The sequence below is a fragment of the Panthera leo genome, chromosome C1 (genome assembly GCF_018350215.1).
Source record: "Panthera leo isolate Ple1 chromosome C1, P.leo_Ple1_pat1.1, whole genome shotgun sequence".
In the NCBI taxonomy this organism is placed as follows: Eukaryota; Metazoa; Chordata; class Mammalia; order Carnivora; family Felidae; genus Panthera; species Panthera leo.
Window position 1 is genome coordinate 101055648 of NC_056686.1, and position 144179 is coordinate 101199826.

Consider the following 144179-nt stretch of genomic DNA (forward strand, 5'->3'; position numbering starts at 1 on the left):
TCTCAAGTCTCAGTTTCAATGTATCTTTCTTGATGGGCATTCAGGAGGGCACTTGTTGGGATGCGCACTGAGTGTTATATGTAAGTGATGAACCACTGGGTTCTCCTCCCGAAACCAATAATAAATACACTGTATGTTAACTAACTTGAAGTTAAATAAATACATTTTTTTTAAGAAATCACTTCCTTAGGCCCCTTTTAGCCCACATGTCTGAATCTAAATTTGCCTTTCTATGTCATCCTTTCATCTTTTAGGTCCTTTATCATAAATTTTAATTCCATATTTGTGTATTTACTAGTGGTTATCAAACAACGTGTTTAAGAACCCTGGGGAGCTAATTAAAAACGTAGACTCTTGCATCTAACTTCAGAAATTTCTACATAGTAAATCTTAGTTGGGACCCAGAAATCTAGATTTTTAACAAGTTTGCCCAAGTAGTCCTGATGTAGGTAGATCTACAAACACACTTGTGGAAGTTCCCCGTGACGGTAGTAACCATGTTTCTTTATGTCTACACCTCTAGCATCTAGCAGAGTGATCAATAAATATTAGCTGCATTACAAATAGTAGGACAAAAAGTGTCCAGCATGCTTTGGCAAATGAGTCAGTGGACCGATACTGCAATGGGTCAAGGCTGCCTTCAGACCCAGGAAAACCTTCGATATCTAAAGAGTAGGTGGAAGAAGTTAGAAAATGAGAAATGGAAGAGTTCAGAGGGGGGTAAAAAAGGAAGCCAAGTATTAGGGTTTTGGCCAGAAGTCAAAGTTGATGAGCTGTCAGCAGCCAGTCTTTATTGTGATGAGTCAAAGACTATATACAAGACTCCCACGGGGTATCCAGTTCAAAATTTCAGCTGGATAAGGGCACTATCTTCCTTTCATCGCAGTGCTGCTTTCAACACATCAGGAAACACCATATCACTCCTTGACAGAGCCTGGCAATTTGAACTAGGAAGATAATCTGATGCCTTTAAAGCTGGCTGATATTTTCATTTGTGATTCTGCATGACAGTATTGCCCCTCCTTTTCTGATCTGTCCCCTGTTGTGAGTGAGGTTTGGCAGCTAGCACTTATTTTAAGGCCGAGCCGGTGGTGGGGTGTTACAAGGGAACTGTAATGCCAGCATTTCTGATAAAAGGTCCTCGAAGGGACAATGATGCATAGGAAAATGGCATCTAGGGAACTAAAAAATACTGAAATGAACCAGAGGGACTTGAGAGCTAAGGCCTGAGGTTACCTTCTGGAGCTACAGATAAGCATAGTAGAGTTGTTTGCTATTTTAGAGTGCAGAAAAGATTATTTAGGGTCTGTCTTTTCAACTTTGCCTTCCAAGCAGAAGTTCAGTTTGGGTATAGTGACTTTAAGGGACGTCTCAACAAAATCAAGCGTTCAGGAAACCAGTTACTGAAAAAAGTTGACTCAGTAAGGAATGGTAAGAACAGGGCTGGAAAGAAAGTCAATTACTGCATGGCAGTCAGCATAGCTATGTGAATTCTACCTGTACCTTTAGGGAAAAACAAATGTTTGCCTTCTTACCTGCCATTCTGTCTTTATAAATTTCTGTCTTTAGATGTTCCTTTTTAAGCAGTTGGCATACAGACAGTCTCTGACAAGGCAAAATATCTTTAATGGGTTTTCTCTGAGTTAAGATCTTTGGCCTCTTCCAATCTTTCATCTCCTTTGAGCAGTAAATCCCTTTGCTCTTTTAGACAGCTCTTGAGACCAGGTTGACATAAACAGTAATATCTTCCAGGAAGCATGGCAGCTCTGCTTAGAAGAACCTGGAGTGCCTGGGGAATACTTGGCTGCAAAGTTTTGTGGTGAGAAATGTGGCAGCAGAGATCAGAGGGGATACATGTCCCTCTGGCTTTTAGTTTGCACTCAAGGGCTATGCTGTCAGTGACCAGAGGCCAAAGCTAGAACAAAGCCTCCTTAATCTGTGCATCTACCAACATCTTTCCCATCTGGCAGGAAGATTCTCCTCTTCTGTTTTCAGTTACTCCCAGTTAATATTTCAAACAGAATTTTTATTTCTGTGGTCCCGATTCTAATCAGACCCCTTCCAATCTCTAAAAGGCTTATGTACCTACTATTGCTGGCCTGTTCTCTTGACTTCATCTGAATTACTCAGGATACCACCATGCTGACATTTGGACTCTAATATGACTTTAATTTAATAAATATAAATTTCAGATGATATTGTTTCTCTTATCTTAACTTTATCCCAGTATGACATTCTAATTACCTACATCAAAATTACCATGAAACGGGAGGACTACCAAATGAAATCTCTTGAGTCCTTGCACAAACATATTTAATCAGAGTCTCTGTAGGTAAGATCTGATAATTTGTATATGTTCAGCTTTTGTGAAAAAGGGACTTCGTCTTCCAGCTATGGCAGAAGAATTGGTTATCAGACCTCCACAATAAATAGCTATGAAAGTGCACAAAATACATAAGACAATTTTCACATATTAGAAAACATGAAGTATAGAACTGTGATCTCTGAGAAAAAGAAAATAAATGAGTTGAGTCTCAAATTATATCAGCTCTCTGCCCACAATCACTTTCCAGATGATGTCCCAGGGAAATATACCCCAAAGGGAGCACAGTGATCTTAATGAAATTAGGAGATAAAGATAAGAATTCAATGTTATTAGCACAGATGAAATTTGTAGGGCATATTATTAGAAGGGGAAGCCATGCAGAAAAGGAACTCCAGAAATCTACATAGAGTTTCCATTGAATTTTTGGTTCAATTCTAAATTACACATGGAGTGATTTTGCAAGTCCTGGCAGAAACTATCAGAGATCTCTCAATTAAATGGATATTCTAGAGATCATACAGAACTGGGAGATGAAGCTATGACCATCCAGAGTAGAGAGATATTGATAAACACTTCAGGCATTCAGTTGATATCCCCAGAAAGTCCACACTTTAGGCACAATATTACTCTAAGGCTACAGTGAGGACAAATCTAGACCCATAGAATCAAATTCAAAGCTCTTTAAAGAAAGATAGCACATATCTGCAATGCCCAACAATTTAAAATTTCTTGAAAAGCAAAGAAGTGGGAAAATGTGACCAATGGCCAGAAGTAAAATCAGTCAACAGAAGCAGCCCTAGGAATGAGAGATGTTACAATTAGCCAAAGAGAACTTTAAGAGCTATCACAGTTCCATTTCTTTATCCACCCTCTGCACATAAGATTTTTTTTTCAATTTTTCTTAATGTTTATTTCTTTTCGAGAGAGACACAGACAGAATGCAAGTGGGTTAGGGGCAGAGAGAGAGGAAGACACAGAATCCAAAGCAGGCTCCAGGCTCCAAAGCTGTCAGCACAGAGCCTGACACAGGGCTCGAACTCACGAGCCATGAGATCATGACCTGAGCCGAAGTCGGACGCTCAACTGGCTGAGCCACCCAGGTGCCCCAAGATAAGAATTATAAACTCAGGACAAATAGACCCAAAAGCACTTTAGAGTGAAAACATCAAGCAGATTCTAGATGGAGTTGACACTTTGAAGAATGAAGGACTGAGAACCAATTATATGGAGCTCTTAGCCTTAGTATAGACCATAGATGACATCTATCATAACAGCTAGAACTCACAATTCTTCTGGGATGAACTAGGGTGGAAAGTCTACTAAAACCACATCCACTAGAAAGTGAGGAGGGTATCCCAGAAAGGGAAGAACCAGACAGAGGGAAACCCAAATTTAATGCATCGTCAGCCACTCTGGCTTACCCTGAAATAAGTAAGTGCCAAGTAGACTCCAAACAACTGTATCTGGTTATAGTATCAGGCTGGCCTTATAGAATGAAGCTTCCTTACTTTTCAATTATTTGGAATAGTTTAAGAAGAATAGGTATGAACTCTTCTTTTTTTAATGTTTATTTTTGAGAGAGAGAGCACATACACACACATGTGTAAGCAGGGGAGGAGCAGAGAAAGAGTGAGAGAGAGAGAATCCCAAGCAGGCTCCGTGCTGTCAGCACAGAGCCCAATGCAGGGATCAATCTCAAGAACTGTGAGATCATGACCTGAGCCAAAATCAAGAGTTGGACACTTAACCAACTGAGCCACCCAGGCACCCCAGTATTAACTCTTCTTTAAATGAGTGGTAGAATTAACTTGTTAAGCCATTTGGTCCTGGTCTTTTGTTTGTTGGGAGTTTTTTGATTACTAATTTAATTTCTTTGCTGGTTTTCAGTCTTTTCAAGTTTTCTATTTCTTCCTGTTTCAGCTTTGGTAATTTATATGTTTCTAGGAACTTATCCATTTCTTCTAGCTAACCAAATTCATTGTTTCTCATAATATTTTTCTTATACTTGTTTGTATTTCTGTAGTGTTGGTTGTTATTTCTCCTCTCTCATTTGTGACTTTTCTTATTTGGGTCATTTCTCTTTTTTTAATAAGACTGGCTAAAGGTTTATCAACTTTATTGATTTTTTTCAAAAAACCAACTCCTGATTTCATTGATCTGTTCTATTGGGGTTTTTATAGTTTATATACAATTTATTTCTGCTCTAATATTTATTATTCCCTTCCTTCTGCTGGCTTTAAGCTTCATTTGTTGTTCTTTGCTCCTTTAGGTGTAAAGTTAGGTTGGTTATTTGATATTTTTTTTCTTGAGATAGATCTGTATCTTAGGACCACTTTGGGTGCATCCCAAAGGTTCTGGGCCATTGTGCTTTCATTTTCATTTGTTCAATGTATTTTTTAAAATTTCTTCTTTTAGTTCATAGTTAACCCACTCATCATTTATTAGCATGTTATTTAACCTCCACGCATTTGTGTTTTTTTCCAGATTTTTGCTTGTGGTTGACTTCTACTTTCATAGCATTGCAGTCGGAAAAGGTGCATGACAAAAACAAACACATACGAATGGAATAGAATAGAGAACCCAGAATTGGATCCACAAATGTATGGCCAACTAATCTTAGACAAATTAGGAAAGAGTATCCAATGGAAAAAAAGACAGTCTCTTTAGCAAATGGTGCTGGGAGAACTGGACAGCAACATGCAGAAGAATGAAACTAGACCACTTTCTTACACCATACACAAAAATAAACTCAAAATGGATGAAAGACCTAAATGTGAAACAGGAAACCATCAAAACCCTAGAGGAGAAAACAGGCAACAACCTCTTTGACCTCAGCCGCAGCAATTTCTTGCTCCAAAGGCAAGGGAATGAAAAGCAAAAATGAACCATCGGGACCTCATCAAGATAAAAAGCGTCTGCACTGCAAAGGAAACAATCAACAAAACTAAAAGGCAACCGACAGAATGGGAAAAGACATTTGCAAATGACATATCAGATAAAGGGTAAGTACCCAAAATCTATAAAGAACTTACCAAACTCAACACCTGAAAAACAAACAATCCACTGAAGAAATAGGCAGAAGACATGAATAGACACTTTTCCAAAGAAGACATCCAGATGGCCAACAGACACATGAAAAGATGCTCAATGTTACTCATTATCAGGAAAATACAAATCAAAACCACACTGAGATACCACCTCATACCGGTCAGAGTGGCTAGAATTAACAACTCAAGAAACAACAGGTGCTGGAGAGGATATGGAGAAACAGGGACCCTCTTACACAGTTGGTGGGAATGCAAACTTGTGCAATCACTCTGGAAAACAGTGTGGAGTTTCCTCAGAAAAATAAAAATAGCACTACCCTATGACCCAGCAATAGAACTACCAGGAATTTATCCGAAGGATACAGGAGTGCTGATTCATAGAGGCACTTGTACCCCAATGTTTATAGCAGCACTTTCAACAATAGCCAAATTATGGAAAGAGCCCAAATGTCCATCAACTGATGAATGGATAAAGAAGATATGGTTTATATATAAAATGGAATACTTGGCAACGAGAAAGAATGAAATCCTGTCATTTGCAATGACGTGGATGGAAGTGGAGGGTATTATGCTAAGTCAAATAAGTCAGTCAGAGAAAAGACATATCATATGTTTTCACTCATATGCAGAACTTGAGAAACTTAACAGAAGACCATCACAGAAGAGAAGGAGAATAAAATAGAGAGGGTGGGAGGCAAACCATAAAAGACTCTCAAATAAAGAGAACTGAGGGTTGATGGGGGGGGGGCGGTGGGCGACAGGCGAGAGAGGAAAATATGTGATGGGCATTGAGGAGGGCACTTGGTGGGATGAGCACTGGGTGTTATATGTAAGCGATGAATCACAGGAATCTACCCCCAAAACCAAGAGTATACTGTATACACTGTATGTTAGCCAATTTGGCAATAAATTACATTTTTTTTTAAAAAGGTGCATGGTATGACTTTGATGAGGCCTATTTTGTGGCCTAACATTGATCTATTCTGGAGAATATTCCATGTGCACTTGAAAAGAATGTATTCTGCTGTTTTAGGATGAAATGTTCTGAATATATCTGTTAAGTCCATCTGGCCCAGTGTGTCATTCAAAGCCATTGTCTCCTCGTTGGTTTTCTGTTTAGATGATCTGTCCACTGATGTAAGTGAGGTGTGAAAATTTCCTATTATTGTATTATTAGCAATTAATTTATGTTTGTTATTAATTGTTTTACATATCTGGGTGCCATCATGTTGGGTGCATAAATATTTACAACTGTTATATCTTCTTGTTGGATTGTCCTCTTTATTATTATATAATGAACTTCTTTGTCTCATTAAAATCTTTGTTTTAAAATCTAGTTTATTCAATATAAGTATTGCTAGTCCAGCTTTTGACATTGTTTGCATGATAAATGTTTCTCTAACCCCTCACTTTAAATCTGCAGGTGTCTTCAGGTCTAAAATGTGTCTCTTATAGGCAGCATATGGATGGGTTTGGGATTTTTTTAATTGATTCTGACACTATGCCTTTTTATTGGAGTGTCTAATCCATTTACATTCCCAGTAATTATTGATAGCTCTGTATTTACTGCCATTTTACTACTTGTTTTGTGGTTGTTTCTGGAGATTTTCTCTGATCTTTTCTTGTCTTTCATGTTTTGCTGATTTTCTTCAGTGATACATTTTTATTTCTTTCTCTTTATTCTTTGCATGTTATGAGTGGTTTTTTATATTTACACTTACCATTAGGTTTGTATATAACCTCTTCTGCAAATAGCAGTCTATATTAAGTTGATAGTCATTTAAGATTGAACCCAATCTTTTCTCCTCTCCTCCCCATGTTTTAGGTATATGTATATATACGTGTGTGTGTGTGTGTGTGTGTGTGTGTGTATGTATGTTTTAGGTATATCCTTTTTTGTGAGTTCCTTGACTAATTTTTTGTAGAAATATTCATTTTTATTACTTTTGCATTTCTTGCCTTTATGCTATCACTTTTAGACTCTCCTTTGCACTCAAAGAATCCCCTTTAATATTTCTTGCAGGGTTGGTTTAGTAGTCCTGAACTCCTTCAGTTTTCACTTATTTGGGGAACTCTCTCTCTCCTTCTATTCTGAATTATAGCCTTACAGGATTGAGTATTCTTGGCTACAATTTTTCCCATTCAATACTTTGAATATATCATGCCACTCCTTTCTGGCATGTTATGTTTCTGTTGAAAAATCTCTTGCTAGCCTTGTAAGTTTTCCCTAATATATATTAATGACTTATTTTGTCGCTTTTAAGATTTTTTTCTGTATCACTATGTTTTCCAAATTTAATTACAATATGTCTTAGTGTGGTCCTGCATTTTTTTTATTTTGATGGGAGTCTTCTGTGTCTCCTAGAGCTGGATGCCTGTATCCTTCTCCAGATTAGGGAAATTTTGAGCTATTACTTCTTCAAGTAAATTTTCTGCCCCTTTTTCTCTCTTCTTCTTCTGGGATTCCTCTAATACAAATGTTATTACATTTGATGGACTCACTGAATTCCCTAAATTTATTCTCATTTTGCACAATTCTTTCTTTTGTTCAGCTTCACTGCTTTCCATTACTTTGTTTTCTATGTCATTAATTAACTCCTCTGCTTCTTCCAGGCTTCTGTTCATTGCATCCAGCATGTTCTTAATCTCATTTACTGCACTCTTCAAATGTTGCTCAGCATCAAGAAAATACAAATCAAAACCATGATGAGATACCACCTCACACCTGTCAGAATGGCTGAAATTAACAACACAAGAAACAACAGGTGTTGGCAAGGAAGGGGAACCCTCTTGCACTACTGATGGGAGTGACTGATTCTTTTTTAATTCTTTTATACCTGTGGTGCAGGTCTCACTGATGTCTTCCATTCTTTTCTCAAGTCCAATGAGTATCCTTATGATCATTGCTTTAAATTTTCCATCAGGCCATGCTACTTATATCTGTTTCTTTTATATCTTTGGGCATGGCCTCATTTCGTTCTTTCACTTGGGATAAATTCCTCTGTCTTCTCATATTGCGTAAGTCTCTGCCTTCTTCTCTGCCATTTATCTCTCAACAGGTCCTATAGTGCTCAGGGCCTGGCACTTCAGGGAGTGCCTCCAGTGTATGTTGCATGCACTCTGCTGTTGTATTCTGGCTACTCTGTCCTTTAGGCTAGTCATCTACAGAGGCTTTCCTTGCCTGCTGTGGGCAGTGTTTGGTCCCTGGCCTGAATATGTCTAGTTTTAATCAGGTGTGCTTTGGTCTTATCATGAAATGAGACCTGTTACCACCTCCACCAGAACTGAGACCCTGCAAAACCCTCTGGTCAGGAGACACGGTTTGGGCAGGTATTTGTGCTGGACTTCTAGGGGAAGGGGCTCTGCTGTGCCGGGACTGAGGTAAGTGTGACGGAGAAGAGCAGTTCCATGAAAGCACAGGGTGGTGAGGCATGGTGTAAGCAAGTTAAGCAGCCAGTGTCCATGCTGCACTGTGTCCTGCATGTGTCTCTGTGTTTATTCTGAGGGGTAGGGGAGGGAAATGGGGCCCGCTAGCTCCTTTGTTTCTGGAGTGACATCTCCATGAATGATGCCTCTCAGGGACATGCTCTGAGAAGACCAAATAATCTCCCCGCTGTGTGCCCCAGGAACACATCAGATCACTGTTTCCATGCCATATGCCTCTGGGTTGTCTGCCTGCCTTCTAAGAGCAGTGCAGTGCCCTCTGGGTTCTATCCCAGCCAAGTGCACTGATCTTTAAAACTCCAGGCTTTAAGCCCTGCTGGTTGCAAGAACTCACGAAATTCAGCCCCTCTCATTTTCCAAGCCAATGGCTACGGGGAAACATTCTCCATGTGCATTCCTGTGTACTCCTCTGTAACACACCCTTCTCCGTGACCACAGCCCCCTCCCCTCCACAGCAGCTCAGATCCATTTCTTCCCTAATTCACATCTCTGCATTTCCTACCTTCTCCAATGTAGCCTCTTCTCTCACATTAGTTGTGGAGTTTGTTCTGTCAGTCTTCAGGTCATTTCATGATTTGATAGTTATCTAGTTGTATTCATAGGACAAGGCAAGCCTAGGGTCCTCCTACTCCCTCTGCCACCATCTTCCTCTATTCCCTCAATAAATAAATTTATGGATGTTTATAAAAATCCTTAGAGCAATCAATAAAAATTAATATAAATGGTATAACTAAAAAAAGAACAAAGTTAAATTGAATTCTAAAAACTAGTGAAAGTTGAAAGCAGGTAGAAAAGAAGGAAAACAATCACAAAAAGGTAGAAACAAAACACAAAGAGTGAAGTAGTAGACCTAAATACAACCATATCAACAATTAAAAAACAGAAACTGTCAGAATACATAAAGAACTAAGACCCACTGGATACTATGTATACATAGTATAAAAATAAGTAAATGAATGTAAGACTTCTATTTAGCTCTGATATGTAAAGAGCTTGGAAATCATCACTCAGATCTTTATAAGAAAAAAAGTTTGAAATATTAAATGTTAACAACTGTTCTTGAGCTGATCAAAGAAATGAAATCGCAGAGCAAACCACCACCCCAAAATCTGGAGAGACAAATTCAAAGAGACACAGCCAAGATCTGATTACCTAGGGCAGAAGCTGCTGAAGCTATAAACTGGTAGGAACTCCGTGGGGATTTTTTTTGTTTTGTTTTGTTTTGTTTTTTTGACACTTTTCTGGAGACCAAATGTTGACTAGCCTGAGAGTAAGAAACTCCTGGACATGGCACATTTTCATGGGCTTTGCCTCCAGGAATTCCACAATGTTCTTATAAAGAAGATCCAAGAAAGATCACTTCTTCATTCTGGCAGGGTAGAGAAAATAATCAGTGTGAAGTATACCCATGGAATATTTCATAACAAAGGACTACTCTCCAGAAAAAATAACTTTGCCAGAGTCACATCTCAGTTAGGAAAAGAGCATTTCTCCAACTCCAACCACCTCTAGACTTCCTATCTCATTTAACAACAACAACAACAACAACAAAAAGAACAGTCAACATAGGTCAAGACCTCTTGGAAATACATTGGGAACACTATAGCCAGGGAAGGGAATAAAAATGGGGTTTGGAGCATTATATCACTGGATAAACACATCTGAAGGTCACAGCCCCAAGACACAAGCTCACTAAAACACTAAGATATAACCAGATAATTAGAGAACACTCCCCCTTCCACACACTTTTCCACAATAATAGGGCTTTAGTACAATGACAGCCGGTTACAGGTGAAAAGCTACAAGACACATACACTGATTTTTTTTGAGGAGGAGTACTAAGGGAAGCTCAAAGTCAAGAGGGGAGACAAATACACGGACACTAGAGGAATCTGAAGCCTCTGCCACCTATAGCTACAGAAAACATTAAATATCCTAACTTCTAGATTACTGTAAATCCTCACAATGAAGGTCTATTTACCATAGTTCTTATTATCTACAACAGATCCAGCTTTCAATAAAAAATTTATAAGTCATGCTACAATGCAAGAACAAACACAATGTGAAGAGACAAAGCAATCATAAGAATCAGACAGATATGACAGATACTGGAATTATCAAAAAAGGAATTTAAAGTAACTATGATCAATATATTAAGGGCTCTAATCAAAAATGTAGGCAACACACAATAGCAGATGGGTAATGTTAGCAGAGAGATGGAAACTCCAAACAAGTAAATGGATGAAAAAGACCATGCAAATAGTAAGCATAAGACTGGAGTCACTATATTAACATCAACAAAAAATAGACATCAAGATAAAGAGTATTGTCAGAAATACAAAGAAACATTTCATAATACTAAGAGGGTGAATTCAACCATATTAACACTCATAAACATGTACATGGCTAATACCAAGGTTTCAAAATACACGAAAAAATTTAGAGCTGAAGAGAAAGACAATTTCACAGTCATAGTTAACCATACTAACACCCCTCTCTCAACAATTTATAGATCAACAGACAGTCAATAAAAGCATAATCAACAATACTATTATTCATCTTGACCTAATTGATATTTGTAAAACATTACTCCCAACAACCATAGAACACATATTATTTTCAATTACATACAGTATGTTCACCAAGATAGAGAGCATGTGCTGTGATCTAAAATAAGTGTCAATAAGTTTCAAAGGACTAAAATAATACAGGATATGTTCTCTGGCCACAAAAGAATTTAATTAGAAAGCAATTAACTGCTATGAACATTGGGGTGCATGTGCCCCAATCATATGTATCAATATACTGATCATATTTGAATCAATATTTTTGTATCTTTTGGGTAAATATTTAGTAGTGCAATTGCTGGGTCATAGGGTAGTCCTATTTTTATCTTTTTGAGGAGCCTCCATACTGTTTTTCAGAGTGGCTGCCCCAGTTTGCATTCCCACCAACAGTGTAAGAGGGTTTCTCTTTCTCCACATCCTCACCAACAACTGTTGTTTCCTGTGCTAAGTTTAGCCATTCTGACAGGTATGAGGTGATATCTCACTGTAGTTTTGATTTGTATTTCCCTGATGATGAGTGATGTTGAGCATCTTTTCATGTGTCCATTAGCCATCTGAATATCTTCTTTGGAAAAGTGTCTATTCATGTCTTCTGCCCATTTCTTAACTGTATTATTTGTTTTGGGGGTGTTCCGTTTGATAAGTTCTTTATAGATTTTGGATACTAATCCTTTATCAGATATGTCATTTTCAAATATCTTCTTTCATTTTGTAGGTTGCCTTTTAATTTTGTTGATTGTTTCCTTTGCAGTGCAGAAGCTTTTTATTTTAATGAAGTCCCAATATTTATAGCAGGATTATCAACAATAGCCAAATTATGAAAAGAGCCCAAATGTCCACTGACTGAAGAATGGATGAAGAAAATGTGGTGTATGCATATGTGTATACACACACGCACACACACACACACACTAGAATATTATTTAGCCATCAAAAAGAATGAAATCTTGCCATTTGCAATGATGTGGATGGAGCTGGAGCAAAATGGAATAAGTCAGTCAGAGAAAGAAAAATACCACATGATTTCACTCATATGTGGAATTTATGAAACTAAACAGATGAACATAGGGGAAGAAAAAAAGAGAGGGAGACGAACCATAAAAGAGACTCTTAACTATACAGAACAATCTGAAGGTTGTTAGAGGGGAGCGGGGGGGATGGGCTAAATGGGTGATGGGTTTTAAGGAGGTTGCTTATTGTGATGAGCACTGGGTGTTACATGTAAGTGTTGAACCACTAAATTCTACTCTTGAAACCAATATTACACTACATGTTAACTAACTAGAAGTTAAATAATTTAAAACCAAGAAAGAAAGAAAGAAGCAAGCAAGCAATTAACTAAGCTATCTAGTAAAAAAAAAAAACAAAAAAACACAACCACAATAGTTGGAAATAAACAACACATTTCTAAATAGTCTGTGGGTTAAAAAAGAAATCACAGGGAAAACAGAAAATAGTTCAAACTGAACAAAGAAAAATATATCAAAAATATGTATCAGTGCTCAATGGGAAATTTATTTTTAAACATTATGTTTAAAATATATATAAAGGTAAAGGGTGCCTAGGTGACTTAGTTAAGTGTCTGACTTCGGCTCAAGTCATGAACTCGCAGTTCATGAGTTCAAGCCCCATGTCAGGCTCTGTGCTGACAGCTCAGAGCCTGGAGCCTGCTTTGGATTCTGTGTCTCCCCCTCCGTCTGTCCCTCCCCCACTAGCACTCTGTCTCTCTCTCACTCTCAAAAATAAGGAATTAAATTTTTTTTAAATAAAAAGAAATAAAAAGAAAAGTAGAAAATCAATGATCTAAGCTTCCAAGCTTCCACACAAGAATCTAGAAAAGAAGAAAAAAAATTTTAAAGGGAATATAGTAAAGGGCAGAAATCAACAAAATAGAAAATAACATGAAAATTGGCAAAGACAAATGTTGGTTCTTTCAAACAATAAGACTGAAAAACCCTTTGCTAGACTGATCAAGAAAATAAATTTGAGAGAAAACACAAATTACCAACATGAAGAATAAAAGAGGGATTATCACTATAAATCCTAAACACACTGAGAATATGTTAAGAGATTATTAATAACTTGTACCAACAAATATAATAAATAAAATCAACAAATTTCTTGAAAAAGTCAATATACTAAGACTGACACAAAAATTAGAAAATTGGAATAACCTTGTATTTATTATCAAAAACCTTCTCACAAAGAAAATTTCAGGCCCAATTATTTCATTGGTAAGTTCTACATTTAAGGACAAAATAACACCCATCTTACAAAACTCAGAGTATAGAAGAAACACTCTGATTTGTTTTATAAAGCCAGCATAATCCTAATACCCAGAGTTGACAATGTTTCTACAAAAATTATAAACATTTCTAATGATAGATGTACAAATACTTAAGTAATAGCAAATTGAATCTGGCAATATAAAAAGTTATGTTTACCATGAAATACCAGGTAGGGCTACCCCAGAAATGCAAGGTTTGAAAATGGGAGTAATTCATCACATTAACAGGAAAAAAAAAATGGTATCACTTCAAGGGATGAAGAAAAAGCACTTGAAATAATTCAATATCCATTCGTGACTTTAAAAGCAAAACAAAAACATCTCAGCAAATTAAGAATGAAAGTCAGATTCCTCAAAGCGATGAAGAATATCTTCTAAAATGTACACCTAGAATCACACTTAGTGGTGAACTGTGAACACTTTCACATAAGCTTGAGAAAAAGTCCAGATATTCAATCTCATCACTTTTATTCAACATGATTCTAGAGATCCCAGCTATTTCATTAAGGCAAAAAAGAAAATGTAGGCATAGTATCAGAATAAAACAGTAAAACTATCTCCATTTACAGATGACATGTTTGTTTACATAGAAAACCCTAAAGAATTCACAAAACAACTACCAGAATGAATAAGTAAACTATGCAAGGTCACAGGCTACAAAATTAATTTACCAAAAAAAAAAAAAAATGTAATTTTTATACAACAAAAAAATAAAAAATGTTATTATATAGAGCAAAACAATTGTTGATAATTTAATAAAAATTCCATTTAAATAGCATCAAAAAACAAAATACTATGAAATGAATTTAACAAAAGATATGCAAGCCTTTTACATAGAAAACTGAAAGACTGCTGAAAGAAACTGAAGAACTAACGGAGTTCTTGGAGCGACAAACCACACGAACACTGTCCACTATCCTCTAATTTATATTAGGAGTCCACGCAATTGTCATCAAAAATCCCACCACCCTTTTGCAAAATTTGATGATCTACTTTTAAAATTCATTTGCGAAAGCAAAGAAGCTATCCAAAGCACTCTTACAAAAGAAAAAGTTAAAGAGCATTGCTACCTAACTTCAAGATATAACGTCGGTGTGACGTGAGCAAAATGACTGCAGAAATTTCTAGCACTCGTCCTCCCCCAGGAACATCAATATGAACAACGAACTACCTGCACACGAGAATACCTTCACAAAAGCCAAGGATTCCAGATAAAGGATGACACCATTGGGGTGAAACATCAAAATAAAGTGCCTAGGGGCGCCTGGGTGGCGCAGTCGGTTAAGCGTCCGACTTCAGCCAGGTCACGATCTCACGGTCCGTGAGTTCGAGCCCCGCGTCAGGCTCTGGGCTGATGGCTCGGAGCCTGGAGCCTGTTTCGGATTCTGTGTCTCCCTCTCTCTCTGCCCCTCCCCCGTTCATGCTCTGTCTCTCTCTGTCCCAAAAATAAATAAAAAACGTTGAAAAAATAAAAATAAAAATAAAAAATAAAGTGCCTTGAGGTGGGTAAGATACACACACTCTACACCCATCAGCCCTCCCCCTCCACTCCAGTGCAGGAGCCCAACGGAAGAGATAAGCTTCCTGTGTAAGGAGAACAAGGTGACCTTCCGACTCACTGCAGGAGGCCCCAGCGCGACACCAACTACCCCCACCCTACGTGGCACCCTAACAGGCTGCTGCGAACCCAGGCCTATCCACCCCTAGCACGTGCCAGCAGCCATGGCCCCAGGCAGTTCCTGAGGCCCCAGGCTCCCAGCCCACCGACTGGCAGCAACTCCTGTAGAAACAGGCTACTAGCGGCTCCTGGGACCCAAACTCCCCAGCTCACCACAGTGCCCCCGTGGCTCTCGCAGCAGGGGTGGCTCTAAGGAGCACGAGGTTCCTAGCGTGCTCCTGCTAACGCAAGCTCCAGTGGCAGTCTAGCGCCCAGCCACTCCTGGCCCTGGCCGGCTCCCGTAGCCCCACCTCCCATGAGACCCCGCGAACCCTGATCCCGGTCGCAGGCAGGCACCCGCCAACCCATGCTTCCCGCCTGGCGCACAGCTGGGCCCGCTACCCGGAACCCAGGCTTTTCACTCACCCCAGCTCCACGGAAGGTGCCAGGACCCGAGGCCCCCCAGGCCACTCAGTGGCAGGCCACCCCCTAGACCCAACCTCTGGGCTGGCACATTCACTCCCCCTACGTGTCTGCTTTCGCTAGCCTCTGACCAAAGCCGCACCTCCGCAGGGTGCTTTGGTAGCGGAAGAAGCTGGTGCTCAAGCCACTCGTCCTTTGTGTGTGCGATATACCCGAACAGTGGAATATTATTCAGCCTGATAACAGGAGGAAATTATCCCGTTTTGTGACAATACGTTGAGGAACCTGGAGGACATCGTGCCAAGTGAATAAGCCAATTACGGAAGGACAAATACTGCATGATTCCGCTTACATCAGGTATCTAAAATGATGAAACTCATAGAACCAGAAAATAGAATGGTGGTTGCCAGGGTGTGGGGTTGGTTAAATGAGGAATTGCTTTGTTCATTAGGCGTAAAATCACAGTTCGAGAGCACTGCTCTACAACATATTGCCTATACTTAATACTACATTGCCCACTTCCAAAGTTGGTAAGAGGGTCGATCTAATGTTAGGTGCTCCCAACAGAAACAAAACAAAAACCAGAAGGGCACAAGGAACGCTTGGAGATGATGAATATGACTATTACTTTGTGGTGATGTTTTCTCAGGTGTATGCATGTTTTCAAATTCACCCTGTTGTATACATTGAATCAAAGTGCAGGGTTGTGGTTGTTTCAGTTTTGGTTGTTTGTTTGGTATATCAATTATAGCTCTGTGAAGATGTTTAAAATGAAGAAATAAAAATATTTAGAAATTTTATGGTAAAAAGTACTTTGGAAAAATAAAACAGAGAAGAGGCATGGGAAGTTCTAGATAGTGGGGAGAAGGACACTATTTTAAATAGGATAGTAAGGGACAGTTTCATTGAGAAGTTCATACCGAGTAAAGTTTTCTAGCTCACTTTTCTGGCTTTTGTAACATCTTGGTTTCCCCCCTTAAACGTGGTTTCACTCAAGTTTTCCATATTGTTCTTTCTTAGTTACACCTTGCAAGATCTTGTTCTTCTGTTTACCTTTAAAAGTTAATATTCCTCAGATTTTGCCTTTAGCTCTTTTTTCATTCTGCATGCTTTTCCTGGATGATCTCCTAAATTTTTATGATTTCAAATATAGACATATATTTCCTAAACAAGATGGTGTCCAGGATCTCCTGGCCCATTATCCACTGTGGCTTACAGACTCTTCAAACTAAAAATACATGAAAACAATTGCAACAATGTTCCTTCTAAGCCTTCTCCCTATTCTGTATTGCTTTTCTTATAATCACCAAAGGCCTGGAAGTCATTCTAAATTCTCCTCTGCTTCATTTCTAAAAATGAGACTGGAGGCAGGGAGAACAGCACAGGTAAGAGATGATAAGAACTACCATGGACCAGCAGTAGTAGGGATGAAGAGGAAGGGACAGAGTTGAAAAAATATTATCGAGGTAGAGTTAACAGGTTTGTGACAGAATGGCCTTGAGCAAGTTTGGGTTTGGGTAACTTGGTGGGTGGAGAATTGAGCATAGAAGAGGAAGAACAGATTGACACTAGAATATAAAATTGTTTTGAATGAATTATTCTTGAGATATCTGTCAGTGAAATAGCCAGGTTAAAAAGTCTTCTAGTTTGCGAAGTACCTGGGTGACTCAGTTGGTTAAGCATCTGACTTTAACTCAGGTCATGATCTCGAGGCTCATGGGTTGGGGCCCCAAGTTGGGCTCTGTGTTGTCAGCTTGGAGCCCGCTTCGAATCCTCTGTGTCTCTCTCTGCCCCTCCCCTGTGTGCTCGCTCTCTCTCTCTCTCTCTTTCTGAAAAATAAACATTTTTTAAAAACTATTTTTAAAAAAGTCCTGTAGTTTGCTAGATGCCTGACTTTGGGTTAGCACATAAATAGCCTCTTGAGATAAGAATTCAAATGCAAGTAGTATATTTTGGAAGTGGTCCTGGAAAACACCAAAAGGTTAATGGGAAAGTGATGAAGGAAAAGTAAGGAAACCTATAAAATGTGCTTTGTTGAGCCAGTTATAACCACCAAAGTCAGGGGATTTAAAGTTTAGCACCACTGGTAAAACTTTAGAAGATGGTATAGAATATACCTTGGAGTTACCACAACCTACTGGTTAGACGCTGGGATTGTTAGCCACCAAATCTCCACCAGCACTGTTTGAGAGCCATTTCTGGAGCTGTTAACTCTCCCAGCTCTGCAGCACTGCTAGCTTACCCTAGGATGCACATTCTCTTGCAGACCTTCCCCCCACCAAAAAAAAGGTGTGGAGAGTAGTAGGTGTTTCTTACTACTAAGTAGCCTTCACCATATAGAGGATAAATACCAAGGTGATATGAGTGAGACAGTGATAGCATCTGCTATATAAAATATATGAACCTGGAGTACTGGGAGAGATTTAGCTAGAGAAATATATTTGGAAATCTTTAGTACAGAGTTGGTCAAATTTATATCTCCAAAACAAGAAATTTACTGAACAGGTCAAATAACATCTCCAAATGTCAACTGAGGAGAGAGAAAGAAGATATGAGCTACTTACATCAGTGATCTGGAGGTCAAGGCAATATCCCTTAGAGGATGGAAAACTGAGTTTAGGGGACAGTATCTAAAGTGGACAACAGTGGGGGAGGGGAGGGCACTTGGGTGACTTAGTCAGTTTAAACATCTGACTTTGGCTCAGGTCATGATCTCACAGGTCGTGAGTTCAAGCCCCACATAAGGCTCAATGCTGTCAGCTCAGAGCCTGGAGCTTGCTTCCGATTCTGTGTCTCCCTCTTTCTCTGCCCCTCCCCTGCTCATGCGCTCGCTCTCTCTCTCTCTCTCTCTCTCTCTCTCTCAAAAATAAACAAACATTAAAAAATTAAAAAAAAATAAAGAGGATATTAGGTCTATAGAGATAGGCAACATTAAAAAAGGAAAGAGAAAAGGAATTGCTAACAACTCGAGGAAACGGGAAATTTCCATGGTGAGCTTCAGAGTGTCCAGGGAGAGTTATTTACCCTCCTAATAGGGATTGCATGCTGCTTGGGGGAGAGCACTGGATTCACCCCTTGGTGGAGCCCTGAGACACTGCATACTGCATAAATATGCAGTAGAGCTGGCATCATCAGAAATTCCAGTAGGAGCCCTCACAGCAGAAGAATTCCATCAAAAACCATGAAGTTGAGAGCAAGGCTAAACCAGTGATCTGATCCGAAAATATGAGAATTTATCCTCTAGTGACTGTAGTTAAGGGGAGAAATAATACTTCCTACGGATCACCCAGCAATTGGGGATGCTATAGGACATTGTAACTTCTGTTTACTGGATATCTCATGGTATGTGTTGATTTTTATTCTCTTTAGAATTGATTTCTTTCTACACCATGCAGTGTTCCCTAATAGGGTACACCCAATAGGGTGCATTTTTGGAGGGTTTTTTTTTACCATTTCTGAGTAGGAGTTTGAGCCAAAATATTAAGACCTGAAAATATATTTGAGTCAGCCCCAAATATAACCCGATCCCAGATTCTGTAGCCATCTTTGATGAAAATGTCCCATTAGCAAACATTTTGATCTGCTTAGAACTGGACGTGGAAAGCCAACGGAGAATGTATTTAACCTGGGTTTTCGACGTGGAGGTCTCCAAGAAATCCCTGATACCATTTCACATATCCAGGTAGTTCACCAGGTTCAGACATCATCCCGACTCCAGAACAAGCCCCTGGTAATTTCAAATACTATGAGCCCCAGCGTGCAAATAGGGTGTATCAAAAAGCCAGCCACTACTATGGTAGTGAGAGTTACACAGTTGGAAGGAAATTGATCTTTATCCCATTTAAATTTTAAACATCTTAAGCTTCAGTCTTTGCAACTTTTACTCCTTCCATCCAGTTCTTTAAAAGAAAATGTCTAAGATTAGTGTCAATTGGAAAGTATTTGTATATCCTGGCTGTTAAGATGGAAAGTGTGAATTTACAGAAACTCTAATATGTAGAGAGATGGTGGTAAGTTTAGTAGAGTGATGGAGGGGCAGTAGATGAGAGTGGGGTGCCTATGGGACAGAGCCAAGAAAATGAGACTCACAGACTGAGAGTCAATTATGCTCAAATTTCACAGTCTCTCCACCTATGTGCCAAAGGCAACGTGTTAGATGCTGGGTGAAGTCTCAGCCAGGAAAAGAGAGCCTAGTAACGTGTTGCTGTGTTTAGTAATGAGGCTGGTGAGCATTTGGCCTTCATTTAGTTTTGCTGGCACATGCAGATAACGCTATACCAAACCTAAACATAGTTCTAAAGTTAAATAATCTCCTGTTGAATTTTTAATAATCACTTTTTAGGGAAGATATAGATAGAAAAAAGCAACTGAAAATATAGACTTCTTTTTTCCATACCCCATCCCCACTGTCCAAAATATGGTCCATTAACCTGGGAGAAGTGGGGATGAGGAAATTAAGTCACCCTCTTGATCTTAGACTGAAGTTTGGGGACAAAATTCATAAACAAGTACTTAGTGAACAGTACTTAAGTTTTCTTTTCTCTGTTGCCCTACCTTTTTCAGAAAAACTATTAGATCTTTTAAGAGTTGGGAAAAGAGAAGCAGTTAATTGGAGCTACTGGGAACTGCTTGAGGTCTAGGCCAACTGCCTCAAATTGACCTGTTTGTGACTGGAAAGTTAGTTTGGCTCCTCCATGGTTTTGTTGCTTTTATAGACTTTGTTTTGTTTTTCATTCCGATGATTTCATAAGCTCCAGAAAGTTAGTGCTGCTGGAAAAGACACGTGGCTATTTACTGCTTCCATTTTTCTAGAAGTGAGCTATTCCTCCTCTCCACCCTACCCCAGCCACAGGCATTAGTCTGCATCTCCATTGTCATCCCGCACAGCTCAGGAGCCACCTGCTAGCCAATTCTGTGAGCTCACCTCTTGGTTCTCACACTGAGGTCTTGCAGTAAGCTGTGCCAAGTCTAGAATAATCAGAGCTGCTTTGGGGAGCTACTTCACTGGGGTCACTGCTTTTCTAAAAATCAAAGTCTGCCGTGAAATATAGTGCGCAGTTAAGAAATAATATCCTACGGTCCCCAAACACATACCAGTGCCATTACACAACACTTATTTATGAAGCCCCTTTTGAACAATTATGGGATGGAGCCAGGGCAGGAGCTGTTGGAGAGAGCAAGCTGAGAACAAATGTTGGCAGTTTTATTTTAAAGTCACAAAACTATCGAAAGCAGCAACCGCTGTGTCAATCATTGAATATATCCCTCAAGCCAAATTGTTCTTTTTTCTCTGTTTTTATATTAAATAATGGTATGCTCATTCTCACTAGTATCTAGCTATAATATTAATAAGTCACAAGCTATCGAAAGCAGCAACCGCTGTGTCAATCATTGAATATATCCCTCAAGGCAAATTGTTCTTTTTTTCTCTGTTTTTATATTAAATAACGGTGTGCTCATTCTCACTACTATCTAGCTATAATATTATACAATAACAAGAATGATATTAATTCTCAGGAGTATTTTAGTATGTCTGAGCAGTGGGAACTAAGAAGATAACGAAAACCTTTAAAGTTTACCAATGGATTATTCCTTTTATATAAAATTACCAAAAAAGAATTTTCTAAAGGCTACCTATAAAGCAGTGCATATATGGATAATAGAGAGCCTTCCAGAAACCCATATTATAATTATAATTAAAGTAAACAGTGTATGACCTCAGGATCCAGACTATCATGTCTAAATTACAGCCTCATCAACTGTATTGTATCTTGTATCATGAAAAATGGAGGTGCTAACATCCAGGAGTTGGTCAGCAGGGAGGTTAGTGTAAAGGTAGTATAAAGTAAGAGTTTGTTCTGTGTATTTCCAGCTCTGTCCAGAAAAGAGAAATCCTGGACAAAGGACCCATATCCATTATTCTTGGTAGGTCTTATATAAGTGCATAGGCTGATGGCACCAGATATTAAGATCTTCCAAAGAACTCACTTTTTAAAAATTCCATGCTTACCTGATTCCACTCCTTTTGCCAGAAAGCAGGGGGAGATATGAAGTAGGCAGGAGGAGCGGGGGAAGAGGATTTGCTGTGGAGAGAATTATTGGAAATGCTGAATGAAAGCAAGACAAAGAAACAAGTCCAATACTCAGGATCAAGCAGAGGAGCAAGGTTCATAAGCCAGAGAAGAGAATCTAAACTAGTCTGTAGGGACATCTGGGTGGCTCAGCCGGTTAAGCATCTGACTTCGACTCAGGTCATAATCCCGAGGTTTGTGAGTTTGAGCCCTGCATTGGGTTCTCTGCTGTCAGCGCAGAGCCCTCTTCAGATCCTCTGTCTCCCTCTCTCTCTGCCCCTCCCCCAAGTGCTCTCTCTCAAAAATAAACATTTAAATAAATAAACTAGCCTTTAAAAAATAACAGAACAGCTATAAGTAGACACTAGGCCCAATTACAGAGCCAAAGATAGGGAGCCCTGGGCAATAATGACCTGTGGAAAAAAGGGAGCCAATAAAAACAAAAAACAAAACAACCTGAGCAGGTGAGTAAGAGGAAGGACATGGAAAAAGATAACTTCTGAGACATTTGATGCTGTCTGAACTGGTTTTGAAATACTCCCTCTAGCTGGATGTGAGGAAAATATGCAGGATCTGATCAGGAAGGGCCAAGAGTGCCTAAATTAAGAAGTTTTCATTTTATTTTAAAAGATATGAGGCACTTCTGAAGGATTTTAATTTTTGAAGTGGCACTATCAGTTGAGTAGAATGTCAACAAGCAGAAATGAAATAAAAGCTATATATCTGAATAAATGGTACATTTAAAGTTATTATCATTTAGTAATAAACCAAATGCAAAGGAAAAAAGCAATAGAAGAAATACATACTTACTCTAGTTACTTAGCTAGATTTTTAACTTACTCAGGATGTAATGTAATGAGAACTGACCCAGGTCACCTCTGTTCCATCTTAAAGCAAAAAGTTTGTTGGCAAAAGTGATACCAGAATTTTATTATTCATCACTTGTCTACTTCTTGCTCTTCTCTTTCAGTCACAGCCATCACAGGTTAGCGAGGCCAAATCCTTTCACTGGTTGTCCTCATATTCCAATAGCATATTGTGGTTTAGGGCCTGTCCTTTATAATCAAGGAAGAAAAACAATGAGGAAAAGTGATTCATCTAAATTGTTTCTTAAAATGTATAATTTGGAAGAGACTCTGACTTTATGGTGGGATTTGATGCCTAAATCCTGTCACTCCTGTCTACCTCCAAGCTGCTAGCTGAGAGACATCTGCAAGAACCAGATTACATTGTAATTGCCAGCTCTTATTGACTGTTCCATGAAGCAGGCATTGGAAAGAAAGGGTGGAACTGGTTTCTAGATTTTGGATTTTTCATGTGGTCCAATGAATGCCAGTATCTGAACAATCAGATCAGCTCTTCCTCTCCTGGAGGGAGGAGACAGTGGGGGGAGGTGGAGAAGAAGCAGAAGTCCTCACTCCTATACCTCCCCCTGCAGGCATGGGAAGTAGAGAGAACCCCTTCTCTGTAGAAATAGGAAGAGGAGGAAGACAGAGCCCTCCTTTCCCAATAGTGATCAGCATTAGCAAGTCACAGTTTTACCTTAGAGGAGAAATAATAACTGGCAAAACAATACTTGTCTAGGAATATTGAGTTATGTCTAAGCAGGGAGTTGTAAAATATCTTAACTTTTATTAAAAAAGTTTTATAAAAAAAAACTTTTTATATAAAAAGTTTTATATAAAAACTTTTTTATAAAAAAAAAAGTTAAAACAATTAACTTAAAAAAAAAACTAGCAGGAAAGATGGGATACACTTAACTAGATTTGTAAGTGGTGTGAAAAAATTCTAAGAGTCTCTTTTCCACTCACATGTTTTCACAAATCATCAGAAAATATACTTTATGCTGAAATATTTATTTTGGAAAATGAGAAACATGGGAAAAATAATTTACAACCATTTTATCTTTTTACAAGGTAGACATCTACTTTACAAAGTAGATGATCTTTGTAAAAAAGGATAAAGGGCATATACATGTACACATAACTGTCCAAATAAGTCATGCTTCAAACTACTTTTTATCTAAAAAATTTTAGATAACTTAGTAATCCTGATTATAATTACTTCAGTTTTTCAGTTGACTTTATAAAAATGGTTGTATTGGTAAATGACTTTCTCCTTAGGCAGATTATTCATGAGTTGCCACTGAACTATATCCCACCTCCTTGTAACTAATAGCACATATTTATAAAGCTGACTAGAAAGGAAAACACAGTCTATGGTATTAGGACATTTTCCTCTGCATGAGAAAAATTGTCCTACTAACAGAATCAAACCAGACTGAATGAAGATTAGACCTAGACTCATTAACACCATATTTTAACCTAGTAGAGTAAATAGTTTAATACATATTTAAGAATTGTACCTGTTTAAGAGGATTCATAACAGAACTTTGTCACTGTATTCGATATCTATGTGGTTATGGTACATGAAATAGCTCAAATGTTTTGGTCTCATCCTGTTTAGTTTACTCAAATTGATTTGGCCATAACTTAAACATGATTATATCTCTTGGTGATCTAATCCAGTCTCATTATTTTAAATATTTCCTGTATGCTGTCAACTCCCAAACATGCCTCTCCAACCTAGACCTCTCCCCCCGAACTCCAAACTCATACATGACAAGCACCTACTTAACATCTCTTCTTGAATGACTAATAGACACTCCAGACTCAATACACCTTCTCCCCAAACAACTTCTATCTTTAGCCATACCCAAATCTGTTGATAGAACATTATTTGCCTAGTGGCTGAGGCCAAAAAACAAGGGGTCATCTTCTCCTCTTCTTTTTCATTTACATCCTGCTTTCCACTAACCAAATCCTGTTGGTTCCACCTCCAAAATATGTCCAGGATCTGACCACTTCTCATCGTTGTAATTGCCATCACCTAGTTGAAACCACCATACTCGCTTGCCTAAATTATTCCAGGAGCCTTTACTTGGTGTTCCTTCAGGCAACATTTCCCTCAAACTCTGCATTAGCTTCCCATTTAACTCAAAGCAAAAGCCAAATTTATCATTGAGTTTAATTGGGGGAAAGAAATTACTTTACTTTCTTCCACTAACTAAACTAAAACATTATCACCTTCGTATTTGGTACCTGACAAAGTTTTTAATTCCCTTCAGCACTATGTGCATTTTTACAAAGTCATGGTCATAATAAAGGAAAGTTGGTGGGCAAGAAGAAAGCCTTTTCCCTCATTCTAAGAGAATTCATGAAGCATTCTGTGTATGTAAGTATCATTGTACTTTACAGACAAAGAAGTATAATTTTTATTTGTATATCATTCTCACTGATGTGACAGCTCCTCCAGAGCAGAACCTATTTTCTTTGTCCTTTCTATCTCTAGTATATGGCACCTAATCTAACAGTAATGACACTCAGTAAAAGCTTAAGAAATAATAGAAAAATTAATAAATGGTTAATTGGAGGCAGAGTGACAGGGAGAAGAGATCATAACATTTGAAGTTTCAGTGAGTTTCTGTTCTACTAACAATATAAACTTGGCCATGATATATAAAAAAATATATATGTGTGTGTGTGTGTGTAGATATAAATATAGATATAGATAGATATAAATATAGATATAGATATATCATGCCAGCTCCTTGCTCAAGACGAAGTACTTTGATTTGGATTTGACATCAAAAATAAAGACAACAAAAACAAAAATAAACAAGTGGGACCACATCAAACTAAAACTAAAACATTTCTGCAGAGCAAAGGAAACCATCAGCAAAATGAAAAGGCAACCTACCAAATGGGAGAAAACATACATATCTGATAATATATATCCAAAACGTGTATCCAAAATATATAAGGAATCCATACAACTGAACAGCAAAAAGAATAAATAACCCAATTAAAAATTGGCAAAGTACCTGAAAAGACATTTTTCCGAAGAGGACAACAGATGGTCAACAAGCACATGGAAAGGTACTCAATATCACTAATCATCAAGGGAATGCAAATCAAAACCACAGTGAGAGATCAATGCACACCTATTAGGATGTCTGTTATCAGAAAGACAAGAGATAAAAAATACTGGCAAGAATGTGGAGAAAAGGGAATGAACCCTTGTGCACTGTTGGTAGGAATGTAAATTGGTACAGCCGCTATGGAAAATAGCATGAAGTTTCCTCAAGAAATTAAAACTAGAACTAACATATGATCCAGCAATCCCAGTTTTGGGCCTATAGCCAAAGGACACAAAATCATTTTCTTGAAGAGATATTTGGATTTCCATGTTCACTGCAGCATCATTCACATTAGCCATCGTGTGGAAACAACCTAAGGTATCCATCGATGGATGAACAGATACATACGTATATAATAGAATACTATTCGGCCTTCAGAAGAAGAAGGAAATCCTGTCATTGGTAACAACATAGATGAACCTGGAGAGCTTTGTGCTAAGCTAAATTAAGCCAGAGAGACAAAGACAAATACTGCATGGTATTATTTATGTGTGGAATCTAAAATAGTTAAACTCATAGAAACTAAGTAGAAAACTGGTTGCAAGGGCTGGGGGTCAGGAGAAATAAGGAGAGGACAATTAAAGGGCACAAACTTTCAGTTAAATTATCCACTGCTTTTCAAAAGTTCACATTTCACCAATTCGCTTTTAAAAGAGCCCTACATTACTATCTGTTCTTTGCTAACTGGAAGAAATTTGAAGGGGATTTTTGCTTTTACCAAAAAAAGGCAAAAAGTGAAATAGCATTCATTTGTTTTGGTCAAAAACATGGTTGAAAAAATCCTTGTTGAAAGAAAAATAACCCAATATTCTGGTGGCTGATTGGAGAATGGATAGAGTTAATCCTTGTATGTTTTCTTACCCTTTCATATGGATGTAAAAGAAAATATACAGTGGATGATTCGGAGGATTCTGGATATGTATACAACACAATCCAGTTGAATTATCAGATACAGTAGAGAGAATTCTTGGGATGGGAAAATCAGAGATTACTGAATTTGGTTAAAATACTTTTTCGGACCAGAGTCTTATGGGAAATGAGTATAGATGAAATGAAAATTAGTTGATGGAGAACTTTAAAGACAACAGAGCAGTAGCGGTCCCTAAAGGGCTGTGTTACTGTCAAAGCTTCTAGTATGAAAAATGTAAGTAGCATGGTCACCAGCAGTTAAGAGTAAATACCCATTTGGGAATTGACAGAACATCCTTATGGCTCTGGTTTACATGAGACCTTTATGGTGTACCTAAACCTTTAAAGAAAAGCTGAATTGATGAATGGAGGATCAACATGGTTCTAGAAAACTGAACCTGGCAGCACCACACACAGTCTGTGGTCCTAAATCCTAGACCTAGATACTGCTATATGTGGACTATCAAATTGATTTACAGAATAAACAATTTTTAAGATATAACCCTCAAGAACTATTAATGTCCTGTAAGCTATTGAACTTGTTTTCTAAAGTTCTGATTAGCAAAGCTCTAGAGGAAAATAGTCTTCTAGAAACTTCTGACTGGAGATCTTACAGCCTTCACAATCAAGATGCAGTGAGAGTAGAGGTAGGGGAGGAAGCGCAGGATTATTTTTTAATCACAAGAATGATGAACTTGAAATTACAAGCAACAAATCAGCAGTTGAGTGATATGTATCAAAGACTTGTTAGAGCAAAACGTTGAGTAATTTCCCAGGAGGAGCATGAAGCTAAACTCAGAGCACAGAATTTTGCCAAGGGAGACTACAATTAGAACTGAAATTACAAATAGAAAAAAATAGAAAGAAAAATGGACAAAAAGACCAACAGCACAAACTTGAGATGGTGCACAAATTACAAATTAAAAAAAAATAGTATTAAGAACTCAGAAATAGAAAAGGTGGGAAAAAACATAGAGCTAAGAATAAATCACAAAACCAAGCAAAAAAATATTATTTTTGTGTAAATACATCAACACTTTTGAACTTATTTTACTACAGAATGGTTAAAACAGGAGTTAGCTAGTTCCTACACTGATATGAATATCATTTATATGATATAGATATATCATACTGGCTATTTGGCCACTATGGTTACTTGTAGATAACTCATATATATAAATAAATACAGCATATGTCAGATGTGATCATGGATTCTGAGAACACAATTGGTTTCATAGTTCTTAAATAATTAGCTATAAATGAAGGCCAGTTAGAATAAGTAGGAAAGTATTGAGGTAAAGTATATATGTATGTGCATGAAGAGATGAAATGATACATGTACAAAAATACTTAGTCATATAAAACACTTTACCATGATAAGAGTAATGACCTACAGTAAGGGACAGAGCTAGCCTAGGATGACTTCACCTAGAAGAAAACAGGGGAACAAATACTCTGACTTGATTCTCTTTCCAATCTCAGATCTAGGGTTCCCCACTGGCTGATAGCAATAAAACCAGTGAGCAAGGGAGCACATGGATGTAAATTCTAGGCTCCTGGGGCACAGAGTTAAGTAGAAAAGGGTGGAGAGGGGATCCAGAGGTACAAGCAGAAGTAGCACACTGACTTTAATGGAAATGTTTCAAATGTTTATTTTTTAAGTAAAGTATTTGCTGAAGTTTGGAGTAGATTACTTTTATCAGGTTAGGAATGTTCCCTCCCATCCCCAATTATCATCACAAAGTTGAATTTTTAATCCTTTTTCCTACCTCTGTTGAGATAATTGTATGGTTTCCCCCTTTAATCTGTTATTGTATTGATCTAAATTGGTATGTTTTCTGATGTGAACCATCTTTGCATTTCATAGATTTAATACTACTTGGTATCAATGTATTTTCTGTCAAGACTTTTTATCTACTGAAACAAGTTATATAGATAAAAATTGTGAATTTCCTAAAGGTTTGGTGAAATGTGTTTATAAAATCCTCTGAATTTAATGCTTTATTTCAGGAAGGGGGGCTTAAATTAAAATTGATTCAGTTTTTCTTTAATGATTGCTCTATAATTAAGGTTTTGTAGTTCTTCATGAATCAATTTTGTTAAATCATATTTTCTATAAATTGGTTTAATCCACATTTTACAAATTATGAACATATAGTGCTTATAGCATTATATATTTTTAAAATTATTAACATTATCTACTTTATGTGTGATCATGTTATCCTACTCATTCTTTTTTTTCTTTTTCTTTTTCTTTTTTTTCTTTTTTTTCTTTTCTTAACCATGAGAATCATCTATGAATTTTTTTTGGTAAACAATTCCACTGGAAAAGTTGTCAGAATAATAAAAGAAGTTCTCTATATCCTTCTCCCAGGGATCACACTCATGTTTTCCCAACTGTTTCAGTAGCTCCTTTTAGCAAACAAGTCAATCCAGGAACACATGTTGTTCCATTTGTCATGTTTTTATAGTATTGTTCAATCTGGAACATTCTTCATTTTTTTCTTGAAGGTCTGTTATGACTTTTATAACCTTTGCATTTTTTTATTTTTTCAATTTTTAATTTAAATTCTAGTTAGTTAGCATATAGTGTAATATTAGTTTTAGGAGCAGTATTTAGTGATTCATCACTTACATAAAATACCCAGTGCTCATCACAAGTGCCCCTCTTAATACCCACCACCCATTTAGCCTATCCCCACCCCCACCCCCCTCCCCTCCAGCAACCCTCAGTGTGTTCTCTGTATTTAAGAGTCTCTTTTATGGTGTGTCTCCCTCTTTTGTTTTCCTTCTCCTATGTTTCTGTTTTGTTTCTTAAATTCCACATATGAGTGAAATCGTGGTATTTATCTTTCTCTGACTGACTTATTTTGCTTAGCATAATACACTGTAGCCCTACTCATTCTTTTTTTTTTTTTTTTTTTTTTGATGGTTATTTATTTATTTTAAGAGAGTGTGAGCAGGAAATGAATAGAGAGAGAGAGAGAGAAAGAGAGAGAGTCCCAAACAGGCTCCGTGCTGTCAGCTCAGAGCCCAACTCGGCTCCATCTCATGAACTGTGAGATCGTGACCTGAGCCAAAATCAAGAGTTGACTGCTTAACAAACTGAGCCACCCAGGCGCCCCTAGCCCTACTCATTCTTAATATTATGTTTGTCTTTTGAGGCTTGTCTCTTCTGTTTGTTTCAAGTATCAGCTTTTATTTTTCTGAATCACCTCTACTGTTTATTTGTTGGCTCTTGCATTACTATTTTCTTTTATCCTTATCATTTTCTCCTTTCCACTGCTTTAAATTTGTAATTCTTTTGGTTACTTCATGAGTTAAGCAGTTTATTAGTTTTCAGTGTTTTTTGTTTTGTTTTGTTTTCTAATATGTCCTTTTAAGGCTATACATTCTGCCTGCCAATACTATTTTAAGTATGTCCCGCAAGCTCTGGTAAGTAATGCTCTGTCATTTAGCTTCCAAATATTTTTAATTCACTATGACTTTTTATTCTTAATGTATTAAATATATAGAACTGTGGTTCTCTTAAGTTTTCCATGTGATTTTTTAACACACCAATTTGGGGGGGTATCTTTTCTTTGGTTTCTAATTTTATTACATACTGGTCAAAGAACATGTGAAATTTCAAGACATGTCCTTTCTGGATTGGTGTGTTTTATAAATAATGAATGTAATTTTGAAAGAAATATGTAATTTCTATTCCTTGGGTTATGAGATTATATCCAGCTTGTAAATTGTGTTATGTAAAGTTGATCAATCAGAAAGGCATATGACAATTTCCCTCTATTAATTTTATGATTTTGGTAATTTAATCAGTTCTTACCTATGTGTGTCAATGCTTTTTTAGATGCACATATGCTCATAATTGTAGTTGGGGGATATTTCATTTTATCATTATGTAATGTTGTAATGTCCCCCTTTATCCATATGAGTACGTGTTGTCTCAAGTTCCTTTTTTCTGATTTTAATAAACCAGTATTGAGCAGCTTTATAGTGGTGGAGAATTAATATGGAATGATTTTTATCTTTTCCATTTTCTGTCTTTTAGTAACATATTGGGCAGAACCCACAGCTTTTCAGTCACTTTCAGCCATTAAAAATTCAGTCCAGTCTAGTCCAAAACTCCAGTCTCCTATATAATTCAAGGCTATCTCATCCTTATCCCCTAGTTGCATACTACCTTTCCATTTCAGATCCCATAGCACAGCCTAGGAGTTCCTCCAATTAATGAATTTCTCATCCAAATTAGTGTTGAAATTTATTTTAAAGTAAAAATTGAAACAAATAAAAATTACTATATCTTTGCACAGAAATGAATAACAAAATGAGAAAGAAAATAAGAAAACATTAAAATTACTGTTCTGACTCTCAAACAACTTTACCTTAAAATATCTAGAGCTAGGAATCCTGGAAGGAGAAGAAAGAGAGGGGGAGAAAAAAGAAATATTTGAAGAAATAATGGCTAAGACCAAAAATGCTCAACAAAATATTAGCAAACTGGATTAAGCAATACATTAAAAGTAACATTCACCATGATCAAGGGAGATTTATTCTGGGGATGCAAAGATGGTGTAATATTTTCAAATCAATCATGATATGCTATATCAACAAAGTGAAGGATAAAAATTATATGATAATAGATGCAGAAAAACCATTTGACAGAATTCAACACCAATTCACAATAAAAACACTCTCAATGAAGTGGCTTTATTTTTTTTTCATGTTTATTTGTTGAGAGAGAGAGAGAAAGACCAGGGGAGAGGCAGAGAGAGAGAATCCCAACAGGCTCCATGCTGTCAGCACAGAGCCTGACACAAGGATCGATCCCATGAACCATGAGATCATGACCTGAACTGAAGTCAAGAGTCAGATGCTTAACCAACTGAGCCCCAACAAAGGGCACCCCAACAAAGTGGGTTTAGAGGGAACATGCCTCAATACAATAAAGGCCATATATGAAAAACCAACAGCTAACATCTTAATGGTGAAAAACTGAGAGCTTTTATTCTAAAACGAGAGATAAGACAAGGATGGCCATTCTTGACAATTTTATTCAACATAATACTGGAAATTCTAGCCAAAACAGTCAAGAAAAAGAAATTATAGGCATCTGTATTGGTAAAGAAGAAGTTAAACTGTCACTGTTCACAGATGACGTATACTACGTGTAGAAAACCCTAGAGTCCACCAAAACACTACTAGAAGTAATAAATAATTTCAATAAAGTTACATCATACAAAATGAATATCCAGAAGTTGGTGGCATTTCTATACACCAAAAACAAAGTAGCAGAAAGAGAAATTAAGAAAACAACTCCATTTACAATTTCACCAAAAAGAGTAAAATACTTAGGAATAAAATTAACCAAAGAGGTGAAAGACCTGTACTCTGAAAACTGTAGAACATTGATGAAAGAAATTGAAGATGATGCAAACAAATGTAAATATAGTCCATGCTTCTGAATTGGAACAACTAATATTGTTCAAATGTCCATATTACCCAAAACAATCTACAGATTCAATGCAATCTCTATCAAAATACCAGCAGCATTTTTCACAAAACTAGAACAAATAATACCAAAATTTGCATGGAACCACAAAAGATGCTGAATAGCCAATGAAATCTTGAGAAGGAAAAACAAAGCTGTATGTATCACAATTCCAGATCTCAAGATATACTACAAACGTGTAGTAAGCAAAACGGTATGGTACTGGCACAGAAATAGACACATAGATCAGTGGAGCAAAATACAGAGTCCAGAAATAAATGCATGATTCTGTGGTCAATTAATCTATGACAAAAGAGACAAGAATATACAATGGGGAAAAGACAGTCTCTTCAATAAATAGTGCTGGGAAAACTGGACAGCTACACGTGAAAGAGTGAAACTGTACTACTTTCTCACACCATACAGAAAAATTAACTCAAAATGGATTAAAGTCTCAAATTTGAGACCTGAAAGCATAGAAATCCTAGAAGAGGACACAGGCAGTAATCTCTCTGACATCAACCATAGCCACATTTTTCTAGATACACCTCCTAATGCAAGGAAAACAAAAGCAAAAATAAACTATTGGGACTACATCAAAATAAATTTTTGCACAATGAAGGAAACCATCAATGAAACAAAAAGGCAACCTACTAAATGGGAGAAGATATTTGCAAATGATATATCTGTTAAGGGGTTAATAACTAAAATGTAGAAAGAACTTACACAACTCAACATCAAACAATCAATTTGATTTTCTAATGGGCAGAGGACTTGAATAAATATTTTTCCAGAGAAGACATACAGGTGGCCAGCAGAACATTAGAGGATGTTCAATGTCAGTAATCATCAGGGAAATAGAAAATCAAAATGAGATATATCATCACCTTACTCCTTTCAGAATAGCTACAATCAAAAAAGGACAGAAGTAACAAGTACTGGCAAAGATATGGAACAAAAAGGAGCATCTGTACACTGCTGGTGAGAATGTAAGTTGGTACAGCCACTATGAAAAATAATATAGAGCTTTCTCATAAAATTAAAAACATAAATATCATATGATCCAATAATACCACTACTGGGTATTTACCCAGAGAAAACAAAAACACTAATTTGAAAAAATATGTGCACCCCTACGTTTATTATAACATTATTTTTTTTTAATTTAATGTTTTATTTTTAAGACAGAGCATGAGGGGCAGAGAGAGAGAGAGAGGGAGACACAGAATCCGAAGTAGGCTCCAGGCTCTGAGCTGTCAGCACAGAGCCCAACGCGGGGCTCGAACTCACGAACTGTGAGATCATGACCTGAGCTGAAGTTGGACACTCAACCGACTGAGCCACCCAGGAGCCCCTATTATAACATTATTTATAATAGCCATGATATGGGAGCAACCATCAATAGATGAATGGATAAAGAAGTGATAGACACGCACACGCACATACACACACACAGTGGAAAAATATTCAGCCATAAAAAAAGGATGAGAGCATACCATTTGAGACAACATGAATGGATCTAGACAATATTAAGCTAAGTGAAATAAGTCCTGTAAGAAAGACAAATACCATTATGATTTCCCTCATACCTGGAATCTAAAAAACAATGAATAATCAAAAAGGAGAATCAAATGTGTAAATACACAGAACAAAGCAATGGTTGCCGGGGGGGGGGGGAAGTGAGTGAAAGGGAGCAGGAGATACAGGCTTCCAATTATGGAATGAGTAAGTCATAGAAATAAAAGGCACAGAATAAGGAATACAGTCAATAATACAGCATTGGTGACCGATGGAAGCTGTACTTGTGGGGAGCATAGCATAATGTATAAACTCATTGAATAGCTATGTTGTACACCCACAACTAATATGGTGTATCAAATACACTCAAATAAATTTTATTTCAAAAGAAAAAAAAAAAGAATGGCTGTGTTGCCTGGGTGGTTCAGTTGGTTAAATGTCCGACTTCGGCTCAGGTCATGATCTCATGGTTTGTGAGTTCAAGCCCTGAGTCGGGCTCTGTGCTGACAGCTCAGAGCCTGGAACCTGCTTCGGATTCCGTGTCTCTCCTCTGCCCCTCACACTCTCTCTCTCTCAAAAATAAATAAACATTAAAAAACTTTTAATAAAAAATTTAAAAATGGCCAAATTTCTAAAATTTTGTAATACACACCAAATCACAGATACAGAAGATTTAGAGGACACCAAGCAGGATAAATACCAAAAAAAAAAAAAAAAAAAATCTATAACTAGGCATGTCATATTCAAATGGCAGAAAATCAGACAAACATCTTGAAAGAAGCAAGAGAAAGAAAGCTACTTATAAAGGAATAAGAATTATATTGGACACAGCTTTAGGAAATAATGCAAACAAGAAAAGAGCATGGTGAAATATGTAAAGTGTTGAAAAGAAAAAAAACTGCCCAGAAGTTTTTTAGGTTCCCAGCAAAATTCTTCAACAGTGAGGGAGAAATACTTTCTCAGACAAACAAAAACTGAGGGACTCTCTTGCCAACAGAGCTGCATTGGCAAGAAATGTTCAAAGAAATTCTTTAGATAGAATGAATTATATAACATTCTGGAAAAGACAAAACTCTGGAGACAATAAATGATCAGTTTTGTGGGTGTTTTGGTTTGGTTTGGGTTTTTTGCCAGAGTTTCAGGTGAAAGGAGTATGTGGAACACAAACGACTTTTAGAGCAGTGCAACTATTCTATATGTTATTATCATGAGGGATACATGACTCTATTTTTGCCAAAATGCATAGAACTACACAACATAGAATATACCCTCATGTGAACTATAGACTTTAGTCAAAAATAAAGTATCGATATTGTTTCATTAGTTGTAGCACACTATTTGTAGCACACTAATGCAAGATGTTAATAATAGAGGGAAACTGTGCAGGGACAAAAAAAGGATATACAGGAATTCTCTGTACCTCTGCACAATTTTTTTGTAAACTGAAAGCTCCCCTTAAAAAAATGAAATCTAGGGCCACCTGGGTGGCTCAGTTGGTTAAGTGTCTGATCAGCTCAGGTCATGATCTCAACAGTTTGTGCTGCATGTCAGGCCCATGTCAGGCTCTGTGCTGACAGCTCGGAGCCTGGATCCTGCTTCGGATTCTGTGTCTCCCTCTCTCTCTACCCCTCCCCTGCTCATGCTCTGTCTCTCTCGGTCTCTCAAAAATAAATAAATGTTGAAAAAAATTGTTTTTAATGAAATCTAGTAATTTAAAATTTTTTACAGTTTTGGGGCACCTGAGTGGTTCCATCAGTTAAGCATCCGACTTCGGCTCAGGTCATGATCTCACGGTCTGAGTTCGAGCCCCACATCAGGCTCTGCGCTGACAGCTCAGAGCCTGGAGCTTGCTTTGGATTCTGTGTCTCCTTCTCTTTCTGTCCCTCCCCCACTCATGCTCTGTCTCTCTCCCTCTCTCAAAAATAAATAAACATTAAAAAATTTTTTTTTAATTTTTACAGCTTTAAAAATAGCTTTGTATATACTGCTTGTGTGTGTGTGTGTGTGTGTGTGTGTGTGTGTGGAGAGAGAGAGAGAGAGAGGGAAAGAGAGAGAAAGGGAGGGAGCGGGGAGAATATTAAAGAGATTCTTAGGGCATGGCAGGGATAAGAGTAAAGTATTAATTATCTGAATAATGTTTTTAATGTCCCACTTCAGCTTCTGCCAGAAGCCAAGAAATTGTTACGAAGAATAGTTTTTAAGACCTTAGTTATTTTTCTTACTACATCTTAGCTTCATCACCTGGGTGAAGTCAGCATGCGTTGGGAACTTTTCTGTGGGTCACTGGGTTCCCACACAGATGATGCAATGGAAAAACAACACATAAGCAAGGGAAATGATTTGACTTTGTTATTGCAAAGAGAATATTTGGTTGGCCATATAATATGCTGGAAATCAGACCTTGCACCCCAGGATCTCACAGCTGTCCTTCTGCCATCTAATTTTTCTCTGTCAGAATGTTAGAGCCACTGTAGAATACCTTGAAGACTTTTGTTGTTGTTTTTCACAACATTCGTGTACGAATCCCTGAATTAGGAGTCCCATGCTGTGCTGATGTGATTCAGAAAAGCAAACGCAGAACAAATGATTAAACCAAAGGTCTCAGACTCGGCAAAACCATTAAGTGGTTTTACTGTTTTTTTTCCTCACCTTTCTTCATCCTTCCACTCCCTCATGATATTTATATTGTGGCCTTTGTCTTCAGAGCAATAGGGAGATGATAAAATATTTTAATCGGAGTGGGCGATAGAGATCATACTTATACGTCAATAAATCATTCTGGTAAAAAAAGATCAGGAGGCAAAAACCGGACATTCCCTATTAGCAGGCAGTTCTAGTCTCCTAGAGGAGAGAAGGCTCTTCCTTTACAAGGATATCTGCATTTTAACAGTTAATCCCTTCACTTAAAAGAAGGGAGTAAAACTTCAGATGTTCTTAAATTATGAAGGAAGAAATTTTGAGTAGTCCCAGAGCCCCTGAAATTATTCTAATTATCTTTCGGTACTAATGTACTTTTTGAAATTAAAGAAAAAAATAATGCAGTCAAGCTGAATATTTCTTGCTCACTTACCCAATGGCATTTGGACTGCAAGGCAACATCTCATACTCTGATTACTGAAAAAATTTAGACCCACTGGAGTCATTTGAAGGTTTGATTTCAGTCTCAGTAAAGTGACATGATTTTGCTATTCTCAACTGATCTTTATTGGCAAATAGATGATTAAGCCTGCTGGTATTACACAAAATGCATGGGTTAGTCGGTGAGGGCAATAAGGCTTGGTTACTCATGTACTAAAGTATATATTTAAACAGCAGCTGAGCCCCTAGAACCATTCTTGGCATTGTGGGGGATATAAAAATTCGTAAGACACATTACGTACCCTTGAAGGAACATATAGAAGAGGTAAGACATGTACACAAATAAACCAAAGAAGAATATACATGTTATTTAAAATTACCTAGGAATATTCAGAAAAGGAAGAAATCTAAGAAACTTTTAAGAGGTTGTATTTGAATAATGTCTTAGCAGCTTAGGTAGATGGAAGCAGAGGACATTCCAGTTGGGGGCTTGGCATGAACAAAGGCAATATTCACATAACGGTGAGATGTCCAATTAGGGTGGAGCGTAGAGAACCAAAAAAAAAGTTTAAGTTCTGAGACTGAAATGGAATGTGGAGCCAGATTGCAAACAGCCATGAGTAGCAGGCTGAGGATCCCAAGCTCATACTTTCTTAGTCATAGAGAGACTAATTAAGGTTTTACAATGGGGAATAGAGAGCAGTGGTATATGGAATTGTAGGAATTTTTCTATCTAAGACAGTGTTTCTCAAAAATGCCCAGGGTTGTACCTCATCTCTGGAGATCCTGAATTAATTGGTCTGGTCATCTGTGTTTTAAATTTTTTTTTAATGTTCTTATTTTTGAAAGAGAAAGAGAGACAGAGTGCAAGTAGGGAGGGGCAGAGAGAGAGAGGGAGACACAGAATCTGAAGCAGGCTCCAAGCTCAGAGCTGTCAGCACAGAGCCCTACGCGGGACTCGAACTCACGAACCACGAGATCATGACCTGAACCCGAAGTCGGATGCCCAACCGACTGAGCCACCCAGGCACCCCTGGTCATCTGTTTTTTAGAAGCTCCCAGGGTATTATGTTCAGTCAGTGCTGAAAAACAAAAAACAAAAAAATGCTACTTTAGGATGTATCTGCTCCACTCACAATAACCTCTCCTCCTACTATATAATTTGCAAGGCCTAGTGCAAAATGAAAATGCAGAGGTGGTCCTTCGTTCAAAAATTATTAAGAATTTCAAGATGGCAACATTAAACCAAGGGTGGGGCCCTTCCGAGCCTAAGACCCTGCATGGCTGCAAGAGTCACACAACCATGAAGCTGGCCCCGCCTCCCTCCTTGTTTTTCTGTGAACTGGCATTACCCAAACCTAGGTGAGAGCTATCCACAGCCATGTTGAAGTTTCTTCACTCCATTCCCCCAGCCATAGCTGATTAGTGCAGCCCAAGCTGTGTAATGTAATCTACTCAACAACACAATGCAGTAACTGAGACTGAGGGAGTGTACGTAAATTGCCCAAGATCATACATTTAGACCATAGCAGATCTGAGGTACAAATCTAGACAGCTGGACTCAGAAACAGAGCTTTGCCGCCCAATGTGCTTCATGTCAGATAATGGTGTGATCTTAAATACGGTATATGACAAAGCTAAGACTCAGTTCCTTCCAGCCAATATAATAAGTAACAATGTATTCGTAAATTTTTTTTACATGTGCCACCTATAAAATACTTTCTTGAATGATTACTTAAATAACAGTTTGGTTGGTATTTAACAACCCCTTTTCTTTCTTTCTTTTTTTTTTTAATTTAATGTTTATTTTTTTTTCATGTTTATTTTTGAGAGAGAAAGAGAGACCCAGTGTGAGCGGGGGAGGGGCAGAGAGAGAGAGGGAGACACAGAATCCGAAGCAGGCTCCAGGCCCCAAGCTGTCAGCACAGAGCCCAACACAGGGCTCAAATTCACTAACTGCATGATAGTGACCTGAGCTGAAGTCAGACACTCAACTAACTGAGCCACCCAGGCACCCCAACAACCCTTTTTCAAGATTTTTTTTTTTTAAGAAAAAAAAACTGGCTTCAGGATAGTAAACATAATACTTTGTCTCAAACTGCAGTCCTTTCCTTCCATTTCCACTGCCTTCTTTTTAATCTAGGACTTTATTACTCGTTCTGAGACTATTCCAATAGCCTACATCTAAGCTTTCACTGTTCCGCATTGCCCCAAATCACTTTGCTTAAAGCACTGCAGTAAATACCACCCACCCTGCTTAAAATCCCACATACTGGTTGCCACTAGCAGGACCCATTGATTCACCCCATCAATAACTTAAATGAAACTCTAGCTTTCCCATCAGTTCAATTCCTAACTGAGGCAGGAAATGTACCAGTGCCTCCCACCCCCACTTCTCAATCTAGCGAGCCTAAATATTTAGTCATTCCCTGTTGCCCAAAGGACTGTCACAACAGCAGCATCTTCACAGAACCTGTGTTCCCAGTGGTGACTCCCGGGCATGTGTGTCACAAGAGTATTTTGCCTCATCCTGTGCCCTCCCCTACCACACATTCCTACCCCCTTTGCTCAGGGAGTATAATATGGCCCTGCCTTGGTTGTTTTTAATTCCATCTGTTTTTCTAACTCAACAAGCCCCGTTAGACTTGGAATCCTTTCCTCTGTTAAATGCAAACAAAATACTATACTTGAGGGGATACTGAGACAAAAATGATATGGTCCCTGCCTTCAAGAAGGCATGAGGATTGACTAATAAGTTAGATTATAAATCAATAACTATAAGGCACAATAAAATGAACACCATAGTAAATGGGTAAACAAACTTCTTGGGAATTCAAAGAGGGAAAGCTCTAAATTTTGGCTTCAAGGACTGGAAAAAACTAAACAAAGGAGTGGTATTTGATCTGGCTCTTGGAGAATAAGCAAGAGTTTGACGGACAGAGAAGAGAATTCCAGAGAAGAGAATTCCAGAGTAAGCAAAGGCATAGACAAAGTCACCGAGTATAATGTGTTTAGAAAATAACAGTCTATGTTAAAAACTGAGAACAAACTGAGGGTTGATGGGGGGTGGGAGGGAGGGCAGGGTGGGTGATGGGTATTGAGGAGGGCACCTTTTGGGATGAGCACTGGGTGTTGTATGGAAACCAATTTGACAGTAAATTTCATATATTAAAAATAAATAAATAAATAAATAAATAAATAAATAAATAAATAAATAAAAATAACAGTCTAATGTGACTGAATTTAAGGGTCACATTAAATTAACTGACGTTACAAAGCATACTGGTTTCATGTTACAAAGCTGAATAACTATCAGTGCAAATAATACTGCGATTACAAATTAAAGGTCAGGGGTGCCTGAGTGATTCAGTCAGTTAAGTGTCCAACTTTGTCTCGTGGTCTGTGAGTTCAAGCCCCACGTCGGGTTCTGTGCTGACAGCTCAGAGCCTGGAGCCTGTTTCAGATTCTGTGTCTCCCTCTCTCTGCCCCTCCCCACTCATGCTCTGTCTCTCTCTCAAAAATAAATAAACATAAAAAAATAAAAAATAGATTTTAAAAAAGGTCAAAATTAATACTAATCTGATTTATCAAACAAAAGAACTTCAGCATCATGATCCATGCCAATTTACATGTGAAATACATTTGTGTTTAAAATCTTATGTTTTAATCTAGATCACTAGAGTGAATTTAGTATACTAATTAGACACCTTTTGGAATTATACATTTCTAGTGAAATGGCATCAATGTTGTAATTCTCTATTTGAATTCTCTGTTAGAATTCTCTATTCTCCCACTTGACTGGGAATCCCTTAAAGGCAGGGACCTTGCATAAGTCATCATGTATTCCTTCCTATTACCTGACACATGGTAAGTATGCCTTAAGTATTTATGAAGGGAAAGAATGAATTGCAACTTAAGTGCCTTACCACCAGAAATTTTGAATTTCCACAATCAGTAATTCCACAGATTAAATAATAAAATACCACCACAGCACTAACCCTTACTTAGTCAGGATTCAAATATTGGTATCTTTCAATTATAGTAATTCTCAAAAGAAGTTGATTTCCAGGACAGTCCCCTATACCTTCTTATCAATAGCTACAGAGTGTAAAGCTAAAAATAATGAGCATAGTACCAAAAGAATAGTAACAATACTTAATGATTATTTCGTGTTTTCAGTATACAAATTGCTTGGTGTGTACCAATTTATTTGAGCTACAACCCTGAGAGGTATGAGTTATTGAAATCACCATTTGCCAATGAAGAAAGTTAACGTCAGATGAGGTCATAAATTGCTCAATATCACATGTGTGTGAACTGTAGAGCTAAGTTTTGAACATTAAATTATCTTACCATACTTATTAGAGTAGAAAACGCCCTGATATTTCAGAAACACTTACCATATCAACTTACAAATCAACCACAAAAATCTTACTAACCATATTCCTCAAACAATAAGATAGTACACTTCTTTCTACCCTGTATGTGAACTTCCTTTCTGTTTGAGGAAGTTTATACCATAGAAGTTTTGGGGGCAGTCAGAACTACCTCCTACTTATAGAGGCTGAAAAGCCAAATACTTGATTTCCCAGCCTCTGATTTGGCATGGATGTAAGCACTTGACCTGTATTTAGTGACCAGATGTCTCCACCCCAGACTCTGGATCTGGGTGCTGGTGCCACAGAGAAGAAGGATAAAGGAGACCCCATAAGCAGTTCTTGAACATGGCTTTGACTGCCTGGCCTCCCTCATTTCCTGCTTAATTGCCCAGTCTTATTCTCTAGCTTTCCGGGGATTCTAATAGGTTTTCAATAAATTGCTTTTCTACTTAAATCAGCCGGAATGCATTTATTTGCTCACAATTATGAATCCTAAATAACAGATGCAGTGATGTGCCTCATTAATAGCCAGGTGGTACAGGCCCAGTTTGTCTGTCAGTAAGTGTTGGGCTTTTTTTGCACCAAATTGGGATATAATCAAGTCAGAAAAAGACACATTGTGGAACGAAAAGGTTTAGGAACCAATGCAGTAGACTAATTTATTCATTTACTGCTGTCATGTTCACAGTATTTTGCATATACCTTTACATTCCACAGTGAAAACTGGCCAGTGTTCTGTGTTCTGACCTGAAAGTTGTGCTGCTTCTTCTCACAGTGTTGTCACTCGCTAATCTTCAGTGCTGGCCCAGTGTGCAGGAAATACACAACAAAGCCCAGTAGTTCCCAAGAAGGGGTGCCCATCAGAATCTCCTATGGAACTTTTTTTTTAAACATAGACTTCCAGGTCTGTTAAATTAGAATGTCCAGAGATGGTACCAACACAGGGAAACCTACTCCTCTGAGGACTCTATAGCATACTTGTGGTTAAGAACCTCTTGGCTTGTTCACTATTTCTATTTGAATATTTCATGTGTTTCACTTAAAGGAATCCCACTGTGGTGGTCTCTTAATACAAATAATCTAAAGAGAAATTATTAAGTTTAATTTTACCTATCAACACCACAATTTTCTTCCTGGTTTCTTTAGAAAACTCAAATATTAATGCATTGACTCACATAGCTTTCGTAATATCAATAGAGTCCCTATGACTCTATACCAAGGTTTTTCGTCTATAAGATATTTTAATAATAGGTTTTCTACAGAGCTTTTGAGTAATCATGGCAATTAGAAGAATTAAAGAAGAGTTATTTTTTTAAGCCAAAGTGATTAAAGTCCTATTATATTATCATCACTGAAGAGTGAAAATGAAAACAGGAGGATGACGTCATCAGCACTGTGTGAGGTCAGGAAATTAATCATGACTTTCACAGCTCAAACATTGTCAAGTAAACATTGTCCAAGACTTCAACACCTTCTATGCTCTAAATTTAAAACTCTGGTAGGTTCTCAGTATTTTCTCAGACATGCCTTTGAAGAATCTTCACATTCCTTTTTATTTTTTATCCCAGGATTCTGACCAATTTGAAGTGACTTCACTCATCCAAGACAAGGCAACTTGATCTGTCCTGTGAGTAAACTTCATAAAGTCAAGTCTGGTAGATTCCACTGCATTTCATATTATGATGAGAACTGTCTCTCCTTACTTTAAAATTTTTTTCAGGTTTCACACTGTCTTAAGCCTGTATCGTATGTCCCAGGGGAAAACAGTTTCCTTACAAAAGTTGGAGCTGATGACCTGGTACTTGTTTTTATGGCTTCCTCCTGAGTGTGAACTTCCCCAATCCCATGTGCCAAGTGCAGTAAAAAATAATGTGATAAATATTTTCATCTGTCTGGTCTTAGTTGTACTTTGGTATATTATGCAATGTAATAAGATTTGTTTTGAATGGCATACATTTTTTTGTGGGATACAAATCTACCACGTTAATTTGTAGGGTTGAGTGTAATGCGTGCAGAGGAAGGATGGAGGGAGCTTCTGAGATAAGATTTCTGAAAGGAGGAGAGAATTTTAATTCTCCTCAATCCATAGTATTCCACCCAAAGCTTATTTAGGACAGTAGCTAAAATTGAGAGACCTGCATGCAAAGATGCCAACTCTAACAGTGAATGAGGAGGAGAGGGTAGAATCTGAGGAATGACATCTGAGAAAAATTCAAAAAGAAAAGTCAAATAGGATAAGGTAAACCAAGCAAATACGGTGTTCCAGAAGCCATGAAGGAGAGGGTTTTGAGAAAGAAGAAATGAGAGGATGAGAATCAAGGGAACTTTTGGAGGAGCAAAAGAGTCTTGAGCTTCTTTACAGGCTAAACAGAAGAAACTGGTAGGGATAGAGGCATGGAAGGTACAAGAGCAAAAAGAGGGAGTCCCAAAGGTGGGGGGCAGGGAGAGGCTCACAGGACAGCAAGTGGGATGGCTACTGCTTCTCTAACTTTCAGCAATGATCTTGTCTCCTGCCACACAGAAAGCATAGAAGACACCAGGTTGGCACTCTGCCTCCTGCCCCTCACAAAGACACTTAGAAATGTATCTTTGTCTATTCCTCTCCCTTCTTCCTTCCCTTCCATCTGTGTAGAAGATGTGTCTCTCCTCATGAACAAGGTTAATCTCTATATGGGTACATAAAAATGGGATTGATGTAAGAGCCTTGGGCGGCTCAGTCGGTTAATCCTCCAGCTCTTGATTTCAGCTCAGGTCAGGATCTAATGGTGCCTGAGTTCAAGCCCCATGTCTGGCTCCACACTGACATTGCAGAGCCTGCTTGGGATTCTCTCTTTCTCCCTCTATCTCTGCCCCTCCCTTGCTCACATGCATGCATGCTTTCTCTCTCTCAAAATATGTAAATAAACTTAAAAAAAATATGACTGGCTAATGTTTGCCACATATATTACTATATGCCTAAGGAACATAAGAAGTATGAATTGACCTCTGGTATGTTTAGATCTGTGCAGTAGCATATACTTTATTTGTTTATTTTTTTAGCTTTAAAGACCTCTTTATTATTTTTTTTTAATTCTTTTAGTTTATTTTTTTAATTTACATCCAAGTAAGTTAGCATATAGCGCAACAATGATTTCAGGAGTAAATTCCTTAATGCCCCTTCGCCATTTAACCCATCCCCCCTCCCACAACCCCTCCAGCAACCCACTGTTTGTTCTCCATATTTAAGAGTCTCTTATGTTTTTGTCCCCCTCCCTGGCTATACAATGGATCACTCTTTCATTCAAATGAAATTTGACCACTCATTAATATAGCCATTGGTAAGACTCTTCTTTTTAGGATATCATGAACAAATATTAAACAGTTGATCTTGATTGACCATATAATCCACCCAATTATTTGAATAATCTAAGTACTCAAATAATCTAAAACACATTCCTTTTAATATTACATCATATAGATACAGTCTTTAGCTTTACTGAACATAAAAAACGATACAGCCAAAGCTCAAGTCAGAGCAATGGTAACAGTGGGAAGAATGAACTGTCTCATTTGTAATTTCCAATATGCTTTCACCCAAGCCCTGAATGTCTACTAGTCAAAGCATTAGCCTTAAGCTGCTTTTGGAAGAGAAAAAAAAAGTGCTGTAGTAAGCTTCTAGAGATAGAATTTCTCCCTTACCAATGCCCAGATGGTAAGAATGACTACAGCACAGCTATCATGTAACAATCCATATCCACTCCTTCATGTATTGCAGGTGCTTCCCTCATGCTACTATGTGAAAGACCTGTGCTAGGGACTAGACATTACAAAAGTTGATGAAAAGAGTGACTCTGCCTTTGAGGAACTTGCAATCTCCTAGGAGTAAGAGACCCGGTCATAGTTATTACATAAATATAATATGGAAATATGTGAGACAAGTATGATATAAATAGGCTACAAATAAGTGTTAAAGTTTATATCCTATGTCAAAAATTTTACCTCTAGAAATCTATCTAAAGGGAATACTCAGAAATAGAAGAGAAAAAATCCAACGCAAAAGATAATCATCATATTGTGATTTATAGTAGCAAAAAAAAAAAAAAAAATTAAAACAATTACCCCAAATAGTCATATGTGTAAGGATAGGCCAAGTTATGCCATATTAATAGATAACTTTCACATTTCAATGGCTTAATACAACAAATGGCACAGTCCAGTGTGGTTTAGAGGCTCCCCGTGTCAGCTTTTCTCTAAGCAGTGACTCAGAACTCCAGACCCTCTCTGTCATGAATGAATGCTAGCAGAGGCTTGCATCATTTTGCCTGCTTCTCGTCAGCTCTGACTCAGTCACATAGGCCACACTCAGCTGTAAACGGAAGCTGTAAATATAATCTTACTGTGTGTCAGGAAGACAAAACAGTGTCTTGAACGCAGAGCTATATTTCTGTAACATAGCATTCATCAACTGCACAATGTAGGCATGCTTTGATCAGGAGTTCATAAAAGTGCCAAAAATATATATTTTGTGTTAAATATAACAAAAACATGTAAAGATGTATCATGATTGAAAAAATGTGTTTATAAAAACGACTGGCAGGGAATATACTAATATGGGATGAAAGAATGACCATTAAAATTTTTTTCTGCTTGAATTTCCACATTTCTATAAAAATTTCCACATTTCTATGATGGAAAAATTTAACAACTTGTTGAATTTCTTTAAGAATGGGTTATAGCAATTACCATACTATTAGGGATAACCGGAAATCAGATACTCTGGGGAGGTGGCAAAGAGGGAAAACAGAATGAGATGGGTAGTAAATTAGGAGTAAGTAGCTTTTGAAGATAAAAGCAATGGGCAGTGGGCATTTTAACCTAAGAACCACAAGGGAACATCAAGAATCATTCATGGAAGGAGACTGGGGCCCTGAGAGACATGAAAACCTGGCATTTGTACACGAACAGAGGGCTGGGTGCAGAGTGGCGCTGGGGTGAGGTCACCGTGTGATGGAAGACATAGGGATCATTTGCCTCCACGAATGTAGCATTGAGTAGAGGAGTGACATGTTTCCTTCTGGACAGATGTCCAAGTCACACCGTACCTCATAAGCCACAGCAAATATCAACACGTGCATATGGACATGTGACTTCGGATTTACTGTTCTGTGAGTTGTTTACATCTTGTGTACAGATTACACCAGGCATGTGTGATTTCAGTTCTGCCCAGAGAACTATGGAGTCCTGTGTACTTGCAGTCTAAAATCAGCATAAATCTTCAGTGAAATTGCATGCTGACTCTGGGCACATGAGTTTAGAAAACTCTTTTCACTGACATTTAAATACACTGCAGGTCGCTTGAACTTTTTGTTCATCCAGTCTTCTACTTTCTTCCATGGGAGTTAGACAATCTCCTATTGGTTTGCTAGGTTTATTCTTTAAGTACCATTTGGAAGGTAGAGTGAAGGCTCATGCTCTTAGCTCCTCTGCTAAACCCCAACCAGGCCCAGGTTTTATCATCATGCTGTCTCCCTCAGGGCCTGACTCAGTGTCTAGTACCTAGTTTCTTTTAAAAAAAAATAATAATAATTATCTATTAAAGGAATGATTCCTTATAGCTTCCATGTGTCGTATAAGTTTATGCATTCTAAATCTAATTTTTACTTTGAAACAAACTTACTGAATATCACTTCTAATATAATTTTTCCCAATCCAGTTTGCTCTGAATCTTTGCAATCCTCTTTCAAATAATAGGTTAGTTTGTGGAACTGCCCAACAAGAGCTTGTGGTGTGCCATCTAGTGACCAATGTCACCAAGATGTGTACCACACTAAAGACATTTGTTATTTTAAATGTACGCATTAATATTCTATTAATACTTGAAGGGAAAAGCATTGTTTTCCAAATAACTAGGTGCATACTAATATAACTGATGTGTAACACTCAAACAATAGGGAAAGAAGGAAAAGAAATGTCAGCTGATGTTGACCTGCTACTATTCAGCATTCCTATAGTGTATACAAAATGACTGACCACACTGCGGACCCTTGTTGTCACTAGTTACTTAACACACACCTAGAGTATGCGAGGTACTGTGAAGAATGCCAAAAATCGCTGGCATGCTTGGTGCTTCTCCACAAGCATGTCATGCACACATTTCTTAAAAACACCAAAATGCGAGGCAGTTCGTGACAGATGACAAATATTTGGTGTATACCACCACAAACAGGTGATAAATAGGTTAAGTGTGAAGGCTTCCAAGGGTGGAAAAGGCAACATGTAGAGAGGAGTGTCCTGAAAAGAACGTAGAGGCAATACTCATAAAGAAGTAAGATAAAGAGCCTTGATGCCATGCTAATAAATTCAGACTTTACCCTGCATCCTGTAAGTTATGAGAACCCCTGAATGGTTTTAAGGAAGATGGTAACATGACTTAAATGTCATTTGGAGCAGGCATGTAATGTAGTTAAATGATAGGCACAAGTTCTGTCATACAAGAAGAAATAGGATATAGATTAAAATTACAATTATTTAATCCTAGATCAGGATAACAATTTACATAGTGCAATTTATCTAGAGGATACCTGATATTTGTTATTTTATAGATGATCCTGAAATAATACTGGTAAAGAAGATAGCATATTTTTAAAAATTTTTCAAAATATTTTTACACCTATTGCCCTTGCTAGGTGAGCAGAGTAGGGGATGGGTCTGGTTTACATAGAGTTATGGGCCGGGGGAGGGTGTCTTCTCTGTTTTTCTTTACATGAACTATCACAGAACCAGGGGAGAGTTTAAGATGTTTACTGGATCTCAGTCCTAATGGTGAGGCTGTAAGGTGCTGCCCGATGATTGATGGGTTCATGTAGGGCCACCTTCATACTAGCAACACAACTTTGGTTGCTAGATAAACACAAGCAGAGGGATTCCGCTTCAGTGATTTGCAGCAGTGATGGATGGCAAAGGTATTTGCAATTCCCCTTTCACCAAGTAGGACACATCAAAATGATTTGGCAAGATGGAGAGAAAATATTAGATTCGAATGACAAATGATTACCTGACACCAGCTGAGTTTCCTTTGGAGGGTTATTATGAGGCTACAAATAGCCAGCACGTATAGGACTTTAATTCTGATAAGTTAGTGAGGAAAGTAGTAGAAAGGAAGGTGGCATCTCCTATGTGCACATTCAGAAAGAAGGCCCTTTGCCTTCCCATAATTTATGTTGCCATTCCTTTCAATTAGCTCGACTTGTAACATTGGTTACATTAAGAAATACACACAAAATTTATTTCCGAAAGTTCTCTCTAATATGGGAATAATTGTTTTTAAAAGACTGCATCTACGGAAACCCAATTGTATCCACATAAATGATGATCAGGAGCTTGACAGTTCTGAATCCTGAATAAGAAGTTTTTCCCTCATATTTTGTCTGGGTTCATAAACACATTGTTTTAGACTCACATTTTATACCCAAATCGAAGTGACTCTTTAGGTTCCAATCGTATGTGATCCAAAGAAGCTAAGAAATATTTTCAATTATGATTTTAAAAAATGGAAGTAACAAGAATAAAGACAGCAAAGGAGCTATTCCAATCTTCTGAAAATGATAAAACAATTATGTGTGTGTATCAAGTAGACCAACTCCTTACTGATTAGCATGAAGGTGTTTTCTGCTCTCTAGCCGATTTCAGTGTCTCTAATGTGCCCTCTTCCTTTAGGCTTCAGGCCCTTGCTGGAGATCTTCCGTTTTAGCCCCTGGAGCTCTCTATTCTTAGAGCTCAGCTCCAGCATTATCTCCTCAGGACTGCCTCCCTAATTACCATCCAGCCCTTTCCTTACTGTGTTAAATACCCTCCACATGAATGCTTCCAGCACCTCATGATTCTTCTTGGCTGTAATAAAAAGGGTAACTTTAGTTCATCTCTCCCTCCTCCTGCAGAACGAGAGCACCATGAGAGACAGGCTCTGGCCTTTCTCCTCAGCTGTAACTATAGAGAGTCAGTGGCAACTGAAATCTGGCACCTTCCCAACTCTTCTGCTGAAGCACCTCCCAGGCTCTGCCCAGAGGAATGCCCCTCTGACTACCACCCCTATTTTGGGGCAGACCCTGCATGGCTACCTCTCCCCAGCTGCTTACCTCCACCTCACCCACCATGGAGCACCTTCCTTGAACCAGACAAGGATAGCCTCAAAAGTCAGCAACTTGCTCCTGGCAAGTAATTGTATCTTGAAGGGATCCTCAAACTTCGAGGTTCTCAGGGGCAGATTCTAAGATCCCTACCATTCTGCCTTTGACCTAAGAAGGGGCCCAACTTATAATGATGCTAGTGGTTTAACTGATAAGGATATAGACGGCCAGACTTGAAAGTTCTGTGAAGAAATTAAGGACACAACTCCTAATTTTAAGAAGACACATATTATAAAAAGTATTTAGGACTGGGGGTAGGAATAGACAGTAAAGTACAAATACAGTAAAGTACAAATACAGTACATCTGAGTGTGAGAGAAACATTGATTATTACTAACTTTTTGGATATATTACATGAGCCTCTCAAATACAGTACATCTGAGTGTGAGAGAAACATTGATTATTACTAACTTTTTGGATATATTACATGAGCCTCTCAAAGCTGTTAACCCTGTTGGCTGCTGTGGAAATACAGACAGAATCAAATCCAATAAATGTGGACACAAAAGAATTAATTTTCATAGCATTCCAAGACCGGCAAATAAAACACTAGTTTCCTAAGCCTCGTTATGACCTGGCACATTTTTTTGCATATCACGTTTATGAGCATTCTTTGGCATTAGCCAATATGGACTCTGAGGGTGAAATCTTTTTTAACAACTGCAACTTCTCGGTGGGTACTGAACATGGTCATAGAGGCTGTTTTGATTGCTCATGAAATAGGTCATTTCATTGGTATGATGCATAATAAGCGATACCATACATGTCGTCTACAGAAGTGTATTAAAGGTAGATCAGACTCGTCTGATTGTTCTGATGATGATTTTGATTGGGTATCCAGTGGTTTGGAATGTTTCAATGACATGTCCATGGTTAGTGCTATACAAGAGCCAGGTGATAACAAATTGGTGGGAAAAAAAGGGAAGGGATGGCTCAGCAAAAGAAAAATGAAGAGAACGCATACTGTCAGTTAGATTTTAAAAGAAAGCATGATGTAAATTGTCCTGGGCACCTGGGTGGCTCATTCGGTTAAGCATCCGACTTTAGCTCAGGTCATGATCTCGCAGTTCGTGAGTTCGAGTCCCAGGTCGGGCTCTGTGCTGACAGCTCGGAGCCTAGAGCCTGCTTCAGATTCCGTGTCTCCCTCTCTCTCTGCCCCTCCCCTGCTCATGCTCTGTCTCTCTCCCTCTCAAAAATAAATAAACATTTAAAAATAAATAAATAAAATAAAAATAAATTGTACTTTGGGACTTTACTGTAAGGGGTGCAGTTCTCTCCCTGCTGAATACATTTGTAGAAAGAAGAAAAATGAATGTAATCTAGAGGAATTTTATACAGAAATTTCAGAACAGTGCCCAATAGATATATATGTACAAGATGGAACCTGTGTGTAATGATTCCCACTGCTAACATGGTATTTGCAATTCTCACCTTCAGTAGTGCAGATACATTTTTGCTCAAAAAGCAAAGAATGGTCCACTCAAGGATTACCATGATAAAGGAGACAGGTTTTCACCTGTGGTATTTTAGGCATTAATTACAGAAAAAGTGTTCATCAAATGGCCAGTTGTGCCAAGGAATACAATGTGTCAATGCTAAGAGCATCGCTGTTATGACAGAACAGTTTCCTAATTCAGACTTGAATGGAAAGCAACAGTACCACTTAGCAGTGATGCCATCAGGCTTGCATGATATTGAAAGAATGAAAGCGCCTCATGTGGCAAGAATGAAATATGTATTCAAAGGATCTGTCAGTGTATCAGTACTTAATATGACCGTCTTCAAGCAAAGCACAGCCAACAGAGATATGCAACAATATGAAATATTGGCACTGAATTGGCCCTGTCTTTCTGTGAATATCCTAGAAATGAAGTAATCTTTAACATCGACCACCTGGGAATCCCTTGGTCCCTCTTCTCAGGGCAGCCATTGAGGTCACCTTTCACAAAATAACTTCTAAAAGACATGAATAAAAAGATATGTGTCATATGTGTGGGATACAACTATAAAGAAAATTATTTTATTTTCTTTTTTTTCAATATGGAATCTTTCTCATTATATTGTGATCACACCTTATATAACTGACAAAACATATATAATATTTTTCTTAAACCTTAAATAGAACCTGAACTTGCTTATAAGTTTCTGTATTGTATTTTTGAAAATGGCAGGGGAAATCAGGACCATTAATTGATTAGAAATTAATATCAGTTTTCATAGGCTTGGCTTCTTCAGATTAGACAAGGAAATGTCACTTCATATTAGAGCCAAGTGAAATTTTATTTTCTTTCTACACCTAATGTTTACAATAAAGAGATCTTGTCTAAAACCATGAAGTAATATATGCTAGATGACCTGTGTCAGCCATCTGACCACCTGCATAAAAATCATCTGTGGAGCTTGTTGTAAATACGTATCTAAACAAACACTGACTAAGGAAGAAATGTACTTATGCATATTTTAATCTACTAAGATAATCCTAACACTATGTTATGCAGCAGTCATAAAATTTTTAAATTCTAATTTTTTAGTACTAGTTTGGCACATAGTGAGATTCCAATCATATTATGAGTTTTAGAGGGAAATAGTAGATGAACTTGAGTGAACGTCTAACTGTGGCCATGGTAACACTGTGTATGGTAACAGCTATGTAGTTATATAAACTTCCAAAGTTATTTCATCATCCCTTAGCCAATCAGCTTCTTTCAAAGTTTATAGTTATCCATTCAACTCTGTAGAGTTAGAAAGTACATTAACAATATCCTGATTAGACTCTGTCATATGCTTTTATCTCCCCAAAATTTGGCCATTTAATTTTAGCAAAAGAAGTTCTGCAGGAAAGGATGCATATTACTAACCTTTCCTAAGCCTCTTTCCTTATCTGCAGAGTTACAGAAAGGATAAGCAATACCATATGCTGAGTTATTGGCACAAAGCATCCACTCAATAATTGATAACTAAAATCATAGTTATTGTTACTATTCAGTGGTCAAAATCTGTGTTTGGTCTTCTAAATGTTGCTGTACCTGCTAATACTTGGTTGTTTATAAAGCTTATACTGTGATGTAACTGTTAAAGGTCAAACTTGATATTGTAAGGTCACAAAGGAAGCTAGACAATTTTGTAGTTGTAGATCTTCAGTCTACATTTAGCCACTTACCGATCAAGTTAGCACGTTCATTTGATTCTAGACTTCCTCGTCAATATGCGGTACTTGGTGTTCATGTCATTCAGATTGCATCTTCAAGTCTCATGTAAAGTTGAGCCTTGAGAAATCATTGCTAAATTTGCAAATTGCAACAAAAATAACTTATCCCACTACGCATACAAACTAGACTAGTTGTTACCAGTCATCAAATTTGCAGCTTGAATGCAACAGGAACCACAGATCCTCCAGATTTCTAATCAAATTTAAGCTTTGGCAAACTGAAAAAGAAAAGCATACATGACTTAGTTTATAAAAATATCTTTGTTTTTAAAATTTTGCAGTTCAGACTTTGGTAACATTCCAACATTACTCATTGGGAAAAATAAAATTTGTATCACAGCTTAAGTGGTGGTGCTAAAATGTAAATTCCTACCCACATTAGGAATATGTAAAGATCTTTTCATAATTGAACAAGTACATATACAAACTCTTGTTTGGTTAAATGCATAGGAAAGATTGGCAGGATGCACCAAATCTGTTTTCTCAAAGATCCTGCAGCTGTGGCTAGAGTAGAAGAGTTTAAAGGATGTAAACTCTTACAGGGAAGAGGTAGCCAGGGAAAAGGTAGCATAAAGATGAGAAGCACTGATACCCTTCCAATTAAAAAAAACAAAAACAAAAACAAAAACTGGTAGCAATTCCATTTCCAGCAATGTATGAGCAGATAAGGTATCCTAAAAAAAACACTTTTTACCTCAAAATACCCGGAAAAGTGGTGAGTAAAATCTGTCACAGGTCATTTTAAGTTTATAGCTGAACTTTAAATAAGAAAATGTCCAGGGACCAAAAAACAAAGAGAAAGCTGAAAATTAGAATAGACCTTTATGACCTTGGAAGCATTTGCCAAACACATAGGGATTTGGATTTTAGCAGCCAAACAGGGACAGCAAAGAAGACATTGGGCCAAAATGAGAAAACAAGAACTAAATAACATACATAATGCTTATATTCCTTAAAAGGCAGATGCTTAACGAAAGGATAGGTTGGTCCAGTTGGGTGGGGCTTGGCAACCGACAGAATGGGAGAAGATATTTGCAAATGACATATCAGATAAAGGGTTAGTATCCAAAATCTATAAAGAACTTATCAAACTCAACACACAAAAAACAAATAATCCAGTGAAGAAATGACATGAATAGACACCTCTCCAAAGACATGAATAGACACTTCTCCAGAGAAGACATCCAGCTGGCCAACCAACACATGAAAAAATGCTCCACATCACTCATCATCAGGGAAATACAAATCAAAACCACAATGAGATATCACCTCACACCTGTCAGAATGGCTAACATTAACAACTCAGGCAACAACAGATGTTGGTGAGGATGCAGAGAAAGAGGATCTCTTTTGCACTGCTGGTGGGAATGCAAACTGGTGCAGCCACTCTGGAAAACAGTATGGAGGTTCCTCAAAAAATTGAAAATAGAACTACCCTACGACCCAGCAGTTGCACTACTAGGTATTTATCCAAGGGATACAGGTATGCGGTTTCGAAGGGGCAGATGCACCTGATAGCGGTTATAGCAGCACTATTGACAATAGCCAAAGTATGGAAAGAGCCTAACGTCTATCAATGGATGAATGGATAAAGAAGATGTGATATATATGCATATATATATATATATATATATATATATATATATATATATATATACATACATACATACAATGGAGTATTACTCGGCAAAAAGAATGAAATCTTGCCATTTGCAACTATGTGGATGGAACTAGAGGGCATTATGCTAAGCGAAATTAGTCAGAGAAAGACAAATATCATATGACTTCACTCATATGAGGACTTTAAGACACAAAACAGAAGGGAAGCAAAAATAATATAAAAACAGGCAAAGGGGTCAAAACATGAGAGACTCTTAAATATGGAGAACAAACAGAGGGTTACTGGAGGGGTTGTGGGGGAGGGGGATGGGCTAAATGGGTAAGGGGCATTAAGGAATCTACTCCTGAAATCATTGTTGCACTGTATGCTAATTTGGATGTAAATTTAAATAATAAATAAATAAATAAATAGATAGATAAAAAAGGATAGGTTGGAAGGAAAATCTGCATATTGACAAAGAAGATGAAAAGTAAGACAGTATATTTTAGCCCAGGTGATTTCTCATAATCATCAATTTACCATCACACAGATTTGGATTCTAATTTACTCTACCTCCAATAAACAAACAAATAAAATAATACAAAGTTAACTAGTTGAAAAAAATCAAATGTGTCAACAGTTACAAGAAATGTAAGTGGACTAAATCAATTAAACTGAAATTAGAAATCTTCAGCTTGAATACGAAAACAAAATCCAGCTCCAAAAAAAGCCGTAAAACATTTCATAACACACAAAAAATTGTAAATGATGAAAAATACGTCCCACAGAGTGTTAAGTAAAATAACACTGGAGAAGCTATATTAATATTAGACAAAATTTATTTTAAGTCAAAGAACATTATCAGAGGAAAGAGAGTCACTACCTAATGACAAAAAGTACAGTTTGCAAAGGAACTACAACAATCCTAAGTTTATATGCAAGTTATAGCACAGATGCAAAGTACGTTTTTTTAAGTAACAATTATTTGTTTTATTGTTTATTTATTTATTTTGAGAGGGAGAGAGAGAGGAAGGAGCGGAGAGAGAGAGGGAGAGAAAGAGAATCCAAAGTTCAAAGCCCCGTGCGAGGCTTGATCTCACGACCAGGAGATCATGACCTAAGCTGAAATCAAGAGTTGGACACTTAACCAACTGAGCCACCCAGGCACCCTTAAAAATGAAAATTGTGAAGAGAAAACCACAAGTCCAGATTCACAGTGAGTGGGATTTGAATATATTTCTATTGGAAATGATAGATTTACAGACAAAAAATAATTAAAAGTATAGAATATGTAAAGAACACAATTAACAATGTTGAATAAAGATGGATTTAAAATACCAAATTTAGCAATTATAGAATGTCCACTCTCCTTACCAAAATTGACCTTGTATCAGACCGTAAAGCAAGAGTACACACATATTAAAATTAAGTGTAATAATATAATAATCAAATGAAATAAATTTAAGTTAGAAGTTAAATCAAGTTAGAAAACAACAAAAGTGATAATCTGTTCAGAAATTTTAAAAACATGTTTTCACACCCAAAGATAAAAGAAGTCAAATGAAAATTATAAAAGATTTAGAACTGAGTAATAGTAAAACTATTACATCCAGAAATTTGTGAGAGGCAGCAAATAAGGGAAATATAATGCTAAATGCTTACATAGGGGAAAGTGAAAATTGAATAGTTACATATTGACTTAAGGAATTAGAAAAAGTCTAAGTAGACTAAGCTAAAACAATAAAGAAAAGGGCAACTTAATGTGTACAATAGAAATCAGAAGTATTAAGGTGGGCGGGGGGTGGGGGAACCACAAAACCCTTTAGTTTGAAAAGCCAGTAGGTAAAATCCTGGAAAAATTAATCATAGGAAAAACAGAAGACACAAATAAAATAGTAGGGGGAACATGGTAGATATACAGTCAAAATTTAAGATAAAATAAGAGAATAGTGTGAAAATCTTTATTTTAATAAATTTGAAAACTTGAAGTGACAAATTTGCTAGACATAACCAAGATGTAAAGTAGGAGACTTCATTTGTCCCCCAACGAAGATCAACACTTTGACATGGGAAGAGAAATTCCTAGAAACATATAACTTACCTAGGCTGAATCACAAAGAAAAAGAAATTCTGAACAGACCAATAATGAGTTAGAGATCAAAACAGTAATCAAAAATCCCCCAAAAAAGAAAGGCCCAGCACCAGATGGCTTCACAGGTGAATTCTACAAAACACTGAAAAAAAAAAAAAAAAAAAAAAAAAAAAGTCAATGCCAATTCTTTTCAAATTCTTCCCAAAAATTGAAAAGGAGGGAAGACTCTGCACCTTACTTTACAACCCAGAATTACCCAGATACCAAAACCAGATAAGGATTCTACCAGAAAAGAAAACTGCAGGACAGTATCTCTGTCAAAAATAGATGCAAAAATTCTCAACAAAATAATAACAAACTGAATTCAACAGAACATTAAAAGGACCATAGACTGTGATCAAGTGGGCTTTATCCTTGGGATTCAAGAATGATTCAGTATGTGCAAATCAATAAATGTGATACAGTACATTAACAGAATGGAAGAAAAATATGACATGGTATTCTTAATAGATGTAGTAAAGTCATTTGACAAAATTCAAAAACTTCCGTGATAAAAACTCTCAACAAATTGGGTATGGATGGAACGTAACTCAACATAATAAAGGCCATATATGACAGGCCCACAGCTAGCATCATACTCAATGATGAAAGTTTGAAAGCTTTCCCTTTTAGATCAGGAACAAGACAAGGGTGCTTATTCTCATCATTCCTGTTCAACATAGTACTGTAAGGCCTACCAAGAGCAGTTAGGAAAGAAAAATAAAAAAATAAAGACATTCAAGTCAGAAAGGAAGAAGTAAAATTGGCTCTGTTTGTTCACGACATGATCTTGTATATATAAAATCCTGAGGACTCCATCAAAAACAAACAAACAGACAAACAAACAAAAACCTGTAAGAACTAATGATAAAATTCTGTAAAAATTTAGGCTACAAAATCAACTTAGAAAAATCAATTGCATTTTTAATACACTAACAATGAAGTATTTGAAAAAGATATTAAGAAAACAATGCAATTTATTTTATTTTATTTTTTTATTTTTTTTACTTTGCTTTTTTTTCAATATATGAAATTTATTGTCAAATTGGTTTCCATACAACACCCAGTGCTCATCCCAAAAGGTGCCCTCCTCAATACCCATCACCCACCCCCCATCAATTCTGAGTTTGTTCTCAGTTTTTAAGAGTCTCTTATGCTTTGGCTCTCTCCCACTCTAACCTCCTTTTTTTTTTTTTTCTTCCCCTCCCCCATGGGTTTCTGTTAAGTTTCTCAGGATCCACATAAGAGTGAAAACATATGGTATCTGTCTTTCTCTGTATGGCTTATTTCACGTAGCATAACACTCTCCAGTTCCATCCCTGTTGCTACAAAGGGCCATATTTAATTCTTTCTCAATGCCACGTAGTACTCCATTGTGTATATAAACCACAATTTCTGTATCCATTCATCAGTTGAGGGACATTTAGGCTCTTTCCATAATTTGGCTATTGTTGAGAGTGCTGCTATAAACATTGGGGTACAAGTGCCCCTATGCATCAGTACTCCTGTATCCCTTGGGTAAATTCCTAGCAGTGCTATTTCTGGGTCATAGGGCAGGTCTATTTTTAATTTTTTGAGGAACCTCCACACTGTTTTCCAGAGTGGCTGCACCAATTTGCATTCCCACCAACAGTGCAAGAGGGTTCCCGTTTCTCCACATCCTCTCCAGCATCTATAGTCTCCTGATTTGTTCATTTTGGCCACACTGACTGGCATGAGGTGATATCTGAGTGTGGTTTTGATTTGTATTTCCCTGATGAGGAGTGACATTGAGCATCTTTTCAGGTGCCTGTTGGCCATCCGGATGTCTTCTTTAGAGAAGTGTCTATTCATGTTTTCTGCCCATTTCTTCACTGGGTTATTTGTTTTTTGAGTGTGGAGTTTGGTGAGCTCTTTATAGATTTTGGATACAAGCTCTTTGTCTGATATGTCATTTGCAAATATCTTTTCCCATTCCATTGGTTGCCTTTTAGTTTTGTTGGTTGTTTCCTTTGCTGTGCAGAAGCTTTTTATCTTCATAAGGTCCCAGTAGTTCATTTTTGCTTTTAATTCCCTTGCCTTTGGGGATGTGTCAAGTAAGAAAGAAAACAATCCAATTTGTAATAACATCAAAAATAATAAAATATTTAGGAAGAAATTTGACCAAGAAAGTATAAACCCTTTACCCTCTGGAAACTATATGACATTGATGAAGGAAATTGAAGAAGACACAAATAAATGGAAAAATATCCTGTGTTCATGGATAAGAAGTTAATATTGTTAAAATGTCCATATTACTCAAAGCCATGTATAGATTCAGTGCAATTCCTATCAAAATTCCAATGGCAAAAATAGCAAAAACAATCCTAAAATTTGTAAGGAACGACAAAAGACCCCCAAATAACCAAAGCAATCTTGAGAAAGGAGAACAAAGCTTGAGGCATTACATTTTCTGATTTCAAAGTATGTTTAAAGTTATAGTAACCAAACAGTGTGGTTGGTACTGACACAAAAACAGACACACAGACCAATGGAACAAAATGGAGAGCCCAGGAATAAAGCCACACATATATGGTCAACTAATATTTAACAAGGAAGCCACGAATACTCAATGGGGAAAGGACTGTCTCTTCAATAAATGGTATTGTAAAAACTAGATATTCATATGCAAAAGAATGAAATTGGACCTCTATGTTACATCAGTCACAAAAAATTAAAATAGATTAAGAAACATGTAAAACTTCTCTAATAAAACATTAGGGAAAACTTCTTGACATTGCTCTTGCCGATAGTTTGTTCGTTTGTTTTGGATGTGACACCAAAAAGCACAAGCAACAACAGCAAAACTCAACAAGTAAGACTACCTCAAATTTAAAAAATTCTGTATAGCAAAAGAAACAATTGACAAAATGAATAGCAACCTATAGAATGGGAGAAAATAGTTTCAAACCACGTATCTGATAAGAGGTTAGCATTCAAAATGTATAAGGAACTACTACAAGTCAATAGCAAAAAAATAATCAGATTAGAAACTGGGAAGAGGGAGTGCCTGGGTGGCTCAGTCACTTAAGCATCTGACTTAGCCTCGGGTCATGATCACACTGTTTGGGAGTTGGAGCCTGGTGTTGGGCTCTGTGCTGACAGCTCAGAGCCTGGAGCCTGCTTCAGATTCTGTCTCCATCTCTCTGCCCCTCTCCAGCTCGCCCTGCCCCTCTCCTGCTCGCACCCTCTCTTCCTCAAAAATAAATAAACATTTTTTTAAATTAAAAAAAAAAGGGAAGAGAAATTGAATGGATAGTTCTTCAAAGAAGACATACAAATGGCCAACGAGTACATGAAAAGGCATTCAACGTTACTAATCATCGAGCTAAGGCAGATCAAAACTATGATGAGATATCACCTCACACCTGCTAGGATACCTTTTATCAAATAGACAAGAGATAATAAATGCTGGTAAGGATATAGAGAAAAAACTCCAGTACACTGTTGTTGAGAATGAAAATTGAAAAACAGTATGGAGTTTCCTCCAAAAATTAGAAAGAGAACTACCATATATTCCAGTAATCACACTTTTAACTATATCCAAAGGAAATGAAAGTAAGATCTGAGAGAGATATCTACACTATCATGTTCATAGAAGCATTATGTGCAATAGCCAAGACCTAAGTATCCATCAATGGATGAATGAATAAAGAAGCATGCACAAACATACATACACAGAGTGAAATATTACTCAGCCATTAAAAAGTAGGAAATCCTGCCATGAGACAATGTGGATGGACTTTCATTTATTTAATTGGAATAAGTCAGAAAGACAAATACTGCATAATCTCACTTATATATGGAGTTCAGTGAACTCATAGAAACAAGGTAGAATGGTGGTTGCCAGGGGCTAAGGAGTAGAAGAATTAGGGAAATATTTGTCAAAGAGTAAAAACTTTTAGTTATAGAATGAATAAGTTTTGGAGACCTATGGTATAGCATGAGAACGATAGTTAATAATATTGGATTGTATACTCAAAAGTTGCTATGAGAATAGAGCTTTAATTTTCCCACCATAACAACAAAATAGTCATTGTTTGAGGGAAAGGATGTGTTAACTAATTTTATTGTAATAAACATTTCACAATATATACATATTATGAAATCATCACATTGTACACCTTAAATTTACACAATGTTGTGTTTCAGTTGTATCTCAATAAAACTGTAAAAAAATTAAAAATAAAGACATAAACTGAAAATCTATAATAACTAAACAAAATTGTGTTAGTAATATGGTCAGTTGAATATTTGTTTAAAATATGTGCCGCAGGTGCTCACCAAGCCCTCCTGGTAGGAAGAACATATTTCCCTGTTTGCCCACATGACTTGTTTGGCCAATGAATATGAGCAGAAGTGACATATGGTGTGTCTGATAAGCAGCTTTCTTTCACCTTTCCTTGTTTCACTTTTTTTTCACCTTTGACTTAAATCATTTAAGTGTGTCCGGTATTCATAAATGAATAAAATTCTTATTTCCTGTCCAAGTGTCTACAATGAGATCCTCTTAGAGCACTTCAAGATGTCTCAAATCTAAATCTTCTTTTCCTTAGAACACTCTAGTTTTCCTATTTTACTGGCATCTATTGTCATAACCACTGCAATCATCCCTGAATGAGTATTTCCATGGTGAAAAATATCTATGTATCAAGAAAAAACCACTGACTCTGAGGCAAATGCTTAAATACTTGTTTCTTTCCCTGCCATCCCCCCACTGATGTTACCAGGTCAAATCACTATTACTCTGCTTCTCCTTTTACAATAGTTAATTCCCCACCAATTCAGAGTATAGCTTTCTTCTCATCAGTGGGCAGCTGCGTGCCACGCCCTGCCATTAATTTTAATGAGTCGTGGATGTTGGTTTTCCATTTGCTCTTACACATGTTTTTCTAATGTTGACACTGGTTTTCTCATGCTGGTTAGTTTATTTTCCCTATTTGTTAGAAGCAGGTCAAAAACCATTCAAGGGGAAAATAATAGAAGGCTATAATTTCAGTTTGAGTCACACACAAGTAAAAAGAAGGTTAGAAATCAAAGGCACACAGTCCATTCTTCCTCGAAATGTACTTCCCAAATCAAAGCCAGAACTCAAATCGCTAGGATTTTGCCCATCTTTAATGAAGGAGAAAAAGTTCCACGATGAAGCCAGAACACAGCCAAAAAGTATCTTATGGTCTCGAGTAGAAACAAACTTATGGTGGCAAACATCAATTTGTGCCAACCATCTGTTATTACTGTAAAACGGCAAGTGAAGGCTGCCGCCAGGGCCTTGCAAGCCAGAGACCCAGGCTGCCTGGAGCCCATGAAGAACACTTAGAGGGTCTCTGGAAATGTCTTTATGGCAGTTGCCACACCACTAACACATGGACTAATTAAGCAGCTTCTGCTGTAATTGACTTTTTGGTCAACATTTTCTCTGGTCAGAGATGGAAAAACTATTTTTAATAATCTTAAAAGTGTACATTCTTGGTCTTGAAATGGAAAGGCAAGTAGAAATCCCTAGAACTAAAGATTCCACATATTTTAAACAAAGCTAATTTCCTGGAATAGCCTTCTGCTACAGGGAAGCTATGAAACTTGTATCTTTCTATAACCTTTAAGAAAATTTCTTTCATAGCTTTATTTTTTAAACACTAGCCTTTCCATTGCTATAAGCCAGTTGGAAATATCAAGCATGCAAACACTGGTAGTTCTATTCAGACCCTATTCAGCCAAGCATCTAAAACTGAAACTGTCTCACTGACTAAGGAAAGAATTGATAAGATGTATCTATAAACTTATAAAGGCATACGAGGACACCTAGCCATATTTGACTCATAAAGCCCAAAGTTTAGAGGAAGAAGAAAGTTTAGAATCTCCTAGTCCACCTAGTTGATAAGTTAGCAAGGCAATACTATAGTGGATATCTGTTGTATTTGCCTGCCCAGCATCCTTTTCCTGTTCTTCTGGTGATAGCCTCCACTTTCCCTGGGAATGAACCATGGCATCCCTCACCTTCACCCTGCCCTCACCAAGGGATAAGTACATTAAGCAAACTAAGCCAATCAAGAGCTTTCTTTATGGAATCTAAATTGGAGTCAAGTCCCCTCTAAGGCAGTGTCCCAGAGGGACACTTACCAGTTCCTGACTTCCTGACTCAAGTATTCCTGGAGCCACTTGACTACCCCAACCCGGTTGCTCACTTTTTCCTTTGCTTCTGTGAAATCTCACGTATCTTTCCAAGAAATTCACCCTGCTTCATCCCCAACATCTTAACCTTTGCTCAAGTTAGCCAGAGTTGCTTTTGGTTTCTGTAACTAAAGAAACTGATACAGAGACACTGTCAAAGGTGGAGGCGAAAAAATCTCTCTTGTTGACCTCTGACCATGCTGTATGCTACACAAGGCTGGTTTTATAAGCAGGCAGAGCAGGTGGCCAGCTGTGAAATATAAATGATTGTCACATAGCCAAAAATTAACTTTTAACTAAGCTTTTAACAGCTTTTAACTAAGTAACCTTACTTGCAATGCTACCAATATAGAATTAAAGGTGGTTCTCCTAAAATAAGCCTATGACTTATTCGTCAGTCAGTATCAAATTGATTGCTTACTCCAATAGCTGACAAAGATAGGCTTTGCTAGACAGAAAGATGAATGGGAAATGAGAAGAGACAGGCAGAATTGAAGGTGGGCAGTCTGGGACAACCAGAAATGTCATACAGACATCTGGTACAAAGGAGAGCATCAACCTGTGTCCCTGTGGCCTTAGGGCCTTGCTAAGATGCTTGCAGCCCCTCCTGATAGTGTCTTCTGTCTCCAGTCCCAGCATCTCTCCTCAAATCCACCTTCTCTACAGAGGTCCGTGATCAATTTTGAATACAAATTTGGTTATCATTCACCTCCTTTATCAATGATTCATTGCCCAACTACAGGGTAAAACCCAGTTCTTCAGCATGGATTAGAAGGCTGATCCTCACCTCATGATCCTACTCCTCAACATGTTTCTTGCCATTGCCCTATGTTCACTCACATTCTGGCTATACCTAACCACTTGTATTTTCCTACACCTGTTCCATTCACCCTCCCTTTGTGCCTTGGTAAATGTTTTCCTTCCATCTGGAATGCCCTTCCCTTACGTTTCACTGGACTCACACTATTCCCAGTGTAAACTCAGGCATCACCATTACCAGCAAGACTCCCAGGACCCCTTAGTTAGAACTAGGTTTCTTTTTTTTTTCTTCTATATTATCTTGGAATATTATTTTAACTAAAACATATACCACAGACTTTAATTGTCCATTTATAGATCTAGATAGACTTAGAGTGTCTTAAGGGCTTAGGCTGTGTCATTTATCTCTGGATCCTCAGCACCCAGAATATAGAGGGCTCTCAAATGTTGTTAGTAAATGAAATTCAGTGTTCAAAACTGAATTTAATTTTCCTTTCTTTTTTAACGCACTTCTTCACCTTTGTTCTTTATAAATAATATCATTATTCATCCCATCAACCATGCTGAGAATTTAGCCATAATTACCTCCTTCCTGTTTCTCTCTACCTTTAAGCATTCTGCCCACCTCATGGGATAAAAAAACTCTAACCAAAGAATAATTTCTATATCCCATATTCAATTATCTTTTTCCCACAAAGTGTTATGAGACACTATGAGTCTGCATTACCTACACCAATGCCCTTGTCATTTGAGTTTTCTGATTTGTACTTTGGTTTATTAAAAATAGTAGTTAGTTATTATGGTGTCCATTTGCTGAGGGAACCAAATCCTGTGGGTTTAGTGATAAAAGCTTTAAATGGTACCACATATCTCAAAGATAGGAACATCCGCTGCAATAAAATTATCACCTCAGGTTAGGAAGAAGGGACAAGCCTAAATTGGAGTTGGTGGGGATTAACATGGGGGAAGGCAGGAGCAGCTGGTAGACATTCTACCTTGAGCACATAGTATTCAGAGTTTAAGATTAGCATGTCAGAGACCTTCTTTAAAACCACAAGCTCCTTTCACTCTTTTCAACAGCTGAGGCTTCCAGCTGAGAGACAGAATACTTGCCTATCTTAGAATATTTCCCTGCTCAGTGATTGATATGTTCTCCACTGCTGTTGGGATGTGGGGAAAAAGCACTCTTACATATCGCTAGAAGAAATGTGAATTGCTACAGTCTTTTTGGACAGCAATCTGGCAATTTCTTTTAAAATTAGAAATACACATACCCTTTGACCTAGCAATCCAACTCCTAGGAATCTACCCCACAGAAATAAAGGCACGAGTATGTAGAGAAATAACAGGGCCAATATTCAGTGAGCACACACCCGTACAATGTACCAGCCAGCATCTGTTCTGATTGGTCTGTACCTGTGCCATACCGGTTGTTAAATATTTTTAATGCCACCTCTGGATATATAAATAAAATTTTACATAAGTGAGATTTTTTAAATTATGAGCACTTTTTTTCCTTACAAACTGTGTGTATGCATGTGCCTTGCTTCTTTCCACCCCCCTCCACATCCCCATCTCTTCAAGTAATCAATGTTTTTTACCCTTTTGTGCTTGTACAATTTATATATAAATGTACACACTTATGCACAGAAGATTTGGGGAGGCGCATTGTTTACAAAAAGAAGAGACCATACGTGCATCTCTATTTTCTCTGTACATTTAGAAATCCCTCAGCTAAACTAGAAACTCTAACTCATTCTTCTTAATTTCCTTGTAATATTTATATTCTGGATGTATTACAGTGTACTCAGCCACTCTCAGGTTGATAAGCATTTGCTCTGTTTGTCCTTTTCTCTCTATCACAAAGACAGCTGCAATACACATCCTTGTGTTACCATCCGATAGGGGAGATGTTCCTACCACTGAAACAGAACATATGTTCATATATTAATGAACCCTTTGAATTTGCATTTCTTCTGATTGCTTTTTCCCATTCTTATTGTGTTTTTGTCTTTTTAGTAGCAGTGTAAGAACTTTGTGTATTTAAATATTATTTCTCAGATGCATTGCGGAGAAGTTATTCTCACTCTCTACCTTATACTTGCTATGGTATCTCTTACTATACAAACATTCTTAATTGTTATGCAATCAAAAAATCAGTCTTTCCTTTTATGGCTTCTAGGTTTTCTATCTTGATTTAAAAGTTCTCATCCCAGGGGCGCCTGGGTGGTTCAGTCAGTTAAGTGTATGATTCTTGATTTTGGCTCGGGTCATAATCTCGCAGTTCGTGAGATCAAGCTCTGCATTGGGCTCTGTGCCTTCAGCTCAGAGCCTGGTTGGGATTCTCTCTCTCCCCTTCTCTCTGCCTCTCTCTCTCTCTCTCTCTCTCTCTCAAAATAAGTAAACTTCAAAGAAAAATTGCTCATCCCAAACCTAGATATATTTGACATTTTCTGCTAAATGCGTAAGGAGAGAGAGAGAGAGAGAAGTCAGGGAAGGGGGAAAGACAAAAATTGGTTCTGGGCTTTCTCAGTTGTGCTAATTTTTTTAAAGCTATCTCAGTGCAATTATTTTTACAAAATATCTCTTTTTATTAATTATTTTAGAAAAATTGACTTTTATACTTGTTAAATTGTTTCACCCAAGAATATGGCATGTAATTCTGTTTTTTAAAGTTGGGGGTCAGCAAACTACAGCCCGTTGGCCAAATCTAGCCATGCCCATCATTTATATCTTCTCTATAGCTATCATAGTGCTACAGCTGAAGGTGAGCAGTGGCAGAGTTGAATAGTTGCTATGGAGACCATATATGCCACAAAACCCAAAATATTTACTATTTGGTCCTTTACGGAAAAGCTACGAGATAACTGGTTTAAATCATAATTTATATTTTTGAGTAAAATTCTATGGTTTTACTTATCAGTACTTTTTTTGTTAAATTTATTCATAGGTATTTTCTAATCTTGGTTATAATGGAGATGTTAACATCAGCCTTTTTTCCCAACCCTTTTTTTGACTGGTTATTGTTATTAAAGGTAGAATAAGAATAGCACATGTTTTTTATGTGCCAGGTCCTGTCCAAAGCACTTTTTATATACCACAGCTCATTTAATCCTCCCAATAAGGGCCAACCCCCCAATAAGGTGGAAGCAAGCAATAGCCTTCCGTAGACTTGACCACCTCCTTTCTGTGGGCCCTGATTAGACTTCTCTCTGATCCTCCCTTCTTTCCCTTTTAGACTTTACTCCCCTAGCTCCTTCCACAATTATTTCATATCACTCAATGCTTTCCCAATCAAATACACATTTCTTTTTCCTTCTGCACTCTTTTTTCTCTGCCCCCTCTTTCCAAATTTTTAAGCTGAAAGCTTAGCACATTTATTTCCAAACTTTCTTCTTCTCTAATATTTCAAAGCTACATATTTCCCTATAAAAATTACTTTATGTCCCACAAATTTTGACAGTCTTTTAAATTTTCTTTAGTTTTAAATATTTTTCAGTTTCCCTTAGAATTTTATTTTTAACCAAGGATTATATTTTAATAGTGGAAGAATGTAATCTGTTTGACATTGATTACCATATATGTATCTTTCATACCTACTGGTGTGTTCATGTTCTCTATTTCTTCTTGTACCAATTTTAGCATTTTAACTTTTCCCAGAAATATCATTCTATCCAGATTGTCAAATTCATTGCATAAGAGTATTAGTATAACATAAAGATTAAGAACAGTTGCACAATCGAGGGAATTGGGCAAGTTACATGTTGTAAAATGGAAATAATAATGGACCTATTTCATAGGATATGTTTCTCTAAGGATTCAAATTATTTAGAACTGTGTTTCAAAAATTCTAAACACTTACTGTTATTGTGCTCATTTTACTCATCATTATTTACTCCTTGGGATGTATTGAGGTTTCCTTGTACATGGTCAAATTTTGTAAATATTCTTATGAATGCACAAAAATGTGTATTCAGTGTTGCTGAGAGTTCTATATGTAACTAATAGCTTGTGCTTATTAATTGCATTGTTCAAGGCTTTTATATCTTGGCTCTTTTTTCCTACCTCATTCCAAGAGAACTGTGTCAAAACTGTAACTATAACAGTAGATTCATCTGTTTCTCCCCACAATAGTTGCATTATGTATTTTAAGGTTATAGTAATAGATATAAATACTTATAACTATTATATCTTCTTACTTTATTATTTATTAGAATGTGACTTCTTTCTTCATCTTTGTATTTGTTTTTGCTAGTTCATCACGTTTTAAGATGGCTGGCAGTCCATCATCTTTTGGTTAACACTCTTATTTTTTGTTCTTCTTTTTTTTAGTTTCTAAATCCTTTTGTTTTAAATTCTATCTTTTGGACATTGAGCAACACTTTTTGAGATTTTTCCAGTCAAAACTAAGAGTCTCTATATTTTAATTGTTGAGTTTAGCCTATTAAATATATTACATTTATTGCAATCACTATTATATTACTGCCATCCCTTTTCACATATTCTATTTCCCAGACTTTTGTTTTGTTTTTCTCCTGTATTGCTATCTAATTAAGAGAATGATAATTTTTCCTAATGGTTTAAACTTTATTACATCCTATTTTTATTTTCAGAGATTGTCCTCAACCCTCGATTCAAACATAATGTTTCTCAAACTTATCACTCTATCTTCCTCTCAATGAGACAGTAACTCTAGCACACTCTCATGTTTCTGTGGCCTTTTCCACCCCTGTCCCACAAGGTCAATATTGTCTAGAATTTCAGTTCTGAGTTACATTACAAATACCCGGGCTTGAGCCTTAAGACAATGGGCATGCCTTCTCTGTGCTTCATTGCCCCTTGATACCAGCTGGAAACTATGGAATCTCAGCTGAGACCAAGCAATGATAGTGCCCTAGGAAATGGCAGAGCAACATGATAAAGGGAAGTAAGATCCCTGATATAACTAGTATGTATAATATATATGTGTATATGTGTAATATATGTGCAATTTATACACACACATATTGCATATGATCTATATAATATATAGAGTCAGCGGTTTCCAAAATATGGTCTTCTAATCCCTGGGGGTTCCTAACAGCGTTTCAAGGAGTCCTCAGGTAAAAACCATTTTCATAATAAAAGTAAGACATTATCTGCATTTTTATTGTGTTGGCATTTGTACTAATATGCAAAAGAAAGGGTGGGTAAAGTTGTTTAACCCAAATCAAGAAAGAACACTGAACTATTATGGAAGTCATTTTCTTCACTGAAACACACTTGCAATAGAACAAAAAATGCTTGTTTCACTTAAGAATATCCTGATGAAGCAGCAAAAATAATTAATTATGTTAAAACTTAACCCTAAGGACATCTTTTTAATATTCTGTAGTATGAAATACAAAATGTGCAAAAAGTACTTCTGCTGTGTATGAAAGTAAGATGGTTGCCTCAAGGAAAATCAGTTGTGTGATTGAATTGAGAGCGGATTTACTCAATACACACACACACAAAGGAAAATAATTGACAATATTTCTTGCTAAAGGTAAAAGACAACTTTTAAACAAAAGTAGAAGTTTGAAAAACTAGTTTGATCTTGACCCCTTTCTAATACTTAAAGATTTTTCTGGTGAAATTGGTGACGATATTAATGAGTCTAGTTTTTGAATAATGTAAAATGACTTGTCAACATTAGGAAGATCTGCAAACTCAATAAACACATTACCACTGCATGATGTTACAAAACAATACATGGGTAAAAAATCCCTTCTAAGTGCATAAGCAATCAATGGATGTCAGTGTAAACTGAGTCTATAAGACTCATTGATATAATTTCAGATTTCACATTGCACCTAATATTTACGAACACACCACTGGCCAAGTTTTGGTGTATACTAAAGAAGAATATCCATAATTATCTGAAAAGGCTGTTAGCACTCTTCTTGTCTTAACTACATTTGAAACTGTATGAGGCTGGATTTTCCTCACATACTGCAGCTGAATTGCAAATTGAATGTAGAAGTGAAATATGAGAATGCATTTTTCTTCTACTAAGCCAGACATTAAATATATTGGAAATTCAAAACATTGTCACTCTGTACTTTTTGTTTTTAAAAATATTTTTTTCCTAAAATATTATTCTTAACATGTAATGAGTTTATTGTTGTTTAAAATAAGTTAATATTTTCAACTATCAGTTTGAATTACTAATGTGGTAAATATAGATACATTATAACTCATATGTTCTAAAATATATCCATATATACCCACATATATATATATACATGTATATATATACGTATACATACATATACATATATATATATATATATATATATATATATATATATATACACATACACATACACACACACACACACAAAAACTATTTGGGGGCTGCAATAATATTTAAGAATGTAAAGGGATCCTGAGACCAAAACGTTTGAGAATCGCTGATAAATAGAGAGCTATTCTGAAATACGTAGATATAACACTATATACAAGGTATACAAGATATAACACTATATTCAAGGACCAAGTGTCCTTGGTAACATTTGACAACTAGATTCATCAGTCCTGAAATAGGATAACAATATCTCCCACTGCAAGTTTAATTTTTCATAATTTTCTTATATTTTAACTATTTTCCTTTGCATATTTATCTCCATGATTTGGTACACATTGATATTTCATTGTGATATATGTTCATAAACAGCACCACTTAACAAATATATGTCTCTTCTTACCCTGTTTTATATCTTTTAACTTATCTTTTTGATATTAATAGTATGACTCATTCTTTCTTTTTATTTGCATGTACCTGGTATCTTTACTCTTTTATTTTCAAATTTGCAATATCATTTTGAGTTGTTTGTTACTTGTAAATAACTTATAACTGAGTTTTGTTTCTTAACCTAAGCAGATCATCTCTGTGTTTTAATAGAGGGATTCAGTCTGTTTCTGTTTAGTGTAACAACTGATATATTTAACATTATTCTTTCATGGTACTTTATATGAGTTATTTATTTCACTTTGTGGTTTTATCTTCATCAGCTGTTTTAAAAAGGATAGACATATAAGATACACACTAAGAAGAAGCTTGGAATCTATAGAGAGACATCTTAGAGCAGTTAGGTCAGATAAAATAATTCACCAACTTTTTTTTCTCTTTTTTCTTTTTTTTCTTTTAATTTTTTAAATTTAAATTTAAATTAGCTAACATACAGTGTAGTTTTGGTTTCAGGAGTAGAACCCAGTGATTCATCACTTCCATATAACACCCAGTGCTCATCTCAGCAGCGCCCTCCTTAATGCCCATCACCCATTTAGACAATCCCCTGACCCCCTCTCCTCCAGCAACCCTCAGTTTGTTCTCTGTATTGACAGCTGCAAGAATAAACACAAATACAAAAAAAAACCACATTTTTATTAAAAGTTTGTAAATTATTCACCAACAAAAATGTGGTTGTTTGTCTTTGTGTTCTCCCACTGTGCCCAGATCTCAAAACATCACCCCACCTGAGATGACAATATTGACCATCGTAATTTTGGCCAAGAATTGCTCTATATGGTGGATAGCCAATATTTCAGTTATTCCTCATAACAAACATATGGGATAGATACTATGATATCCCCGTTAACACGTAAGAAAACTGAAGCTTAACAAAGTGACTTGTCCATAGTCATATAATCTATATGTTTGATTAGGAATTAAATTTCTACTTCTAAAGTTGGAGACTAGAGGATAAACAAATGTGCCTTTCCCAGAGACTCAAACTGAAAGAATGTGTATTAAGTGCAAATAAGCTTTCTCACCACCTCCCATCCTCCTGGGTTGCATGGAAGAAGAATGGGGAGAACGCACAGTGGAATATGGGTGTCAAGGGCTACAGGGCCCTCGTAGCCCTGTACAACCTCCAGGCAGGTTTGCTATGTGCTGTTAGAGAAGGGTGGATGAAATCTTTTCCAAGAAAGAGAGAAAAAACACTACCATCCGTTGGTCTGAACAGGTACCACAGCGGCCATAAAGGCCGAGTAATTTTTATTCAGTATTCCATAATTGGCTTTCAACCCAATTTACAAAATTCCATCTTTTAACCACTGTTCAAGTCTTGGCTCTTCCCCAGCCTGTAATTTCCCATGTATCACACTCATTCCTTCTGTAGATCCACCAGGAGAGATAAAGCCCCTGGGATGCCTTTCCACATTAACAAACAGCAGTCTGGCTAGTTCATGGTATCACCTTTACTTTTGTACTAGACTATCAGCCGTTTTCAATTTGTTTAAGGTATATCGCCATGCTGTAATTTAAACAGTATTCCCAGAAGAGTTAAAAACTAAGGTTAGATCTGCAGAATTTATAATCACATACTGACGCTACATAGAGATGATCAAATCCTACCACTTTGTGTTACAAATGAAGTCGTAAGGCCCAAAGAAGAGAAGTTGGTGCAGACCCTGTTGATGTCCCACTGGAGGGGGTTGATTTTGCTTGGTAGTTAACAGTTTGCCTTTGGGACTTTAGAGAATTGTTCTTGGGCCCCAGAGCCTTTGCCTTTTACAAAGAGTCTGAAGACATTGATTGTTGGTTCTCTCACTTCCCAGCCCAGGACAGCCAAGAACTAGCTGGTATACAAAGTTCAGAGTTTGGGTTTTGGGTTTTTTGTGTTTTGTGGTTTTTTTTTACAAAATTATCTTCATAATAGGTCACTTGTACCCAAATAGGAGTCTAGGAGTTTGCTTCTGGGGTACCCACCTGGGGCAAGAGTAGATGTAACCCATGGTGACATCTCCACTCGGAGGCAAAACCATTACAGAGTGTATGTCTTCTGCCTCCTAGCTCAGTACATTTTTCATCAGTCTGCAGGGATTCCCTAAAATTCAGCTGCAAGAAGTAATGCTCAGGTTAGCCAGTCAGGGTATCGTATCTGCCCAGACCTTCTTACTTTGATCTCTTGCAGAGTTACTGCTACTGAAGTGAGTTGATGTTCTGCCATTGGCCTCTCTGAGGGACACAATAAAGAATGTTGTAACAGTATTGTCTTTATGGTAGCTAGGTGACCAAAAACAACATCCACCACATTATCCAGTGTCCCCTTTGTGAAAACCTACAGGAGAAATTTTTATTAGACCTCAGTACCAGGAAACTCTTTGCTTCTCCTAACAACTCAGTGGTCTATTTATTATATGGTCAGAAAGAATGTTGTAGCTCATACTTTCTCCTTTGATTTTGGCCATTAGGAAGTTCAGGGGCAAATTTGCAGTTCATATTCATGCTGTGCCTTATGGCATGTCTGTTAAACTGACTTTTTCTCTACCTTCATTTAGCATTCCACACTGTTTGTCTCTGCCTTAAAATATTCATTTTTCCATCTTTTGATATATAGTTTTTCATGTCTCCCCAAACCAAAGCAAAACAGCGTTAAAGAGACTAAGAGATGACAGTCCATTCTGTGACTACAGCACAAAATGCTTTTACTTCAGGAAAATTGTTCTGCAAATACTGGCTAAAAAGTGTTCCTTCCTCATATTATAGTCAATAAGCTTTCCACTGATTATTTTTAATGATTTATAGTAATGACTGTGTTTTTCCAAAAAGTATCTCCACAGAATTACTGTGTGTGATGCAACACAAATACAGAGACTTTCTGTGTTTAAATCATTGCAATATAATTTTCCCATTGCTTATTTTTAAAAATTGTTTCCTGCATCGTTAATACAGCAAATGTTTTCAACTTCTATTACATTTACTGCAATTTGTACTCATTAGGTAAAACTTCCTAGTAAATATTCCCAGCATTTCTGTAATATTGGCCATTACACGTAAAAAGGACTTTCGTCCTGAACCAGTACAGGATCAGTGCTTTCTTTAGAGAAGCATAGCTAATTGCTATTTGATTGCCAGGAGCCTCTTCTCAAAGATAAAAAAAATACCTCATGACAATTAGAGATTTTTCCTTGGCTAGCACTTCCCTCATACTAAGAGGTAGTCCAGATAATAATAGCACACACTTATTTGGCACTCTTTATATACAATGTACTATTCTAAACTCTACATATATTAACTCATCCAATTTTCACAAGGACCCTTTGAAGTAAGTTCTCTTGTTATCTCCATTGCACACATGAGGAAACCGAGGCCCAAAAAGATTAAGGATACTTTCCCTTTTTATATGGGAAGGGTAGGGGGAAGTGGCAAGAAGTAGAGTCACAGAGAGCTTAAATTATTTTTGGTTGTCGTACAAAAGAACCCTGGAATTGCCACCATGGAATGCATGGTTTCCAGATCATAAATTCAAATTCAGTACCCTTGGTTCTCTATTTATACCCTTATGGGGTTAGTAGTACCTTCACATGTCTTCAGTATGTTTCCCTAAGAGACCTCATAAGAACCAGAGTTGCTAAGTCCCATGGCCAAATGTCTGTTGAATAATTTAAATTTGTGAAGTGTTTATAGAAATCAGGAACAAAAGATGGTGGACAGTGATTGATGTCAATAAGCACTGCAGTGATAAGAAAAGATCAGTCAAACAGCATCATCAACAAAACACATTATCTATCTATCACCCTGTTTGGGGATAAGTACAAAGTATACAGTCATAGTTCCTCTTTTTTGGGAAGTTTACAAAATAAAAAATGCATGAACATCAGTATTACATATGAAAATTAAGCAAACAATGGACACAAAGAAGAAATAACCAATGTGTATTATGTTTCTGTTATGCCTGCACTTTGCTTCCAGTAGATGAAGGAGTCATTTCCTTACTACATGTTCAGACTAAGATCAGGTTGGTTACTGACATACTCTGTTAGCTCCAACACTTTGCTACATATCTCTAAAATGCCCTCACTCCAAAACAATGTTCAGCATGTTGCCTTTTCAAGTCTTACAAGTCACATGAGATCTTCAAGAATGGAAACCTCTAGTCTCCTAATTCTTCTGCACACCCTTTGAGGGTGACACCACTAGGGCCATATAAACTTCTCATCTGTGGCTCACAGTCTCCTTGTGAAATGTAAATCAGGAATTCTTTGGAAGAAAAAATGGGAAAAGGGAACGTTCTAGGCAATGGGCAAAGCAAAAGGGTAAAAGAGTTAAAAGCAGGATTAGGATAATGAAAGTATTGAACAGATTTGCCTAAAATTAGCTAAGAGAAAAGATGGGAGAATAGGAAACTACAAAAACTTGGGTGCATACTAACATGGTACCTTGAAACAGAGCATGAAGAATTAAAACATCTGATTTATAGCATAATGGCAAGTCAATGAGGGGCCCTAGTCACTAGGCCTAGGACTGTGCCCTACAAATAGAAGTCATGCAATAAATATTTCCCTTTATGAAAACAATGACGGTAATCATGATTTTAAAGAAAAGCAAGGAGGGGGGCCTGGGTGGCTTAGTTAGTTAAGCTTCCGACTTCGGCTCAGGTCACGATCTCATGGTTCGTGAATTCAAGCCCCGCATTGGGCTCTATGCTGACAGCTCAGAGCCTGGAGCCTGCTTCAGATTCTGTGCCTCCCTCTCTCTCTGCCCCTCCCCTGCTCACACTCTGTCTCTGTCTCTCAAGAAGTGAATAAACATTAAAAATACATATATTTAAAGAAAAGCAAGGATGATGCACTCTGGTGTCAAACAGAAAAGTAGTTTTGGCAGTGTGTTTGTTCCCTTTCATTGGGTTTGGAGTGCACTAAAGAAATAAACGTTTAGCAGAAACATTTAACACACACACACACACACACACACACACACACACACACAGAGGCCTTTAAATGTGCAAACAGGAGTGGTCAGAAATGAAGCTGGAGAGCTGTACAGTTGTGCCCATATCACAACTCGCTTGAACATCATATCTCTGAAGTCAGCCCCTCCTGCTCTCACATTCCAAATAACTCCCACCATACTCTCTGGTTCTCAGCATCTACCATGAAACCTAATTCTACTCTTTACATTCATGCATACATGAGTAGCACCCAACTTCCCCATCATACTGCTGTCATCTTCCAGCTCATCTGGATTTCACCAATGTAGAATGACTGATCATATCCCAGTGGATAAATCCCTAGAATTTTCAGAGGATGAAGGCAATATGAATACAGTTCAAAGGCTTTTTGCATACAGCACTGTTAAAAATGGAGGAAAAAGATCTGTCAGGGAAGGTAAGATCAAGGCATTGGGTCTTTACCTGGCTGCTTTTGCATACCATAAAACCTGGATTTTAAAATAATGAAAACAGAAAATAATAATAATCATAATTATGTGGTTTTGGAAATTTTTTATAAACTCAGCCTCTGTAGATACTTGAGGAAATAGTAATAAGGTAAATAGCCCGTTAAATATCAAAAAGAAGATCCCCCCTTGGGGTTGTAGATTACAAAAAACTGAGAGCTATTTGAATGTTAATTAGACCACTGACCCAAGAGCTTAATATATTAGAGAAGCTCACAGGAGTGCCAAGAATGGGACTAATTAAAGAGAAGAAAAATTCAAGCTAAGGAATAGCCATTGGCTTTTAACACATTCAGAGAATATAGAGAGCTGTGAACCATCAGAAGAAATAACTAGCAAATGATAGGATAATTGCAAACAGATGTATCTGAAACTACTGGTGGGATTTAGAATTGTGAATTTTATCAGATGGTAATTTATCCTGGGACAAATGTCAATCAATGAACTATCCCATTCCAAAACCAGGATTTATTTCTAGGGTTTGCCAAAATATCATAGGAGAAAAATTATTATTCAGACAGTAACCACTCTCTCAAATAAATGGAATATTCAGGGAATGAGTCATTCTGTTTAAGGGATACTAACTGGGAAACTGAAAATTATCCAGAGAACCCTTGCAATTCACATCTATATTTTTGGAAACGATTCCCTATGATTTTCCATAAAGGATGGTGAACCTAATGGAGTTTTCTTGCTGTTGGGAAACGTGATGGCTCACTGTTTCTCACTGCCCAGGACTCCAAACGGAAGGTGTAAAGAACTGGGCTGCCTGTGTCCTGGTCCCAAGTCACGCTCTGAGGGCCCCAGCATTGCCCAAGCCCAGGGGAGACCATTCACACTGAAAACTTGGCTCCAGTCACATTGTGAATGAGGTCCCCTGGAGAAACCAGACTCTCTGGCAGTGTTACTGTTATTGTTTTAAACAAAAGCCTGATGTTTGTTTGTGTGTTGTCATTTGCTTTTTTCTCCATGAGTAGAGAGGAGTAGAGAGCTGAGGAGAGACAAAAAGGGATGGGCGTGGTTAATCCGCTTGGTCTTCAGCAAGGGCTATTTTGTTCCCCTCAGGGGACATTTGGCAATGTCTGGAGATATTTTTGGATATCATAACCAGGGGGTTGCTACTGGCATCTAGTAGGTAGAGGCCAGGGATGCTGCTGAACATACTACAGTATCCAAGACAACCCCACACACAGAATTATCTAGCCCAAAATGTCAACAGTAATGAAATGGAGAAATCCTGGTCTACAGTTTTATTCATTTCTGGTTGTTTACTTTAATAGGCTATCAAGTGGTGTGTTTATTTCACATGTGAAGAGCCAATTAAAAGAAAGGGATAATCTTAGGAAATGCGGGAAGGTAAGAGTTGAAGGGTAAGAAAAGAACTGTTTTCCTCCAACATTTGAGTACCTGCTATATTGTGACAGTTGTGTGTGGTACATTGCTCGCTTTATCATTCATTATCACTAGTCCAAATAACCATGAGACAGATTTTCCTACACTTTCTTTATGAGCAGACTCTTCAACTAAATAATTAACTTCAGGAATTTGTAAGCAGCACTATAGGAAAAGTGAATTTAAGAGGCAAGGCTACAGGACATTATTTAGATCTCTGACAAAATAGTAAAAGAATCCACTCAATTAAAATCAAAAGGCACCTAAGACATGAACTATCACATGTAGCCTTCAGTCTGGTGGAATTGGCTCTTTTGCCATGTGGGAGAAAGTTCTTTTCATTGCTCAATCACAAGAACAGCCGGCTCCTCAATGCAGGAAGCCTCTAAGCCAGTTGCACACACATTCTGAGTCCTGTCTTGGATTTCTGACCTGTGGTCTAAGCTTGTGGTCTCAAGAAGACTGTTAGAGGAGAATGAAAAACACATTTGTTAATCTGCATGACATTACCCCTGACCACCCTGCAATGGGACAAATACTATCAGTGCCAGGCATCTGCAAACCCACAAACACCAGGATGCCACGATGTTTTTCTGGCTAACTAGGATGCTCTCAAGTTTTCAAATTTATGTCTGTAACGTGCCTACCAGCAATACTGGCTGTAGTGTTGTTCTGGGGATTTTTTAGGTTACTATCCTTTACGGGTTAGATCTACAAAGCAAACCTAGATATGTGCTGTGCTGGCTCCTATGTTCCTATTTCTCTAATCCTGAGGCCACCATAAGGGGCCAGGTTTTGCTGTTAGTGAGAGTCTAGATCCAACATTGCCACGATGGATGACCCAGAGAAGGGGAAAATACACAAAATCCAATTAGTAGTGTTTCTTCTATAAAACTGCTGGTTATTTTTCAAATGATTTTAAAGTATTCTACCTAACAGACCACAAGGAAGAAAGACTGAAAGAAAATACAATCTAGTCGTGTTCATATTCCGTATGCAATTTCTTATGATTAACTTTTAGCTTTTATCCTTGCCTTGTCTCTGAGAAGCCTTTTCTTATATTCCTGGTATTGCTTACCTTCAGCTTCTGGATTTCTTTGAGGTTTCTGGGCTTCAGAGCTTTCTATGAAAGTTCAACATTTTAAGACTTCATCAAAACTCATAATGCCTTGTTTCCTTACTTCTTTAGAGAGGACCTTATCTGTTCCTGTGTTCCAGGCTGTCCTTTCCTCCTTCCACAGCTCAGAATTTCCCTTCACAGTCAGGAAAGTAGAGTCCCTCTTCCTTCATACTTCTTATACAGCTCAGTCCATCACACAAGAGATCTGGAGGAAGATGGACCTACACACACATCAGCAGGGCTTCCTCACTGAAGCTGCTGGAGTCCGGAAGTTCTCTGGCCGCCATCTTTCCATGTGGCTCTTCACCCTGATGCATCATGTAGCTAGCCTACTTTACTTCAGCCTTTCTTCTTTTTCTAAAACTATAACCAATTTTGAGCAAAGCACGATACTTTTAAAACCTATATTAGAGTCCCATCAGTTTTTCAGCATGAACTTCATGTGAGAACTCTTTTAAGTTGGGAAATACAGATGCAATTTTGAAAATCTAAAGAAATAATCACCTGTACATCAACAAATACATTGCAAATACATGAATAATAATAATAATAATAATAATAATAATAATAATAAAACAACGCGGTTTCTTGGGGTTTCAAATGCAAAGTGTTTTTTTTTCTTTTCAACAACTGCTAAATGAAAATGTGCAAGGGAAATTAGGTAATTTAAGCAGTTACAAGTTTCTTTCAAATTGAATCCATGGGAAAAAAAAAAAACTAAATGAGTAGTGAATACGGTTAATTATACCTCTGAACAAAATAGGTGGCTGCCAACAGAAGTGTGATTTGAAGGATTCCAGAAATACACACTTACCTGAAAAACAAATCTCACCCCCTCTAATCTGCCAGAGTGTTTTTAATGTAGTATTTAGAGGTTTGGGGTTTTTTTTAAAGTAAATATTGTCATGTATAAGATACCTATTAAAATGTAAATCACCTTGGTAAATAAATGAGTTAGATGGTTTTGATCATTAATATATTAATGAGATGAGGGGAGCAGGTTGTAACTCAATGGGATGGCATTGAAGAAATGAGGCATTTGGGTAAGTGTGATTATGGGACCCCACTCCCACCCCAAAGGCCTAACTACAGCTTAAGAAAATAATGCTGGTACTGGGTAGTGTAGAGGAGAGAGTATAAAGGGCCTAGGTAAACAGGAAAAGACATGAAGGAAAAGGAATCAAGAAAGAGAAATAAGTAAAAACAAGGAGGTGAAAACACCTAATTCACAATTTTGCACAATCTGGAAAAGTATTATTCTACTCAGCTTTCTCTCCTCTGTCTGACATTGAACCTCTGAGAGTTTCTAAAAAAAAAAAAGAACACCTTTCCTCCAACTCCTCTTAATACTCTGCTTAAACCCAGCTTGGCACAGTGCCTTTCACTTAGTAAGCACTCAGTAAATATTTGATTGATTGATACTCACTCTCCTGTCAGACTTTCATGTTCTACAACTGACACCATATCTCAAGGGACTCTGAAAATGAAATAGAAAATGCTCTCGTTGAATATGAAAGATACAGATATATTCCCATGGTTAAAGCATGCAGCCACACAACTGGGTACGTATAGTGGGACAGAACACCACAATTGCCATTTATATAGTTTACTGAGATGAATGAGAAGCAAATGCAATCTTACCTTTCCTGGGAATAAATATCAGGAGAACTTCCTGACATACGTTATTGTGGTCAGAAAAAAGGTTTAATAATCCTATGTTACAGATGTAAGACACCAGCTAATAGAAAATTACAGTATTCAAATGCATTCTAAGTGAATACAGCCAATGAGCAACAAAACTTGGCCTCCTGAAATTATCCACCCAACTCATAGCTTAGCCTCAATGAACTGGACCAAGAGTCATTAAACTCTAGCTGCCCACATATGGAGGGCTCTGAAAGGATAATGCTGCAGCCCTTTAATATGCTGTAGCATTATGCTATTTGGGAAGTTCCAGACATTTTTCTCTAATGGTACAAATGAAACTGTAAACTGCTGTTGGTGAATAAAACCAGATTGCTCTGGGCACAGAGCCACACCAATCCAGGCCTAATGTGTCAACCAGAACTGAGCCTGGTAGGTAGCCTCTGCAGAGGAAGAAAGTTATATTAAAGAGATGAGAAGCCTACAGCTATTCTATGTGAGCAAATCAGTCTGGCTACTAAGTTGAAAAAGACTGTAAGGGATCCAGGGGAAAAGCATAGAGATCAGTCGGTGACAGCATTGCAGTAATCCAGGCAAGAAGGATATGATAATGGCTTAAACTAGGATGGTGGCAGTAGAAGTAGCGGTAAGACTGCTGGATAGTGTCTAAAGGTGGAACTGAGAGAATCTGGTAATGAACTGAAAGTGGGATAGAAAGGAAACAAGGATGACAACAGTTTTGACCATTTGGATGAATGGAGGTACAGTATTTTTAGTGCATGGAAGTGCAAAATTCAAGAAAAAAAGACAGCTGAACTTGGTATAGTTGAAATGCCTTTTAGACATCCAAGTGGAGATGTCAAGTAGACAAATGGATTTACAGCTCTGGATTTCATAGAGGTTTAAACTGGAGATAAAAATGTGGGAGTCAATAGAATATAGATGGTGTTTAAAACTATGAAACTAGATGAAATCACTTGGAGGTTAAGTGTTATAAAAGAGAAGATGTTCAAAGCCTGATCCTGGGATATTTCAGATGAAGATCTTGGCCATACTGATGGAGTTTGCTAGAGGATGGGTATGAGGAGATATTCTAGGACCACTGACCCATAAAGGACCAAATGACAGTTACAACATAAGACTATTTCCATAGTTAGAAAATCAGGTAGGTTAAAAGCTCATAAATTCTCTAAATAAGCATTTTATTGTTTGTAATGCCTACATGGGGAAAACTTAATAAGGAATCATAATTCTGTAAGTAATTATTAAACATTACTAATATAGCTAAATTTAGTCAATCCATAATCCTCACCTCTTCAAATATTTTTTTTTCATTCTATGTTTCTCTTAAGAAGAGAATTTGGAGACTGAATTGCCTTAATAATCCATTTCATTTTGTTTGGTATATACCTGGAGTCTCCATAGCCAAAAATCAGAGTTGATCTATTCATTATCTGGTTAATTTGAATTGTTCAAATTGAGAAAACTTTTAACTAGGACACCTGATTTTGCCTTCAAGCTTAATCATATTAATCAGATACTATTTTACTTATGTTTTTAAATTCCTGAAAATCATATATTCATTTTACATGATTTAGGAATTGGGATAATGAGAACATATTGTTTTGACCACATAGAAGAGTATTCATCTCTTCTTGATGGATGGATGGATGGATGAAAGAAGGAAAGATGAAGTAAAACTACATTGCATAAATTGTCTCTGATGATTAGCGTACATCAAGACCAATGAAACCGAGGTACTTTCTATGACCTTAATTTGAAAAAAACCTTTCTGGTGGCCACACCTACCTGTGGCTCATCTGCATCAATGTGCTTGCTAGTACACCTATAAAATTCATGACAGATAAATATTCAGAAACCATCTCTTTGATTATATCAACGACCTTGATTAAAAACCTCTTTGAGAATGACTTCAGCAAGATAGCAGAATAGGAAGCCCTGAACTCTCCTTTCCCTCATGAACATACCAATTCAACAGTAGTACACAGATCAATTCCCTCTGTGAGAAATACAGAAACTAGTTGAAAGGTTCCTGCATCCCAGGCAAATGTGAAACCATCCACATCAAAACTGGTAGGAAAATGTAAGACACCCTCTCTTTCCACACCCAGAACAATAATCAGGAGGAATATAAACAGGAGGAAACCCCCAGCTCCCAGCTTCTCCTTGAGAAGGCAAAGAGTTAGGTTGCATATCCGATATTTCAGATTTTGTAGATGATTCCCAAGGGACTGGATTTTATCTTGCCTGTCTTACAGCATTGATGGGACCTGGTAAATGCTAGATTCTTGCGGGCTACAGAAAACAAAGATGGTAGTTTGAACTAGGGAGCAGACACTTGCCACAGGAGGAGTCCTGTCTCAGCACAGAGCAAGCAGGTGGGAGGGAAAAAAAGTCTCTCAAGAGACAGAACCCAAGAGACGTAATCTAGATGTTTGGAGGCCACTAAGAACAAAGATGGCAGTTTGGACTAGCATGAAGATTTGAGAGGCCCACACAAGCTCTGGCCAGGTTGATTGGTGAAGGTCTTCTGTACATGGCCAATGTGTGAAGACTGGGAGAAATGGCAGACTTTCCTAATATGTACATACCAACACAGAATCAAGGAAAATGAAGTAACTGGGAAACACAATTCAAACAAAGGAATACAATAAAACTCCAGAAAATGATTCTAATGAAACATAGATATATGAAACATTTGACAGAAAATTCAAAATAATCATCATAAAAATTCTCAAGAGGCTCAGGAGAACAATTTATGAACAAAATGAAAATTTCAAGAAAGAGATTAAAAAACATTAAAAAGTACCAAACAGAAATCATGAAGGTGAAGAATAAAGTAACTAAACTGAAAAATTCAATAAAGAGGTTCAACAGCAGACTAGAGCACAGAAAAAAATACTCAACAAATTCAAAGACAGTTCATTTGAAATATCCAATCAGAGAGCAAAAAGAATGAATAAAACTTAAGGGGCTTCTGGTCCATCAAGAAGACCAATATGCATATTATGGAAGTCCAGGAGAAGAAGAGGAAGAAAAAGGATAAAATTATTCAAAGAAATAATCACTGAAAACCCCAAATTTGGGAAGGAAATGGACATCCAGATTTAGGAAGCCCAAATGATCCCAAATAAAATGAACCCAAAGGAAACCACACAGAGATACATTATAATCAAATTGTCAAAAGATACAGAAAGACAAAACGCAAATTTTGAAAGCAGCAAGAGAAAAGCAACTTGTTAAGCACAAGGGAAATCCTACAAGATTATTAGTGGGTGTTTCAGCAGAAACCTTGCATGCCAGAGGGAATGGGATGATATATTCAAAGTGCTGAAAGGAAAAAACTGCCAACTGAGAATACTGTACCAGGCAAAACTGTCCCTAAAAAAATGAAGAGGTGATAAAGATTTTCACCAACAAAAGCTAAAGAAGTTCATCACTACTAGACCTGTCTTACAAGAAATGCTAAAGGAAATTCTTTAACTTAACACTGTCCTTTCATTTCAAGTTGAAGAATTTCCTTTAGCATTTTTTATAAGGCAAGTCTAGTGGTGCAAATGTCTATTGACTGATGAATAGATAGAGATGAATGGAATATTACTCAGCCATCAAGAAGAATGAAATCTTGCTATTTGCTACAACATGGATGGAGCTAGAGGATATTATACTAAGTGAAATAAGTCAGAGAAAGACAAATACCATATGATTTCACTCATATGTGGAGTTTAAGAAACAAAACAGATGAGCATAGGGGGGAAAAAGAGAGGGAAACACAAAATAGAGGCAAACCATAAAATAGATTCTTAACTATAGAGAACAAACTGAGGGTTGCTGGAGGAGAGGTGGGTGGGGGATGGGCTACATGGGTGATGGCTATTAGGGATGGTACTTGTTGTGATGAGCCCTGGGTGTTAGTTTCTACTCCTGAAACTAATATTACACTGTATGTTAACTAACTAGAATTTTTTAAAAACTTGAAAAAAAAAAAAAAAAGAAAGAACACTAATGGGCAATATAGTAGCATTAGAAAGTATAAAATGTGTTGCCAAAAGTAAATATATAGACAGATATAGAATACTGTATTACTATAATGGTGGTGAGTAATTCTAGTGTATGAGTTAAAAGACAATTCTAGTATATAAGTTAAAAGAAAAAAATGTTAAAAATAACTGACTAAAAATATATTAATAGATATATAATATATACAGTATATGATATGTTTCATATATATGATATGAAACAGATATAAATTATAGCATCAATAACAAAGTATAAGAAGGATATTAGTAAAGTATAGAATTTTTGTTTACTATTGAATTTAAGTTGATATCAGCTTTAGATAGACTGTTATATTTTATGTAAGCCCTATGGTAACCACAAAGAAAATACCTATAGATGTTATACAAAAGAAAAAGAGGAATCAAAGCATATAAAATACAAAATATCAGCAAAACACGAAGAAAAGCATCAAGACAGGAAAAAAACAAAAAACTATAAGACAAAAAACAATGAACAAAAATGACAATAGTATATTCTTCCCTATCAGTAATTACTTTAAATGAAAATGGATTAAACTCCCAAAGTAAAAGATGTAGAGTGGCTGAACGAATTATAAAAATAAGGTACAACTATACTGTCTACAAGGTATTTATTTATTTCTAAACACATAAATAAAGACACACATAGGCTTAAAGTGAAGAGATAAGAAAAGGTATTCCACGCAAATAGTAACCAAAAGAGAACATTCTTATATTCTTATATCAGACACAATACACTAAGTCAAAACTTGTCACAACAGATAGAAAAAGGACATTATGTAATGGTAAAAGGGCCAGTTCATCAGTAAGATATAAAAATTATAAATATACATGCACCCAATATCAGAGCACCTAAAGATATAAGGCAAACATGACAGAACTGAAGGGAGAAATAAACAGCAATACAATAACAGTAGGAGACTTCAATACCCCACCTTTAATAGGGATAAAAGAACCAAACAGAAAATCACCACCACCACCACCAACAACAACAACAACAACAAACAGCAGACTTGAACAACACTGTAGACCAAATGGACCCTAACAAACATGCAGAACATTCCACCCAATAGTAGCAGAATTCAGATAGAGAGTGAGGGGTGGGTAAGGGTGGGGGAGAGAGAGAGAGAGATTGAACTTCCATATGATCCAGCAGTCCCACTTCTGGGTATTTATGCAAAAGAAATTAAATCATGATTTGAACAGATACTAGCACTCCAATGTTCATTGTGGCACTATTCACAATAGTCAAGGTGTGAAAATAACCAAATGTTCAATGGTAGATGAATGTATAAAGAAAATAAGCTTATACATACAATGGGATATTATTCAACCTTTAAAAAGAAGGAAATCCTGCAATATGTGACACAATGGATGAACCTGGAGGAAATTATATGCCGAATGAAATAAGTTGATCACAGCAGGACAAAACTGCACTTTTACACATATATGATGTATCTAAAAGAGTCAAACAGATGAAGAAAATAGAATAGTGGTTTCCAGGGGGTAGTAGGGAGGGAGAAGTGGGGAGGTACTGATCAATGGGCATAAATTTTCAGAAATGCAAGATGAGCAAGTTCTAGAGATCTGTACAACATTAGACCTATAGTTAATACAATATTATACACTTAAAATTTATTAAGAAAGTGAATCTCATGTTGTGTTCTTAGCACAATAAAATTTAAAAATTTTAAATTAAGAAAAATACATCGACTTCTTCCAACTGACTTGAAAAAAATGTCTAAATTCTCTCACCTAGTGTTCAAAGCCCTCTACAGCCTGTTGGCATTCTTCCTCACCTTACTTAGCTCCCACCATTTCCCTGGATGACTCCTCCCAGGAAGTCACTATCTACTCATCATTTCTGTCTCACTTTGAGCTTTCCTGTGTCTTTGTCTTTACTCATAGCATCTAGGTTCCACTGAAATGACCTTCCTACTCAACTCCATCTGTATGCATTTAGGCTCACTGAAGGCCAAATTTAGCCCTTTTTTACCCACAAAGTCTCTTCTGAACATCACAAGTAAAGTAAATCTCTTCTGAATGTTGGTAGCACAGTAACTATACTCTTTTCAAGGCACCTGTCACTTTCTACCTTGCTCTATACTTATTTCCTCTATTATACACTAATCTTCTTGAAAACAAAATGCACCTATAATTTATATTTGTACCATCTTAAGTAGTAAAAATAGTGCTTGAATGTAGTGGATGCTCAAAAAGACATTTGTTTAGTGAATGAAGCCATCTTGGAGAACTTAACATAAGGAATATATTGGACAAAACAATTGCTAATAGAAAATAATTTATGCTTGGCTTTGGCAAGCATAGATAGGTACATAAGCCAAATTTGTGAGCAATAATTTTCTTTCCCCAGAAACTTCTTTAACTTCTTCAACCATCTTCAGTCCAAAAAAGCCAGGTCATCTGTACAGCCTCTGTGTTTAGTAGTTATAATAGCCAAAAACTGCAGATAAACCATTTTAGATTCCACATTTGCTCTCCTATACATATAGCCCATATGTCTCAAACTAAGAAGCTCAAGTTCACAGCCTTACCTTTCTGTTGGAACCCACTTCCATCATTTTGTTCCTACTTAGTGTTGCTTCAACCACAGGAGGGGGTCCTCAGATTACTAAAATAATTAGCCAAGTAAACAGTCAATTCTGATGTAAGGAATAACTGACCATTGTGCTTTTCAACAATGTACACAACCATCACACAAAGCCTCAGTGTAAAATGTTAAAAGCCACTGGTTCCAGTCTTTTTCCTTCTTTACTCCTCCACCTTTTCCCGGCCCTGCCCTAGCACCTTTTCCTGCCAAGGAAGCTTGCAGAAGGATTTCCTTACTTCTATTGTATGTGTTATTTTCCATCTTCTCATTTGGAACAAAGGCACGCTATGGTCTTGTTTTAAATTTTGTGTTGGACCAAGGTGGCCATTGGTTGAAGTGGAACAAAGTGAAATCCAGTCTGGAAAATGATAATGCTGCTTTCCAACTTCTCATCACTGCATATTCTGCCCGCCTTGGCTCCAGAAAATTCTCCAGTTATTTCCTTTTGGCAGCACCATTTTAATGCACTTAATAAATCTGGACTTATGAGGGCGTAGAGTAGCCTTCCCAGCAGTTTTTTTTTTTAAACTGTTATGGACATTGCTGTTTCCCTTAGAGAGAGCTAAGTAAAACACCTCCTGCTCTTTGTCATTTCTGACTCTGCTGTCGGCTGCAGGTTTTGCTGCTCTTGGTGCTGTTGAAGGCAGGCAGAATAAGGGTTCTTCTACCCAACATGATTCAGTAGGGTCCAAGGGAGTCCTGAGGCTCAAAATTCTTTCCCATCTTGGAAGACAATCAGCTTCACCCTTTAAATGTATTGGGTGCTTAAAATTCCCCCATTATTTATTACCATAGATTATTTATCTCGACTGTCACTTTCTACATGAAGTCTCTCATGATTTCCTCTATTCAATTCAGCCTCCTACTCCAAATACAATAAGTCAACCCATTATCTTGTTTCCATGATTAAAACTCATCATGTTCTATTACATAATTAGTTTTTTTATGTTTCTGTCTCCCCTACTGGACAGTGGAAGTCTCAAAGGTTAGAACCACGTCTTATTAATCCTTGTTTTCTTAGCATCTGAACAGTAATTAATGTCCCATGAATGAATATGGAATTTTACCACACATCATTTCTTTGGATTCCTTTCCTACAAAGCTTCTTCTTAAATCCATATACTCTTGGGTAGAATATCATGATGTAATACTAATTAGGCAATTATTATTGGTAAACTATTAAAGCATTTCTCTTGAGAGGGACCAAGATCAGGATGAAAATACTGGAGGCTGGAGAGTCTGCCAAAAGATGATTTAAAAGGGAGAGAAAAGGGCCACAAAGTGAGGCATCAAAGATTATCTACTTGATGATTTTGGTTTTTAGGCCAAATCTATCTCTCAGCTCAAGGCTAATTTACTACAGAGAATTATGCTTTCAAAATTTTTGCCCATAGAAGATGAAGGAGTTGACTGTCACAATTAATCTAGAGATGCATTTGTATCTGCAATATAATAGGGTACATGAAACCTTGCCTAGAGCCAATATGCCTTTAGGCTGGAACTCAATAATGATGCGCCTATAAAAATGTTCCAGCTATTACCAAAAACCCTGGCAAGCTGAGGGTCTCTTTTCACAGCCAGCCCTCTGGGGTTCTCCAGTGACTCAGTGTGCCCCTGCTACGCCCCAGCTCATTAAGTTGCTGGGTTATATAGACAGACATTAATTACTCAGAATTAAGTGCCTGTGTCTAAATGCTTATTTTGGATAATTCCAAAGGTTATTCTAAAGAAGTACTATTAACTTCCTAGTAATTTGGACTTACATTCAAAAAGCTTTACTCAGGAAGGCCAGTCACCCCTTGACTGAAATGTTTGCTTTCCAATCTTCTTCCTGGATCTCTTCTCCATAGAATCCTTAACATCCAAAAGGATCATCTTCCCAGAGATTAATTTACACATATATATCAGGACCCCTGAAAAAAAATGTCTCAATAGATATCTGAATCACTCTCCGACTGGCTGTTGTGTTGCTGGTACAACTTTTGTGAGTAGCCATGTTAAGGTGCTTCCAACAGAGGGCTCACTTAAGAAGCAAGACAGAGGTAAACTGTGCATACTTCTCTCATCACCACCAGCTACTGCTCTTGGTGCCAGCAGGCTTCCTGAGATGAGACAGTTTTAGGTGTGTGAACATAATCTTTTTGAAAAAGAAAATTCACGTTTTAATTTTTCCCCAAAGATACAGTGATTTTTCATTAATATTTGCTTCAAATTAAAAGTTTCCTATTACATGGTGCCCCCTACTCCACGTCACATACTCCCTTTGCCAAGATATTAGCATTAAAATTAATATCTGAGAGTTAAACTGTAGAATTCACATATCACATATTCACATAAAGATCTGAAAAGTCATCTTGGTGAGATGATCACTTCCATGATGATGAGACTCTAAGCCTGATAGTGGCCATAACCACTACGTCATTACACTCAGAAAGCTCGTCTTGCTCCTTTACCTTACCTTTGATATGTTACATAACTTTTTGTACCTCAGTTTATTCCTCTTTAAAATAATAATAATATCTATATCATACAGTTGTTTGTGGGGTGTGTCAGTGAAAGGATACACTGAACGCAGTATCTGGCTCATGATAGGCACTCAGTAAATGTTAGGAATTATTAACCTCCACTGAAAGAATACGTATTCAAATTGAAGCACTGACATGTGCCTTGTACTATGGCTGAAAAAGGCATATAATCATGAAATTTCAGAATGCCAGATATAAAGAAAGGAGTCTAGTAGAAAGGGGAAATCTAGATAACTTACAAAGAATTAGAAATCAGAATAATCTCAGACTTCTCAACAATAACCCTTGAAGCTATAAAAGGATGCCTAATGCCTTAAAAATGTTGAGAGAAAGTGATTTAACTTGGAGTTCTGTGTAGGAACAATCTACCTATCTAGAATGGTGGGAGAATGATACATTACCATCAGTAGCCTTGGAGAGAAAATATAATGCCTCTGTAAAACAAAAACAGGATGCCATGAAAATGGGAACTAAGTGAACAGAAGGGAAATAGAAAGAACCCTTGAAAGGAATTTTTAAGAAAGTTAGTAGGATAACTAAAAATAACTACTGGAACATAAGGTCAAGAAAATCTTAGAAAAGAGGGGAATCATTAGTCAAAAGAAAAGGCAATAGTGAAAAGAAAATTAACAAATTCAGGAATAACAGTCAACTAATAGTAGCTCCAAAGAAACAGGAGACAGAAAAGGAGGGGGATAAAATTATCAAACAAAAATATGCAACTTATTTATTTATTTATTTATTTATTTATTTATTTATTTATTTATTTATAATTTACATCCAAGTTAGCTATCATGTAGTGCAATAATGATTTCAGGAGTAGGTTTCAGTGATTCATCCCTTATGTATAACACTCAGTGCTCATCCCCACAAGTGTCTTCCCTAATTCCCCTTACCCATTTAGCCCATCCCTCCTCCCACAACCCCTCTAGCAACCTACAGTTTGTTCTCTGTATTTAAGAGTCTCTTATGTTTTGTTCCCCTCCCTGTTTTTATATTATTTTTGCTTCCCTTCCCTTATGTTCATCTGTTTTGTATCTTAAATTCCACATATGAGTGAATTCATATATTTGTCTTTCTCTGACTGACTTATTTAGCTTAGTGTAATACCCTCTAGTTGCATCACATTGCTGCAAATGGCAAGATTTAATTCTTTTTGATTGCCAAGTATACTCCATTCTATATATATACCACAGCTTATTTATCCATTCATCCTTTGATGGGCATTTGGTCTCTTTCCATACTCTGGCTATTGTCGATAGTGCTGCTATAAACATTGAGGTTCATGTGCCCCTTCAAACCAGCACACCTGTGTCCCTTGGATAAATACCTAGTAATGCAATTGCAAGGTCGTAGGGTAGTTCTATTTTTAACTTTTTGAGGAACCTCCATAATGTTTTCCAGAGTGGCTGCACCAGTTTGCATTCCCCCCAGCAGTGCATAAAAAGATCCTCTTTCTCTGCATCCTCACCAACATCTATGTTGCTTGAGTTGTTAATTTCAGCCATTCTGAATGGTGTGAGGTGGTATCTTATTGTGGTTTTAATTTGTATTTCCCTGATGATGAGTGATGTTGAGCATTTTTTCATGTGTCTGTTAGCCATCTGGATGTCTTCTTTGGAAAAGTGTCTATTCATGTCTTTTGCCCATTTCCTCACTGGATTATTTGTTTTTTGGTGTTGAGTTTGATTAAGTTCTTTCTAGGTTTTGGATACTAATCCTTTATCTGATATGTCATTTGCAAATATCTTCTCCCATTCCGTTAGTTGCCTTTTAGTTTTGCTGATTGTTTCCTTCACTGTGCACAAGCTTTTAATCTTGATGAGGTCCCAATAGTTCATTTTTGCTTTTGTTTCCCTTACCTCCAGAAAAGACACATGTTGAATAAGAAGCTGCTGCAGCCGAGGTCAAAGAAGTTTTTGCCTGCCTTCTTCTCAAGGGTTTTGATGGCTTTCCTGTCTTACATTAAGGTCTTTCATCCATTTTGAGTTTATTTTTCTGTATCGTGTAAGAAAGTGATCCAAGTTCATTTTTCTGCATGTCACTGTCCAGTTTTCCCAACACCATTTGCTTAAGAGACTGTCTTTATTCCATTGGAAATTCTTTCCTGCTTTGTCAAAGAGAAGTTAGCCATACATTTGTGGGCCCATTTCTGGGTTCTATATTCTGTTCCACTGATGTGAATGTCTGTTTTTGTGCCAGTACCATACTGTCTCGATGATTACAGCTTTGTAGTATGGCTTGAAGTCTGGGACTGTGATGCCTCCAGTTTTGGTTTTCTTTTTCAGGATTGCTTTGGCTATTTGGGGTCTTTTCTGGTTCCATACAAATTTTAGGATTGTTTGTTCTAGCTCTGTGAAGAATGCTGGTGTTATTTTGATAGGGATTAGATTCAATATGTAGGTTGCTTTGGGTAGTATCAACATTATAACAATATTTGTTCTTCCAATATATGAGCATGGAATATTTTTCCATTTTTTTGTGTCTTCAATTTCTTTCATAAGCTTGCTATAATTTTCCATGTATACATTTTTCACTTCTTTGGTTAGGTTTATTCTTAGGTATTTTATGGTGTTTGGTGCAATTGTAAATGGGATCGATTCCTTGACTTCTCTTTCTGTTGTGTCATTATTGGTGTATAGAAATGCAACCGATTTCTGTGCGTTGATTTTATCCTGTGACTTTGCTGAATTCATGGATCAGTTCTAGCAATTTTTTGGTGGAATCTTTTGGGTTTTCTGCATAGAGTATCATGTTGTCTACAAAGACGTGAAAGTTTGACTTCCTCCTTGCCAATTTGGATGGCTTTTATTCCTTTGTGTTGTTTGACTGCTGAGGTTAGGACTTCCAACAGTGGCAAAAGTGGATATCCCTGTCATGTTCCTGACCTTAGAGGGAAAGCTCTCAGTTTTTCCCCATTGAGGATGATGTTAGCGGTGGGTCTTTCATATATGGCTTTTATGATCTTGAGATATGATCCTTCTATCTCTACTTTCTTGAGGGTTTTTATCAAGAAAGGATGCTGTATTTTGTCAAATGCTTTCTCTGCATCTATTGAGAGGATCATGTTGTTCTTGTCCTTTCTCTTATTGATGTGATGTCTCACATTGATTGTTTTGCAGATACTGAACCAGCCCAGCATCCCAGGTATAAATCCCACTTGGTCGTGAATAATTCTTTTAATGTATTGTTGGATTCGGTTGGCTACTACCTTGTTGAGGGTTTTTGCATCCACGTTCATCAGGGAAATTGGTCTATAGTTCTCCTTTTTAGTGGGGTCTTCATCTGGTTTTGGAATCAAGGTAATGCTGACTTCATAGAAAGAGTTTGGAAGTTTTTCTTCCATTTCTATTTTTTTTGGAAGAGCTTCAAAGAAATATGTGTTAACTCTTCCTTAAATGTTTGGTAGAATTCCCCAGGAAAGCCATCTGGCCCTGGACTCTTGTTTTTTGGGAGATTTTTGATTACTAATTCAATTTCTTTACTGGTTATGGGTCTGTTCAAATTTTCTATTTCTTCTTGTTTCAGTTTTGGTGGTTTACACATTTCTAGGAATTTGTCCATTTCTTCCAGATTGCTTAAATTATTGGCATAAAATTGCTCATAATATTCTCTTATTGTTTGTATTTATGCAGTGTTGGTTGTGATCTCTCCTCTTTCGTTGTTGATTTTATTTATTTGGGTCCTTTACTTTTTCATTTTGATCAAACTGGCTAGGGGGTTATCAATTTTGTTAATTCATTAAAAGAAACAGTTTCTGGTTTCATTGATCTGTTCTACTGTTTTTTGTTGTTTTGTGTTGTTGTTTTTTAATTTCAATGGCATTGATTTCTGTTCTAATCTTTATTATTTCCCATCTTCTGCTGGTTTGGGGTTTTATTTGCTGTTCTTTTTCCAGCTCTTAAAGGTGTAAGGTTAGGTTGTGTATCTGAGACCTTTCTTCCTTCTTCAGGAAGGCCTGGATTGCTATATACTTCCCTCTTACAACCATCTTTGCTGCATCCAGAAGTTTTGGGCTGTGGTGTTATCATTTTCAATGGCTTCCATGTACTTTTTTAATTTCCTCTTTGATTTCTTGCTTAGCCCATTCATTCTTTAGTAGGATGTTCTTTAGTCTTCAAGTATTTGTTGTCTTTCCCAATTTTTTCTTGTGGTTGATTTTGAGTTTCGTAGCGTTGTGGTCTGAAAGTATGCACAGTATGATCTCAATCTTTTTCTACTTTTTGAGGGCTTATTTGTATCCCAGTATGTGATCTATTCTGGGGAAAGTTCCATGTGCACTCAAGATGAATGTGTATTCTGCTGCTTTAGGATGAAATGTTCTGAATACATCTGTTAAGTCCATCCAATCCAGTGTGTCATTCAAAGTCACTGTTTCCTTATTGATTTTCTGTTTAGATAATCTGTCCCTTGACATAAGTGGGGTGTTGAAGGCCCCTACTATTATGGTATTATTATCAATGAGTTTCTGTATGTTTGTGATTAATTGATTTCTATATTTGGGTGTTGACATTGTGGGCATAAATGTTTACAATTATAAGGTCTTCTTGATGGATAGACCCCTTAATTATGACATAATACCCTTCTTCATCTCTTGTTAGAGTCTTTATTTTAAAATCTAGATTGTTTGATAAGAGCATGGCTACTCTGGCTTCCTTTGGCGACTATTAGCATGATAGATGATTCTCCATTCCCTTACTTTCAATCTGAAGGTATCTTTAGGTGGAAAATGGGTCTCTTGTAAACAGCATATAGATGGAACTTGTTTTCTTATCCATTCTGTTATGCTATGTCTTTTGATTGGAGAGTTTAGTCCTTGACATTTAGAGTGAGTATTGAAATATATGAATTTATTGCCATTGTGTTGCCTGTAGAGGTGGAGTTTCTGGTGGTGTTCTCTCGTCCTTTCTCATCTTTGTTGCTTTTGGTCTTTTTTGTTTTGTTTCATCTTTTCTCCCCTTAGAGAGTCCCCTGAAAATTTCTTGTAGGGCTGGTTTAGTGGTTAAAAACTCCTTTAGTTTCTGTTTGTCTCAGAAACTTTTTATGTCTTCTTCTATTTTGAATGACAACCTTGCTGGATAAAGAATTCTTGGGGTGCCTGGGTGGCTCAGTCGGTTAAGCGTCCAACTTCGGCTCAGGTCACGATCTCATGATCCGTGAGTTCGAGCCCCACATCGGGCTCTGGGCTGATGGCTCAGAGCCTGGAGCCTGCTTCCGATTCTGTGTCTCCCTCTCTCTCTGCCCCTCCCCCATTCATGCTCTGTCTCTCTCTGTCTCAAAAATAAATAAACGTTAAAAAAAAAAAAAGAATTCTTGGCTGCATATTTTTCTGATTCAGCACACTGAATATATCCTGTCACTCCTTTCTGGCCTCCCAAGTTTCTGTGGATAGGTCTGCTGCAAACCTGGCCTGCTTCCCTTGTAGGTTAAGGACGTTTTTTCCCCCTTGCTGTTTTCATGATTCTTTCCTTGTCTTTGTATTTTGTGAATTTGACTATGTTATGCCTTGTTGATGGTTGGCTTTTGTAGAATCTAATGGGAGGTTTCTGTGCTTCTTGGATATTGAAGTCTGTGTCTTTCCCCAGGTTAGGAAAGTTTTCTGCTGTGACTTACTCACATAAATCTTCCACTCCTTTTTCTCTCTCATCTTCTGGGACCATGATTCAGACGTTACTGCTTTTTAATGAGTCACTGAGTTCTCTATTTCTTATATTGTGCTCTTTTGCCTTAGTTTCCTTCTTTTTGTCTGCTTCATTATTCTCCATAAGTTTGTCCTCTATATCACTGATTCACTGCTCTGCTGCCTCCATCCTTGCTGCCATGGCAGCCATTCGAGATTGCATCTCAGTTACAACATTTTTAATTTTGTTCTGTCTAGATTTTACTTCTTTTATCTCCGCAGAAAGGAATTCCATGTTTTTTTCAACCCCAGCTTGTATACTTACTATTGTGATTCTAAATTCTGGTTCAGATATCTTTCCTGTATCTGTGTTGATTAAGTCCCTGGCTGTCATTTTTTCCTGTTCTTTCTTTTGGGGTGAATTCCACTGTTTTGTCATTTTGCAGAAAGAAAAAGAATTAACAAAATTAAAATTAAAATTAAAATTAAACAATTAAAAAACAGTACAAAAAAATCAAATAAAGGTTGCTAGATCCTAGGTGTGTTTGGTCTGGTTGTTGAAAGAAGCCGGATAGATTTGAGAAAACAAGTAAAAAAAAAAGAGAGAAGAAAGAAAGAAAGAAAGAAAGAAAGAAAGAAAGAAAGAAAAGGAAAACATTTGAAAACTTAAAAAATGAATACAATAAAATAGAACAAAATGAAATGATGAAAGTAAAATAGAATGAAAAAATTAACAAAAAATAAAAAATATAGTAGAAAAATTTTAAGAAAAATCTTTTCTTTTAATTTTTTTAATGTTTTATTTATTTTTGAGACAGAGAGAGACAGAGCATGAGCAGGGGAGGGGCAGAGAGAGAGGGAAACACAGAATCCAAAGTAGGCTCTGGGCTCTGAGATATCAGCACAGAGCCCAACGTGGGGCTCGAACTCACAGACCGTGAGATCATGACCTGAGCCGAAGTCGGATGCTTAACCTACTGAGCCACCCAGGCGCCCCGAAGAAAAATCTTTTTTTATAAAAATGGAAAATAATGATTTTTTTCTCTTTCTTTGTTCATGAATAAGAAAAGAAAAGGGAAAAAATTAAATAGATAGATCAGTGAACAGAATGGAATATAATTGAAATTACATCCAGTTTCCCCTAGAAGTCAAACTATGAAGCACTTTATAGTACATAAACTAAGCAGGTGGACAGACTTGTGGTGTTCGTCTAGAGAGCAGTTGGTGCAGCTGGATGGGGCTTGGTGTAGATGCTCTGTTCTCCATTAGATGCTGCTGCTTAGCTTACTGGGGTGGGTCATTGTGGTGCTTGTAGGTGTATATGCACATGCATGGGAGGGGTGAAAATGGCGTCACCCAGCTACCCAGTTCTCTGATATCAGAACTCTGTGCTCCTGCTGACTGGCAATCAAGAACCCCTCCTTTGTCTCTGGCCTCCATCCACTCCCCACTTCTACCCTGTCCCCAACGAAGTCATCAGTCTGCCAGGCGGCACCTCCCTCCCAAGTTTTATCTCAGATGGGGCTGTGTTTCCAAACCCCTCACTTCTGAGGGCCCTGTGGCTCTGACCCACTCAGACCCTCTCGGAGAGGCTTGCCAAGCAATGGCTGGATACCGGCCCACCCTCAGGAACATTCACACGACCAGCTGCTGCAGATGCCAAGAGACTGCAGCCAGGTGGCAGCCCACCCCAGAAAAAGTTCACAGGACTGTGTAGCAGCAGCATTTTGGGGGGTTATGATAAACCACAACACACATCTGGTGCCAGGCTTCACTGCCCCTTAATGTCCTTATTCCAACACCAGCAAATGTGGCTGTTCTCCGAGGTCCGCTGTGACCTTTGCCTGTGGGGAAGCTGCACAGCCTCTACCAGATGTCCTCTCATCATGGGAACTGCCTGTCTCCATGTGACCTGAGGGCCCCTCAGACTTCACTCTCTGCTCCTGGAAGTTCGCCCTTCCCACCAGAGCTCCACCAGGTATTGAGCTGCAGAGTTTCAGACTCCACACTCCCCTGTTCATAGAGTCTTAAGGGTATCCAAACCCTCTCCTTTCTCCTTTCTCCTTTCTCCTTTCTCCTTTCTCCTTTCTCCTTTCTCCTTTCTCCTTTCTCCCTTGCTTCTTAAGTCCCTTATGGGTGTTTCCACTCTTTCTCTTTCTCTCCAGCTCCTTTTGAGGGGGGCACTTTTCCTATACTTCCCCCCCTCCCTGTCTCCATCCTCTCTCTGCAAGCAAAAGTAGCTCCCTACCCTCTGTGGCTTCTTTTTCCCCAAGTTCACATCTCTGAGTTGTGTACATGCTGAGTTCTGTGGTTCAAGTTATGCAGATTGCTGTGTTAATCCTCAGATCAATTTTCTAGGTGTTCATGATGGTTTGGTGTTCATCTAGCTGCATTTCAGTGACAAGAGACCCAAAATCTTCATGTTGCTCCACCATCGTGGCCCCCTTCATCAAAAATATACAACTTCTTAAACTGAAAGACATGAGCCTCTAGGTTAGAACACTCCATCTGTGCTTTATTATAGATAGAAAAAAAACCCAATGCTGTGAATGAAAAATGCATGTAATCAAGAAAATTCAGAAGCATTGGCAGAGGAAAAAAACCTACATGAATACTGCAATGACTGTAGTTCAACAACTGCTAGAGACAGAGGAAAATGTACTAATACAATAATGCCTTAAACACTCAGATGCACAACCAATCTATCCATCTCATGTGAGGATAGAATAAACACGTTTTCAGACCTACAGGCCAAAACTTTGATCTCCTCCATACTTTTTGAGGTATATCTACCAAGTATGCTATCCAGCATATGAATGCACACTCCAGTCAAACCAAAACAAAGTGAGATTTGGGATCCAGGATATGGAAGTTCTATTACAATTTAATAACAAAGAAAAGTCCTATTTGACAGAGGAGGAAAGTCCAGGAAGACAGCAGTGAAGCAGGCCTGGAATAAAGGGCAAGTGTAATCAAGAGGATAGATGACTCTAGGAGACTGGTATCTCAGCGGAAATGGAACTGACAGCTTATATGATTGTTTCAGCTTTTGTAAATAAAAGGCAGTTGGCAGATCCATTGGAGCACTTAGGAAAAATCAATGAGAGACACATAGAAAACCAAGCAATAAAAATAAAACAACCCATATTCAGGTAATGATTTCTAAATACCATTCCCCATTAAAAGGAACTGAAACTCTTAGAGAAATGGCTGATGCTAAGGCCAAGAAGGGAAAATTATATAAGATGAGACTTGAGCATTTTGTAGTGCCAGAAAGTAGGAAAGTACTCAAAAAACATAAGCATGAGATCATGTCAAAGGGATGCAGGAGTCAGCCTGAAAGAAATCCTCCCAATGGCCAAAGTTGGAATGATTTGAACAACAAAACAAATAACCCAGTATATGATATAATCTAACATATAAAATAAATACCTATGAATTCATCCTGAAGTAAATAAATAAGTAAATAAATAGAAGAGACAGATCTTCTTTAAGAAAAAATCCAAATAACTTATGTAGATATCTCCCTCAAGAAGATAAAGCCTAGTTTCAAGAGATGAAGCCTAGTTACGCCCCTCTGTGAATATGAGCCAAACCTTGTGATTTACTTCCAAAGAGTGGATTATAGAGAGCAGGGATAGTAACTTCATACTGGAAAATACTGGTAAATACTTCCTTGGGCAGGTGATCGAGGTTAGCACCACCAGTGATAATTCATGTTGATGTGTTATGTATCCATTAATATGATGAAAAGGGCACTGTATCTCTGAATCTGTTTGTCTTAAAAACCCATAACCCCAATCTTTAAAATTTAACCACATCCATATTGAGGGACATTTTATAAAACATCTAACCCATACTTCTCAAAACTGTCAAGGTCATGAAAAGCAAGGAAAGACTGAGAAGCTGTAACAGACATGATGGAAGTAAAGGTACATGACAACAATGCAATGTGGCACCTCGGATGGAATTCTGGAACTGAAAAAAGACACTAGTGGAAAAACTGTTGAAACCCTAATAAAGTTTGGCGTTATTAGTAATGTGCCAATGTTGGTTTCTTAGTACTGACAGTGTACCAGGATAATTTACGATGATATTAGTGGAAACCAGGTGAAAGGTATAAAGAAACACTCTTTACTATCTTTGCAACTTTTCTGGAAATCTAAAATTATTCCAAAATCAAAAGTTTGTTTTTCAAAAAGCACCTGTTAACTCCAGGAAATCAAACTTTTGTATACAAAGAAAATATACTTCAGTAGACTACCTGGCTCCATAGTAAACAATACTTATATTATCATGATACCATAATTCCAAATATTGATTTAGCCAAAAATTATAATATCACTATAATGGAAGAATGGGAGGGAAGAAAGTAGAGGAGGTGTGTGAAAGAGATTACAGTCTCGTTACCAGAGGGAGTCAATAGGTAATGTAAAATACTAATAAACTAAGAAATAGCAGTGAAAGGACATTTGGAAGTAAATAACAGTACAAACAATGAAAAGGACTGAAAGTGGTTGGAATTAAGACATAAGAATGGGAAAAGGGACTGCTATTTTTTGTACTTGGTGTTTCATTTGATTCAAACAAACAAAAAAACAAACACCTGTCTTCAACAAGCTACCTGGTCTTTTTTTCCCTTCATGAAATGAGGAAAGAGGCTCAAGAAAGAAAATTCTTTGCAAGTACATCGACACAGTATCTAGGAGGGAGGTATCCCAGGCTGTGAAAGACATAGCCTTCCTATGACCAATATCATCCCTGTTTTATGCCTAGTATTATCCTCACATAGGAGGCCCACAGGAAACATTTTTTTAAACAATGCAGTGAGTATGTGAGCCATGGGAGAGGTTGGAGGGAGCTCCCACTCTGTACTGGGCACTAAACGTGCATCATCTTATTTAAATAAATCCACAGTTCTTATTTCTCTTTATAGGTTCACTAATAACTCACAGAAAACTGCATGGTAAATATTATTCCCACTTTATAAGTTATGAAACTGGTGTGTTGAGGTTAAATATTTTGTCACATGGTTAATAAATGGCAAATGTGATCTAAACACAGCTTTGTCTGGCACCAAAGCCAAGCTACTTTAGTGCCTCTACCATCCCGCTTCCTATAAACTTTGAGGACAGAACAAGTTAGGGACCAGAATGGTCAGGAGCTAGTCAGAAGAGGCTTCTTGGAGAACTCAACATGAAATAACCAGAAGGAAACAGCAGGGTACTCATAACCCATCAAAACAAAATTCATGGAAGACCCGAGGTGGAAAAGAGTGAGAAATGATATGGTGACTAGCTGGACTGGAGAATCAGAGGAAAAGGGAAATGGTTAATATTTCAAAAGCTTCTTAGTACCAAGCTATGAAGGCTTCAATCACATTTCACCATCTGTCTTTTTTAGCATTAGGTTAAGAGTGGGATTGAAGTTAGACTACCTAATTCAAATCTCAACTCCGCAACCTTAGGAAAAATATTCAACCTTTATATGCTTTGGTTTCTTCATTTGTTAAATCAGGAAAATAATCGTACAATCCTCAGAGCATTGCAATGAGGACTAAATGAGATAAAACATTAAAACTCACAAAACTATTTCTGGTACCTTAAGTGCCCAATAAATGCTGGCTGTGATTGGTTCTTCTTTGACTAGTCATAAAATAAAGTTGGTGCCCTCCTCCAGCTTGACCAAGTGCATCTTTGTAGTGGAGCTAACTGGTTGCAAACAGGAGACGCTGACATATTTTCATGAAGCCAGACTTAGCAACAAGGAAGGCAGGCTTTTCTAATCTCTCTGTGCCACAGCAAACTGTGATTGGTCCCTCAGCCAGTCTCTCTCTCTTTACCAATAAGAACAACAGGCCATTATTAGACTGCCTCACACCTAAACATCGGCTCTATTACATTAATTTCATTCATTTTTCATCCTGTTATTTGGACAAGACATTTCATCTGCACTTACCATGAGCAAGGAGCTCTGCTAAGCCCTGTGTCAGATGTAAAGATAGAAAGTTTGGACCTCGTTACCTCTTGCTTGGGCTCTTGCAACAGCATGATTACTTATCTGCCTGCCTCCTGTCTCTTACTTGTCAAAGTCAATTTACATAAAGCTCCAGACAACTCTTTTTAGAGTATAAAGTTTGAATCAGTTGTTTTCACCTCAAAAATCTTTTCTAAAGGGCTATCCTTTCCAAATAAAGTTCAAACTTACGAACTTGTCATTTACCGCCCTCTGGCACCTAACCTGAATCCACAGTTCTTATTTCTCTTTATAGGTTCACTAATAACTCACATCCACCCTGAACTGCACTGCCTCCAGGGATTTCCACACTCCATTTGAAATCCCTCCAGCCATTGAAATACTATGTATCCTTAAATATCAGCTCAAAAGCCACTTTCCCCTTTAAACCTGCATTCATCCTATCCATCCATATACCCACAAATATATGTTGAGCATTTCCCATGTTCTGGGTACCACATTAATGGCAAGGGATACACTAATGAATGAGGAGGTAAGGCTTCCGCCCTTAAGAAGTTCACCATCTAGTGAATGGGAAGACAAAGTATACTCAAGTAAGACTGATTTGAATAGAAATATTTACACAGTGAAATGGACCAAAAAGGAATTGTCAATGTGATCTGAAAGATCCAGGAGCAGTTTCAAAGAAGAGTTGGCACTTGGGCTAAGTGTTGAATAAGCAGGTAAGCAAGGTGGTAAATGGCCTACAAGGTGGTGAGGAGAGTATAAACCAGAAAACAGGGCATGAAACCATAGGGCAGCGCCAGAGACCATCAGTAGACAGGTTTGACATGGAGCGTGAGGAAGCAGCAGGGAAAAGCTGGTCTCACGTGCCATCCTAAGAACACAAGACCTTTTTTTGGGAGCCACGGGAGCCATAAAAGGCGTTAAACAAGGAGGTGGTGTAATGAGATTTCTATTTTAAAACTTTCTCTGGCAGCAAGATAAAGGATGAATTGGAGGAGGGGTGCCTGGGTGGCTCAGTCGGTTAGGCGTCCGACTACGACTCAGGTCACGATCTCGGGGTCTGTGAGTTGGAGCCCCGTGTCGGGCTCTGGGCTGATGGCTCGGAGCCTGGAGCTTGCTTCCGATTCTGTGTCTCCCTCTCTCTCTACCCCTCCCCCATTAATGCTCTGTCTCTCCCTGTCTCAAAAATAAAAAATAAACTTTAAAAAAAATTTTAAAAAAAGGATGAATTGGAGGAGGCGTGATGATGGAGGAAGGGAGACCTGTTAGGATTCTATTCCAGTTTTCCAGTAAGGTGAGAACTTAAAGCAGTGACAGCAAGCATACAGTGGAGTGAACTAAATGAGAAACAGTGAAAGGAGAGCAGAGAGGATTTGGTCAGAGTCCAGATAGATGAGGATAAGGGAAATGAGAAGTGGAGGATGACTCCCAAAGCCACCCTCTCCCAGAACTCTGTCTTCTATGTGGTGAGGGCAGCATTTGCAACACAGGAAATAATATAGAAAAAAGTAACAGCACATATCGGCAATAAAGTTTTATAATTAAGGGGAACAATTTCAGTGACTTCTTCAACCCAGAGCCTCTGCTTCAAGGCAATTTCCTGTGTCCAGTTATGCAGAGGGTGGAAAAAGTCTTAAATGTCTAAAATTTTACCTTCTATTTCTCCAAATATCCAGTTTAAAATAGCCATATCTTAATGGAGAAGACTGTACCCTATTCATTTAAGATCCCTCATGGGACTTCATTTCTGAATTTGTTTCCAGTGGGTCTTAAAATTCTCAATTACAAAGATGGCATAGAGCTTACAATTTTCATCAAATGCACTGATTGTTCCATTTACATGAGAGGTATCACATCTGCCTATGCCAGTGAATTTAAGGCAAATCTAAACACCAAATATTGTTTGAGCACCTATCAACTTCACCAACTATAAAATATAGCACTAGGACACAACATCCCTTTGAAGTACATTTTTTAAAATTTTATTCATTTTTGAGAGAGACAGCACGAGCAGTGGAAGGGCAGAGAGGGAGACACCGAATCCAAAGCAGGCTCCAGGCTCTGAGCTGTCAGCACAGAGCCCAACGCAGGGCTCGAACTCACAGACTGCGAGATCATGACCTGAGCCAAGATCAGATGCTTAACCAATTGAGCCATCCAGGTGCCCCTAAAGTACATTTAACTGGCACATTAGGTACAAAATGAGAACCTGCCCAACGTCCAATAACAAGCAATTAATGGCAGACACTGAATACAAACCTATCCAAACCAAGTTCCAGGATCCATGTTCTGTTGGTAGCCCACACCACTTCTGAAGTCCCAGAACCAGTGTAACAAAACAGGGAACTGGAAGGTCCCTACTGAATGGGATCATGTAAATCAGGTAGCAGATCAGAAAAAGCAAGAGTTTTAGTCACATCATATAAAAGTAGGAACAGGATAATCATTGGTTTAGATATTGGTAGATAGATACAGCTAAAAACTAGTATCTTTTTGCTAGAAAACAGTATTTGTGGCACATAAAGTGGGTGAAATATTAATAATCAGAATATTTGAAGAACTAAAAGAAAATGGTGATCAACTCATTAAAAAATGAGTAAAAAACATTAATCAGAATTTCATGGATTAGAAAACGCAAATGATCCTTAAATATATCAAGATATTCAATTTCATTAATCATCAGAAAAGATGCAAATTAAAACACCACAGTGATATCAGATTTTATCCACCCCCCATCCCCCCCACCCCAGATCAACAAAAATTTGAAAAGTTGAAAGCACCAAGAGGCAGCTAGGATGTAAACCAATTCTTCCTTATTAGAAGAGGGAGTATAAATTGATACAACCACTTTGAAAACGTTTGACATTATCTAGTGAATCTGAACATACTTATACTTTGTGACTAGAAATTCAAGTCCTACATATGTATATACCCTGGAAATAAATTCTTATACATGTGTTTGTGAAGACACATGTACAAATGTCCAAAACAACATTGTTCATAGTAACAAAAAGGAAAAACCCAAATTTCTATAAACAATAGAATGGATAAATAAATCGTGGCATGTTCATAAAATGGAGCTCTATGTAATAGTTGAAATAAATTATCCATTGCATTAACGTGGGTCAGTCTCAAAAGCAAAGATTTTAGAGAGAAGCAAATAGCAAAGAATACACGCAATATGATACAGTTCATATAAAATTTGAAACCAGGCAAAACTAAAGGATCTGCCTCATGGAGATTCTTATATAGGTGATAAAATTATGTGAAAGCAAGAAAATAGTAACACAAAATTCAAGATAGTGACTATTTCTAGAGTGTGATCAGGAAGGGGCATTGAAGGGGCTTTTGAAAATTCACTGGTAGAAGTTCTAGTTTTTAAATTGAGAGGTGATTGCGAGATGTTTGCTTTATCATTATTCTCTAAATGGTACATATATATATATTTTAAAGGCTTTCATATAATTATTCACAGTGAAAACTTTTAAGCAATAAAAATCTTAACCTAAGGAAGTAACAACTGCACATTTTTACAAAGAATTCCTGTAGATTCTTTGCCAGCATAAGTGGGCTTCAGAAAGTAGGCTCTCCCGCAGGTGCCAGCAGGAAAAGGAGAAAGTGTTCATGGCAATTGTCCATGGTGATTAGGATCCAGTGCAGAGTTCCTCTCCACAGCTAAAGTCTCTTTACACCTGTCCCTCATAATCCCAAACCTGAGACAGCAAGCAAGGAACTGAAGTTTTTTGCATTGACATTAATTGAAAATTATGCTTCAAGGCTTCAAAATCAATTCCAAGCTAGGTGCATGTTCTAAAACCCATTAACAGCTGCGGGGCAATAAAAAGAGCCCCAGACTTAGAGTTGGAAGTTCAGCATTTGAGTTCAGGTCTGCTGCCTCCCAGCTATGCTACCTGAACAGATCTCTGTCTCTAGGTCTTTGTGAATGGCTGACTGATTCTTAAGAGTAGGCTGACTCCCTAAAATGGTCTCTAGAAGGACCAAGTAAGAATTGTATGAAATCTCTTTGTAAACTGCTAAACAATGTGTAAATGTAAGTAAGGAGCCTTAATTGTAAGCTTAGAAGGTATACCCTGAGTTTCTTTTATAAGAGATCCAGCTGTGAGGTTAGAGATCTTTGTATTCCCTTTCCAGACCTAGTTGCTGACTCCAGACAAGAAACATAATCTCTCTGAATTTTGGGTTTTTAAGCTGGAAGATTGGATTGGTTAATACTACCTACCTCTTGGTGTCATTGTAAAGGATTAAATAAAATAATGCATGTAAATATTTAGACCTATCCCTGGAAACTTAAGTGTAAAGTAAATGTTGATTGCTATTGTGTGCAATGAAAATCTTTCATTGGGCTTGTCTACACAAGTTAGACATTCTCTTTTCCTAAGATCATGAGAGTTTTCTCATGAAATTACTGAAAATTGTGTTAGTCTCAAAATTGAAAAATGAATGGCCAATGTACACATATACATAGCTGTATCCAAAAACTCACCTATTCAGTAAATAGTTATCACTTTTGAGCCTACATACCTGGTGCCAGTCAGTATGTAGACATTTTATAAACATAAACTAACTTAGTCTTTACAACAAGCCTACCAGGTGGTTATTTTTGCCAATTCTTAGAAAAGAAAGCTAGACTCAGAGAGGTTACAGAATTTGTGTATGGTCACACCACAAATCAGAGATAGAGCCAAAATTTCAGTTTAAGTATCTCACTGCTGGTCTCTTGATCCTCTTTTCCTTTTCTTTCAACTTCTTGTCTTTCACTTTATTCTCAATCCTTCTTCCTTTTCTTTCACTGCTCAAAGGTTTAAAATAACAATGCTCTAACTCAAATGCAAATAGTTTATAATTGGTGCTAATTAACGCAAGCAAAATCAGTTTGTCCTGAATGTTTGTGCTGTTGGTAGTAGGTAAACTGCTAAACAGATTGAGTAGGCACATAGTCTGTGCTACTTTAACTGCTCATGCCTCCCTGCTTTGATAGATACTAACAAATGAGGTGCTTTTGTAGGGTGTGAGTACTTGCCTTTCTTGTGCCTTCAGCTTCTACATGTTCAGGCCAATCTAGGATCAGTTCAGTCCTATGGATTCCACATATTGAGGAAGAGAACTTTGAGAATTTATAACTACTCATCATCCAAGCATCAATCAAATACTTATTGAAAACCACTTTTGAGGAAGGAGGTGAATGAAGTAATAAAGACAAAAATGAAGCAGACCTTTTTTTTTTTTTTAAAGCAAGATGGTGGAGTAGAACCTGACTTCTCACCTTGTACATCATTTGGATGGGGATCTAGATTTTCTGCTTTCTTTTAATGAGGAAGATATACAATGAAAAATAAGTATTATGAGGGAAATCGGATCTTTTTAGTGGTGCTAATGTGGTAAACTCTGCTGTGGATCTCACAAAACCTTTATTTTGATAGTATCTTCATGCTTTGGAAAAAAGAAAAAACAACACAGTTGTTGCACAACTGAGACAACTTCAGGCAGAAATGGAACTAATTGTAAAGATTTTCGAAGATCAAAAAACTACAAAGTAAATGCAGTCAACGAGAGACAGATGGATGCTGTTTGGCAACCTAGCTTTGAACAGGATTTTAAGCAGCATTATTATAGACAGGCTCTCAGGTATGCAAAATTCCAATATGACTGTAGCAATTACTTAGCAATGGCAGGAAATCTTTTTCAGAGTATGTTTCAGTAATGGATAGAAATGCTTTTGAGTTCACACTGAAGAAAACAGTCCTCTGAAATTCTAATGCAGTCATGGAAGGCCTCACATGATGAAGAGGAAACATAGATAAAAATTCTGTCATTCTTCTACTCTTGTCTCATCGTCAGTGAACATGGCCCATTCACTGGTCTCTTTGTTCTTTAATTAGTCCCAAAGCAGTTAATAATATTATTAGTCTTTTCTTTACCAGCCACAATATCTTAAAACAATTCAGACCATGTGTGCCTATATTCTCCACTGTTTGACTACAGCAGTCATAACAAACATGTTGGAAAATACAAGCAGGGACTAAAAGACCATCAAAGTTGTTCAGTGAGAGTCTTTCACATATAAAGACCCTATTTCAGTTTGTTGAAGGAGGAGATGTGAGTAGGTGCTTATGGACTTCGTGCTGGTTGGTCTTGAGGATTTCCTTGAAAACGCTTCTCTTTTCATATTTGAGACCTTTGATTGCATCTAGCAGTGTATCAGCATTAAATATGCTGACACAGAAACTGAACATGACCCTAGAAGAAGCTGAATTTATTAGAAATACAAGATTGATTCTAAAATAAGCCATGTGGTCTCACCTCATCCACAAGTAATCAAAAAGAACAAAGTCTCTCATTTACAAACCAGATATTGGCCGTAAATATGGAGAAGAAGCTTAATCAGAATGACAGGACAGATGCTCTCAATTGGGCAACTCGGGACGTTGGCTCTATAGTGCACCAGATGTGTCTCCCCCAAAACCCATATATTGAAACCTTAATCCCAATGTTATGATATTTGGAGGTGGGACCTTCAGGAGGTGGTTAGGTCAGGAGGTGGAGCCCTCGTGAATGGGATTAATGCCCTTATAAGAAGAGGCCAGAGAGCTAGCTCACTCCACCATGTGAGGATACAACAAGAAGTCAGCCATCTGCAGTCCTGAAGAAGGCTCTAACCAGAACCCGACCATACTGGCACCATGATCTTGGATTTCCAGTCTCCAGTGCAGTGAGAAATGAATTTCTGTTGTTTATAAGCCACCCTGCCTATGGTGATATGTTATAACAGCCTAAACTGACTGACACCCCCTACTGAACAGTTATAAAAGAAATACATAGAAATTCAGTATCATAAACCCATTATTAAAGAGTATTATACATTTTAGAAGTAATGAAAATATTGTGTAGAAATTTGGGGACAGGGAAATAAATCAGACCTGGATCCTATTCTCCAATCATCATCTAATAGAGAATGGAAATTTAAAATGGCATAAAAGATGATAGAGTTAGATTCTGCAGGATTTCAGGAGATGAGAAAATCCTTTAAGCTGGAGGAATCAATGGAAGATTCATGAAGAAATGGACATGTGATCTGGGCATTGAAGGATGGTAGGACTTGATATATGGAGGAGAGAGGAAAGAGAAAAAAGAAAGCAAAGCTACAGGGGAGACATGGCTTTTGTAGATCAAACTACCTCTTTGACTTGATTGGAAGGCATGTAAAGAACATTAGCAGGCCATTAGTGCAAGAAGCTAAGCAGAACTAAATCACAAAGCCTGAAGCCTGGTCATAACATGGCACAAAGCAGCCCTCCTCTAGCTCCCCTTTTAGCCTTCTTGCCAACAGGATTCTTTCCAGAAAGTTCCACTTACAGCTCCCCACTCAATGCCATGGCCTTACTTAAATCAGGCCTGACACCCAACACCTCTCTCCTTTCTTCCCCAAGACATTTCCCTTCTAGCTTTGACAGGATGTACGGCTACAGAGCAGCCTGAGCACCAAGTTCCCACTTTTGCAGATCTTACAGAGAAACTTGTGGTGTGGCAACCTGCCAGACCCTGATCACTTAGCCAAGGGAGCCCGCCATGGGGGAGTTAATCTGACGTGCAGAATGAGCTGTGAGGCTCCCTCTCCAAAGACACTACTAGGGCGTCAGTGCTAAATTGTACCTGACATTTAATTCCAGCTTTGGGCAGTTCTGTGTGAAACTTGACTTCACTGAGACATTGATCAGCCCATAGCTCTTCATGAGCTTTGACACAATCAATTTTCTCCAGTGGATTGGGCGATCATTAGCTGACTTACAGAAAGGCCTGGGTCACGCACAGCTTTCTACAGGCCTCGGAACTGCACGCCGTGAGGAAATGATGAAAAATTGCTGCTGGCAAGTGACTGCCCCTTTCCCTGCAGAACATAACCAACCAGAGTCTATGAAGAGCAGACCCACCTTCAACCTCATCGTCTCTGGGTCTTTGAGAGGGTTAAGAAAATCATCTAGTTGATTTAGGAAAAGGGGGCAAAGTTGGATGAGACTCTAGGCACTTAAGGTGTCCTTTACACCCATGTCTTATGGTCTCAAATGTTCTAGACCTATTCTCCCCATGTTCACTTATCTAGTACTGTCTAGAAATGAAACAAAAAAGATGGCACTAGTGTGGCTTCATGTAACTTAGTATGAAGTTTTGATCAGTCAGTCAGCAATCATTTGTTGGGTTCTTAGAAACAATGTGAAGGCAAAACATGTTTTTAAGTCACTGATCCCCACCCTTGTATGCAGAACTGCCCTGCAACAAGACAGTATGGATAGCCTCCTATATTATATGATTCATACGATACCAAAAGGCTTGCCCCTCCCAAAACATTATACTTCAGAAAGCATGACTACATTTGCTCCCAATTCTGTGCCGAGTGGTCAGCTAAATACCTGCCACATGGTCAACGTTCATTTAAAAAAAAATAAAAATAAAAAAAAAAAAAAAAAAAAAATATATATATATATATATATATATATATATATATATATATTGAATCCATGAATAATTCAAATGTCATATTCCTGATATTGGAGTGTTTCCTGTGGTGAAAGTGTTACTACAAGTGTTTCTAGAAAGTTCCCACCGAAAACAAAAACATAAATCCTGGCTTATTTGCACACCTGCACAGGTTAGCACAGCATGGCATATATTCAGTAAGTGTTTCATGAGTGACTGAACCTTATTTATTCAGTCATTTGGAATGTGAAGTAAGACAGGCAAATTTTAAGATGAAGGAACAGTCTTAGAGCAGTACTACATCTATGTCTCTAGAGACATAGGTACAATCTGCAGGAAGCCCATAGTCACCTGGCTGCAACATTCTTGGGGAATATGTGTGCTGTCCTCTCTACCTGGACAACTGGGGGTTTTATAATCGCACAGGAAGCTCCTGTCCATTGCCCATGACTTGAAGGGCTGTGAGTGAGAGTGTTCCCTAAGTATGTCTCCTATTCTTTCCCACGTAAACACACCGGTCCTCATGAGGAGATGCAGCTTTCAATCCTTTGAGGGAAGATGTGTGGGGCCTGAACTGAATGGGCTTTGAATTACCTCCTCCAGGAAAGCTGGCACCATCTAACACAAAATCAATCTGCCAGAAACTGACAAATGGTACAAGGCAGGCCAGACTCGGCAATAGCAGGCACTTGGGATTGAAGAAGGCCTGGAACGTACCAGGGACTTAGTAGATATTCAGAAAATTTTGCTGACAGAGTTAATTTCATTTCATTAGGTATTTAAAAACATATTTTATTACTTGTAGAACAGATGTTCTCATATGTCTTAAAACAGCATATTAGAAGGGAAAAAGCTTGGGGCACCTGGGTGGGTCAGTCACTTAAGCATTCGATTCTTGATTTCGGCTCAGGTCATGATCTCACAGTTGGTGGGTTCAAGCCCCACGTCAGGCTCTGTGCTGGCAGTGTGGAGTCTGCTTGGGATTCTCTCTTCTCCCTCTCTCTCTGCCCCTCCCCACTTATGCTCTCTCTCTCTCTCTCTCTCAAAATAAATAAATACATTTAAATAAAAAAGGGAAAAAGCTTTAGGTTTAGAATTAAAAGACAGATTTCAATCCTGGCTCTGCCCACCTTGTCCTTAACTTCTCTGGCCTCAGTTTGCTCAGTTATAAAATGGGCATGATACCTTTGCTGCCTTCCTTGCAGTTTTTATAGGGATTAAACAAGACAACAAATATGAAAGTTCTGTGGAGAACTAATTTGCTGGGTAAATAAAATGTAAGCTTTCATTAATAGATACATGATATCATTTAAAATACAAATAACTTATATTTGAAGCTTAAATGGTATTGTTGGCACATAATTTTACATCCACTGCTGAAGAATCCTAAATTAGCATGATAAGCACACTGGTTAAAGGTAAGCGGCACAGTAGCACTTCAGACAGAATTCTGATCTCAGCTATCCCAACCTCAGTATGATCTTGAAAAAGTCACTTAGCTTCTTCAAGTCTCAATTTCTCTATCTGTTGAAACTGATATATTACTTATTGTGTTTATCTCACATATACTGGTGAGAGTCACTTCAGATGGTAGATGGGAATACACTTTGAACAATAAAAATGTAAGGTATAATTTGTGCTTTCTTTAAAAAATGTGGACTCTTCCCTTGATATGGTCCAATGAAAAAAACTACATTTCCTTCATTGATGTGAGTATCCCTTGAATATGGAATCTGGCCCAGGGACTATCTGCCTCTGCACATGGCACTCCTGTTCATTAAGAAAGACTGTGAAGCATGCTCATCAATACAGAAAATGTCAGCTATAGGTATTGGTCAGGATACTCAATGCAATGGAAATAAATAGCCCTGACTTTCAGGGTCATTTTCAGGTTGCTACCCAAGCACAATGTCTCCCTTAGAAAGGAACAAGTTCACCAGCCATGGGCCACCGTACCAATCAGGGTAATAACACCAACAGCTGTAGCAAACCCCCAAATTCCAGTGGCTTACCACAAGAACAGCTTATTTCTTGCTCATATCATAGTCCAATGCAGGTTGAGTGGCTCTCTTAAGCATAGCTCAGGGATCCAGGTTTCCTCTCCTCTGTGGCCCAGGCATGGTTTAATGGTCAGATGAGAGGAAAGAGAGTATATAGAAAGCTGACGATGACCCTCACCATGTCAGCCCTGAAGTGACAAGCATCATTTCTCACAATCCATCGGCTACACTAGTCACATGGCCAAGTAACCGTAAGAGAGACTGGGCAATGCAGAAGGGCATAGGGATGGTAGTGGGCACTAATAGTCCCCATGGGACTCCCTGATTAGAAGCCTTGAGTTCAGCAAACCACTTTCTGGTCCTGAAGACATAACTGCAGCACAATCCAGCCAGATGGAAACATTTGGTAACATCGTTCTTTATTAAGAGAGAATGCAATGGGAAGAGATGAGATAAGCTGGGTAGGCTGACTCCTTACAAACACCCACCACCAGCACCTGCACAGTGACTGGTTTATAACAAATGAGCAATCTGTATCTGATGAATAATACAAAAAAAGAATGAGGGGAGAGAGTGACTATTCAAGGAAGTTGTCTGTTTCACAATCATAGACTTAAATTGTGTAGTTCTCAACGGTCTAGGATTGGAAAAGGGTCACTGAGGCTTAAGGGTGAAATGAGGTGGAAACATGGTCCACTTCTTTTCTTGGTGGTTTTAATTTGGCTTCACAGTATTCATGCATGTATAAAGTACTTTCTTCACTCCACTCTCAAACTTTCCACTCTTTTTCTTTTCTCTCTCCTTCTGCTATCTTTGTCCCCTCCAGTTTTCTCCTTCATATTACACTCCTTGCTTTTCTTTCCCTCTTCTGGTTCAAAAAAGGCATAAGAATTGAAGAAGATGTGATCAAGATCTGACATGTGGTTAATGTTGGACAAATATGAGCACAACTTAAAGTGGGTCAGTCATTAAAGACAATGCTAATAAGTCTAAAGGGGACTCCAAAGATTGTGTAATTCACAGACATGGCATACAATGACAACTTCCTGCCCAACAACTACAATTTAAATCTTATCCATCCATATTATTTCCTGTGCTAAAAACTTTGAAAAAGAGTGATGTAGACTAGTCCTCTTTTCTATGGATATGAAAAAATGAGCCATAGAAGAGAAAATGGCTTAGCCAAGGTCATACAGAGGGTGAGTGGCCAGGATGGTGTAGAATCTTACTGCCCAATACGATAGCCACTAGCCACATGTTGTGTTGAATTCTTGAAATTTGACCAGTCTGAAGTGTACCATAGTGTAAAATATACACGGAGTTTCAAAGATTTAGTGTAAAAACAACATAAAATATCTCATTTTTTTGCTTTGATAACATGCTGTTATTATACATTTTTATTGTTAGGTTAAATAAAATAAATTATTAAAATTAACTTAACTTGTTAATTTATTTTTTAATGGAGCTACTAGAAATTTTAAAATACATTTGTGCTCAGAATATATTTCTATTGTAGCAAATAGGTTATACCTGAACTAGCAGATAGGCCTTTCACTTCTATGAAAGCTGTTTTCCATGCCACAATACTACTTTCATTTGCTTTGTTTGTTTATTTGTACATTTGTTTGTTTGCTTGGTTACTTTCTTAAGCACCAGTTATAGCCTACTCGGGACCTCATCACTTGTGTCAACCTTAAATCAAAAGAAATTTAAGTAAATGATCTAATCATTCTGCTTTACTCCAAATATGAAAATGCTCTTCTACACAGAAACAGTCTTTCATGTATACTCCTATGTCTCTCTAGTTTTCCTTGCCTGAGATATACGTGGCCTTAGAGCATAATAAGCTCCATGTTTTAATCTGCACCCACCCCCAGCCCCAGCAAGGATTCTAGTAAGCCCGTATCTGCTAACTTAGTAAGAACTCTTATGCAGGATAGGACCCGGCAAATGCTGAAGCTGTCCATCTGTCCTCAGGAAGAACTGACCTTATGATTTGGGAACTTTGTTGTTATTGAAACAAACAAACTACTACTTGTCCAACTACTCAGTCTTCTCTCCAGTCACAACCTGCTTTTTATATCATCTTTTTATCAAATACCTCTTTGGTATGAATTAAAATAGGTAAGAGCTCATGAGGCTTAGAATCAGTGCTTTTTTATCATGCTGTGAATTCAGAGGGAAATCTAAAGGGAAAGTTACCCTAGATGGAAGGAGAGAAGAAAAGGAAAAGAGCATGTAATTTCTGCTACTGTTGTCTTGCCTTGTGTGTCTATTATTCTGGCTTCGCCCTTACATCTTATTTTGTTCTGAATGATTGTCATTATCAGTTGAGTGATAGAAAGGAAGTGTGTCTATTGATGGAGCCAAAATCAGAAGCTATGTAGTATGCAGAGACAGACCATTTGCCTGCTTTAGCCAATAGGACAGAGCCTTTCAATCAGACGGAATCTGATTGGCCAACTAGATGTAAAAGGCAAGGTGCTTTGCAGCATACTGTGGGGGAAGAAACTGCCCTCATACAGCCAGCCCTGCAACATCACTATCCTGTGATATATTCAAAAGTGTTCCATCCAGCCCTGCATTCAGATAAAGTAAAAAAGCCACCTTCTTAAAGAAATTACTTCTGTACTGAGAATTCGAGCGCAGTTAGAGATACCTGATCAGTGGTCAGCCTTTTTACTTTCATTAATTTCCATCTCATTGATCCTTGTTGTAATCCCTTAATAGGAGTTTCTCTGTGGTAAGGTCATGGATTAGAGTTTGTTTCCACCAAGGAGTATCAGTGTCGTTAGTAAACTCTGCCCTTCTGAGTTTCTGCCTTGTGTCTTTTGAATGTCCTTGTCAACTATTGTTGAGTCCCTCTTTTACTTTTCAGTAGCTTCAAATAGAAGTATTTTTCTTAAGACATATGTTCTGAAGCTTGCAAAGGAAGTCAGGGTGTGTTGCCTGAGTAGGCATTTTTCCTTCCTTCAAAATTTGTTCAGTGAAGACACAAATGTTGTTCGCTTAGCAGCCACTCCTGCCCTTGACCCAAGAAACAAGGAACAGACGTGATGCTGGAGATTGAAAGAGAACGAGTCTCAACTCAGCTTTTACTGCTAACCTAAAAGATTCTGTATTCTAAGAATAAACCTAAATCCTGCTCATCAGTCTCTCCCCCCGCAAAAACCCAGCAGAACGGATCCTTCCCAGATTGTCAACAAAAGGAGGCCACAAAAAAACAACAGCTGTCACCTGGGTCCCTCACCCCTAGCTCTCAGCTTCTGCATGCCATCTTGGGTGATCATCAACCACATTTTGTCCCGGGGCTCCAGCACATTCTCCTGAACATTCTGTCACATCACTCCCAAGTGCATCTGTTCAGGGGCATTAATGTCTCACTTTAACTCCAATTATTTTATCCCTCCTTTACTCTGAATAAAAACAAGGAAGGAGGTAGATGGAGGGAAAGATGGTGGATTTCTAATAAGAAACATGTTAAGTTAGGGTGTGACTGGCTCAAGGAAGGAGTGGGAAGGAAGAGGGAAGAATTGGCAATGAACCCCAGCAAGCCAATTTAATGAATTATCACACAACATCAGGAGTAAGTCTTGCTTTTACAGAAAGTATAAAGCAAAGAGTGTAAATCCACCTTTTAGGACACTGTTGGGAATTCAAGTCACTGGTCCCCTGTATTTGTTTTTCTATTACTGTGTAACAAATTATTCTAAAAATTAGAGGCTTAAAACAACAAACACTTATTATTTCACAGCTTCACTGGGTCAAATCCAGACCTGTCATAGATGGGTATATCTGGCTCAAATTTTCTCATGAAGTTGCAGTCATAGGCCAGGGCTGTGGTCTCATCTGCAGGCTTGGCTATGAGGGATCCACTTCCATTTATGTGATTGTTGGCAAGACTCAATCCCTCACACCAAGAATTCTGCTAGGCCCGATGTCCACTAACTTAGTGAGAACCCCTGTGCGGGAGGGGACTCAGCAAATGCCAAGGCTGTCCACTTGTCCTCAGGAAGACCTGGCCTCATGGTTTGGGGAGTTTGTTATTATTTAAACATAAAAATAATTAATAGTCCAATTATTCAGTCTTCTCTCCAGTCCCAACCTGTTTTTTACATGATCTTTATATGAAGGTCTCTTCACAAGTATGTGCCTCATAACATGGCAGCTGGCTTTTCCTTGGGTGAGCAATCTGAAAGATCACAAAAGAGTATTCCCAAAATGGAATCCACAGTCTTTTTCTTTTTTCCTTCTTCTCCCTTAGCTCCCCCATCTCTCTGCCCACCTCCCCTCCGATAACTGGGGAATATATCTAAGAGTCTGTGTCTTGGTTTGTCTCTCTCTTTTTTTTCCTTTGCTCATTAGTTTTGTTTCTTAAATTCCACATATGAGTGGGATCACATGGTATTTGTCTTTCTCTGACTTATTTCACTTCACTTTATACTCTCTAACTCCATCCATGTCATTGCAAATGGCAAGATTTTCATTCTTTTTCATGGCTGAATGATATTCCATCATATGTATATACCACATCTTCTTTATCCATTCATCTGTTGATGGATTTCTTCCATATGTAAATAATGCTGCAATAAACAGGGGTGCAAATATCCCTTTGGTGGTGTTTCTGTATTTGAGGGATAAATACCCAGTAATGTGATTACTGGATTGTGAGGTAGTTCTATTTTTAATATTTGGAGGAAACTCCATGCTGTTTTTCACAGTGGCTGTACCACTACACCTAGGTTAGGATGAGTTCAGGCCTTTAGTCTATATCTAAATTGGGAATTGATGTATAGTTTATGGGAAGAAGCAGCCTTATTCATAAGAGTTGCCAGGTAGAATATCAGGGACATCAAGGAAGGCTCTCACCTAGTAAAATACTAATCCCGTTGCTTGATGGAATAGAGCTTAAATTCCTCTAGAAACAGGCAAAATGTTGTTATATATTTAGAGGAAAAACTTAAACTGCATACACCCCAGGGAAAGGTAACATACTGGTCTAAATTTGCATCAAGGTGTGAATGATTGGTGACAGATCTTTTCCTGAGAAGAAACTTTCATAGAGGTTGGGCAACAAATAGAAAATGGAAAGACTCTACAAAAAATTATGGGAGAGGCTCCCAGGGAAGTGGAAGTCAAATCACTGACATCACCATTTTTCCAGGACCCACACTTAAACTACAGCAGTTTAAAGAGAGAATTGCAGAAAGCAAGATATAGTAGCCAAAGAATAGTAATGGGTCCTAAAATAAAGTGCAGTCAGGAACTAGTAATTGAAAGAAATGTAATTTTTAGGGACTATGTTATTTTTGCATGTTGATGAATGGTTTCCCCATGCATGCTGCTCTGCTGTGTTAAATCTTTAATAGCTCTTACATAAGTCAGTATCACCAGGAGAACAGAGACAGTGCAGATGGCATAGAGTTCTGTAGAGCTGCAGTTGTCAAACCACACTTGGACCACAAATAAGTTACTGCTGCCACACTTCTACTGGTCCTTTATATAACCTGGAAGTGTCCCAAATGGGCAGAAAAAAATATATACCAACCTTGTCATGTATTCCCACAAATGACTCAAAGCTGGCTGAGTAAAAAGTGTTTTTAGGTCAAGTCCCATGACAATGAGCTTCAGGAAGCATAGAGGGGTGTCCGAATGTTCCCAAGGCTCTGCAATTTGGTTGTATCAAATATTACTCAAGATCACCTCCCAGTACCTGAAAACCATCCCAAGGAAATAATCCACACTTGAACTAATTATGACTTAAGATCTATATCTCACAGACTATAATTTTCAAAAATGTGGATATTGTAATACTTAATTCTTTTGCAATGTCTCCCTTTTCCCTGCCAGAACCAACTATGCTACCATATTCTCTCTTTCTGCTATTAAAAACTGCTTGTTAGCTACTGCCACAGGATATCATTTTTGTCATTACCAGCGAGTGTTCTTGTGGGCCATTTTGCCCACGTACTACACCATGCAACCAAATGTTCTATATTTTGACTTTAGAGGAAAATCCATTTATATAATTAGGAATTATATACACACACAAAGGAAAAGAAAAGTTCTTAAATGGAATGCTAACCTAGATAAGAGTGTTTTCCTCAGTAGAGCCCTTCACAACGGAGACACTACTTGTAAAATATTTGTTTCTGGCAAGAATGCATTCTAGGGAATGCAGAACTTGATATCGTAACAACGGTGTCCCTTTTCTCTTCAACTAGACTTTAAAGGACCATGTGTTGCTCACGGTTGTGTTTTGGTAAGTAATAAAATACCTAACATATAACAAATACTCAACAAATATTTACGGAATGAATAAAGGTGGATAAATAAAGTAATCAATGGGTTAATGCAATATAGTATGACTCTTCCCCTTAACTGTGACCTGTTACCCCATAAATCCTATGGAAAACCTATTTTCCAAATCCAAAAATCTAGCCCTCTACCCAAGATTCACCTAGATTCGAAGCACTCTTTCCCATATCTTTACTAACTGGACCAGATTCCAGACACCCAGACACCTCCCTTCTCCCTTCCCAACTTCCTACTAGTCCCTACTGATCCCCACAGATAAGACAGTTTTCTATTTCCAAATGCAGAGCAAAATTAAAACATGTCCAAGAGAAACTACAGCCCAGGGAAAAAATACCTTCTCGCCTTTCTGTGCCCCCACTCAAGCCCGGCTTTCAGTCATTCATACATTCATGTACTAGTTCATTCATTCTGTCAACAAATAATTGAGTGACTTCTGTGCTATTATCCATATCGATTCAAAGACACATCTGGTACAGAACCTCCAGAAGTGATCACAATCCGGAAAAGAATTTATTCCTAGTGCTAATGTGCCAAGTTACTCCTAGTGCTGAATCCCATTTGCAGTGATGATGATTAAAGAGGAACCAGCATTAGTGAGTTTTTACTGTGTGCCAGGCACTATATTGGACACTTTCCATATGTCATAAAGAACCGTTACTATGGAGAATGGACCATGCCCTTACTTTTATTACATTGGGTCTGCACGTCCTAGAGAGCCCTCTAACTCCTCACACTTTCAGACCCCCTAGCTGCTGTGAAGCCAACAACGGAGTCACAGCTGATAGAAACAACTATAACTATCAAGTCACAGATCTTGCCTGTGTTTGCAGAATTGTGGCCCCACCAAACACTGGATTGGTATTAATTAATGTTAGAAGATTAGACCAGCAATATTCCCAGGCTTCAACAAAATATCAAACTTCAGGTTAATCACAGAGGATGACTGAGTATCTGAGAATGAACATTAAAGAAATCAAGAATAAACTCACTGGGATAAGTCGTTGACTTTATTAAACCTTGACCAAATGAGTATATCCATCTCTCTTTTTTTTTTTTTTTCTCACCTGACCCTCCGTCTTTCTTCTCTCCCATCCTCAGCACCCCGTCTGCCCCATCTCTGTATGTGAATGGTTGTTTTCATGCTTCTTAGATTTGGGCACATTGAACACAGCTTGCCATCCAAAATGCTTGTAGGTTTGGAGACCTCCTTCGGAGCGTCAGGAAAGTCGAGGTGGCTTGCCAGGTGTGTGAGTTCTTAGTGTGTGCCAAAGCAATGTGCCAAGTCACTTGGGAAAGAATATAAGATTTTCCAGTGTCCAGATGAGCCAATGAAATATGTTTTAAATTCCTGAAGTATAAATTGACTATATTTTGTGAAAAGATTCTCTGTTATAACTGAAAACTGGCAGAAGGGGGAGTAACCTGAGGGGACTTTCTCCTCTCTGACTTGAAACCCCTGGGGAAATGAGGTTTCACCTTTAAGCAGGTCTGGTTGCCAATGAATTCAGTATGATTGGACTTCACATTTTAAATTCCATGAAATTTCCTTTAAAAAGAAAACTCTTGAAACTTGACCTTTTATAGTCATAAAATTCCACACCATTTAGCGCATTTACCCGCACCTGAAATGACGAGTGAACATCTTGATTCAGTTTAGCATAATAAGAATCTGATAAAATAGGACCCTGAGGGGCATCGCTGAGGTTTTATAATTAGCTTAAGCTGTCATCAATACATTATCTCTGTTGTCTTCCTGATTAATTATGATTGTTACAGCCAAATTCACTGTGGGTGAAATGGTAAAAATAGAAGTATCTACCAAGTATCCCTTTTAAACAGATGAGCAGAACGAAAAAGGACACATAAAGTCAAAATGCTAGGCGTAAGAGGCAGATATGGTTTAGTTTTAAAATGGAGGCACTCTAAAGTGGTACTGTTTCATAAAACCTTCTATCATCTACCACTTCCCCTTCCAAAAGCACCAAACGGAAATAAGAAAATAAGGATAAAAGAGTGATACGTCAGAAAGTTGTATAATTACACGGATGTTTGTCTATACTAAATAAAATCACTATTTCAGAGCTTCAAAATATTCTTACCTTGTTTTTATTCCATTCAAGCCCCGATACATAAATACTTACAAAATCATAAAACACGTCTATTATAGGGGACTGAAGAACTGAAAAAATTCTCCAGATAATTCATTGTAAATCGTTGTCATCAATAATATGTTCTAGCTCCTCAATTCCTCTTCTATGAAAGAAAACATTATATTTGGATGATGATGGAGAGCTTCACAACCCCAATCACCTTCTACCTCCTTATGCCTGGACAGATCACAAATACAGAGGACTTCTCCCTTCCTTCTTTTCTTCATATGCATGTAAAACCCTACAAAGAAATTTATCCAAATATTGATAACAATTAACTTTGGATAGGGGAGTAAACTTAATTTGTTTTTAATATTTTCGAAAATTTTTTACTAGAATAATGTATCACTTTTCAATTAAGGAAACAGGGTGAAAAAAAGACAGAGGATAGACCAAAAAATACATTAAATTTAAGGAAAGATCCTAGATCCCAGAGTTCCCATTTAATCATATTTTGTCCATTTAGATATATGAGACCCATTTCCTGGAATTCATCTACAGTGGTTTATCTTCACACATGATGAAGGACTCCCAAATCTTTCTATCCAGAGCCCTGAAAACTCTTTCCATCAGCTTCCACCAATCAGCCCCATTTATGAACTAAGGGAATTAAATTTGCTTCTGAATTGCTTCTGGACCTACGTACTTCCTGAGTGAGGGTGAATGTAAGTAGCTAGAATCCCCTCTTCTCCATCCCCTACAAATTTACGCAACAAGAGCTTGATCATTTGCATTTATTCAACTCTTATGATTGGGAAATACTAGTTTAGAAGGCTAGGTAGATCCCAATCTGGCAGCAACATATTCCAGCTCTGTCTCTTGAAACTATGAAGGGATTAGGATACAGAATTCTTCTTCATTCTCTGTCTTCAAGTGCTGGGAAGTTTCTCGGGGGTGAGCTGCCAATTTCCACCTCTCATAGAGACATATGTAGTGGAAGGTGAAATGATTCTAATAATGAGAGTTTGATCACAGTGAAAATGTTAAAGTGCTTTGAGATCTTCCAGGAGAGAAACAGCAGCTATTAATAGCCCCTAGTTGAAAGAGACAGACTTTATTAGATTTGAAACTTGAACATTCTTCTTAATGGCCATACCTACCAGCTAAATGAGGTGGAGAAAAGGAAAGTGAGAGGAATAGATTCAGCAAAGCACTGGATTTCAAAAAACCTGTTCAATTGACTGAAGTTTTTAACTTTTTAATCAGTTTGCTTTGATGATTCCTAAACATATCTCTTCTGGTAGAAAGTAGTAATTAACTTTCTCTGAAGTTGGCTAAGGGCCCCTAGGACTTAATAAAATGATGTGGGTGATACAGCAGTGTTGCTACAGGAGAGCCAAACAGTAAATAACTTTAGAATTAAAATATCTTTCCTTTGTTTGTATCCATATTGGGCATCATGGAATGGATAAGAATATGTGAGAGAGTTCTCCATAATGCCTTCAATCTTTTGTCAGATGCACCTGCTATCATTTTCAAAATATCTCAGAATGCTGACAGATCTTAGAAATTACTATTAACATGGACATTAATTAATTACTATGGACACTAATAAATAAGCCTATGAAAACTAAAACTAACTTTTACATTTAGATGCCATAAAAGGTGCATCTTGGTCTGGCTCAGGATTTCTCACGGATTTAAACCTGTGAACCACAGCAGTATTAAAGACCTGCCGGTTATCCTATACTGTGAGAAAAATCCCAATAAAATATAGTGTTGCCTTTTGTGTGACTCAAATAAGATGTTTAGATTTCATTAAACATCAGAAGTAAATCTCTAATTAAGAATAGTAGCATCAAATTTATATTACAAAAAATATAAGGGCACCTGGGTGGCTCAGTCAGTTGGACATCCAACTTAGGCTCAGGTCTTTATCTCGTGGTTAGTGAGTTCGAGCCTTGCGGCAGGCTCTGTGCTGACAGCTCAGAGCCTGGAGCCTGTTTTGGATTCTGCATCTCCCTCTCTCTGCTCCTCTCCCACTCGCACTCTGTCTCCCTCTCTCTCAAAAATAAATAGACATTTAAAAATATATATGTATTATATTATTATAATATATATTATATATATAATTCCTATATATATAATATGCATATAAATGCTACCTGAGACCAACCTCCAGACTACCTGGAAGCATCTCAAGATAGTACTACAAGAATCATAGATCTAAGGGAGGGAATACAAAATGAAAAACCTAGAAAACAGAAGTCTATGCTGGATCTCACCTTGCTTATGATCTCACATGGTCACCTCACTTTAATCAGATAGACCTAACTGTTCATGTAGAGACAAAGGGTTCATACACTTCTACCCTAATGCGTGATTCAAGGGGAAGGAAATGGACCTCTGGTCCCAAATTACACACCTTGATCATGTGGACATCCATCCCCACATTTGAAGGGAATGACACAATGCAACACTGGGAAGGTTGGGAAAGTAGCTGTTGCATGATTGTTCAGGGTTAGAGTAAATATCAACCCTGATATTTATTCTTTTTTAAATATTTTATCATAAGACTAAATCCTGTAATTTTTCTCTTAAAAAAACTCTTCCTAAGAGTTCCAGCTTCAAGTATTTATTAGATCATAAAGACATGTGTCAGTAGAAATAACTACTCTTTCTCCATAAAGGAAGCTCAGGAAAAAAGACCTCTCTGGAAGTTGTAAAATCTCCAGATGAAGCACCCACTTCAGTAAACATTATCTGAGTGTTACAATTTTATGCATGGAATTTTTCCCCAGATATTTTTTCAACTGAAAGCTACCTCTCCATGGTGAAATGGGAAAAGCCAAGAGTAAGAGCAGTTAGGGTTAATTCTGACTCCAGATGGATTTCTGGTCTACACTGATAGGTGGCCCATCAACATTGCTCATATTCCTGCATAAATTACATAGACTTACACTAGATAGATGTAAACCACACTTAGGTGAAAATTAAATCATTTATAGAAAGGTCTGGGAAAAAACACTAACTGAATACCACAGCCAGGAAGACATCTGAAAGGATTATACCATAAGGAAAGAATTCCTAATTATCAGCACAGAGCATTCTAGACAACACTTAGCCAGGCATGTATATAAAACCCTCCCACTCCTGTAGAAAGTAACATTTGAACTAACAAAACGGTTCCACATTGAAGGAAAGCTACTTACCAGTATTTCTGAATATGTGTAAGTTAGTAGAGCTACTAGTAGGAAAATAAATAACTGGAGCATTGAAGTATGATTCATGAAATCCATGATGTTTTGACGGAAAACTCTGCCTTTGAAAACTGATCTTTGCACTGTCTTGAAGAAAAGAAGGATTTTTCAATGACCTTGATTAGTACATCAGCTATATACAAAAATTAGGCTTGTGTAGGGCAGAGATCAACATGAACTAGAATAAAGCATGAAAGTACATCATTAGATGTGCTCTTCTTTTTTTCTAGCTTCATATAATCATATAAGTCCTATATGGACATATCTGTATATACCCACACAAAGAATATTTTAATTTTTTTTTTTACAAAGTGGAATCATACTATATACATTTTCCCCTACATTTTGTTTCTTTCTTACACAACAATTCTTTATGGAAAACCTTCAAGTAAACTGATACAGCTTTAATTCATTCTTTTTTACAATTTATTACATAACATACCAGTATGTCAATATACAGCTTAATCATACCATAAAGATGGTTGTTTGTTTTGTTTCCATACTTTGCTCATACTAAATAAATATAATAAATAAGCATCCTTTATTTTGATGAGATGGATTCCCAAAACTAAAATTGCTAGTTAAAGGAGTTTATCTTTAATTTCCAGTAGAGTCCTAATGCTTCTACCAGAAAAGACTTTTTCCATACATCTCTTCTAGCAATTCTTACTAGAGTTCTTTTCTTTTATGTTTTTAGTGTTTACTTATTTTTGAGAGAGAGAGAGAGAGAAGGAGACACAGAATCCAAAGCAGGCTCCAGGCTCTGAGCTGTCAGCACAGAGCCTGACGCGGGGCTCAAACTCACGAACCATGAGATCATAACCTGAGCCGAAGTCAGACACTCAACCGACTGAGCCACCCAGGCGCCCCATTGCTAGAGTTCTTTTAAATTTTGCTTGTCTGATGGATGGTCCCAATTTAATATCTTATTATTACTTGAATTTGTATTTATCTGACTACTAGTGAATTTAACATTGTTGTAATAATTTTAGCCATTTGGATTTACTCTTAATTATTAGAATTTTTAATTGTAAAAAATGAAAGCAATCAAAAAGTAAAAGCAAAGTTAATGTAGCAGACACCAAAATACCCACTCTCCAGACTTAATACATTAACATTTGACCTGATTGGCTTCTTATTTTTTTAAATAAATAAAATGTTGCAAATGTGGCTGATGAATTCCCCGCCCCCACCTTACTACATGTCATTCCTTTCCCCTCCTTCTAGGAAATAACCAATAACCTAAAGTTGGTATGTGCTCTTTTTCTCAGTGCTTTTATACTTTTACCAAAAATAGAGTAATTTGGATTTCCTTTTTTTTTTTTTAATTTCACTACTGGTCAGGATGTTACTTTATAACTATTCTTTTCATGGGTACCGTCTATTTTTAACATGCATGTTTGAGGGGCACGTGGGTAGCTCAGTCAGTTTAAGCATCCGACTTGGGCTCAGGTCCTGATCTCAGTTTGTGGGTTCAAGCCCCGCATCAGACTCTAAGCCTGCTTCGGATTCTGTGTCTCCCTCTCTCTCTGCCCCTCCCCTGCTTGTGCGCTCTCTCGCTCTCTCTCTCTCTCTCTCTCTCTCTCTCTCAAAAATAAATAAATACTAAAAAAACATGTGCATTGACATAAAGTCTAAAGTTAATCAATATCTGTGTCCTTCAGAAAAATGCAGGACCCTAAGTGCCTTAACTATGATACCTACCTCCCCTATTTTGCAAGTTTTTTAAATCTACATGTTTACTAATTTGTTTGCTTCATGTTCTTCTTACAACTCTCCCTACCTTCTGAATTCCTTATTTCTAAAAAGCATTTAATATACATGGTCAATACTCTTAAATAAGACTTTAGAATTCTAGGCTGAAACAATTTCTGGGGTTTTTTCCTTAGCTCTTTAAGTGTTGTAATCTATTAACCTTTTATCCGATTTTTCTTTTAGGTAACTTCTTCAGTCTCTGGTTACATTTAATTGATTCTTTTACTCTTTGTAATATGGTTTTACTGTAGGTAAAACTTGTAAGGTATGGACATATTTTTCTTGGTCCTGCTGAAGTCTCATTGTGCTTCTTCAAACAGGTGTTCACATCTGGAATTTTAGCTATTATTTATCTTTGAATATTACCTTTCCCTAGTCTCTCAATCGTCTCTCTTTCAAACTCCTATTAAATATATATTACCTTTTAATTCTAACCATCACGTTTATTAATCTCCTGCTCATATTTTCTAGCCTTTCGCTGCATCCTGGACAATCTCCTCATCTCTACTCTTCCTATGCAGGAGTTTACACTTCAGGTTTTGCTTTCATGAGTCTACAGTTTTGTCTCATATTGCCTGATGTGTTACCAACACTTCAGCTTCTCATTTCTTGGGCCTGTTTCTGAGTCTAATAGTCCTCTCTAATTCCAATAAGTCATGCATGTCAGTATGTATAAGGTAGAGATGCTCAGACAGGATGAGCCAGGATGGTGACAGACCTTAAAATCAAATCCACTGGAGGAGTTTTTTGGTCTGGAAAAATCTTTGTTTCTTTCCCATTCTTGAACTAATAACACTTTTACTAGGTGAGGAGTTCTTGGTTTACATTTTTCCTCCTCAAAATTTTGAGGAATTTGACATGCAGAGAAGACTAAATGTGGAAAATATAGATTGTCTTGAAATATCTGAAGAGTTCTCCTGTAGAATCATTACACTTTCCATGTCACCTTGCAGTAGAACTAGGGATACTAGGTGCCTGTGAAAAGGAAAAGGCTTCTGGTCCACATAGGAAGAATCTTCCAAAATGCAGAACTGTCAAAGATGGCGTGGACATGCTCAAGAGGTACCGAGATCTCCATCTTTGGAAAGATTTTCATGTATAAAGAGGACAATTAAAACAGGCAAATATTTGGCCCGGATGTTTTAGAGGGCATTCAAACATCATATGATTGACGAAATGATTGTGCTTTGAGGTTTCTTTCAGAACTGTAGACCTCTAATCCCTTCACATGACCTAGGTATAATTCCATAGTATTTGCCATGTATCAACAGTTTTTCAGTGTTTACTGATTAGGTGAAGATTTCTGTGTTCTTCAGACCCCCAAATCTTAGTGCCTTGTAATAACACACATTCATTTCTTTGCTCATATCACACATGGGTTGCAGCTTGCCTGTGTTCTGCCAGGCTTTGCTGAGATCAGCTCAACTTAGGTGGCTCCATGTGTCTTCTCATGCTGGGACCCAGGCTGAAGGATCAGCCACTAACTGGGACACATCATTCTCTAAGTAGAGGGCACAAGCTCAAAGGAGGTGGAGATAGCAGCGCCAAACCATACAAGCATATTTAAACCTTTGCTTGGATATGGATTGTGTTATCCACTTATATCCCATTGGCCAACGCAAACCATGTGGCCAATCACAAAGGCAATGGAAGAGGAGACTAAAAACCTCTTATAAGAAAGCTTAACAGGACAGGAAAGAACCAATGGTGTGTTGGACTCAGCTCACTCTGGTATGCAACAGCTAATTTTTTAATTTCAGGAATTTGTCCAACTGGTTGTTAAACCATCAGTATCTTGAAATCAGCCATGATGGAAATATTTACAGCATGGAAGCTGGAAAATGCTACAAATCAGACTTTTCTCCCCAACCAGGAGCCAGTTGTTAAACATTTACCAGCACACTGATAGAAGCAACCAAAGCAACCAATAGTTGTAAACAAATAGAATGGTCTACCATTGCTTCTTTGGTAACCAGGGCCTCTAGGAACCCAACAGTAGCAATGGATGTATAATATCTAAAAATCCTTCAAGGTGTGTCTCTTCTCCATACCAAGAGGTCATAGCACTGGTTTTCTTAGCTCACAAGAAGAATTCAGTGTCATTTATACCCTCTTGAATCACCTTCTGGCACAGCAAGTGGAAGCAAAACCAAGAAGGTAAAAACCCATTCACCCTCCACGATCTTTAACGAGCTCAGTTTAGGGTCTTCTGTTTCCTTGGCAACATACCTGACACTAAAACTACTTCCAGTTCCCACTTTTCTCAGCTACTTTGAGTGTTTCCAGTAAAATACTTCCATGCCTTTCTGCTTTCTTGGCACACTCTATTGCTGTCACCCCACATGAGCTCTAGGGATGGTTTCCAGGCTGGGCCCCCCACTTTAGCACACAGTCCCTTCCTTAAGCTGAACTCTAATTGAGTCCTACATTTTCTTTCCTGCAGTGTGGGCTGGACAGTCTAAGTGCTGTCACTTAAGGAACCCCAGGTGCAAAGGCTGGGCCTCCCCCAACCGCATATTGTCATCTGTCCACCTCCCACACTCACCAATTGACCTACACTGTCAAGATCTCCTAAGCCAGTGCCTGAAGTCAGGGGTATTTGTGGGTTCCCCTTGGAGACTATCCCATCCTAAAGATGATGAAAGGATTAAGGCGAAACCAACTTGAAACGATACCAATAGGTTTCAGCAGAAATGCCTCCGGAAAACACCAAGGCTGTGTTTCTGCACAAAATCCGTGGCCATTCACCCCTTTGTTTTTTCTCTATTGCTCCCAATTTCCCTCTCTTGGCCTTCAAGCCTCTGCCCCACCCCCACTGCTCCAGAGGGCTGGTTCCAATTGCAAGGCCATTCCCGCAACAATCTCTGGCAACTGGAGTGAAAGGTGCCGACAAAGAGGCCCTCTCCACAGCTCCCTTTTCACAAGAAGCATGTATCCAATTAAAGGATTTTAATTAAAATGCTTTCTGTAGCATCCTGTTTCTACTCACTGTTATAAATTAAACTTGACATTCTCTGATTTAACAGGTGGGTGAGATTATTCTGAAAGCTGCCAGATGAGAGGAAATAGAAGCTAGGCTGAAGCAAGCTGTGTGCCTGGGAGCATGAGCATGTGTGTGTGAAAATGTGTGTGTGTGTGTGTGTGTGTGTGTGTGTGTGTTTGTGTGTGTGTGCGCGCGCACGTTCTGTGTGCACATGTGCCCTCATACTTGCGTGAGTGCGCAATTAGGTGTGCATGTGTCTATCTTTAAATTGGTTTGAAATTGTTCCATTTTAAATGGAAAAGTCATGACACAACAAGGAGGACACCAAGAGAAAACAGAAGCTCCATCGAAAAAATTCGATTCTCATGCAACATCCGTAAAATCTCCATCAGCTCCACCCATTGGCACATTTCTTGTGGGTGGCATTCTTTTCTAAGTGTCAGCTCAGAAAAATCTGTAACCTCCATTTGTTCTTTCCTATAAATGATGTCTTAATCCACACTATTTCTTTATGCAAAGTGATAAGGAGGGAGGGAGTTTTGGTTACAGGTTACAGGTTACGCCTCCACAGTGCCTTATAGTCATTGCTCAAATTAAACGCTCCAAGGAGTCCTTATAGATTGTGCATCACACCTTTGTATGTAAACCGGCCACCTCAAGGACCCTCTTTGTTCCAACCAAAGTAAGTTACCCACAAAACTGTCACAGCATATGTCATCTAAACTCCACAGTGTTGTCCCTGTCATTCTCCCTGCCTTAGACCTCTTCTCTCCAAAACTGCCTCTTCCTTCCAGACTCAGCTGCTGTTTCTACTCCCCCATGACACTCTTCTTGACCACCATAGCCATACTTTCTGCTTTAAGAACTCACACATTCATGTATTTATTCAGCAGGACCAAGCAGTGCCATAGATGTGGAAGGTACAGCAGTGAACAATAAGAAAATAAGCAAATATAAAATTTGTTCATCTGGATACAGATTCGGAAGAAAAATAAGACAAATTGATGTGGACAGAGTGTTGTTTGTGTTTTTATCGAATTCTATCATTTAAAGTTTTATAGGTTTATATCACATTTCCCCAATTGGATTATAATTCCCTTGAGGATGGGAATAATGTCTAATACCGAGGGGTACATTCAAAATATTTAACAGCTAGAACAATAGGGAAACTAACCAGTGAGAGTGGACCTCAGCCATCCTAGTGTGTCCCAGCCGAACATGATCCCTGGTAAACTTCATTGTATCCTCCAGGTTACAGTGTTACTCAATATATTTTGATCCGCATATTGATTTCATATGATTTGGTTTCTCATATTATCTAAATGGTTCTCTAGTGACCTGAAAGAGTAAATGTATTTCAATCAAAGAGTCTAACTTATTTTTTTATAATGTTTATTTATTTTTTGAAGGAGAGAGAAAACAAGAGAGAGTGTGCGCATGCACATGCGTACAAGTGGGGGAGGGGCAGAGAGAGAAGGAGAGAATCCCAAGCAGGTTCCATGCTGTCAGTGCAGAGCCTGACATCGGGCTTGATCCCATGAACTGTGAGATCATGACCTGGGCAGAAATCAAGTGTCGAACAACTAAGCACCTGAGCTGCCCAGGTGCCCCTAACATTTTTTTTTAATTTTTTAACGTTTATTTATTATTTAAAAAAATTCTTTTTAATGTTTATTTTTAACAGAGAGAGAGAGACAGAGCATGAGCGGGGGAGGGGCAGAGAGAGAGGGAGACACAGAATCCAAAGCAAGCTCCAGGCTCTGAGCTGTCAGCACAGAGCCCAACACAGGGCTTGAACTCACAAACTGTGAGATCATGACCTGAGCCGAAGTCAGACACTTAACCGACTGAGCCTCCCAGGTGCCCAGCCCCTAACTTATTTTTAAAGAATATGCAGGTTGGGGGGTGCCTGGGTGGCTCAGTCAGTTAAGCCTCCAACTTCGGCTCTGTCTCCATCTCTCTCTGTCTCTGCCCCTACCACCCCCTCAAAAATAAATAAACATTTAAAAAATTAAAAAAAAAAAAAAAACGATATGCAAGCTGAGCACTCCTCAAGCAGGGCCAGACAGTTACCACTGAGCAGGATGAGTGCATTTCCTTTCAGTCTTGACAACTCATCTGATGTCCTGCTCACCTAGGAAAGATTTTTCAGGAAAAACAGGCCCTTCAAAGCCTTATCTCTGCTGGAAAAGTCCTCATTTGCAGCTTTCCCATTTTAGTTCCCAAGGATAAATGTTTTATTGTGTATTAGAAAGATCATGGACTTTGGTTTAAAAAATTTTTTTAAGTTTATTTATTTTAAGAGAGAGAGCATAGGAGGGACAGAAAGATAGGGAGAGAGAGAATCCCACACAGGGTTCAATGCCATAAACCATAAGACCATGACCCAAACTGAAAGCAAAAGTCAGACACCCAACTGACTGGGCCACCCAGGTACCCCTGGACTTTGGATTTAAAGCAGATCTGAGTTTGGGGAGCCTGGGTGGCTCAGTCTGTTGAGCATCAGATTCTTGATTTCGGCTCAGGTCATGATCCCAGAGTCGTGGGATCAAGCCCCACATTGGGCTCCTCACTGGGCATGGAGCCTGCTTAAGATTCACTCTCTTTCTCCCTCTGCCCCTCTTCTGCTTTCCCTCTCTCTAAAATTAAAAAGCAAACAAAAAACAAAAACAAAAAACCAGATATGAGTTTAAATCATGACTTCGCCTGCCATTTGTTTCAGGTACTAAGTTAGCCTGGTTAATGAACTTTTCTGAGGATTGGTAATGTTTACTGTAAAACAGAAAGCATAATACCAACCTTGCAGTGTTTTTGTAGAAAATTTAATGAAACAAACTGAAAAAGTGCATGGTACTTACCTGATACAAAATCCATGATTTGTGAATGATTGCTATTGTAGGTGTTGTCATTATCAAAAACGGTACAATCATACATGTGGTCAGATAGTACATTATACAGATACAGATCACCCTCACATGTTGGTGATATTAAAAAATGAAATTCAAATGAGTAAGTTTGAAATCTAATTTGTATGTGTGTGTGTGTGTGTGAGAGAGAGAGAGAGAGAGAGAGAGAGAGAGTGCACAGGAGCAGGGGAGGAGCAGGGAGAAAGAGAAAGAATCTTAAGTAGGCTCTACACTCAGCACAGAGCCCAATGTAGGGCTCCATCCCATGACCAATGTAGGGCTCCATCCCATGACCCTGGGATCATGACCTGAGCTAAAATCAAGAGTCTGATGCTCAACCAACTGAGCCACCCAGGCGCCCCCCAAAAATCTAATTGGTTTAATTAAGCAATTCATGAATCTGGAAGCATCCCATCTATCAAGTGGATGCTCCGAGTAGTTATACCTTAATGGAAGGTTTTTATAGGAAGGAGGGTGGGACAAGGAAGTCGACGGCAAAAAAGAAAGGCTTGTTTTAGACCATGACAGCTTTTGTGGGGGAAAGGACTGACAGGATTTTTATCATGCAGACTACCTCACTGGTGCTGATCAGGACATTTAAGATTGTTAAAAAGCTGCATTCCCGGGATAGGCTGAAACTATACTTAAGTCTTGGTTTGCTATTGTAGGGGCAAATGACTCCATTTTGGGTTTGTTTCTTTTTTTAACAGTGGACACCTATGTATGGTTTATACTCCAAAATGCTCAGAGTTCCACTTTTACTCTGCTTCCACGACCTCATATCCAGGAAAGAGAAGAGGCATGTTCAGCTCAAATACACAGCGTCCTGCAAGCTCCTTGAGGACACGTCATCCCAACTTCCATCTAATCTGTATCCCACCTCTTCCCACCCTATTTCTGTGCCATTGCTGGCATAAGGCTCCGCCCACAACCTGAAACAGGACAGGAAGCTGCAGAACTGGAGAAAAGTAATCGAAACGATTGAAGAGCTGTGGGGCAGGTAATCAGATGACTTAAGACTTCTGAGCGAGACTGAAGGAGAGCATTCTAGAGTCTACTGAATCATAAGCCTGCCCATCCAGTGAACACACTCTTTCATTAGGAGACCCTGGCTCGAGCTGGAAAGAGGCAAACCTAGAGGGAATAAATAAATATGTCATTTTCCATGACAGATTTTATGATTATGGAACTCATTACTCCCGTGAAGTGATGCGAGCCAAAACTATAAATGGCTGCAAAAAACGAACGAGAAAAGCCCACGGAAAACCAACCTATCTCAGGGTACATTAAAGGGAATTAGAACATTTGCGGCATAGTGGCAACAAGCACTTGCAACAAGCACTTGCTGGAGCCCCTCGGTGCCAGGACTTGTGCCAAGTGCAGATAGAGAAGCAAAGGAGTAGAGACAAGGCCCCAGGCCTGAAGGCTCTCACAAAACAGGGGAGGTGGGCTGTGCCGGCAAACGGCTACAGGGCGAGTTAGAGTCGGATCGACAGCAATGAAGCGCTATGCAAAACAAAAAGGGGAGAGCTGTGGCTTCTAATTTGAAGGCTTCAGTGAAGAGGTAGCATTCGGATATGCACTGAAGAGGAGGTGAAGGGGCACCTGCGGGCTCCGTCGGTGCCGACTTCAGCTCAGGTCATGATCTCACAGTTCGTGAGTTCGAGCCCCGCGTCGGACTCTGCGCTGACTGACCGCTCAGAGCCCGGAGCCTGCTTCGGCTTCTGTGTCTCCCTCACTCCCTGCCCCTCCCCCACTCACCCGCTCTTTTGCACACACGTGCTCTCTCTCTCAAAAATAAATAATTAAAAAAAAAAAAGAGGTGGAACAGGGGCAGTGGGAATTAGAGGCAGAGCCACTGACAGGGGATATGGGAGGTGGGCTGAGGGAGGATGGACGGAGTGTGATCTTCAGTGTAATGGCCCAACCATTCCCCCTCCCTTCCCTGCTTGGTGGAGGCAGGGAAGGGACTATAGAAGCAGCAAAGTTCAGGCAAAGAGAAGAAAAGGAAAATGACAAGAAGGTTATGTGTCTATTGAATAATAGGGGAAGGGATGTTTGAAAAGATGACATCTAAAGTCTCTGGCAGCTCCCGAAGAGTCTTAATTTATTTTATATCTAACTCTTGCCCCAAAGGAGTTAACACCCTGCCCACACCACCCCACTCCCTCAACATGCTTACACAATAAACTCTAAGGGGCTTAATAAATTCCATTTCTTAAATAAACTAATAGTCTCATTTTGGGGAGATTGGTATATGGTCTCACAAACATGAAGAAACTAAGCAACTAGCACACTGGAGAAGGACAGCCAGCACTGGGACCCGATCAGAGGGGGCCAAGTAAGGATTGAATACTAAACAGATGGAGACACAAATAAATACATGCTTTCAGTCCGTGACACAAACTCTACAGAAAGAGATTGTGTCAGGGTGGGAGAGGGTGACGGAGGGGTGACATAAGAAAGGCCAATAAGGATTTCTGTCCCTCTTCATGGGAGATGTCTAAATTTACCTCAGATGTCACATTTAGCTTCTCAGACGATTTCCCATCCCTATCTCCCAGCTCATTTTCAGCCCCTTACCATTTAAATACTACTTTCACATACATCACCTCTTTACAGCATATATAAAAGAACATATAGAAGCGTGGTTGAGAAAACCATCATTGTAAAGCCGAAAGCCAAGTTTTAGAGCATAGCTGGGCACGCACTAAGCATCTACCCTTTAAGTCCCTGGGGTGGAATCTATATATGGGTCAAAACATTTTCCCCAAAGCACCCAAGGAGATGAACTTTCCCAAGAACTCTCCCCCAAGATGCACCGCACTTTTCATCCCAGGAGGAAGCCTCCTTACAGACGAGTCCACGTTTGACTTGCTGGTAAAAGAGGAATTTGTTGAGCAGTTACGTGGGACACCCTGTCAACTCTTCTGGCATTGAGTAAGAAAGGCATAAAATCTTGTGTTTCCTCATGCAGGGACTCAGTTATTACCCATCAAATTCTTGCTGCGAAAATACGGGCAGCAAAGGCCAGAAACCTAGGCCCAGACTATCAAGATTAAACAGGGGAGCGTTCAGGCACCCTACGAAACATTTGCCCATCTTCTGTGAAAGATGATTCAGCTGTTAAAATGCTCAAGGAACCAGGGCGCCTGCCTAGCTGAATCGGAAGAGCACATGACTCTTGATCTCAGGATCATGAGTTCAAGCCCCATGCTGGGTGTAGAGCTTACATTAAGGGGGAAAAAAATGCTTAAGGGAACTATGGGAATGCCCTGAAGTTAAAACAGAAAAGGTTTGACCAGACCTTTCCTATGGATACACACCAAGAAACTGCATTTTATTTCTCAGTAGAAGTAACAAAGAGGGTCCTTTCAGGATAATTTCTTCAGTTCTCAACTGCCTTTTGCCCCAGCAGGCCCACCCAAACAGTGGTTTGGCCAAGCATAGATTTAACAACTGCTGTCTTTCAGACATAGAATGTAAGCCTGTTCTTACTCTGGAATGCTTGCTGATAGCATCCCAGAGACACGGAAGAGAATGGTAATCCTTTCTTCTGCTGGTCCTCTTACAGGCACAGTAACTGCTGTGGCCCTCCCTGGGACTGACCTCCTAGCACTGAAGATTCTAGCACCTAGCACTGAAAATCTCACATCCCAGGGAACCCCTTGGTCCCAGGTAAGTCAAGGTTGGTGATCCTTTTAAAGCACACCAAGTCAAGTCCTGACCCACCACTGAGGCACAGGCCTGGGGAGTAGCATGGAAATGCTGACTGAAACAACATAATAGACGCTCCCAGACTCCTCCTGGGGCCCGGGCCTTGACTGAAGAGAAGCTTTAACTGTTACATTCTTTGGCACTAAACAGTATAAAAATTACCAAATGGGAGCAATATCCAAAACTTTTCCTTATTCTGGATAAATTAAGATGCTCATGACAAGAAAATATAAAATGAAAATTTTATTCTTCATATTAATTGTTTTAAATGGAAAACAACTAGCCATTTGTGGTGAAACAGTGGAGTCATTGAAAATATCTCAGAGAAGTCTTGGCTTTCTGTTTCATGAGTAGCAGAAAGTAAAAATACAATCCCTCAACTATAAACTGTACCTTGAATAAGTGGAGAGGTTGAAAAACAGTCTGAAATGAATGCAGAAAGAAAATTATTAGTTCCTGTTGAGCTTCTGTCTTATAATCAAGGAGAATGTTCTGAAAACTGGGAAGAATAGAACAAGCACCATTAAGAAGGAAATCTGGGGTGGGGGGGACATCTGGGTGGCTCAGTCGGCTGAGTGTCTGACTTCAGCTCAGGTCATGATCTCGCAGTTCGTGAGTTCAAGCCCCGCCTCGGGCTGCTATCAGCGCAGAGCCCACTTCAGATCCTCTGTCCCCCTCCCTCTCTGCTCCTTCCCCGCTCACGCTCTCTGTACCAAAAATAAATGAATATTTTAAAAAAAAGAAGAAGAAGAAGAAGAAGAAGAAGAAGAAGAAGAAGAAGAAGAAGAAGAAGAAGAAGAAGAAGAAGAAGAAGGAAGAAATCTGTTCTCAGGAGAGAAGGCAATAAAAGATAACTTATATCTCTCATTCCCAAATGTTCTACCATAGATTGGCTATAATAAAATCGCTTGGAAATCTTGTTAAAGACACAGATTCCAAGCCCCAAGTCTAACAGTGATCTGGGTCTGGATGGACCAGGGAATCTGACTTTAACAAGCTCTCTAGGCGATTCTGATGAACAGCTAGTTTTGGAATCATTGACTCAGATGATTAAAACGGTTTAATGGCAAATTCACATGGATTGTTCTCCAAACATCTCCTCAGCAGGCAATATAGTTTGATGGTTAATAGTTTGGGATCTCTTAGGGTATAAAAGGTCCTAAACAACCTAGGATAGAATTCTGGCTCTGTAACTTGTTAGCTACATGAACTTGGAAAAGTAAATAAGTGTCTTTGTTTCTCAATTTCCCCTTCTAAATATGGGGATAATAATAGTAACCTCCCAGAGTTGTTGTAAGGTTGAAATACAGGCATACTTCATTTTATTATGCTTTGCTTTATTCTTACATTGCAAACGTGGTATTTTTTTTACAAATTGGAAGTTTGAGGGCAACCCTGCATTGAGCAAGTCCATAGGTGCCATTTTTCCAACAGCATTTCCTCACTTAATGTTTCTGTGTCACATCTTGGTAATTCTCACACTCGCTCCAACTTTTAAACTATTTACATTTGTTATGGTGATCTGTGATCAGTGATTATGACTTGCTGAAATCTCAGGCGATAGTTTGCATTCTTTAGCTACAAAGTATTTTTCGATTAAGGTAGGTACACTGGGTTTTTTTAGACATACTACTATACATGTGTAATCGACTCATTGGAGTCATGCATACATAACTTTTGTATGCAGAAGGAAACAAAAAAATTCGTGACTTGCTTTATTGCAGTATGTGCTTTATTACAGTGATCTAGAAGCAAACCCACAATATTTTCAATGTATGCCTGTGAGTGACACATGTCACACTCTTAGAAAAGTGTGCCACATGGTAAGCTCAGTGCATGTGAGGAGTTCTTATTATTGTTGAAAGAAATGATACATGAGGGCTCAGAATCACCACTGGTGATTCTACATGCATTCACAATACAAGAAAAATGGCAAAGAGTAAAGACAGTCATACTAACTAATCTTCAAAGAGAGCAAAATGATTTCTAACAAAATTCTAGAGCAGAAGAGTGTGTTCTATTATTATGAGTACTCGCGTGAAACACAATCACTAGAAGCCAGTCTGAGTTCACCCACGATACATAACGCGCGTACTTCAATTCAGACATTTCAATCGTCTTTAAAAGCTGCTCTTTTATTTTTATTCCAGGAATTCTTTCCTAATATTTTCAGGGCATGGCATGAGGAGTTTGGAGCTCAGGTAAGAGGAATCTCCAGGTGAACATATTCAGAACAGCACTCAGTTCTCCCTTGTGCCTCCTAAGTGAACTCTACCCAGCTTTCTCCCATCTCAGAAACGGTACCACCATTTACACAGAAACTTGGGAATCGTCCTGAGTTTTAATCCCCACATAGACACAAACAATTCATCAAATAAGTCACATAAATTCTACCTCCAAAAAGAATCTTGAATCTATCCACCTGTCTTCGTGCTCACAGCTGTCACCATGGTGCATCTCACCAACCTCTTTCATCTAGAAGCTCCCAACAATCCCCTAACTGACCATCTTATCTCTGCTCCGGGTCCCTACAGGGCATTCTCTATACAGCAGCCAGAGTGGACTTTTTAAAAAACATTCTTTGGGTGCCTGGGTGGCTCAGTTGGTTGAGGGTCCGACTCTTGATTTCGGCTCAGGTCAGGATCCCTGGGTCATGGGATCAAGCCCCACATTGGGATTTTCGCTGAGCTTGGAGCCTGCTTGGGATTCTCTCTCTCCCTTTCTTTCTGCCTCCCTGTCCCTGCTCACGTGCACATGCATGGTCTCTCTCTCTCAAAATAAACAAATAAGCATTTAAAAATACACCTCATGTCACTCCCCTGCTTAAAATTCTTCAATGCTTGGGTGGTTCAGTCAGTTAAGCATCCGACTTTGGCCTAGGTCATGATCTCATATTTCGTGAGTTCGAGCCCTGCATTGGGCTGACAGTGCAGAGCCAGCTTGGGATTCTCTCTCTCTCTCTCTCTCTCTCTCTCTCTCTCTCTGCCCCTCCTCCCTCCTTTCAAAAAAAAAAAAAAAGAAAAGAGAAAAGGAAAGAAAAGAAAAGAAAAGAAAAGAAAAGAAAAGAAAAGAAAAAAGAAACCTCATCAATGCCTTCCCATTGCCTTTCAAATACTAAGTCAAAATTCCTTGCCATGGTCTATGAAGCCCTGCATGACCTGCCCCACCCCACCCTTGTCCACATTTACTTCTCCACTAGAGTTGCCTGCCACTCCCCCTTCCTCATACACACCGGCCTTCTTTCAGCTCCTCAGCAGATAAAACTCCCCCCTGAGTCTCTGCGCTTACAGCTTCCCCAGTCTTCATGCTCTTCCCCAGCTTCTCACATTCCTCAAGTCTCAGTTTAAATGTCTCTTCACAGAGAAGGCTTCATTATTCTACATAGCCGCACCCTATTTCTTAGCTTTCTACTGCTTAACACAACTTGTCATTACCTTTATTTAGCTTATTTGCTTGATTATCTTCCCCAGAAGAATGCAAGCAGCGTGAGAACAGAGACCATGTCTGTTTTATTCAGCAATACATCCCTAGTACTGTATCTGGCTTATATTAGATATTCAAATATATTTGATAAGTGAATACATTCATGAAAGAGGTAAATTCATAGCCAACTAAATAGCCATACTCCAAGACTTGGCTAATGGGCATGTGTTTTATAAATTTATATGTAAATAATTGATAATATTTATGTTATTTATAAATAATGATATACACGGAGTGGGGAATGCTATATGATAAAACTATGTGATCCTTAGAGTACAATTTCAGAAAGCATTAAGGGGCAGCACCTAATGAGTTGTCCTGAAATCTTGCATAGTTGTCTTTTACTTACCCTAAGGCCAACCCTGTGAACATTGTTTAATCTGAATCTTCACTCTGACCTTGCACAATGCTTGGCCAGATCCAGTTAATGGAATTAACTAAATTGGCCACCAGTGAAATGTATTAAAGTGCCACAGAGCAGGACAACAGTTAATGCAACTAACACTTAATGATGAGTGGCTCTGCTTAAGGGGGTGTTGGGAGTGGGAGAGGCAGAGCTGGGGAGCTCAGCTGAGCAAAATCCACATTTGCTAGGGATTCGCTACCTTGTCTCTAAACTACTCCTCCCAAGGAAACCTACATAAGAGCTGTTGGCAAGGAGCCAGAAGGGCTGATGAGAGTTCCACACCCACTCACTCCTTTCCCCAGCCCAGGTCTCTGGAAGAGGTGCTAATGAGCAGTAAAAAGGCCAGAAGGTGAGGAGGAGGAGGGGGTAAGAGAGCCTGGATTATCCATGACCTATATAATCAGTCCCTGAAGATTTGGTTTAACTAGATTTGCAGAATCCCCTTTCTACCCATGAATGTGTGAGAAACCCAGAGGAGATGGTAAAGAACCAGGAGTCGAGACACTGCCTTGTTAAGTGTGTGCAAACATTGACACAACTCCTATAAGAAGTGCTTTATGGGGGACAGAGGATAGATGTTGAGTGCTTGTCAATGGGAGCTCTCTAGCTGTAGAATTTTTATAGCTCATTCAGTCACAAAAAAATACTATGACATATTTGGGCAAAGGTTTCTGGAAACTATTTCCCTTCACCACTCCCATGGCTTAATTCTATGGGCTTCCTCTTCAGAGGAGTAGTTTGTCAAAGTACAACATAGAGAGTGGTAAAATCAGGTCTCCAAAGGGAGCAGAAACATCAGTGGGTAGAATTTGCAGATTTTCCACCGTGAAATACTACCAACATGATATCACTGAAGACAGAGTTGGGAAGAAGTAATCAGAATCAGTGGTCACAAGCTAGTAGAAGCTGGCTTCATCATACGACTGATCTGCACATTGATTTTAGGAGCCAAACAGATTAAGCCCCAGTGCTGGGTCTGTCCCTTACTAAGTGTGTGACCTTGGCAAATTACTTAACCTCTCAAAGCCTTATATTCCTCGCCTTTTAAACGTGAGTAATGCAAATAAAACTTAGTTTAAAATATATGTTTAAAGAAAATAGTGTTGAGCATATGATAGGCATTCATTAAATGGTAGAAGATGGTGGTATTACTGATGAGTTACTTCAGCTAAAAGATCAATAATTACTGTAAAGACCCAATGAGTAGCCAAGGGTTCCTATATTGGAAATCCTCACAATAACTCCAACAAGTCAAAAAAACGTAACTATTTAGGCACAAGGGCCTCTAGAAGTATGTATCTTGAGAAGGAATTGAAGAAAGAAGGAATACTATAACTTTTTATTAAAGGTATAGTTTGAATTTTTAACAACAAGAATTTTTTAAATATTTTAAGTGCATAGTTATTTTTAACTTTTAAGCAAACCATGGAGAAAAAAATTCCAGAACCAATGCTTTCAGCATAGTAGAAATAAGCATTGAACATTAAGATTGCCTGAAAGTTGGCAATTATATACAGTTCATTTACTGTGATCCTCTAGTATAGACCCAGGAAAAATCCTGGGGAAATCTTATCAGAAACTATGAATTTGGACAGTGGGATACAGCAAAGAAGCAGGTTCAGCAGAATTCCTGGAGTGAATTTTTACAGATGAATTGAGGACATACACTCTAATGGAAATTGTTTTAAAAGAAATGTAATGATCATGTGAAAATTAATAAAAGGAAATCTTCCTGGAGTCAGAAGAAGTCCAGAAGTCAGGAGCCCTTATTCCCTACAACTCATAGTCAACTGCAGACCCCAACAAGAACAAAGTAATTTACATTCCCAACAGGAAGCAGCTTACTTTACTACTCCAGCAAGAGGAAGAAAGATTTTCTCCTTGCCTGGCAACAGCCCAGCCAATAACAGACTGTTATTTCATTGACTCAGCCAATGAAAACCCACTACCCTTCAGACTTCTAGTTTACTCCAATGGACTTTTTGCATGTAGCAACCCCTCCCAACTCTGCCTTTCCTCTATAATAGAGCATTCCTCTGCTTTGTTCTCCCAACTTGCCCATGGTTTTACTGCAGCTTGCATGTCATGGACTGTTAGTCCCAATTACACCCATGTTTACTGATAAAATACCTGAGTTTTGTTTTTAAGGTTACAATCACAAAACAAATAAAAAATTCAGTTTGAAAACTATTCATGGTGGAAAAACAGTGTCTAGATAGTAGGAGTGAAAAACACATTAACCTCATGAAATCACAGTTGACAGATATTATGTAACAACAACTCACAAAGTTTAGAAAATAGCGTGTGTGGGGGGGGGGGAGTCTTAAGAAAGGAAGGGTCAGGATGGTGAATTTCAGTGATTGAGCAATGTGATTAGAAGAGGCATATATTTCATAGTTCCATTGTCCCCGAGATCTATGAACAGACATTTCTCAGTGGGGCAGTCAGATCATCTACTCACTTGTATATGATTCACTGAAAGCTGACCAGGAGCCAGAAATCAACTCTGTGTGTGATGTAATACTACCAGCAGTCTCTGGGGTGTCCTGGGATGAGCCTGAATACCACCATCATCCAACTATTTCTCAAAGTCCTGCCTCAGCTCCCTTTGGATTAGGGCTGGAGGCAATACCACCATTATGGTATTTGAACATTTTTTAGCTCACATCTTGAGAACAGTGACATCATGGTCCAAGACTCAGGTGGCTGTGCTATCCCCGACACCTCAACTAGAACCTGGACAGAGGGCCATACATGTGAAAACTCTTTGGACTTGGCTTTGTAAAGTACGTCAAAGCATGAGTGCAATAACAAGGGAGGCTGCATGGAATGATGGAAACCAAGACTCAGCCTGATTCAGATGTTGAAATGTAGCTACATGTGTATGCTGGTGGGGTCACTTTAAGAAAAGTCAAGGTATGGAAATCTAAATTGATTTAAAATATAAACCAGCAGCCAATTCCTCTTGTCACAAATGGAATCTTTCTCTATAAAACTGCTCAAAATATGATTATCCTATTCCCTACTACTGTTAAAAATATGCTTGGTTCACAAAAACTAGATCCATCCATCTTTCACTGAATGTACCTTTTACATAAAATACAGCGTAGCTGTATTTAAATGAATTTAAATGAATGAAATATGAGTTTGGTTAATGTGATCTAGGGGATCAACAGTTTTTATAAATATGAGAGTCAGTTCTAGTTCAAACTGTTTCATTAGGAGTATTTTTATTTCTTTGCTGTGTGTGTGTGTGTGTGTGTGTGTGTGTGTGTGTGTTGGGGGGTTTTTGATCATTATTATTGGAGAAGAAGCTTCAATCCAGTTCAAGGCTCAGAAAGAGATTCATAGGTGGTTTCTGTTTAAATTCAGCAATTCTGCCAGGGATTTCTGATTTCGTTCAGTTAAAGCTCATAGATTTGTGTGTGTTGTATGTGTGGATGTGTATGCATCAAGTATGATATAATACCTTGATTTTTATTCAAGCTCATTTCACCAGTCACTAGTCACTTGGCTCTTGGTTATGGAAAGAGACCTCTGGGTGCACAATAAAGTCTGAAAATTCATAAAGAGAGAAACAGCTCCCTGTGGCTGAGTAGGAAGGCCACCAGGGTCAGCAGCCTGGGATGAACGCCTCCTCGACAGCACTGCTCAGGCAGTGTCCTACTGCTCCGACCCCAGCTCTGACCCCATCCTGAGCCCCCATTTCTAGCTGGAAGGGGAGGACAGGGCAATGACCTCTACTACGTTCATCCATTTAGTAGATATTTGAGCGTGTTATGAGCCAGGCTCTATTCTAGGCTCCAACGATTCAACACTGAACAAGATAGACACATTTCTTGCTCTCATAGAGCTTGTAGTGGTCTTCACTGAGATACTGGCTTCTTGAGTTCTAATAATTTTCAGCAAATGTATATTTAACTTTTTGAATGATAATATTCACTAACACTTGGGGTACACAGTTGCAGTCTTGCCCCTCTCTAGTCAGAAGTCTATAAATGGCCACCTTACCTGGCATTCGCTATTAAATAAGATGATTTCAAGGGCTCTGAAATGCATCTAAAATGCAGATGATCCTTGAGAGATGTTTAGGTTTATGCTACTTTTATATCAAGTATGGGGCTTGCCTTCAAGAGTTATCTGTTAAAAGACCTGGTGTGAATAGATACCATAGTAGATTTGGGGAGAACGTCACTTACTATAAATCCATTATTCAGTTTGCTATCCAAAAAATATTTATTGAGCCATTATTCTGAGCCAGGCACCTGTGTCTCAGGGCTTATTATAAATGTTGTCATATTCATCACCTGCGATGATTCAGAAAATTGTCCTACAACATAGATATGATAAATCAATCATTGTTATTATTATTATTATTATTATTCCCATTGTAGCCCTGAGTACCGAGGGTCAAAGGGTTCAAAATGCCTCCTCAGGGGCGCCTGGGTGGCGCAGTCGGTTAAGCGTCCGACTTCAGCCAGGTCACGATCTCGCGGTCCGTGAGTTCGAGCCCCGCGTCAGGCTCTGGGCTGATGGCTCGGAGCCTGGAGCCTGTTTCCGATTCTGTGTCTCCCTCTCTCTCTGCCCCTCCCCCGTTCATGCTCTGTCTCTCTCTGTCCCAAAAATAAATAAAAAACGTTGAAAAAAAAAAAAAAAAAATTAAAATCAAAATGCCTCCTCAATATTGCTTAGCTCAGAAGCAGTGCAGGCAACTAATCAGGGGTTATGAACACAGTCTGGAGTTCTGCTACTTCGGATCAAATTCTGCCTCTGCTGTGTGACCTCAGGCAAGTGACATCTCTGTGCCTTGGTTTCCTCATTGGTACATGGAAAAAGTAATGGTTCCTCATAGAGTTGTTGTGAGAATTAAATTAAATTAAATTAAATTAAATTACAAATTAGACACTTAAGACTGTGTCTGGCAGCTGGCAAGTGCTTAATAAGGGTTTGCCATTATCATCAAACTCAGTCTTATGGGGCAGACACCTCTATCTGCTGCCTCTGTCCATAACTCCTGCCTGATTTTACTTTGCTCAGTGTTTTACTCCCTCAGATCAGAAGCATTTATATTTCAAAGTCTCAAATTCCCCTGGAAATTCTGAGTAAGCCAATCAAAACCATAATGACAAAAAGCCTTAAGACTGGTGGCCATGAACCAATACAGCCTAACAAGTTTTTCACTTTCCATAGGAAAAAAAATAGTTAGATTTTCCAAGTCTCTCTATCTTTCCTTATAGAAACTAAACCGCCTGGAATTCTGGGAAGCATGTATTCTTTTCCTTGAAGCACTGATTATTTTCTTTATATAGAAGAAGTAAAATTTGCCTCTAAGAACTGATACATGCTTTAATATCCTACACCAAGGATCGCTTGAGAATTAAAAAAGAAGGTTTAGTTTAGTTCAGTTGAAGAGAACTTCTATGATTTTTGTTCTCACACAATGACCCCTGAGCCAGCAGTTAGCACACATTTCCTGAACGCTTATCTTATGCTGAGCCCTGCGATAAATACTGGACATTCAAAGATAAGTAAGAAGTGGTTCCTGACATCATGGCCAAAAGGAAATTGGAGAGGCAGCTGCCCTCTAAATGGGTATCCACATGTTGCTATGAGTTACCTTGTTTGAAGAAATCTGACTTGGAAGGAGCATTTGAAAATTGCATGCTGAGCTCACTTCCTTTGGTGCTTTAAGCAAGTTGAAGGTGCCAAGAAACTGATCAATCTCTTAGGTGCTATGACCTCCATAGCAAACACAGAAAATATTGGATCCATTCTGCCTATAAAGTCACAGCACTGGGGGAAACCCTGCAGCCTCATGTCCAGAATGGGCAGACACTTTGGCCAGGTGGGGAACCCGATGAGGTGGGCAAACGTCCTACAGTAGGGCTCTCAGGCCCAAGATCCATGTTCTCTTGGCAAAACAGCAACTTCCTGCTTCAAAGTAAATAGGTTTAAAGGCTTATGGAAATGGTTCTGAAAGATGCTTGGCTATCCAAAAGTTCTTACAAAATAACATTTCAAAAAGTCAAGTGTAAAAGAATCAGAAACAGATGGATTAAGTTTCCTACAGAATACCCAGGGCTTAACAATTAACAAGGAAAAAAAAAGTTTTAAAAAGGGAAGAAGGAAGCCGTGTTTGGCAACTGTCCAAGTCAGAATCCTTGAAGGAGGATTTGGGACGGTCTGTCAAACACCTAGCTTTGTCAGGTCCTTTATTTTCTACCACTCCACAACTGTGGAGCCTCAAATGAAGTTGAGTTTGTATATAGCTGCAGCCTTCGCCAAAATCTGAACCATGAAAGATCCAGTCAGATGCCCCTTAGTTGTGGAGATCCATTTCCCAGTATATGTTCCACAAACCTCTGGTTCCACGAGATTCA

General features: G+C 38.1%; 1 long non-coding RNA gene across 1 annotated transcript; it reads left to right on the top strand.

Moving 5' to 3' along the window:
- Window positions 1–15754: 15754 nt before the first annotated feature.
- Window positions 15755–98365, top strand: LOC122227762. Its single transcript, XR_006206215.1, has 4 exons — window positions 15755–16108; window positions 42745–42803; window positions 76717–76792; window positions 98284–98365. It is a non-coding gene; the product is annotated as an uncharacterized LOC122227762 (long non-coding RNA).
- The last annotated feature ends 45814 nt before the right edge of the window (window positions 98366–144179 follow it).